This window comes from Ambystoma mexicanum, chromosome 8 (assembly GCF_040938575.1).
Source record: "Ambystoma mexicanum isolate Mex_15411 chromosome 8, UKY_AmexF1_1, whole genome shotgun sequence".
NCBI lineage: Eukaryota > Metazoa > Chordata > Amphibia > Caudata > Ambystomatidae > Ambystoma > Ambystoma mexicanum.
Window position 1 is genome coordinate 395,976,896 of NC_090929.1, and position 121,896 is coordinate 396,098,791.

The window sequence follows — 121,896 nt, forward strand, 5'->3', positions numbered from 1 at the left end:
TCTCTAGGGGCCTTCTGAGAAGGACCAGGGGGGCAGAACCACAATGCACCTAGTGCTGAAGAAATTCTTGGTGCTCGATAGCGTTGAGGCGGTTCCAGGGTGCTTTGCAGCCCTTGAGACAGAGTTAGTGGCAGGAGACAGCTGCGGGTACCAGGCAGCAGGCAGTTTGGCAAGCAAGGCTGGACGGACGTCTGCAGGCTGTCCGGCGCGGTTGCTCAGGGCCAAGAATTGTTGTCTCTGTACTGGTTGGCAGATCTGGAATGCTGGGTGAGGCAGCTTAGATGGCTCTTGTGACGGCAGCGTGACAACAGACTTCACAGACCTCGCCACCACATGAAGATGGCCACCGCATTGGCGTCCCATTTTGGTGTCCCATTTTGGGCTACCTGTGATGTCGGGAGAGGCACCTCGGAAGGCCCCTCACCCTGATTGGCTCTTCTTCCCGGCAAATACAGCCGAGCCTTGTATCAAAGGCAACTTGTCCTCTCCCTGTCACCTCATTGGCGCTACAGAAATCCACTTTCATTTCCCCCAGAACAGGACAGTCTGGACAGTGCTTATGATCTGAAGGTAAGAAACTTGTTTCTGCTCCACCGTGTATGCCTATATGTTTCATCTCAAAGTGGCATCTATACGTTCCACTATCCGGACTACATCTCAAATGCATATTTACTAGTCAATGCGTTCTCCCTATGCTCCTGTGTTTACCACGTGCATTGTCGCTGCACCTGTATATTGTTGCCGCCCTGCAACACGGGGATCGCATCTGTTACTATGCGTGCCCCCCACAACCCCCCTCTTGGTCGCCTGTGATTCTGTGTGCCCCCCACCTTTCCCCCTTTTTCATCTGTGATGCTGAGTGTCCCCCACGCCCCTTGTTTGTCTGTGATGTTGTGTGCCCCCCACCCACACCCCTTTGTCACCTGTGATGTTGTGTGCCCCCCATGCCCGCACCTTGGCCACCTCTGAGGCCATGTGCCCTCCACCTGTCCCCCTTTGTCACCTGTGATACTGTGTGACCCCCCATGCCCCCTTGTTCACATGTGATGTGTGCCCCCCACCCCCTCTTGGTCGCCTGTGATGCTATGTACCCCCACGTGCCCCCCTTTGTCACCTGTGATGTTGCGTGCCCCCACCCACCTTGATCGCCTATGATGTTGTGTGCCCCCCACTGCCCCTTGTTCACCTGTGATGTTGTGTGCCCCCCTTGTTCGCCTTTGATGCTGTGTGCCCCCACCCAACCTTGTTTGCCTGTGATGTTGTGTGCCCCCATCCCCCCTTGGTCACCTGTGATGCTGTGTGCCCCCACCCCCCTTGTTTACCTGTGATGTTGTGTGCCCCCCACCACCCCTTGTTCGCCTGTGATGTTTTGTGATCCCCCCCTTGGTCCCTTGTGATGGCTGTGCCCCTAACAACCCCCTTGGTCGCCTGTGATGCTGTGTGCCCCACCCCCCTTGGTCGCCTGTGATGTTGTGTGCCTCGCACGCACCCTTTGGTCACCTGTGATGCTGTATGCCCCCCACCCCCGCGTGGTTGCCTATGATGCTGTGTGCCCCCAATACCCCATCCCCTTTTTCCCTCTCCTCCAAACCACGCCCTCCTAAACTGACTTTCTGCACTTGTATGCTGATGCCGCCCTGCAACATGGGGTTGAGCAGCATGTTTGTGCCACCTAAATTGACCCCGCATTGTATGCTGCTGCCGCCCTACAACTTGGGGTTAGGCAGCATGTTTGTGCCACATAAATTGACTCTGCATTGTATGCTGCTGCCACCCTGCAACCTGGGGTTGGGCAGCATGTTTGTGCCACCTAAATTGGCTCTGTATTGTATGCTGCTGCCGCCCTGCAAAGTGGGGTTGGGCAGCATGTTTGTGCCACCTAAATTGTCCCTGCATTGTATGCTGCTGCCGCCCTGCAACATGGGGTTGGGCAGCATGCTTGTGCCACCTAAATCGACTCTGCATTGTATGCTGCTGCCGCCCTGCAACATGGGTCTGGGCAGCATGTTTGTGCCACCTAAACTGACTCTGCATTGTATGCTGCTGCCACCCTACAACATGGGGTAGGCAATCTATATGTCTTTTCAAGCAATTATGTAACTAAGTAAGAGACCCTGCAACATGGGGCTAGGCATCACATATGTTTGTATGTATGTTTCTATTAGCACTTATGTAACTAAGACTTCTGTAACAGTGCTGCGATGCCCGAGTGCTGTTGTGTGCTTTATAAATGCAAAATAAATAAAATAAATAACCAGTCAGCGGTGCAGCCAGATGTGGTTCGAGGACTCGTCTCTCTCAAAAATGTCCTTCAAAGATGGATGCTGCATGGTGCTTGTGTGGCACTCCTCCTAGCTTCTTCGCAGGGCTTGTGTCATTTCAAGGCGTGCAGCCCAAAGCTCAGGAGAATGCTTGCAGGTAATGTCCTTGTCCTTTGTCCAGAGGGTCTCCAGCACTTCCCAATTAGGAAGCTTGCTGGCAGAACCTAGCAGGGCACGAGGTGTACTGGCTGGGTATGATATGATATGATATGATATGATATGATATGGCATTTATAACGCGCCTATACACAAGTGTTTCAAGTGTACCAGTTCTGGAGCTGCTGGATGGGTCCTCTGAGTCAGGTATCTACCTCTGTTCCCTGGGAGATGTTTAGGGGAGTGATCTTGCTTCCCTCTTGGAAGTCCTGGCCTTCCTTCACTGGCAGAAGACGTAAGGTAGACTGTACCTTCAGCCCAGGTCCAAATGAGTCCTTCTTCTTACTCCTTTCAAAGTCGTCGGATGATGTGCTAAGTGAGTGTTTCAGCTCTCTTTTAAAGCCAAATGGGCCCCAGTGATTGGTGCAGGCTAAACCCACCTTAATGAACCAATCCTTGGTCCCCAACAACAATCTTCTGTTATGCATGAGGTCAAGACGAGAGTGCTCTGTAACAGGACAGACAACGGGTGACAACACATACCTAAGTCGCACCCATCTTCCTGTCTGTTGTAAATCAAAGTATATCTCTGGTTAATTGAGCCTTCTGTGACTCTTGAATAAAGCACAGGTCACCCTTGAAGTTTGTACTAGCAGCAGGCTTCCTGTCTCCCCTAAATCTCATCCTTCATCCCTCTGAAAGGGCTCTGCTCTGCAGGGACACCTGCGGTAGCTGCTGCACCCAGACAGGCCATACACTGCCTTTCATACAGAGAGGTGGGAACTAGCTTCAAGATGACACATTGCATACCAACGGGGCGTTAGTCCCGTCTTCCTGTTGTCTGTCCGGCAATCAAGTCTCTCTTCTAGGCTTGATTCAATTATCCCATTAGTATGCACTGCCACCAGCCAGAGTAGACAAAAGGAATGCAGATCCATGGAGCCTTTGATATTTAAATTAGGCTGCCCATGGCTAGAGGAAGCTGTGCCTTTCTCTCTTCTTGAGAAGCTTTGATGTACCCAGGGTTGTCACATTCCAGCTGAATATTACAGGGGGAGACGGTGCCTGTAGGCTGTGTCTTCCCGGAGTACCCGTGACTATGCGTTTTTTACGGGAATCAGATGAAATGTGCACAAAATGGCCTTGCACATTTCTCGGAGGCTGATCTCCCATCATTCATTTTTATTATTAAAAAATCAAAAAAGCCAAGCGAGGGCACCCTCCCCGTGCGGATGGTGGAATTCCTCAAAGATACACTCTACATCACAAAGCTGCTGGCTGACACCATTCTCGCTCTAATGTGTATCTTCAAAAACTCTGGCCGATGAAGCAGCTCTCTCCAGCCTAAATTAAAAGGGGCAAATACAGAGAGAGAGCAAAGTGGGTGTAAGTGGTTCTCTTTGCGCTCCGCCGCGCCCTGATGCCTGCGGGCTTTCGGTGCGTAACAAGCATAAAGTAAAGTAAAGTAAAGAGCGCCAGGAATTGGAAGCCAATTAAGACAGTTCATCCTATGAAGTGTGTTTCACATATATGTTAAAAGAGCATTGAGGAACCTGCATGCATATGGTCGTATTTTGACAGAGATCTTTCTGCCTTTCACACTTACCCAGTTGAGTACCTTTAAATTGGGCAATAGTACCATTTTTTATTTGCAATTCAATGGCAATAGCTTGCAAACGTTTGCATTTTGGCCTGGAAGTGCACATTATGAAATACTGAAAACAAATGGTGCTAGTGGGACTTTAAGGAAAGTAAGCCCAAGTACCTTTAAAAACCTCAGAAGAGCGCGGAGCGCGCGCGGAGTTCGGCAGAGTTCAGTCTGCAGTCTGCAGACGAAGACAGGAGAGGAGAGGTAAGTGTTATGCAAGATTCTGGCCCCCAGACCCGTTTAAAAGCAAAGATAAACCGGGGGAAAAATCCAGAGTCTCCTCTACCTGATATGACAATGGTGCCTTTAGCTTCACCGACCCCTCAAAGTAACAAAAATGTGTTTTCATCCCTGCAAATGCAATGCCAAACAACGAGTGCCTCCGGAACCACAAAAACAAATATAAACATAAACTGCTCACCTGCACATTGCTCGGACGATACTCCAAGTCAATCCAGCAAACACACACTTGCAGTCACATCGATAAGTAGTGAGGCTGCTCAGTTATCAACTGTTCAGCCAGTAGATGTACCAGGCGTGAGAACGCAAGCGGCGAGGGGCGTGCTAACTACCTCACACACCAACGACAAGATTCAACGCCTTTCGACACTAGTGATTGCCCGTATAAACAACTGGGCACTTGCAAAAATAGCAATTGATTCAAATGACCAGAATGGCCATAGGCTTGTCCCAGACAAACTGACAACATATGATGGAAAAAACACGCCCTCACAGCAGAGGCCACCAAAATAGATGCAAACAGCTTCAACATCAGCGCAAAACAAAAACATTTATTGCAGCGCTGCGTGTGTTGACATGTCAAGAAACCAAGACATGCCCGCCCTGCACCAAAGTGTACTTGTTGCGCGCCCCTCATTAGACGAATCTGATAGTGATCTGGTTGAAGTGTCAGCTGCCTTGTCTCCCACGAGACTTATAAATATGAACCTTCCGATGGTAGAGAAAACCGTTGAACTGGCGGCTGCAGAAAGTGAGGTTAAGCAAACACAATATGCTTCCGATTTTAATATAGCCTATATGAAGAAACTCGACTTCTCTAATTTAGAAAATGGCGAAATGATTGCTTCCTTGAACACAACAACAACAACGTCGAAATCGGCATCTAGCATAAGCACGACGGAGCGGCTTGCCAAGATGTCCCTAGCAAAATTGAAATGGAAAAAAGACTATGAAAGCAAGTTCGCCTCTCCAGCAAATATAACATACGATAATGTGGTTGACCTTACCGACAAAATAGATTCGGTGCAAACTGCGCTGCTCGTGAAAACTCCGAGCCCTTTACACGCAGTTGATTCTAGTCTTCACGTGTTAAAACCTGGACTTCCTCCCAGACAAGAATGCACGTATGATTTGTCTTACGCAGAAGCCGAACGAGAAACGCGTTTAATGAGCAAAATGAAAGAAGATTTCGAGTTAATGAAAGATAAACTATCGGAAGCATATCGGAAGCTAAATAAAAAGGAAAAACGCACCAGCCTAGGCGACTGGGCCTCAGACATTCCAGTAAGTCTAGAAAACAGTATTTCAACACTTTCTGATAGACGAAGTTCATCGTCCCTTTGCCAAAAAAGCAAGGGCTCGCCTCTGCACGCTACAAAGCCCACCACAAAAACAAAGCAAGGCACAAGTGCAATAGAGAGGTCCCTAAATGGTGACACACCTGTAAAAAAAATAGATCAATGTGTCACAGTCTCCCTTGATGGCAAACCAAAGGAATCCTCCAACCCAAACATATCGACAGCAGCAGCGATACAAATCCATAACAACGTCTTAGCTGCTACTTCCTTGGCTCTTATCCCATTTACAAAGCTATATGAAACATTGAGTGATGGTATAACGACACAGAGTTCCATTTTATCTAATCTAACTGAAAAAATAAACAAAATGGAAAGCGCTTATACTCAACTTGTAACACGCATGGAAAAGGAAGCAGAACACACAATTGCGTGGCAATCAAGGTTATGTGACCTTACAATGAGAGAGAACCACGAGAAAGTAGTATTGATGGAGGCAGTAATGGAATGTATGAAATGGTTGCGGCACAGGGAAAAGATTGAAATTTCAAGTCCTAAAGGAGCAAAACCACCCACTTCGCAATTCAATACTGTGCCGCTTTCACAAAATCGAGGCTCAAAAAAGGAAAAATTGGCAAATAAAACAACTGAAACACTGCCTAAAATTGACCTCCCAGCAGATTTGAACTGCGATGTGACAGGCAAAAGAGACAATGGTCCAAAGCAAGCAACAGAGGACCAAAACGAGCCCATTTTGCCGAGTATGTCCGAGATCAACGCTCCACCCTTATCATCTCATCACACAACGAGTCAAATTCAACAAAGGCCAGCATCGGCGGCCCTAGCGACTCCACCAACTGGCGATTCTGCTGTGGAGGGAAACAGCCAAAAACCCCTCTCAACATTTGACATATTCAAAGGCCCAGCAAAAACGATTCAATTTCTATCTAGTAATGAAACAAAAGCAAATAAGGCTAAAACTGGAAAGAAGAATTCAAACAACAAAAAGGCAGATGCTAAAAAGCAAACTACCAGCTCTAGAAAATTTATAAGAAACTTAACTACACCTACTAGACCTGGCTTATTTGATCGTGAGCCTCAAAAATTAACATCTAAGGCAAAGAAAAAGCAACAACCATCAAACGATACGAACGATCGGCCTGTGCCTGAAAAAGGCAATCCAAAAAAACGAGCCCGGAGAGAATCAGGATGCAGCTCAACTCATGCTGCAGAAGCATCAATTGATCTTGAAGATCTATCTACGTATTCAGTAAGTTCGGTTGACGATCTAAACCAAACGTTGTCATTCAATAACGACCCAAACAAGAGTGAAGATACAGCTGAATCGGTTGAGCGTGTTATCCAACCATCAAAAATAAATTGGAAAAGAAAACAAGACGAGTCCTCAAGCACGAATCAGGCTTCGAGATCACAAATAAAGGGCGATCAGAAGTATATCGAATTGGCAAAGCCTTTAAGATGTAAAAGTAATGATGGCATCGATCACCGAGCCAAGCAAAAACCATTGGCTAATATCGCCGTCATGTCAGTACATAATAGCGCGAATTTAAATCCAAAATATACAGCTGCGCAAAGAGCTAAAACTGACAAAATCAGGAGTACAGAAACAACAAAAGTGGAGCACGGTACCCTGGGCAAACTGCGAGTTGAAAATGTGCTTGCAGACAATGACTCAATAAATTTGAACCGGAAAAATATCTTGATGCTACTACAGAGTGTCCCAGCGCTGCGGACTATAACCACAGACGACATTAAAATAGTCGAATATGTCTCGGAGACTAGTACTGATATAGTACTATTACATGTTAAATCTCACGCAGTACGACAGGCTATACTTGCGGCTACTGAAGAACTGTTATTCTTCGGTTTTGAGGTAAAATCGGAAGAATTCGCATTAAAAAGTCCTACAAACGACATGTATAACTCGCATTCGAAGAAACGGGACAAAGACCTTGAAAGACAAAAACTCAGAGCAACAATGAAATCTTTCACAAATACCAGCGACCAAATAGGCAAAGATGTTTCCACAAGAAGAGTGGGTACTCCCGAACGTCGATCAAATAGAATGTCAGCCTAGCAATGAATTGATATCAAGAAGGATTTGACAACAGTAATATCTTGGAACACTAGGGGGTTCGTTCACCTTTTTAACGAGTTTTCCCTCGATTTGGATGCAAATTTGATCATATGTTTACAAGAAACGTGGCTGCGAGTGACACCTATGAGAGATGGCTATCTGATCCTAGTAAACAAGGCAGTAAAAAATAGCCTAGGGAGACCGTTCTCAGGGCTAATCACTATGATCAAACAAGGAAAGGGCTGGGAGTGGATCCAATCAACAAATCCAAACCCCTTTGTCCAAGGCACACTACTACTATTGAAGAACCACGCAGTAAGGAAACCAAAATACATGCTAATCATTAATGTATACTGGAATCCAGCTAAGATCTCCACAAAAAACTTTATTAAATCAGTAACGACCTTAATTGATCAAGGTCAGCTGGCATATACTGATTTTAAGTTTATAATCTGTGGTGACTTAAATCTCGCCGAATTAATTGAAACAACAACGCAATCAAACGAAAGCTGGAAAACAAAGCAAACTGTTTCGACGAGATGCAAAAGCTGGACTCAAGCAATGGAAGAGCGCAACTGTGTCTTGACAAATGGTAATGTTATTAGTGACCTTCCACCTCGTTCTACCTGGCACAATACAGGTCTCCACAAAACCCTGGACTACATTTGGGTTTCCTCGAATCTGTGGGACCAAGTCAAAGACTTAGTTATAACCCCCATGACTAGAAGCGACCACGACGCACTAGTGTTGCACTGTTTAATAGAACAAAACAACGCAAAAAAGATGTCGGGAGAGATTCTGGCAATAAACAAAGCTGGAAATCGTTTAAGAATAAATAAAAAACAGATTACAAGTATCACAAACTTAATACGAATTAATGATGTCGACTCAGACTCACAGGTCAATTACACTCCCTTGCTGATGCAATTTCATTCTCCTCAGGGTGGCTTAAAAAACAATAATGTAGAACATAGACATACGTGGAGTGCCACGATTTGTAACGAAAAAAAGTTACTACAGAAAGACCTGAGAAAGTTGAAGAAAAACCCTGATGCATCAACGACCTCAAAAATAAAAAAAAGGAAACAAAGATTTCGAAACTGGAAAAAAACCTTTGCATCAATGAGAGACCAAGAACGAGGTGCTCTGATGCTAAAATTAATCTTGACCCAAAACTCAAGAAGAACTTGGGAAATTTTAAATAACGAAATTCCATCACAGAAGGCAATGCTATCAAATGGGATAGCTGAGGCTACTTGGAAAAAACACTTTGCCAAGCTTTTCTTCGTTAAAGAAGAAAGCAACCAAATTGGCAATCTTATTTCACAAGCGAAATGGGATACAACCGAAGAATTTGACGACATAGCCACAAAAATCGGAAAGCTGAAAAATTCAAGAGCAGCAGGCCCGGATGGCATTAGTAATATAATGTTAAAAAAGAATAGGCTAGAATGGTCATCTTTCATCGAGATTCTATTCAAGCAAATTACTAAAAGAAGAATCTTGCCACAATCGTGGACCACGGCAATTATAGTGCCGATCTACAAAAAAGGCCTTCGTGAAGATCCAAATAACTATCGGCCAATCGCGTTGATGGACACGATTGGCAAAATAATGGCTTCCTTTTTACAACAGAAGCTAGCAAACTGGGCGGTACAATCAAACTGTCTAGACCACCGACAAACTGGATTTACTAAAGGAGTCGGGACAGAAGTAAATCTCGTGATCCTGAATATATTAAAGCTCGACGCTCTAAAACAAAAAAAGAATCTACATCTGGCATTTGTTGATATGCGTCAAGCATTTGATTCCATTAATCGAGACCTATTATGGAAGAAACTAAGAAGCTGGTCCTGTCCAGAAGAAATTCTACAACCCATAATTGCCCTTCATACAAATACCTCAATTAGAGTACGGTTGAATCAGCAAGGCGACTTAACAACTCCCATAGAGACAAATACAGGTGTGAAACAGGGTTGCCCACTTGCTGCGCTCTTATTCAAGTTGTTTATTGCTGATATCCCACTCACTCTAAATCAAGTAAACTGTTTTCCTCCGAAAATAAACGGCAATGAAATAAGAGGAGTCACCTATGCCGATGACATAGCCCTTGCCGACCAAACCCAGATCGGTCTTTTAAGGCTTCTAGCAGCGTTAAATAAGTACATGATCAAAAATAAATTGTGCATTAATGCTACAAAGACCAAAGTCATGTCTTTTGGCTCAATATCAGGACAAAGAAACAGAAACTTTACCTGGTCAATTGGAGCCGAAAAGCTGGAAATCACTAATGAAATACGATACCTGGGAATTCCATTTAACACTTCTATAAGAGAATGGGAGTGGTCTAAAGATTTAATTCATAGAACAATAACATTTGCTCATCAAGCAACAAAATTGCATAGACTATATGGCAAATTCACGATGCAACCAGTATGGGAATTTTACCAACTGAAAGTTATACCAGCATTAACTTACGGCGTTGAAGCAGCTTGGAATTTAAACCATAGAATATGGCCGTACGTGGAAGCCAAATTCTGGAGAAAGGTTTTAAGGCTACCCAAATATGTATCAATTATTAAGATCAGAAATGAACTTGCTCTAAATTCCCTGCAAGGAATTGTTATATGGAAATCTTTGTCTTTACTTAGGAAAATGAAGCTAAGTTCCCCGGAACCGGCGTACAACATCTTTCAAAATAATGACAAAAAATGTTCGAATTCCCTGATAAACGAATGGCAAGTAAAACTCGTTGAGATTATGTCTCACGCAAACATATCCTTGGAAATGCTAATACATCAGCCGCAAAATGCAAAAAAGAAGATAAAGCAATGGCAATGGATTTTAAACCTAGAACAATATAACAACTTGGACTCTGCACTATACTTGGGCCCAGTTGCAAATTGTCTTGATTTACTATCCAGGTACCTAAAACAATTTCCATCAAGATATCATCGAGACTCATTCATGAGATTGCGGCTAAACATTCTGAGGACAAAAGAACTGCTATTCAGGATACACGACAACGAAACGACCGACAATCTATGCAGATTTTGTAAGGGCGAAGTTGAGTCCATTAAACATCTTATAATTGAATGCGTGAACATAAATCGACAAAGATCCACTCACTTAGGAAATTATGCCCCAAGAAATCTAAACATGGAAGACTGGTGGTTTCGTATGCTTGGTGGAAAAAATGTGATGTTGACTTGTCGAGTCATTGACTTTCTAGATGAACTTTTAAAGAATTGTAATGAAATTGCTGTTTGAAAATACAAAAAAAAAAATAAGGAACTACAACGAGAAAGCTACTGTTTTAAAAAGTTTGTAAATCAAACTATAAAAAAATAAAAAAAAAAAAAATAAATAAATAAAAATTATGAAATACTCCAATTAAGGTAGTATATCCCTTATTTTTATAGGCTCTTTCCCCTGTCCCACGTGTGCACGATGCAGACCAACCTTGTAGTAAAATGTCACCTCCACCACTGATGTTGGGATGCTCTGCTGAGTTCGTCAAGGTATCCCATGTGTGCTGAACCCTGTGCTATTTTGCAGAGGGTGCTAACCTGCATCAACAGAGACACTCTTTTCAGCGCTATTATGGGTTGGAGTGTGGTCTGCCAGTGTAATGCACTTCCCAGTACAAGGTACTGGTGGCAATTCCTCAGAGGTATCCTTCCTTTCCTCTCCTTCCCCCAGAAGCTCAGTGTCTCTAGAGCCCTGGTTCTCTCGAAGCTGGACTACTGTAACAGCCTCTATCTAAATCTGCCTGCCTCTACTCTCTGCCCTTTGCAACTCATCCAGAACAGTCCTGCGAGACTTGTCCTTGGCCTCAAGCCCAGGGACCGCATCTCTCCAGGACTGAAATCACTACACTGGCTCCCAGTGGCTGCGAAGATTAAGTTCAAAACCCTCTGCATTGTCCACAAGGCCTTCTGGGGACTTAGGCCAAAATACCTTCAACTCTCTCGTCCTAAATATCTTCCTTCTCGAGCTCTTCGCTCATCCACCTCCAACTCCCTCAGGGTCAGCCGCTTCTCCCAGTGGCGCCCCCAGCCATTTTTCATAGGGGTGGCCTGATGAGGCCACATGAAATCTTGGGGTGGCACACCAAAACAAACACATAACTGAATTTCAGGAAATCTCTTATGGTGATGTAGTATATAGTCCAGTTGAAAACTATGTGTATATGAGAGAACGAATTGCACATTGATATAGTTCCATGTATTATTTAACAGTTAACTAATTAATGTATCTGATGAGCATAGACTAATACCAGTACCACATTCAAGCATGCGCACAATCCCAAAATACAGCCCACGAGACACCAAAATCTAAATATCCTTATGCTACAAGCAAAACACTCCACACACACACATAGACCAAAAAATAAACTAAATTATAACAACGCTTGCTACCACTAATAGGGAATCCACATAGTTTCTCCTCTTGTATTCATGCACAGCCCATCCAAAGTGCAAAGAAATATGATATGCCATATGTGCAACTAGTCAACGTGAATTCACTAAACATAACGCAAAAACATACAGATGTTACATGTTGCTACCACACCAGGAATAGACCAGCCAAATCTGAGTGGCTACTCAAATAGATGTACTTAGTCTACAAATTAAGTGTGGCGCCACTAAAGACCCAGCTAGCAGAGAATGTTCCACGTGGAGTAAAGATCGTGGAAGAGAACAGCTGAATTATCCTGTTTTGTGGAAAGGGACAGTTGTAGAAAAGGAACAAAGAATGGCGAATCTGGGAATAACACCTCCAGCCAAGTTGTTGGACAGACCGGGAGAACCCATTACAGAGTGGGAAGACTTGTTCAAGTTTTATTTACTAGCAATGGGTGGCAACACATTTTCGGATGGACCCAAACATACCACATTAATGAACTGTTCGGGCAAAGAGGCAGTAAGTAAGCCTTATTAAGAATACCTTGTATCCACTTCCAGCAGCGCAAGCTATAAAAGCAGTGGTGACCAAGAAGAACAAAGCTCCAAGTGCTCGAGGAAGTCCATTAGTGGGAACAAGCTTCAAATGTGCTTGTTTCCTGTATGAATTCATAGGTCACATGGTGTCGGACCCAGGTTGTTCAGCAATAAAAGGGGTGTGCTGGAAATATAGCAGGAGAGGACAGTTTGCTAAAGTGTCACAATCATATTATTCAGGGAGGAAGCAACCCGGACAGAAAGCTCGAATAAACATGGATGAGGCAAGAGAATATTCTATGGTGGTGGTCAGGGGAGTATCCAGCAATTGCAAGAGTGGTGGTGTGAGCCACTAAAAAAGTCCTGCTACTTTCCCCCCAAATGCAGTGCGCGCAATTCTGTACGGTCTCATTCGCACCCCCAATCCACCCACACCTGCCCCAATCTACTTTTTTGGTAACATTAGTGGCAGATGGCATTTTAACACAACAAAAACAAGAAAATTGCAGAATCATTACAGATGCAGGGAACTCATCTATTAGAGCTCTGTCCAGGCTCTCTGGGGCAAAATACATGCAAACCTCCAAATGTGCATAAGGATTGCACCAATGTAAATGACTTGACAGGATTGGAAATTTCAAGGAATATCATCAGTCTTTGATACTTGGAGGCACCATGGAAGTGCCTTTAGAATAAGGTGCCATAAGAAAGCACTTGCAACCACACCAACAGATATCCACATCATGACAGCTCTGCTGAAATGGAAAGAACTGTACTCATGTTTGTATTAAGTAAAATGCATATCGTTGTTACAGAAACACTATTTTCAATTCAACAACAAAATAAAACCTCTACCTTTGGCGATGGTGAACCGAAGACGTAAACCACTGGCCAGACCCTGCACAATTGTTCCTAAAAGCCTTTTGCGCACAACAACCTACATGCAGTCTAGTCGAGGATGGAAACTCGGAAATAAACACAGCCTGGCTGGAAGCATGAGCCAATGCAGAAATGCGCACATCCAGGCTCAGGATGTGTTTATTTCGGGTGCGCATTCTGCCATTTTACTAAGGCCTGCGGTCTGATTGTCTGCGTTTCTGCAAGATGAGTGCCCGTTCAAGTGTTCTCACCTTTCGGCTTTGTTTAGTGTCACAGTAGCCTCTCATGTTCTGAGGATCTAGGTATGCACAGTGTGCTTATTCAGATACTTATTGGGAAGCATTGCAGGATAGTGGCTGTCATGGGTAGGCATTGCATGCACAGCCATGTCTGCAGTGAAAGCAAGGCTTTTTTCCTGCAGCCATCTGTGGGTGGAAGGGCAAATTCCCAATTTTGAGATATACTGTACAGATGTTCCAATTTTTAAATGGAATTGAATTGAATTGCTTTATCCCTCTTATACATCTTAACCTGTGTTTGGGTCAGTTATTGCTTATAAATAAATCAACAAACATACATGCATTTTTCCTAGTACGTGCAGTGCAGACGCAGCGTGGTAATAAACATGTTCTTATAGTGCTCTCAGCATCACTCTTTGGTTCCAGCTCTGAACTGTTTTCACTTGGGTTCCCTACCCAAACCAGTTAAAGAATTAAATATCCATTATCCTTCATGATGGACAGGTACTGCATATCTATATTGTTTGGGGGATAGGAAAAACTCTATAGTAAAATGTACTTTTTAGTTTTCATGTAATGCTTGATACAGGGTTTAAGTTATTTTGAATGCTCCCAATTGTGCCAATTTAGGGGATGTAGGACAAGCGATATAAGGTGATTTGCCAAGAATCACACAAATTGCTTCAGTGGAGCTGGCATTAGAACTCTGGCCTCCCTGTTCATACATCAATTTAGCAGCCCTTTGTTGAGTAAAGGTACAAATAGGAGACATCAATGCTATCATTTACATAGGCCGGGTGGATAGCTCAGGGGCAACTTGACAACATACATAGCAACACAGGTTTGAATCCTGGTCTTGCACTTAGAATACCTCTCTGGTGTAAAGCGCGTTGTAAAAGAATAATTATAAAGATACCCTGGTAACACATGCTCCCCACAGTCACCCAGGGATCTTTTTATTTTCCCAAGGGTATCATGAATTCAGCTATGCTATACATTTTGTAGATAGGTAGGTGTACAGGGGCCTTCACTACATGTTGAGTTGTAGTATTCGTGCTGAAGAATCTTTATGGTCCCGTTTGGCAGGGTAGATTGCAGTTTTCAGTGCTTGTGACTAATGGTGCCTCCCTTGTTCAATGGGCTAAAGGTTTGCACAGCTGAAGCAATGACGACCTGCTCAATGCGTGTGCGTGAGTGTTTGGGGGCAGAGGTGCATGGGGGTCTTCACTTTTAATCTTTCCTGCTATAGTCATTTCATAATCTTTCCTGCTATGTTTTAAAAAGATAGTTTAAAACCTGAGAGGGAAATAGTCCACGTGGCCGTGGTGCTTGCGCCATGCAAGGGCCTGTGTCTGGATGGGATGACAAAATGGCCTTTCGCCCAGAGCAACAACAAAAACGTTCACTGCCACAGCTCCAGTGCTTATTCTCGTGTGAACTCAGTACTAACAATAATGTGTAGCGTGGAGTGAAGGGTTTCATGTTCATACATCTCTATGTAGTGGGCTGAGAGAAAGAGAGTGTTCTGGAAGGACATCATAAATTCAAATCTCAGCAAGTTTTTTGCTTGTTTGTTCAGAATATAGAGGGACCCAACTCGAAAGGAAAATGTAACTAATTTAAGCCGTTACTTGGATGGAGTGGGGACAGTCACTTTCCCTGCTCGTGCTTTCTCTCCCCCCCCCCGCCCTCTGTAGTCGCTGAATCCCCAGTCCACTTGCTCTTGCTTCCTCCCTCTCATCATCTTTTGTGTCCTCTCTCCCACATGATGCCTTTCTACTTCTCCACCTCAGGCCCTCACTCGGGGTTCACTGACTGAGCATGTGAGATCAGTCAGTAATGGGGGGGGCACCATCATACGTGCCACTCTAACCCTGTGGCAAAAAAGCAAAAAAAAAAGACATTTCTTTTCGCACCGAACTGAGCATGTTATTTGTCCATGCACAGTTCAGTGCGGAAAAAAAAGTATTATTTTGTTTGCTTTTTTGCAGGGTGGCCAATGGGGGGGCCAGCATTTTTATAAGGGTGGCCATGGCCCCCCTTGGCCACCCCCTGGGGGCCTTCTCCAAGCAACGAGTTGGGGGTAGATCTCTCTCCGCAGCAGGGGCCTCCCTCTGGAACAGCCTTCCTGCCTCCCTGAAACTTGAGGAGAACCATCTCCGGTTCCGGAAGCACCTCAAAACCTTCCTCTTTGCCTCCGCTTTCTCTCCCTCTCTCCCCTGCTAAAATCACTGAACCTGCACTGAATCTGCAACTGGGCCACTCACCGATCTCGGTCCTTGGCCCAGCCACTCTTCCCTGCACTGCCTCCCTGCACTACGGGACTGTCTCTGTATCCTACAGCCCCTCCTCCCGGCACTTACCTTGCACTTGCCACCAGCTGGCCCTATTATTTATCTTGTATTCTACTAACCCTGCACTGTACTTTCCCCTCTCCCTTTCCCCTTGCACTTTTCCCTTCCCCTCTACCCTTGCACTTGCGCGATCTGAATGACACCTGGCCTAGTAGAATCGTGTCTCTCTCCCCTTGTTCCCGCCCCTGCCTCGTCGCGCCTTGAAACACTTGTGTATAGGCGCGTTACAAATGCCATATCATATCATATATCATATCAATTCATGCCAACGCTCTCCATCCTTGCTTGTAGCCTGGTAGGGGTGGTGGAGATCAGAACAGTCCTGTCATTTGCACTAGCAATGTGCAGCTTTATTTCTCAGCTCCCCCCTCCACTTAATCCCACATGGTCATATTAACATGGTCATGTTGCAAGAAAGTGTATGAGTGGCAAACTTCCTGCAATCTTCAGTTGTCTATGATGATCATGAAAGAAAACGTTATGAAAAATGGTGGCCAGGAATGGTTGGTACGGTAGGCGGTGTGCAGGTGTAAGTGGAGTTTGTAACCCAGACTGCAGAACTGGCAAGCCAAGTTCACTCTTCCCAAAAACTAGAAAGAATAGCATTAAGACATTCTGCAAAGTTGCAGGGACTCAAAGCTAAGCGTGTCAACTCATTTGCAGCAAGATCCTTCAACATACGCACTGCTGCCCAGATCTCATGTACCGAACTGCAGGGCTGCTGCTATTGTTTTAGTGCCACGCACGCTCAGTTGATCCAGTATTCCCCAATCCTAATAGACAGAAATCCTTGGCTTTAGATTGTGCGGCTCTTCTTTATCCACCACAATAGGGATATCGGCACATGGTACAACATGAACAGCAAGATGTAACGTTGCAAGGTGAATTGGGGATACTATATAAACCCAGCAAGAACAAACATAAACATTGTGATCTGTGCTGGCCAGCAGTTTCCTGCCGAGACACTCACACATAGCCATCCAGTCTAATGCAGTTCAAAGCAAATAAATGAAATATTCAAGTTAGGCTAGCATTCCACTGTTACACAGTTGTCGATATATACTGTAAATATTAGAGAACAAATCAGTCAACCCCATCTCATTACAGAGAGCAGTCCCTCTCCATGTTCCAATCCCTTTTGTAATGAAATCATTGTCAATAGGTGAGGCTGTATCTTCCCGGATTCAGGTGTAAAGGAGGTCCCAGACATGACTTGCACCCCTGCCCCTCCTTTCGAGGTACCTGGAAGGTACTCGCCAAGGCACGTGACGTATGAGGAGCAAATGAACCAAAAGAGAGTTGCACTAGGACTCTGCCCAGTATACATTAGAAGATCCACACCTGTTGAAGCGCCCATAACCAGACAACCCTGGGCAGCACGGTACCCTATCAGACAGCCATACCTGCCGCCAATACGAAATGAGGAGTGCCTACATACAGTCCACCAAGAGACCCCAAGAGCCCTAATGGAACGTCAGTTGGAAATGACACAAGGGCCTGAACAGACCTGTGAATGAACAAAAAGTCACTATCGACTTGAACATGCCAACGTAAGTAAATACTAAATAAATATAATGGACACAGAGAAGAGACAATGTTTATATCGTGAGGAAACAGAGCTACGAGACAAGATGGAAGCAACCAACCTGATTAACCGTGTGTAAATAGGCTTGAAACGCAAGATGCTAAGAAATCGATACTGCTTGCAATGCTTAGTAGAATATTAGAAGCGGCATGTGCCAACTATATAGCTACCTCAAGAGGCACGTTATACAAGTGCGACTCCATTTTGTAAAGCAGAAATGGGCCCAGGCTGCCAGAGGCCTGGCAGGCCAAGTTTCACAACTCAGCCAGAACAGAGAGGAAGAGCAGAATCGAGCGGCTCATGCCTGGTAAATCGAGGTCACCCAGAGAAGGGAGAGTGTCAACTCGTAAGAACCAAACTTCAGAGCATACCAGCTCGCCCATGAAGGTCAAGATAAGAGAGGCCCAGGCAGGTGGTAGGGCCGAGGCAGAATTAAATACAATAAAAGCTGGAAACTGAAGCAGATCCATGGTGAACAGACACATGACCAGCCAGGCGCGAAGAGGTACCATCGCCTGATGTCATCCACAACCCAGGATGCCATAACTTTTTCCGATAAGAGACTACAGTCTCGAGGCCAAACCCAGCCAACTAATTGACACATAGCCCTAAAATACTGATTGATGGAAGGGAGAAAGGGTAAAACTTGGTACACCAGACCCTTAGGTGTCCATTCTGCATGCTGCTAATTAAAATGTGGATTTATGTCTAGGAGTGTAACTTGACCAATCACACTGGAACAAGTTATCTGGAGTCTTATAGATAGTAGAACCAATGAGACGTCGTACTTGTAGTGACGTCAATCACGTGTGATGTAGTGGGATGGGCATAGATGCCCACCCGATAAGAGTTATCTAATCTGCATGCCTTATTATCATATACAGATATAGTACCTATTTATAAGGTACCTTTCCTAACCAATTAGATTGCATGCCAGGTTTTTGTAGAGTTAGACGTCAATGATGACGAATTTTGTCTATAAGAAATGCTGTTCAACTGAAGTTCGAGGAGGTCGGAGCGAGACAGGTGATCGCACTACAGCTGATTCCTATTTGTTTCTCTGTTTGATGTGCTTGCCATTAAACGGACTTCCCTTTGCCAACTTACTGAGTCTTCCTTATTGAGTCGGGCTGGAGTATGTGAGTCCTGCACCTCCTGTCCTCACATGGTGCAGCTATCTTGTCTTACAAGTTCTAGAGGGTGAGTGCTGACCAATGGGCCTGTCAGCGAATTCCTCTCCTCTTGAACACTTGGTAGCATGAGGATGGTTACGGCCATCGATTATAGATTATCGATTGATATAGTTGTAAGACACCTTTAGACCGAAGGCACGAAGTAACTCTAGGCCTTTGGTAAGATCACGAGTCCTTTCGCGATTCCGGCTGAGTAGACTGAGAAGCTCCTCGTGGACAATGATAGAGTAAAAATTTCAAAAATCTGCAGTGGGTCTGAAGGAACCCGCCTTTCCAAGCATAACCCTTCTCATTCCCACGGGCAGCGGATCAGACGAAAACCTTAAAAGCAGGAAGAGGAAGGGGCGGTGATCCGGAAGTTCCAGAGAGGAAACGATGTGATCGGTGAGTGAAGCAATAAAACTCGTTACTTTGGCAGATGTTGTTTAGGCATTAGAGCCAGCAAGGGAAAGGTAACGGAGGGCGGCAGGAAAAAAAATAATAATAAAGTAGCTAGAAGTAGAAGAAGACTGTATATATATATAGGGGGTTAATGACTCGAGCGTAAGAGATACAACGTAAAGAATGCCGGGGGGCACCCGAGAGAAAACGTAAAGAATACCTGGGGGGCACCCGAGAGAAAACATAACGAATACCGGGGGGCACCCGAGAGAAAACATAAGGATTCGCCTTGTTCCTGTGCTTTAAAGAGTGGTTAGAAGGAACATGAACCCATAGCCCACAGTGGGGGGACAAATAGGCTACGATGACGTTTAAAGACATCATTGAGGGGGTTCGTTCCCATCCTATGACGGGGTATTAATTAGAAGGCAGGTATACGTATGACCAGCTGGTGTCTGTCTAGTCTGTCAAACGTCTGTCATATGTGTTCTGTTGTATGTCAAATATAAAATAATTGTATTGGTGATTGTTTAAAATGCATCTTGGCTTTACGCGATTCTGTAACTAAGAGGGAATCGCCACTGAATTGATGAGTTTTGAGTAAATTGTTGGTATAAAATTTGGCGGGAAAAGATTGGATTGGAGCTTGCGTACTTGGTGTTCACGCATACTATTGAGAGGTCATAGAATTGTATAATCACTGTGGTGACGAAATTAAGAATGGAGGAAGTTACCCCGCTTGCGCATCTACGCAAGCAACTGCCCAAGCATGCAATAAAGTTGAAGAAATATAGCCAGGAATGGGTTAAGGGAACCGCCAATAAGATGTTTATGCCTTGGCCACAGAACGGGTCACTCTCTAAGGCTATTTTACAACACATGACCACCTTCCTACATGCCACATATACTGGCAAGAAGCTAAAGAAACGTCTTGCTGTGCTGGAGCTGTGGAAAATGTTTGAAGAAACAAAGGTGGAAGAACCACCCGCAGACTGGATATTAAATGTATGTATGGAGGGGGGTGAGACGCCTACTGCGCCACCTGCCCCGCCTGAGCCAGTGATCGAAGGGAGTAAGTCAGAGGGTATTTACCCACTAAGAGAACTAAGAGAAGTTACGGGGTACAGCAACCTGGCATATGAATCTCCTACATACAGTAGTGACGACATCAAAGAAAAGGAGCAGGAAAGTAATAGTGCCTCCGTAGTCCCGAGGGACAAGGAGAGATGCAGTGATGAAGGAAAGGATCAGGCACAGATTAGTGCATCTCTCTCGAGAGAGAGAGAGAGAGAGAGAGAGAGAGAGAGAGAGAGAGAGAGAGAGAGAGAGAGAGAGAGAGAGAGAGAGAGAGAGAGAGAGAGAGAGAGAGAGAGAGAGAGAGAGAGAGAGAGAGAGAGAGAGAGAGAGAGGAAAAGAAGCAGAAAGGAAGTAGCGAGTTAGCATTCGCAAAGAACGAGTGGATGGGAGGTCAGAAATTGCTGAAACTTGATGGTAAAGGGAGTGATGACATAAGACCGAGGGAATGGTCTGATGAGGTGCAGAGAAAGGGAAAAGAGAAAGAAAAGGAAATAAGAGACAAGAGGGTAAGAAAGAAGGATAGGTTAAGGTGGGAACAACCATATCACGAAGAGCAAGGAATACCGCTCAGTCGCACACAATACGCAGCCTATGAGAAGTACAGGCAGAACATGCTAAAACTAGAGGAAGAAAGGAGAGTGCATGAAAGAAAGCTAAAGAAGCGAGAAGACGAGGAAAGTAGAAGGGCAAAAGAACGTAGAAATGAACGGATGAGGGAAGTAGATAAGGCTAGAGAAGAAACGAAGAAGCGAAAGGAAACAGATGAGGAAGCAGAACGCAAGTATAGACAGAGGGCACGTGATTTAGAATATTTCCAAAGGGAAGTTAAAAAACCCAATCCTGTTGTAGAATCGGAAGACATAGAAGAATTCTTACCTGCAAGCGATGCGGTACCAGGTACAAGCGGGACAAATATTGAAGATGACTTCGACACCAGAAGCATTGGGGAAACGATTGATAAAATCCATGACGAGATGGGGCTGGAACTAATTTCCCAAGGGGGAAGGGAGGATGAGCGCTTAGAGAGCACTGACAATGAGGATGTCACCCGAAGTAGTGGGATCAGGGAACTGTCCCTAGACAGGCTGGAGATTGGGCAGAACGAAGAAGATGCAAGAAGTTGTGTAAACTGGGAGTATTCAGGATCTGACTCCAGTGGGGAAACGGAGGATGGAGCACATGAAGATGGGAGACGGTGCGAAAAACGGCTCCCAAGGGACCGAGGGGTGCGATGGTCAGATGCTAGCGGGTCCACAAGTAGGGCACTGAATTCCGCTGGACAGTCCAGCCGACATGAAGAAACACCCCATGGTCAGAGGGGGGCATCTGCACCTGCCTATGCAGACAGATTAAAGGCATTGCCAGGTAGACGGCAAGGCGGGAATGCCACACCGGCGGTAGACCAGTGAGCTATGGGGAAAGAGAAGGAGGACTGTGCTTTCCAATTCCCGTTGCTGGAAAAGGGGGGAGCAAGACCACAATATATTCCATGGCCACACATGGACCGAGAGAACCTTAAAAATAGAGTTCCAATGTTGACATCGGGAGCCGGAAAGTGGATACATGAGTTAGAGAAAATGACGGGGGGTGTCACCTTAGATATAGGGGACATAAAGGGCCTCCTAATCGCCATACTTGTTGAAAGAGCCGATGATGTATGGAAACGGGCAGGCTACCCTAGGGTAACCCTAACTAACACCTCCCATGACGGAGCACCATTTAATAATTGTACAACAGCAGTGTGGAAGGCGCTGCGTACACTATATCCAGACACTTCTGATATGGGAGCTATAATGACACGAAAAATGAAAGAATCTGAGGATCCGTTGATTTATATCCAGAATTTTCAAGACGTTGGGGTACTCGAAACGCATGAGTCTTGGATGAAATCTATCCCTGTATTTTACCATGTACTGTGCCAAGGGTTACCAGAACTGGTGCAAAAACAGCTTAAGAAATTGGTAGGAATAGAAGCTAAACCATGGGCCGAAATACAATTAACAATCGCGCACTATTGTAGATTGCTGCAGGAAAAGAATCCGAAAAAGGAGGCAACTCGTAAGGGAGAGGAGGCAAAGCTGGTGCAAAAGAAGCTCTCGAAGTATGCTCTCGAGGCAGCCATGCTCACCAGCCCAGCCGAACCAAGCACACAGCAAGCGACTAACCCATCGCAGAATAATCAGGGTAACATGGGATTTTACCCGAGGGGAAGGGGTTTTGGAGGTAGAGGATGGCAGAGCAATCAAGGAGGGTTTCGAGGTAACCAAGGAGGTTTTCAGAATGTTCATAGTGGCTTTCAGAACACACGAATGGGCGGTACAGCTGTGCCGGATGGACAAATGGCCCGACCACTGCCAGTGTGTTGGCTGTGTGGAGTGACAGGACACGTGTCGCGCATGTGGCAAAACAGCCAAGGGATGGGGACAGGCATGGTGAATCAACCTGCCGCCCCGCAGCATGGGGTGTACAAAATTATGCAGTACAGCCGCAGGTGTCAGGCGCGCAGCAAGGTGCACAGCAAATGGTTCGACCACTGAACATGGGGAAAATGGGGAATTTGCAACAGGGACAACCCCAGCAGGCACCGCTGCAAATGGCTCAGGGCAATAATCCCAGAGGGGGAATTAATCCTGGAAATGGGGGAAACCCACAAGTGTACAGTGGACCAAACTTATACATAAAATAGGACAGCTCACGGGAGACTCTGATGTGTTCTATCCTATCAGTGACACCAGACCCTAACATGGAACCAAGGGTGAATGTCACCATAGGGGGTAAAGAATATTCCTTCTTAGTTGACACGGGAGCAATGCGCTTGTGCATACGTGAGGGAAACTTTTCCTTGTCCGGTGAGGCCATAGATACCCAGAGTTTCACTGGAGCTCATAGCAGAGTTCCCTTTACAGACGCACTCCCAGTCTCAGTTTACCGAGAATGGTATAGTGTGCTCCACCCCAGGAATGCATTATTCAAACGTGTGCGAAATGATCAGAGCATACTCAGGATGTGTAGCAATGAGGACTACACCCTTAGAACCGGAAGTTTTCGCATATGGCGTGCAGGTACTTATGGCGGGATTGCCAGGCCTCACAGACAAAAGTATTAGAACCCCTGATGAGTTTCTATTCAGACCAAGAATACCCAGGGAGGGACAGGTATTTTCCTTAATGATACAATCTGCCGCAGTACGAGAAAAAGTGGCATTGGTTGAAGGAAATGACGATGAAGGCAGACAATGGTGTGCGATTATTGCCATTGAAGAAGGGTATCGAGTGACTGACATCACCGATGACGATCTGTTCGAAGAACACCCTGACCTAGAAGAGACAAGGGTGGAAGTGAGTCTCATATTTTGGGTCAAAATGATCAAACGGGAGGTGCCACAGAGAATTATGTTGGCACTGATACGCACAGAGTACCTTGATGATGACATGGCCCAAGTGCGTGCCGCAGTATGGACTACAGGGCATTATGACGTAGGTCTCCTAAAGGGGGCAGGTGAAGTGAAGATTAAGCTGAAACCAGGAGCGATTTTGCCACAAGCACGACAATATCCCATGTGCAGAGAAGCGGATGAAGGGATCGCAAAGACAATTTCCGCCATGATGGAGCAGGGCATCTTAGTGACGTCAGAATCACCTTGTAACATAGTGATCTATCCTGTCAAGAAATCAAAAGGAGGGTCTTGGCATTTAATCCAAGATTTACGAGCATTAAATGACATAGTTGAAGCCGAGTTCCCTCTAGTCCCTAATCCATCCACAATTTTCTCGATTCCATTGCACCGTGACTCACAAGACCTGACGTCATTCACTTTCAGACAAATGCGTCTGAAAAGCACGAGGTTGCCACAGGAGTACTGGGAGTCCCCAACAATCTTTAACAGAGTCCTGCAAATGGACCTAAGCAACATTGCGCTGGACAGTGTTGTCTTGCAGTATGTAGATGACATTCTGATCTGCAGCACCACTGAAGAGCAATGCAGGCACGACTCTGTGCAGCTATTGACTATACTGGCTGAGAAGGGATACAAGGTTGATAAGAAGAAGTTGCAGTACTGTCAGCCAGAAGTGTTATACATAGGCCAACTGATCTCTCATGAAGGGAAAAAGGTAACCCCAGAAAGGGCTGAAGCCATCATGAACACGGCCAAGCCGCGCACAATAAAACAGATACAAAGCTTTTTAGGCCTGTGCAATTACGTCAGAGCATGGGTCTTTGACTACAGTTTATACACCAAGCCCTTGCTTCAGGCTCTAAAAAAGGCCCAGGCAACAAGGGAAGATATCGAATGGACTGAGGCAATGGAAAAGGGGTTTACAGAACTCAAGGGAGCAATTTGTAAGGCCCCAGTCCTTGGGATACCTAATTATGCAGAGGAGTTCTACCTGTTCTCACATTCCGATGGTAATTTTATGACGACAGTGCTTACGCAGCGAACCTCGCTGGGGTACAAGCCCCTAGCATATTACAGCGAGAATCTGGACCCAGTCATGAAGGGCCATTCCCATGCGAACAAAACCTAGCTGCTGTCGCATTCGCTATTGAAAAAGCATCATCCATTGTGATGGGGTGCTCCATGACGCTGTATGTTGAGCACTCACTGTTCGCCATACTAGAGAAGCCTAAGGGCACACTGACATCTCCGAGAGCATCCACCTACGAGGTGATTATCTCCAACCCATTGATCAAAATAGTGTGATGTAAAACTGTGAATCCAGCTAAGTTCATAGCAGAGCCAGTCACAGAGGGAGAACCTGTACACGACTGTGCAAATTATGAGGAATTCTATGATGAGATCCCCAGGGTAAAAGAAAATGCCCTGGCAGGTGGATAGACAGTCTTTATTGACGGGTCTTCAAGAATTGACCAAGAAGACGAACAAAGGTATACAGGCATTGCAGTGATAAAACACCTAGCGAATGGAGAGTTTCAAATACTCGTTAGTGCACGAATACCAGCTCATTATTCGGCACAGGCTGCAGAACTATTGGCACTGATACTCGCCATTGAGAATCATGCAGACCAGGAAGTAACGGTGTACAGTGACTCTGCCTATGTGACGTCCACAGTACATACAGGTCTAGCATGCTGAAAAAGGAGGGGCTACCTTTGAGCAGACGACACGCCAGTGCAACATGCAGCCTTATTGGACAGGCTGATAAAAGCACTACAGCTCCCAGTGGGCATAGCGGTCGTGAAATGCGCTGCTCATACCAAGGGGACGGATTTTGTGTCACGCGGAAATCATGAAGCGGACACCGAAGCCAAGCGCATAGCATCCAAGAATGAAACAATCATGGACGTGGAGGTGGCACGTACCCATGAGCGGATGAAGGTAGCGCGAGCCACACCAGAAGCCTATAGCAATATGGGGCAGACTCAGCTAATGGAGCTTCAGGGGGAGGCACCTCAGGAGGAGAAGAATTTATGGAAGCGTCGAGGGTGTTCTTTAAACCCCTCTGACGGACTGTGGAGGCAAGACAGCACTGGTAAACCAGTAATGCCTGTCACCCTCCTAAAGGTAGTGCTAGAACAACTTCACTACCCCATCCACATGTCAAAAGAAAACCTAGCTGCAACACTCGCGGAAGACTGGTTCATACCAAATTTAGCAGAGCAAGTAGCATTTTTTATGGTGAACTGCATTATCTGCCAGCAGTTCACCGATGGGCACACATTAAAAGTAGTGAGAGGGATCATTCATAGACCAAATGGACCGTTCCAGCACCTACATATCGATTATGTTGATATGATTCAAGTGTGCAATGGGTACAGGTACTTAATTGTGGTGGTGTGTCCATTCTCTAGATGGGTAGAAGCAGGTCCCTGCACACACCCTGACGCTACCTGTGCCGCCAAGTTCCTGGTAAGGTCAGTGTTCCCTAGATGGGGGTGTGCAAGGTAATAAGATCAGATAATGGGGCCCACTTTGTAAATTCAGTTTTCGAACAGATTAGTTCATTGCTTGGTATAAAGCACAAGTTCTCATTGGCGTATCATCCTGAGGGGAATGGGATATGTGAACGAATCAACGGCTTGCTTAACGAAAGGATAGCCAAGTTGAAGCTCACATTAAAGAAGGGATGGCTGCACTGCCTACCACTGGCATTGTATGCACTTCAGAACCAACCAGGCTCCGACCATCATCTCACGCTGCACGAGATAGTTACAGGCAGAAGGATGAGGACCCCTCTTACCCCCTGAGATAGAGCTAGTTGTGATGCCCAGCCGACTAGAGAGGTTCTGGGAACAGAGATGCAAAAGTACATTGACTGTATGACATCCAGTGCCTCTGTCATTACAGGCCAGTTGCAGCGACAGCGAAAGGGGGGCGGCGCAGCACGAAACATAACAGCAAGTGCAGAAGCAGACACTGAGCAAGGTGTACATGCGCTCCTCGTCTTCCCTGGTGACAGCGTGTTGGTGAGGAAGTTTACCAGGAAAAGGTGGGACGGGCCAAGATTTAATGGCCCGTTCATCATAGAAGACTGCACCCCATCCGCCGTCAAGCTCCAGGGCAGAAGAGCATGGATCTTCCTAAATGACATTAAACTCTACATAGGAGAGAGCCGTCCAGCTACATCTAACTGCGAAGAATCTACAGACAACAGGGAAGAACCTCAGCACGTGCAGACAAGATCCATGGTGAGGAAGAAGGATGCATGAGCAGCAACACAAATGGCAAGCGAATCCAGTAAAATTGTGGCTTTCAAAACAAAGACATTTCCTCAAACCAAGTGAAAAAAAAAATAATTATAAAGAGACAATAACATGGACATTCTATGCAGTCAAAGTCACAGAATGAAGGAAGAGAGTCGCACATCCAAAGCAGCAGTAACGCTACATATATGAATGTTCAAAACCACACAAAGGATTGAAAAAAAGCCCAAAGACTCTGATAAGCAGGAAATAAGACATTGCCTGAGAGTGTAACTCAGTATCCAGAAGCAATCAGTATTGAGACTTTGTTCACAGAACTTTTGATATCCCCCAGTAGAGATATTACAAAAGATGTGCTTTCCTGTTTTTCACTAGTATTAGAGACATATCCATCACGTGTAGGGAGAGAAACCAGCATCCCAGATATCATTCAAGGTCCAGCTAACAAGAAGATAATACGGCAGCTACTGACTGTCCTCGCGGATGCTTTTGCGAAGTGCCAGAATACTGGGAATAAGGACAAATGCTCCCACCTCAAGTGATCATCGATGAACTGACATACACCTTATTTTTCCGAATCATAGAGGAGTGCCCAGGAATCGCCGGGAGAACCACAGATACCCTAACCTTCATCAGAGATCCAAGAAACAATGAATTCCTAAACCAAGTGTGGTACAAACTAAACTACGTGGTTGCGATCCACGCAGCAGGAAAGTACAAAAACTGTTCACGTCACAAGAAAGGCCTGTGATCTAGAGACTAGAAAATCAGAGCGAATGTCGTTGTCATCAGAAGACAGCAGATACGCATATCAAGTCTTCTTCCACCTTATTGAGAACTTTCCAGAATTAGTGGGCAGACCAAACATTTTTGACGTACCCGCATTCCTCAGAGACGCAGCAAAGAATGCACAACTAAACAGGCTCCTGAGAGCCATCATAGCGCGATTGAGAAGTAATTATGGTTATCCACTGCTGAGGAGAGCCATGGAAGGAGAAGATCCACAATAGGACTGTCCGCCGAAGACAGAACGAGAAGAACAGAAAACGAGGATTACGACATCTTGTCCCTAGGTTATTTTTATTTTTTCTTCTATTTTTATTATCCTTTTTGTCTCTGTCCACCGTGGAGCAAATTAAGGAGAAAGACACTGTTCTTCAACTTGTCGCCGAGAGACCGAGCAAAAGGAGCGGACACAAGAACTTCACCGTCTTATTTTCTTTTTTCTTCATTTTTCTCATTTTTTCCTATTTTTTCATATGTTCACTTTTGTTTTTATTTTTATTTTTATTTTGCAACATTTTATTTTTGTGTGATTTTTTAGTACTTCCATCCTATTCATACTTTTGCATTGAGCAAGTTCCAGCATGTCCTCAGGGCGGAAGCAAATTCGAGGCGTGCATTGGGAGCTCACCTATTATCGATATGTTCAAATGAATGTGATGTATCAAAGTTTCTAGCCTAACCTTAGCCTAGCAAACAAAACCGTGCTGCATACCCAGAGACTATCGTCATCACCCACAAGAGGGGGGACACTTGAAAAGCACTCGACACTTTAGTAATAACAAACTTTTGAACTGTGAGATCGGAGCAAGAAAATAATAAATAATTTAATATGGACTCGATTGACATGGGGGCCCAGAGCAGTAACATAGTTTTACCCCCAGCAGGAGGGGGCCCCCGCTTTCCCGGGAGAAAATGCTGCCAGATGTCTTACAAATCTATCATGTGTATATGCTTGGTAATTATCATTGTCTTTCTGTCATTGACTATCAGAACTGCTCTCTCCATTGGTGCACGAGGCGCCCCAATTTCAGTGCACCCACCAGATAATGAACATACGAATCCCACGAAAGCACCCAGACCCTATATAGTGATTCCAGTTCCAAGAAAAACTAATGATGAAGCAAATGATTTGAAATTGAATGTAACTAGCAGTGATACGTATACACATGAGGTGATGAATGAGAGAAAAGGCTGGAGACAGGGTCAGCACGGAATGAATGATAATGTAGCATTGACCACGGCACGCACCCACACACAGAATGCACTCAAACAAGGGCAAGTGCCAATGGCTACAAGGCCTCCAACGAAGGCAGGAGAGAAGGAGAGACTGCCTGCCGAATATTCAATTCTAGAGAATAGTGGAAGTGACCAAGAAAAGCCGAGGGAAATACCAAAGAAGGAGGGAATTGCAAAATCCCTCGAAAGAACAGAAGTGGCCACAAGAGAATTCACAGAGAAGACACAAATGCTAATAGACTACTTGTTCCCATTTATATTCAGAGCAAAGAAACTGCACGAGGAGCTGAAAGGCAGGACTATAGAGACTATAACAGCAAGCACACCAGCTCAAAAGAAAGGAACAAGCACCAGACCCACGACGCAGCCACAAATTGAAGAACTGGGGAGCCAATGGCGGTTAGGGGAAGTCTATGACAACATACAAAGAGGAAGGAAAGAAAAAACAGACCCTTCTCCTACCACAGCGATGCTGTCGAGGCAGCCAGCTCCACCGAGATACCCAGAGAGGAAGAGTAGCACAGACGCATTTAGAGATATAGTCATAGCAAACTACAGAAGAACGCTAAGAATCAAGAGAAGCCCGCACGAAGATAACAATGAACTTAATGATTACCTGGACATCACAGCCCATCTCGGAAACAACATATGGTACCAGCACATGAAAGAAGTAGGGCGAAGACAGTCGGAAGGAGAATGCTTTGTCTGTGCTCTCCTACCATACAGCATGGGAAAATCCAAGATCTTCGTGGCTGTAGAAATTGATGTCCCTACAGCACACTGTATGTTACATGTAGCAATGTGCAACACCAGAGGACAATTTATGGGAAGAGACGCCTCGTTGATATGGGCCAACGAAAAGGATTACCCAGATGAAGATGGCTACGTCCAGGACATTAAAATAAGAAACCGAGCGCACACCAGATTATCATCTGATCAGGTACGAGAACCCTGGCACCAAAGGATCAGGATAAGATGGGAAGTTAACCTGAGATTGAACGTTCAAGGGAAGACTGCAGAAGAGGCTCAAATCTGGAAGGACAGAGGCCAAATGCAGATCTCGGGGTCAGTGGTCTCCCCCAGATGGATGGGAGGACAGTGTGCCGAGCATGGATGGTCCTTGGAGCCTGCAAGGAAGCAATAGAGAATTTGCAGAGGTTATGCAAACCTCTGTGGCCAAAGCTAGTAAAGTTACTGACATGGGTCGAAGATAGAAGGGGACCCCTGCAGATAGTGCCACTGGAAAGCCCGAAACTATGCTTCAGAAACAATGGCACAAGGAAGATGGGAGATAATAAAAACTTCGGAAGAATCTTTGAAGCCCCAGGAATGACACAAGGAACCGCAGTTATTATGGACCATTACTTGGCGTGTGGATTCAAGGCATACATAAGGTTGCCGAAGAACTGGGGAGGCATATGCACACTAGTGAACGTCCACGTTCCCACGCTAGTGATCCCTAAGAATGACCTGAAGTTGGACAGTTTCCCGAAAGCAGATGCTCATCTAAGAAGAAGGCGATCTGTAGAACTGGTATCCAGGATACAGAGGGAAAACTACTTTTCTCCCAAATCAGAAGAGGCATTTCATGCAATCCCGTATGAACACAGGCTGTTCAGCCTCACCTCAACAGTATTCACAACACTACCCCTGCCCCACATCCAAGTTGGAGTGAATGCTAAATGGTTGCAGATAACCAGATGGAAGTTATTACAGACCATCAATACCACTATAAAAGGATTCAACGCGATCAAAGAAGAGCTGAGAGCAATCAGACTGAGACCCTCCAAAACAGATATGTTCTTGACATGATCACAGCGATGGATGGAGGTGTTTGCGCAAAAATCAGAGAATCATGTTGCACATTTGTACCATCACATGATGAAGAAAATGGAACCCTAACAGAGGCCATAAGTATGTTGAAAAGCCTGAAAAACCAGATGATCGATGAAAGTGATGAAGTGGACGATGACAGCTGGTTTGGAGACCTATTCTTGTGGGTCCCACAATGGATGGCAGATATATTCAAGTTTCTGGGAGCTCTCCTAGCAATGGTATTGCTAGGAGTCTGTGTTATCAAGATAATCATTGCACAGTGCCAGAAAACTGCAGAGAAAGCCGTAGGGATGAAAATAATGGTCAATGTTGAACCAAGATGGAAGCCTAGAGACCTGACTGCTGAAGAAATAAGAGACTTCGTGAAGGCCAGAAAATTTGCGCCAGAAGGAACAAAATTCACATATCCTAAAAAAGCAAAGAAAGTATGAAGGAAAATGGATCTATTGCAGTCCAAACGGACAATGCCAGCTAATGACCTGGAACAAAGATGAACATGTCAAAACAGCAGGGAGTTTCAAAGGCGTGATAAAAATATGGACTCCAAAGGCACACATGTTCACGCCATCATGTGCCAACCCTGAAGACGATGAACAAAACACTGAAGAATCAAAAGAAATAGAGGTGGAGAATGAAGCAGAAATGGTCGATGAACCGACTAGAGGGGGGAGTGTAAAGGATGTCCCAGACATGACTTGCACCTCTGCCCCTCCTTTCGAGTTACCTGGAAGGTACTCGCCAAAGCACGTGACGTATGAGGAGCAAATGAACCAACAGAGAGTTGCACTAGGACTCTGCCCAGTATACATTAGAAGATCCGTACCTGTTGAAGCGCCCATAACCAGACAACCCTGTGCAGGACGGTACCCTATCAGACAGCCATACCTGCTGAGAATACGAAATGAGGAGTGCCTACATACGGTCCATGAAGAGACCCCAAGAGCCCTAATGGAAGGCCAGTGGAAATGACACAAGGGCCTGAACAGACTCGTGAATGAACAAAAAGTCACTATCGACTAGAACACGCCAACGTAAGTAAATACTAAATAAATATAATGGACACAGAGAAGAGACAATGTTAAAATGTCAGGAAACAGAGCTACGAGACAAGATGGAAGCAACCAACCTGATTAACCGTGTGTAAATAGGTTTGGAACACAAGATGCTAATAAATCGATACTGCTTGCAATGCTTAGTAGAATATTAGAAGCGGCATGCGCCAACTATATAGCTACCTCAAGAGGCACGTTATACGAGTGCGACTCCATTTTGTAAAGCAGAAATGGGCCCAGGCTGCCAGAGGCCTGGCAGGCCAAGTTTCACAACTCAACCAGAACAGAGAGGAAGAGCGGAATCGAAACTCAACAGAGAGCGGCTCATGCCTGGGAAATCGAGGTCACCCAGAGAAGGGAGTAGAGCGTCAACTCGCAAGAACCAAACTTCGGAGCATACCAGCTCACCCGTGTAGGTCAAGATAAGAGAGGCACAGGCAGGTGGTAGGGCCGAGGCAGAATTAAATACAATAAAAGCTGGAACCTGAAGCAGATCCATGGTGAACAGACACGTTACCAGCCAGGCGCGAAGAGGTACCATCGCCTGATGTCATCCAGAACCCAGGATGCCATAACTTTTCCCGATAAGAGACTACAGTCTTGAGGCCAAACCCAGCCAACTAATTGACACATAGCCCTAAGATACTGATTGATGGAAGGGAGGCAGGGTAAAACTTGGTACACCAGACCCTTAGGTGTCCATTCAGCATGCTGCCAATTAAAATGTGTATTTATGTCTAGGGGTGTAACCTGACCAATCACAATGGAACAAGTTATCTGGAGTCTTATAGATAGTAGAACCAATGAGACGTCATACTTGTAGTGACGTCAATCACGTGTGATGTAGTGGGATGGGTGTAGACGCCCACCCGATAAGAGTTATCCAATCCGCATGCCCTATTATCATATACAGATATAGTACCTATATATAAGTTACCTTTCCTAACCAATTAGATTGCATGCCGAGTTTTTGTAGAGTTAGACGTCAATGATGACGAATATTGTCTATAAGAAATGCTGTTCAACTGAAGTTCCAGGAAGTCAGAGCGAGACAGGTGATCGCACTACAGCTGATTCCTATTTGTTTCTCTGTTTGATGTGCTTGTCATTAAACAGACTTCCCTTTGCCAACTTATTGAGTCTTCCTTATTGAGTCGTGCTGGAGTATGTGAGTCCTGCACCCCATGTCCTCACATGGTGCAGCTATCTTGTCTTACAAGTTCTAGAGGGTGAGTGCTGACCAATGGGCCCGTCAGCGAATTCCTCTCCTCTTCAACACAGGAGACCCTCTTTGGGGACAGCTCATACCTTGTGCATATGAACATCCCAACACCCCCTTCCTTTCTCTGTAAGAGCAGTCCTTAAAATGAGATGAACACCACATACCTGCTTTGCCCTGTATCCAACATTTAGGTATTGCACAAAGTTTTCCAAGGAACAGTGTTGAGACCATTATCTTCAATGTGATGTGTGATACGATAGTTTATTCATATAGCGGCTATACACAATGTGTTTCAAAGCGCTTCAATGCAAGGGAGGAACAAGGGAAAATACAATGACATTCTTATAGGCCATGAACAGTAAGGATGTGAAATTAACTATTGTACTCGGCCTGATGACATTTCAGATAGAGCTAAGACATAGATAAGGAAGGGAGGGGGAGAGTGAGAAGGAAATGGAAACAGACAGGCGACTACCATACTAGGCCCGACGTCATTTCTGGTAGAGCCGGAGAAAAACAAAAGGTGAGGGAGAGGGGTGCAGAAAGGCAGGGAAGGAACAAAACAAGTGACTATCGTACTAGGCCTGATGACATTTCACATAGTGCTGGAGGGGGGGACAAATAAGGGGAGGTGGGAGAGGACAGACAAGGTTGCTATGATACTAGGTCTAGGGACAACTCTGATAGAGTAAGTGCATAGAAGAAAGTAAGGGGAGGAGGGGAGGAGATAGGAAAAGGAAGAAAGGGAGAGGAGGTGAGAACAGTGTGCAAGGAGCTTGAGGCATTTGGTAGACACTAGGTTAGATATTTGGTGGAAAGAATCAGAGATTCTTGCCCTATCCCAGGTAATCTTATGTACACCAGACAAACTGTCTATTTCTCTGATAGGCAAACGTTCCAGCTGGCCACTACACATAGCACACCTGAGCATGTCAGAGTAAGGATGGTGGCACTCCTCATCCTGGCACCCAACATAGTAGTGAAGGTGAAATGGGTGACTGCTGTCCTAATATTTTAAACAGGCCTTTTCAGGATCAAATGTTCTTGCCTACCCGTAACCCTTGTAAGGGTGCGGAAGTACGAGTCTGATACAGTGGTGGTATGCTTGTTGTCAAAGACCTTTATTTTATATAAAAGAAATGAAAAGGAAAACCCATCTTGCCCTATTTCTTTGAGGGGTTGCCCTAACTCAACAAAAACACTAAGCACTCTGTCAAGATGTCTTGAAAAGCAAAGTGTCCACTATCCTGTGTCCAAACCTATTTCCATCCCTTAGACTAAACTAACTAAGGAAAAACATGGTGTTTTCTTGATCCAGAGGGAGGCTTCCCTCGTTCTAGATACAGACATCTAATGTTTGCTTCTTGATGAGAAAACACGAGTAACTCCTTGAACACAGTTCCCGAGTACCAAGGGGGGGTAACGGAGGGGCTTTCCCCTTGTTCTTCTATTCAATTCACAAACGTATTATTAAGTCTTGTTCACTTTCCTGCTAGACTTAAATGTAGACCTTCTTATAGTGACTCTTTAAACACAGTTCCCAAGTGTCACAGGGGGAGTCTCTTCTCCTTGTTCTTCTCTTCAGTTCACAAACATATTATTAAGTGTGGTTCGCTATCCTGCCATACGTAACTGTAGACCTTCTTATCACAAGATATACTTCCCAAGTGTCAAGGGGTTGAATCCCTTGTTCTTGTTCTTTCTCTAGCTCAAAGATTGTAGCGTCAAGTCTAGTGCACTATTCTCCTAGACTTGACTATAAATCTTGGATTTCTAGAAAATGTCTCCTTTAGTAATGGGTCCTCAACCCCTGGTTTCAGCTTCTTAGACCTCTATTCCTTTCTTACATGTGTCCCAGGCCCTCCTGGGTTGTCTCTTTGTCTCTGTGACTTGTTCTGTTGTTTCTTTCCTTTTGTGTGGGTCCCTGGCCCATTTATCTTGTCTCTGGCTCTCCCCGACTTGCTCTGGACCCTAGCACCTTGAATATGTGTTTCTTTAATCTTGTATGGGTCCTTGACCCATGTGTTTTGCTTCTGTGGAGGTTGCTCGATCTTATATGGGTCTCAGACGCTGGTCTGCTGTTTTTGCGGGTTCTCTACCCCTGCGTCACTCAATGTTCAACTGGACAGACCTGGTGTACTCTCCTGCCACATAGGATATTTTGAAAAGTTTGTTCCAGCTTCTATAGTTTGTTCGTTATCCCTTTCTGTCTCTCAGGATCTGGGTATATGTCCTTTTATCTTATTTGGTGCCCTCTGCATCCCACCAGTCGGCCCAACCCTTTCCCTACCTTGGATAAATGTTGTCGTGGTCTCCGGTCGGTCCCGGGAGTGGAGCAGGGCTTCTGCCCTGCTTCCACATTTGGTGTCCTGCTCTCAGCAGCTCTGCATCAGTACACTCTGTCTCGTGTCTTTGGCTGTGCATCTTTCTCTTGCTTTGGTTTTGCTAGTCAGGTTTCCTCTCTCTCCATCCCCGGACATGATCCTGCTCCACTAAGCTGCTGGAGACATTCGTCCCTTCTCGGCAGAGTTTCATTCTCTTCTCCTCAGATCTCTTGCCACAGAACCAGTGCCTTGCTCCTCGCTCCTCCAGGGCTGGGTTGACAAGGTACATAGTCCTTCCTTGCTTTTATCATTGGGGCAGTCTTTAGAAAACTGTACCGTGTATGTTGGTTCCACTGTGAACCTTTGCCTCCTTGTCTGATCTTCTTTTTGTCAGTGATTTTTGGGACTCCAACTGGGTAAGCCTCCCTCGTCACAGTATGATCTTTATGCACAAAGTCCTTTACTCTACAGAGATGCATAGAAGTGTGGGGAACAACAGGGAATCGAGTGGGGTGAAAAGAAGAGGGTACAGAGATGAAGGTGGTGAATACCGCATTCTCCCAAGGCTATTGTCACTGGTCCCATGGAGGGCTTCCCCCCCATGAGATCCACCCGCTGAGCACCACCCACAATGTTGACTTGCAGGTAGTGGCCTCATCTCCCTGGCTTCATGGAAAGGGGCTTCCCCCATGGAAGCAGTGACAATACCCTGGGATTCTTCACACTCTCCAAATGTAAAGTATGATAATAAGTGAAGTCTCCAGAATGCTCCCTTTCCTCATTTGCCTACTACTAGAACCTTTTTTCAGATGTGGTACAATGCATCTATTTGAGAGAGAGAAAGAGAGACAGAGAAAGAATTTTGCAGATGGAGTACCATGTACCTCTTTCAAAGAGAGAGCGAGACACACACAGACAGAGGAAGAGAGCGAAAGGGAGAGAGATATGTGGTACAATGTGTTGTACTGTGAGCTTCTGCTCCAGAGCTCCATGCTCCATAGCTGTGGAATGTGATGGTGTCATCACTGGTGGAATGTGTAGGGCTTTGGGGTTCTGCAGGTGACCGCTGGGCTATAGAAGAAAGAGAGTGTCAGTGAGGTGTGGGGCCAGCCCAGTGTTCCTTCCTCCTATCTGTCTTTTGTGTCCCCCACAATCCTAATGTATGGTGAAGGTGCAGGATCTGGACATTAAAGATACAGTCAAACCTACCTTGAGTTCCTGGAGACCTTCATTTCTACACTGGCGACGAGGATGGGATTTGTGCGAGGACCGTAGGAGTGGTTTTACAGGCAATGCTGCTGGAGGGGGGTGCAGCAACGGAATACCAGAGGACACTGCCCCCGATGGTCCGCCCCACACCCCTGGCGGTTTGGAGCTCGGTGACCGCTTCAGCTGCCAGAGTTTGTCTGTGATCCCTAGAGTGTGAAGCCGCAAGGGAGTTGCGCCAGTGGCGGAGTGCAGATGGCAGCCTAGTGTGTGCAGTCCAGTTGTATCTGACAGATGAGTGGAGCCATTTTGGGGTCAAGTACACTGGCAAGCCCAACTGGTGCCCGCGTTTCCAGTGACAGGAGCGGAGTCTAGCGCGGTGCTGGCAACCGCGGCTCCTCAAGAGCCACGCGTGTAAGGGCTGAGCTGTCCTACTGCCTGCCGCGCTGCCAGAACTCCCCGGGTCTTTATGGGGTTGAGCGCGGCTCGGCACGGCACCGGTGGAGAAAGTTGTGTCGCTGCGGTGAGATCTTCTGGCTGGCCAACGTAAATTAAAAATAAAGGAGTCTGCGGAAATTGTTGCTGGTATCCCTCCGGCTGTTCAAAGCGGTGAGCAGTGTAGCTGCAGTCAAGTCCATACATGGAGCTGGGCACTCGGACATGTTAAATTCCAGAGGGTCATCGGCTGTGGCTGCCTAGCCCTTTCCCTGGATGCCGTTTGGTCCCTCTTGGTGAGAAGCGTGGGAGTCTCCGTTGTGAGAGCATTCAGCATGGCTCAGTTGAGGCCAGAGGAGTTGTCGGGTCGGAGCCTGTAGCAGGAATGATGACGTCCTCATAGGGGGTTTGGTACGCCAATCAGCTTTGCAGCCGTTGATGTCGGTGTGGGTCTTGCCCTGCCCATGTTGTCATCGATGTGAACAGGAGAATGCAGAGGCATGGAATGCCTCAAGTGATCAGCAACAACGGTCATGTGATGCGGGCATACTACGACGTGCGTAACGCTTTTGTGGTTCCTGAATCTGTAAGGGAGGAGTGCAGATTGGAGGTCGTGGGCGTCCTGGATCAAGTGTAAATTTCCAGCGGAGGACTGTGGGTCCCACGGTTGGCATTCCAGAGGCTGGTGCTGAAAGTCCGTTTCATTTCCTGGATGAGGCGCTGGGGTGTTTTGAGGAACCTGTTGGTCAGGAGTAGTTTGGATCAGCGTTTAGTTCAGGTTAGTGTCTTGGGCCAGTGTGATGTCGTTTACATGTAGTGGCTCATGTTTAAGGGTTTAGGGTGTAACTCCTGAGTAGTGTAAGGGGTTGATGTATTGTTGAGGCCGTCGTCTGTTCCCTGTGGAGTGTTTTGTTGTGGCCTTATAGTCCATGTCAGGTCCAATGTAAGAAGTTTTGTGGGTAATATCACTATCTAGGGTGGTGCTTCCATGGGACAATAGGGATGTTTCTTGGGTTTAGGAAGCAACATTGGACTTGTGGGTGGTGCCATTGTTCTGGGGGTGATGTTGGACATTGGACCTGTGGGTTGCTCTTCCAAGAGACTGGAAGATCTATTGGACTTGAGGGTGGTGATATACAGGACGACATTCATTGGCAACGGGGATGAAATATTTTTGTAATGCAAAATTGCTAAGAAACGTGATTATCATATGAAATGCATAATATTTCTTATGTTTTCATGTCATGTTGTATCTGTGTTATGAGTGAGTGTATGGGGTGCTAATGCTGGTGCCTAAGTTTTGGTTGCTATGTTAGAGTGTAAAGGGCAATTGATGGATTATGGTGTTTGGCGGTGTTACGGCGTAGATTCCGGGTGGGTCTACGTTACCCCACCATCTTTCATTGTATCTTTACTATTGGGAACTTGTGCATCGGTTAAAAGAGTTGTGGATGGCCGGGTGGGTCCACGCGATATGCCTTCCAGGCAGAGTGTGAGTCAGTGCTGGCTCCGGTTCTGATTGTGGTGTGCTGCAGGCGGAGTTTCGATTTCTATGTATCCTTGATAGAGGTCAACCTTGTGGACATCTGGTAAGGTCCACATTGTTGTGTTGTGGGATTGTTGATAACGTCATGGATTCCGGGCGGGTTCATGTTTTTGGTTATCAGAGTGATTTTATTGCAGCAGGTTTCTGGCTGTGTTGTGGTTAGTGAGGGTGACTAGGTGACGTCTCTGTTGTTGAACGTTGTGGATGGCCGGGAGGGTTCACTTATTATGATTACTGTGTTTGAAGGCAGTTTATCTATTTCACGTTTTGGTTCTGCTTATGGTGTATTAGCAGTGTTGTTGTTAGATAGTAGGTGAAATGGCGTTTGGCGTTTTTGTCAGTGTGGATGGCCGGGTGAGTTTGCATTTTGTTGAGTTTTAGGTGATTTGGCGTTTACATCATTTTGGATGGCCAGGTGGGTCCGCAACTTCGGGACTGTATTGGGGCAATGGTCTGTTTTGTGTTAGTGGGTGTGCATGTGCCATTTTATGCTGTTTTTCCCTAGGCCATTTTGTGTCTCGTTGTTTACGGGTGCCCCAATTAATTTACTTCTTGTTCTGTGTGGGAGTATGTTAGAGGTGTTAAAATGTCTGCGTGTCCGGTTCATGTTTCCAATTCTTACGGAGTTGTTGTGCTCGGTAGTGGCAGTTCCGAGACTCTGGGGGGCACCAGAGTGGAAGGATGTTTGTGCATTGGTGGTTTAAGGTTAGGTAGTATTGTTCCATAACAATAGAGTGGTCTAGGAGTGGCAGTCCTAGGTTCTGAGCGGCAGCTCGGGACGGTGGAGGTGCTTTCTTTGTTATTTTTGTCTGTCGTGGGTTCTATCGAGGGGGTGTGAGTGATTGTGTGGGAGTTATTGCATGGACATGGTGTTCAGGCGTTTTGAAATGGTCTAGTTAGGTCTGTGATGATTGTCATTGGGTTTGGGAGCTAAGTTGCAGATATGGACGGCGCCGTGTTCTGTAGTTTAGTGCCGGTTTTGCAGCGATTTGGGTGGTATGCTGGTCATATTGCTTCGATCATTTTATGGTGTTTTCCCCGAGGGAGGGGGAAGTGTTGTAATGTGAGCTTCTGCTCCAGAGCTCCATGCTTCATAGCTGTGGAATGTGATGGTGTCATCACTGGTGGAATGTGTATGGCTTTGGGGTTCTGCAGGGGACCGTTGGGTTATAGGAGAAAGAGAGTGTCAGTGGGGTGTGGGACAAGCCCAGTGTTCCTCCCTCCTATCTGTCTTTTGTGTCCCCCACAATCCTAATGTATGGTGAAGGTGCAGGAACTGGACATTAAAGATACAGTCAACCCTACCTTGAGTTCCTGGAGATCTTCATTTCTACACAATGCATCTATTTGAGCGAGAGAAAGAGATACGGAGAAAGAATTTTGCAGATGGAGTACCGTGTTCCTCTTTCAAAGAGAGAGAGACACACACAAAGATAGAGGGAGAGAGCGAAAGAGAGAGAGATATATGCCATATTAATATTACCAAGCTTCGCATATTCTTGTAAAGGCTGCGCCCTGATACTCTCGGGTACGCTCGCGCATTACAAATAATAAAACAAACAAACAAACAATATGATAGACTGAAATAGGACCTGTTGTTTTAAGGAGTTCAGTGGTTGGAGTGTAGTGATGTTTTTTGCCTCATAATGTGTACTTCCCTCTAAGATCTCCCATGACCTTGCAATACACACATAAGTCCTCCACAGACACCACAGGTATTGCCATTAGCAGATCAACACTAATCAAACTGTAACTAAGCTCTCCTTGTTAACCCTATAGCACTCCCTCACCTAAGCTGCTAAAGACATCCAAAGCACTCTAGTCCATCAAATCCTGGGCTCCCGCCTTCAGATAACACACTTCTGAGTGTCTTCGCCAAACCCATAGAAAGTAGATTTGCACTCATGGCCAGAGTACTTCTGACTTGCACCCATCAACGCCACAGGTTTCACACCTGCCTCTCTCACTATCCCACCAAAGACCTCCCCCTCTTTCTTACAAAGCCAACCAGAGCAACGCCAACACAAATGGCAGACGGGTGCTATTCAAATGGCAGCAGGTTGCTCTAAAAGACCACTTTACATTACATTACAATTTTGGCAGCAAGTTGCCAGCTATGTGATTCGGACGTACCATACAACGTCTCTCCCCGCCCCCACATAGCCCTTTCAGGAGAGGCTATAGTTAATAGCTTTTAATCTGTTTGCAATCCCTTAGTCACAGAGGAACACATTTAATGGATGGGGAGTATAAGAAAAAGGGCAAGGATGGATCTGCCTGTGTATGGTGTTTCCAGGGCTGCACAGATGTTCACTACCCTGAAACCCCAAGGCGCGCAGAGCCCAGGCAGCAGCTTTGTATGTAGAAGGAACAAGCCACTAAGTGCAGTGCCAGATTGTTATTCAGACTGGTCAACTGGAGAGCAGATACCTTCATCCCAATGTTATGTTATGTTATGTGCGTGCTTATTACGCGCCGGTAGCCCGCAGGCATCAGGGCGCTGGAAAGAAAAACGGGATTTTAGCAGTAGATACAGGGCGACTGGAAGAACACAGCAATTCAAAACCAAATGATGTGGCATGGCCAGCCTTACTGTGTGGCATGAGAATTATGACAATTTATGCTGGGCATTGCTTGATTATTATGTCATTTTAGCATGCCGAGATACTAATGCAAAATAGATCACTTTTTCAGAAAATACAGAGGTTTAATGTCAGACAGAAAACTATGTACACTCAGTAGTTACTATATTATACACAGTGTTATACACCAGCATCAGCAGGATTGGTCCGATTGTCATAGACAACTATAAGATTGTGACTCTTCTCTTAAGACATTAGCTTCCCCAGTGAAACATCTTTAAAGTAACAAGAAAAACATAATTTAAAAAAAAGATCCATGATAACAAATATGTTCTTTTAAAAAAAAAGAATTATGTGTTTGCAGGTCTGGAACACAAGTCTGCCAGTGGGGGCCACGGATCTCCCGGCAGGCATGACATGCCGGTAGATCAGGCCCCTACTGACTGATCAGTGCCTGAATCGGCAGCACCAGTTCTCCTGGTGCCGGTGATTCAGGTAATCCCATGCCATGGAGTCCTAACAGACTCCATGAGAATGGGAATTTACCGTCACTTCGCCGCCTGTAATATCCTGGTAATAACCGGATATCGGGTGGCAGAGACTGTGAGATAGGGTTGCCAGTATCCCACCAAAAATGTTTCTTCTGAACTATTAGTATATTATTTTTCTTCATGTTTTATTTGTTCATTTGTTACTGTTACGTCTTTGATTACACACCCTGCTGAATAACAGAGAACATATGAACCCCTGTGGAGGGTTTTGACCCATGTGGAATCATTAGACGGGGTAAATGTGGGGATTAAGCTGTCGCTGCCCATCATTTTACCCCAGAACAAAAATAAATCATTGGAGTGGGTAAAGATGGGGATGCGCTGTCGCCGCCCATCATTTCATCCCAGAATCCAGGAGAGCTGCGCAGTTGTGCGCACACCAAAATGGGTTGCCAAAGGAAAAACAGTAGCGCCGGTTAGCTCAAAACAGCGCTTCAAAAACCACCCTGGTTTCCCTGAATGCAAGCTTCAAATGCCCATTTTAAACCTTGCACATATGCAAAATGTTCACTGAACACCAGCAGACATTTGGCAGAAGGAAATTTTGTGTGCATACTAAATCTGGGAAGATGAAGAGCCCAAAACAATGTTTATAACAAGACTGGCTGAGCTGTGGATTTCAGCAGTTTAAGTAAATGTGGACTGAAAGACACTAAAAATCTAAATGTTTAAAAGAAATGAGTGACCTATTTCTGAGTGTCACATAGGTTGCAATTGTTTAAATGTCATAGTTTTAAACTTAGAATCAGCATTCTAGCTGCATATGTAAAATTGTTAGTTGTATTTGAATGCAGAAAACTGGGGAACAGAAATGACATGTAGCTAAAAACTGGCTTAAAGAGATTCCAATTTTGCCTGGCAACTACCCCCCATCAGGAGTGAAACTTGAGTCACAGCTGTATTCCCAGGCCTATCTGCCTTTTGCTGGCCACACTAAGGATATGCCATCTCTCTGATAATTGAATTAAGGGGAGCCCCCACAGAATACAGGAGCTCTGAACAAAGCCCTGTCCTGACTCAGGCAAATGTTTTATTGGCGGGAGTCGTAAATGGAGCTTCCTCCTGGAAGGAAAGGGGAGGGGCACTGCCTGTGAGAGCAAGCTGGCTTGGCAGAACTGGAAAAACCAGAAATTCCACCTTGTGCTGGGGGGAAACCACACCCCTTTGGGGCCAGAACATAACTCTAAAAAGATGAATAACTCATAGTACGGACATGTGAAAATTTTATAAATGATACCCTAATTCTTGTGATTTTTCTGCCCACATTTTAAGAGGTTTTTAGAACCGGTGGTATGTCCAGGAGGATTCCAAGAGAGGGGTGTTATATAGGGGTAGTCATCCAGAACGCATGAACTGGACATAAAGATATATCAATAAGGGTTTTCATTCAGTATTCTAGACTAGGCGTTGACTTGGCTGTAGTGCTGAATTGAATCCTCTTACAAATTGGGGGCTCGTGCCGGACGTTTGGGTTAGATCTACCATTTGTGCAGATTAATACAGCGTGCCAGCTGACCAGATACACATATCCGGTCGGATCACCACGCTGTGTTACGCTGTAAAGCACTCCTCAAAGGAACGCTCTTAGGAAAAGGTCTGTTTTGCAAAAGTAAAATACAAACTTCTGTAAGTCAGGACAGAGACCAATCTCTAGAATGACGACCTTAGTAGACATGAAAATAGCCAGAGAGCACTTCTTACATAAGTTATTTGTGAGAGGTGAGTGGACTCACCAGGACCAAACAGTCTGGTTGCAGGCCATCACGCAACAGGTCACGGAAACAGGGTCAGATATATGGAGAGATCAGGGTCCCTTACATGTGGCCCTGAGTGAACTATATATATCCTCTAAGGCCAAGGATGAGCACAACAAGATTGCCAGGGTAGCGGCATATTTATATTTACATATGGGAGCCATGCAGGACAAATGTGCTGAAGGCCAAGATTTGGCGAGTAGGCAACTGCTGGCATTACAGAAGGCCCAATCTGATCTGGACTCTTCTGAGCAGAGGCTGCAGAGGAGCCAGGAGTCAGAAAATGATAGTAGGCAGTATATCATTAAAATAAAAGAGGACATGGATATACTGCAACAGGAAAAGGCTGACCAGGATACCAGATTTCTGGCCTTGCAGAAGGAGTACCAAGAAGGTTTGGACTCCCTACTGCAGAGCCAGAAAAAGCTGGAGCAACAGTTAGATTTCAATAGGGTATGTGCTGAGCAGGTAGTCACCCTGCAAAGCCACCTAGATAGGGAGAAGGCAGAGAGCAATAAACTGATTCTGAAAGACCTGGATACCCAGGCAGAGTTTGATCAGGAGCGCCAGAAAGCTGGTGCCTTCCAACGGCAGAGGGACGACCTGGCAGCACAGATGCAGGCTCTCAGTCAGGAAAGAGACACTTTAGGCCAGGAAGTCTGCCACTTAAAAAAGGAAATTGAAGAAAATCACCTGGCCCTCCAGGGGCTTGGTGACCTCCAAAAAGAAAACCAGAACTTGGTAGAGCACACCAGAAGGGTGGAAGAGGCTCTGGCAAGAAAGGAGCAGGCCAGTAGGGATGGGACTCAGGAGGTAAACCTCCTGCAGCAAAGACTGGCCCAGTTCTCCAGGACCAACCAGGAAGCACAGAGGGAAAATGAGGCCCTCTGTCAACACAATGATAGGCTCCAACAACAGGTAGCGATGCAGGAGAGACTGATAGAGTCTAGTAAGGCCTTAACTGAGGAACTGAAGGCACAAATGCAGGCTCTTGCATTGCAACAGGGAGCAGGGGCGGATGGAGACCAGGTTCGCTGGGAAAGGGAAACTCCTGAGCATAACCTCAGGAGCCCTAGTACCAGAGGCCTTTATCTCTCTCAGTCCCTGGACTCTGCCACCCCCATGTCCCCTGGCGCACATGAGCACAGGGCCACAGGGATGGCAGATTACTATCCAGCCAGAAGCATGGAGCTCATAGGCCAGTACCACCCAGGAATGGAGGGGCGGGCATCCGGGTATGGGCACCCAAGCACAGTGCAATTTGATGGGGAACCCCAGGTGAGTAGGCCCATTAAGGGCATCCTGAAAACCTCTGCCCAGTTAGGTCAGTGGGGGGGGTACCCATCAAATCCTGGCAGCAAGGAGGGATCTGAAGACTCCTCTGAGCACCACAGGAAACAGGAGACCAGGTCCCCACATTCTGCCAGCCATTCCCAGGCTCGCAGAATCCGGGAAAACCTGGAAGATCTGACGGGAACCTCTGGGAGCAGTGCCTCTGAGTCAGAAGATGAATGGACCAGGGTTACCCGAACCAAAAGGGCCAGTAAGGCAAAAAGGGCCTTGCTTAAGGACCCCTTAAAGCAGATTAAGGCGATCAGGAGCGTCATCACGCCTTACCATAAGAACGCTAAGTATTCTGTTTGGGAGCACTTAGAGTTGTTTGAGCAAATGATGGAGACTTTCCATTTGAAGGACAGCCAAAGCTGTATTCAATATGTAAAGTGGACCTTCTCCCCGGAATACTCCAGTTTCTTTGCGGGGCTGGAGGACCAAAATCATTTAAGATGGTCCACCTATAAGGCGGCCATCTTGAAACATTTTTCTGTTCACAGAAATCCTCAAGAGGCTCGCAAGGCAGCCTACAATTTGCAATGTGGGGAGGATCAGGCCCCACAAGAATTTGTGCAAGAACTGAAACGTGCTTTTGCGCAGACCACCAGAAGGGTGCGCACAGACAGTAGAGAATTCATTAATACATTTTTTCATGCCTTGCCCAAATACATAATGACCCAGCTCGTGAGGGATTTTCACGAGAAAAGATCTTTAGACTGGGTCATTGAACAGGCTACCCGGATCTATGAGGTGCAGAAACCGGTAGATAGCAAAAGTAATGCCCAGAAAAACCCCAAAGTCAACAACACCCCTGCTGCTGTCAAGGTGGCAGAGGTAAAGGTCACCCCCGTTTTAGAGTTGGAGATGGGGGGGCCTAAAAACCTACCTGCACCTAATAATGCTAGGCCCAGAAGGTCCTCGGGCCAGGCACAGACAGGGAGCCAGGGAGGCAGCCCCACAAATGGGGTCCCTCGCTCTCCTGACTATGTAAGTCCCCGTTACAAGGGAAATCGACCCATCCTGGGTTATGTGTGGACTCCTCCAGCCCAAGGGGGGGGATCCAGCCAAGCACCTAGCCCAGGGAACTTCCCTCCTAACTTCCCACCGGAGGGCAGAAATTCTCCAAATCCTGGGCAGAACTTTTTCCCCAGGTATCCACCCAACTTCCAACCCCAAAATCATCCATCCTTCTTTCCCCAATTCCCTGAGCCCAGACAACCTAATCCGGGAGAGGGGAGGCCAAGGTTGGAGGGGTACCCAAATCTTCCCAACCCGGGGTATTACCAGAGGAGGGACAGCTACCCTTCCCGGGATCAGCCCAGGGGAGAAAACAGGGCCCCGTATCAGCCTGAGCGGGTTTCCCAGTTAGAGCGCCAGGTTCAAAACATGGCGCGGGATCTGGGTCACATACTGAGGGCTCAGCAGAACCCTCAGATCGGCATGCCAGCGCAGAATGCACCCAACTCTGGACCTGGTGCTCCAGAACAATGACGGGGGCAGCACCCCGATAACTCACCGGTTCCCCGGGAGGAGGCACAAGGGGAAGGGGGGTGTAAAGCCTTGGAGGAAGCTTCCTTCCTCACTTGTAAACAGCCCCTGGAAACCCAGGAACCGGAAACAAAATCTCTTGCCCCTGAAAGTCTGCCTCCTAAGGAGCAGAGGGGGGGTAGGAGAAACAAAAGACCCAAACAGACCCGTTTTGTGGAAGAAATACATATCTTCCAATTTGAAGGAGAGGGATCCCCAGAGGATCCTGGGAAAAGGATCTTCTCCTTCAGAGATGGGGGAACTCCTCCCAAAGAAAAATGGGTCCCAAGGGATGCAAATCCAGACTGGGGAGATGTGGAGACTGAGCTACCGCCGCCCACCATCTCATCCCAGAACCAACAGCAAGAAAATCCCCTGGTTCAAACCCATCCTGGTGACTGCCTCCAAAAAGGGGGGGGCGGCCCGGAACCGGAGCCAGGGGAACCCACAATGGCTCTGATCTCCAGTTGCCAAATTTTTCTTTCAGATTCCCAAGGCTCTCCACAGAATTCTTCCCAAATCTCTTCGCTAGCGATGTCCAAAACCAGAAAATTAGCCCACCAGTTGTCCAAAAATGTACATTATCTGTGCCCCCTTGAGGAGAAGGAGGGAAGATATTATGCCCCGGTACAAGTACAGGGGCAGGGTACAATCTCAGCGCTGGTGGACACTGGATCTCAAGCTACCCTTCTGTCCAGAAGGGCCTTTGATGAACTGAATGCAGGAAGGGGAGAGAATTACCAAATTCCTCTCACCTCTCTTCCTGGACAACTGCAGAACTTTGACGGGAAGGAAATTCCCGTCGAGGGGACGGCAGATTTGGACATTAAAATTGGGCGACACAAGTTGAAACACCCGGTCATAATAGTGACCCCAGAGGGCACCCCTTGTTTACTAGGGAATGACCTCCTGAGAAGGTTGTCACCCCTAATAGATTGTGTAAACAAGGTCCTCTGGACCCAGACTAGCCGACCCATAAAATTAAAACAGAGTGTCAACCATGTTAGTTTAAACGGCACCTGCCACATGGTTGAACAAAAATATGACCAAGTAGAATTTCACTTCCAGACTAGCCAAATTCCAGACGTGACAGTAATAGCAGTAGGACAACAGACTGGTGATGGGGGGTCCTCTCTATTTCTGAAAATCAACCTTCCTTCCAGTTCAAGGTGGTATTCCACACTGGAAGGAAACACCCTCAAATTCTTTACTAATCCACAATCAGAAATGCCCACTCCTATAGTCCAGAAAGATGTGAAATCAGCTCAGAACCTGCCTGATATTCAGCAAATTGGAGAGCAGTTGTTCATCCCTGTTCAAGTAAATGATGGGAAGGACTCTGTTCTCGCTCGAGTGTGTGTGAACAACGGTAAGAGCTTCATCAGCGAAGCCATGTTTCGCCAACTCCCAAAAGATCCAGCCATTCCCCCCTTCAAACTGATAGACAAATGGGAAATGGACCTGGAAGCACCTAATTCCAAACATCTCCTGCCAAGCAGGTGTATGCTCAAAATCTCCATTGGCAACAAGAGCATAGTCCACAATTGTTGGGTCGTGCGAGACGTCCCTGCCGCCTTTTACTTAGGCAGTGACATTCTCAATCGCTTTGCCATTAGTTTGGACCTAATAAACTTCAAAGCTTGGTCCCGATTAGCGGATAATCCCATGGGCTTTGATGATCCAGAAAAAGCATTTAGGTCAGCTCAATTGCTACCTTATGCAGTTGAAATTCAGGTTAAAGAGGAAGTCACCATCCCAGAAAGGACCCGACAATTCTCCCTGGAAGTGAAAGTTAAAAGGGGACAAGAGTTGAAAAACCCTGATGCTTACATACATCTAAATGCTTCTCTCCAACAGCAAGGGTTGGGGGTAAACCCAACACCATTAGTCAACATAGAACATGACACCATTCTAATAGAGGTGGATAACAGCGACTTAAAGAGTATTACTCTAGCCGCAGGCACCATTATTGGAATGGCGGTTGATGACCGACATTTCTCCATTGATCTTGGAAATGAACTGTTAGGACCAATCCCCAAGGACTGTTTTGACAGTGACAGTGATGACAATGCAACACCAGACAGGATCTTTACCCGGCATGGGGGGAACTTCCTGGTGTACACTTCCTGCCCTTATGGTAAGGAAGATGTGACATGTGACTTCAGGAGGGATGAGGTGATTTTCCAGGTTCATGAAGGCTGCCTTTCCCACCTGAAGCCTCCGGTCCAAATCAGCACTCTGACCAGGGACTTCTCCACCCAGCTGGAGGAGGCCGCGGAGATAGCCAAACCAGAAGTCTTTCCAGGCTTCAGGCAGATGGTGGAAGAGAGAGTCAACCTAGCTGATGCCTGTGTGACTCTGGAACAAAAGCAAAAGTTGAAACAAGTTTTCTTGGATTTCCAAGATCTCTTTGCGGTAGACTCATATGACTGTGGTCGCACTGACATCCACACAACAACAATCCCCACGGACCCTGGCATGACTCCTGTGTTTGTGAAGCAATATCGCTTGCCTCTCGCATCAATGGAGTCCCTTACTGAAATAATTAAGAACCTTGAGTCCCGGGGAATAATCCGTCCAGTCCACAGCACCTTCAATAATCCGGTGCTGGGAATATTGAAGCCAAACGGCCAGTGGAGACTCTGTGCCGACCTCAGGGAGCTCAACAAACGGGTCCATACTTCCCGATGGCCTCTTCCCTACATTGACCAAGGGCTGGCCCAGATTCAGGGGTCACAGGTATTCACTGCAATAGACCTGACCAATGGATACTGGACCGTGCCTGTCAGCAGGGAGGACCAATACAAACTGGCTTTTACCTTTGGGGGCCAGCAGTACACATGGACCTGGACTCCCTTCGGATACCTTAACTCCGGTAATGAATTCAACATTTTTCTACACAAGGCCATGCCCGACTTGGGTGCGAGAGGTAACCTGGCTTATGTAGATGATGTCCTCCTCAAAAGCTCAACTGTGGAGGAACACATAGCGGAGATCCGTTATGTTCTGACACAGTTGAGGGCCGCTGGAGCAAAACTTTCCTTTCAGAAAGCACAGTGGTGTAGAACCCGTGTTAATTTCTTGGGGTATGAGATTACTCCTCAGGGTCTCTGTCCCCAGGAAAAGAAAGTGGAAGCACTTCAGAAACTGAAAGACCCCACAACTCTGCGAGAACTAAGGAGCCTCCTTGGACTGACTAATTACAGCAGAAAGTTCATTGAGGGCTACGCAGAGATCACCAGACCCCTGATTCATCTCCTGAAGGGGGGGGTCAAGTGGGAATGGGGTCCAGAACAAGCCGAGGCAGTAAGACAACTCAAAAGAAGCCTCTCACAAGCGCCCTGCCTAGCTTACCCTGTCAGAAACAAGGAGTTCTTCCTGGAGACGGGGTTCTCTAATACGTGCTTGACGGCAGTATTATACCAAAAGCATGACAAGGTCAATAAAGTGATCTCCTATGCGAGCAAAACTTTATCCTCTGTGGAGGAAAAATTCAACGATTGTGAGAAGGCACTCCTGGCAACGGTGTGGGCATTGAAGAATTACCGCCCGTTTATCCAGGGGGAACACATCATAGTGGAGACTCCACACCAGCCTCTGCAATATCTCCAAAGTGATAGAATCCGGGCCGGAAATGTGAGTAATTCCCGAATTACTTCCTGGATTCTGTCAATGCAAGGCTTTCCTGTGGAGGTCAGATATGGCCAAAACAAGAAGAGTCCCCTCGCGCAAGGTCTGGCTGACTTGCATGATTGTGCCAGAGAAAACTGTCTCGAGGACGAAAGTCTAAAAATAAAGGACAACATGGAGGCATACCTTAATTCCCCCCACAAAGTCTTTGAAGAAGACAAGTGTGAGGGAATGCCCACTGTGTATGTGGATGGATGCTCTTACCATGTTGACAACAACGGGGAGAAAGAACTGGTGGCCGGCGTAGGGAATGCATGGGTGAATGAGTCCCCAGAACCCTCCGCTGGATACAAAATTGGTCCCCGAAGTAGTCAGGTGGCAGAATTGATGGCTGTGCATCAGGCCATCCTCACTGCTGTCCAGCATCAACTCCACGAACTGGTCATAATCACAGATTCGGATTATGTACGGAACGGGTTCGTGGAGCACCTGGTTAATTGGAAAACCAGAGGCATGTTATGTGCTAACAACAAACCCTTGAAACATGGGAAGTTGATCCAAAACATTGATGATCTGGTCACCTCGAATGAGATGACCATCTATTGGAAAAAGATCAAGGGTCATTCCAAAGTAGAGGGACCAGACAAAACTGGGAATGACTTAGCTGATCAGCTGGCCAAAACCGGGGCCATCCAAGGGGATCTAATTGAGATTGAGTCCCTGTTGGGGGAAATCCAGGTCACTGCTATCACTAGGTCCCAGACAAATGCTCACCATGATCTGTCAACTGCCCAATGGAGCAAGGAGACCCCTGATGCTGATTTAATTACAGCTCAGAAGGGGGATCCAATAATTGGTAAATTTTACCAGCACCTTGAGGACCCTGAGAACTTTCCCCTGACGGATACCGATTACATTGGGAAAGAGGACCTAAGAGTGTTGATGAAATGTCCAAAAATGTTCTGAATCCAAGACGGTTTGCTGGTAAGGAAATCCAAAGCTGGCCACGATCAGTGGGTGGTTCCTACCTCATTCCGAAGCCTGATGTTAAGTCACGCCCATGATGCGGCCACCGCCGGTCATAGGGGGTTTCATACAACATTGGAAATCTTAAGAGAGGTTGCCTACTGGCCACACATGGGGCAGGACCTCGACCAATACTTGAAGGGGTGTCTTGTGTGTGCACAATTTCAGCCATCATCCCTCACGCACCGTGCGCCTCTCCAAAAGAGGGGGATGACACTGCCATGGTCAGATTTACAAATCGACTTTGTAGGCCCTGTGATTCGCTCTGCTGGGGGAATAAGTACATGTTGACTGTGACATGCTTGTTTACCAAGTGGGTGGAATGTCTCCCAGCCCCAAACTGCAAGGCAGAAACGGCAGCTGCCTTGATGATTAACCACATCTTTTCCCGTTTTGGTCTACCTCAAAGGATTGAGTCAGACAGAGGTAGCCACTTCACCAGTGAAGTAATGACAAAGATGTGGGAGATACTGGGGGTCAAAAGGAAGTTGCATATTGCTTACCGGCCAGCTTCTTCTGGGGCAGTAGAGAGATATAACTGAACCATTGTGAGCATATTAAAAAAGTTTGTGGCAGATTCTGGGCCAAGTTGGGATATCCGATTACCTCTGGTCCTAATGGCCATCAGATCTACCCCTTCATCTGCAACCAAAATGTCACCATTTGAGTTGATGACTGGGCGCAAGATGGTGCTTCCTCAGCATTTGCTCTACAGGACCCAAGAGCAGACACTGATAAATGCCTCCACAACTCATGAGTATGTGGAGAATTTAAGGAAACACCTTCAACATGCTTTTGCTTATGCTCAGCGGAATCTAGAAAGATCAGCTGATAGCATGAAGACCCACTATGACCTGAAAACTTCCAGGAAGGAATATCAGGTGGGAGACCGGGTCTATCTATACAACTTCCAAAGGAACCAGGCCAAGCAGCGCAAATTTTTGCCTACATGGAAGGGACCCTTTGAGATCATCGACAAGATCTCCCCTGTGGCCTACAAAATCCACATCCCCAAAGGTCCTTGGGCAGAGGGGGAAGACAAGTGGGTCCACATAAACCAGTTGAAATGTTGCCATCCCAGGCACACTCTGCAACAACTGGAGGAATCCTCTGGAATCCTAGCGGGTACTGTCTCAGACTAATTCAGTTCCAACCATAAAACATACCACATCTAGTCTCTAAAATATTGTGATTTGCATGAAACTGTCTCTTAGTTATACTGTTTTTTTTTTTTCTCAAAATAAGAATGTAATGTTTCGTTATGATGAAATGCATATGCTGCCCCACTATCTCAACAGTGGTGGAAAAACGTCTATGAGTAGGTATTGCCGCTTTTGCTTTATCATCCTAGGAGAGATGAAACCATGGAGAATGACCAAGGAGGATGATCCGGAGACTTGGAGGATGACGCAAGGGGGCCCAGGGTACCGCCCAATATTCCCATCAGGACCGGCAAGGAGAACTGATCGATCCGACCGGATGGAGAGGAAGATGCTGAACTGTGCCATCTACAGAATTGGAAGAAGATAATGTGGACATACCAGCGCCAGGGTTCAAAACCTCCCTTGCAACCGACTCCCCCTCGACTCAAGTCAAAGCGCAGTCGGGCGAGGGGGTTTGTGGAGGGTTTTGACCCATGTGGAATCATTAGACGGGGTAAATGTGGGGAATAAGCTGTCGCTGCCCATCATTTTACCCCAGAACAAAAATAAATCATTGGAGTCGGTAAAGATGGGGATGCGCTGTCGCCGCCCATCATTTCATCCGAGAATCCAGGAGAGCTGCGCAGTTGTGCGCACACCAAAATGGGTTGCCAAAGGAAAAACAGTAGCGCCGGTTAGCTCAAAACAGCGCTTCAAAAACCACCCTGGTTTCCCTGAATGCAAGCTTCAAATGCCCATTTTAAACCTTGCACATATGCAAAATGTTCACTGAACACCAGCAGACATTTGGCAGAAGGAGATTTTGTGTGCATACTAAATCTGGGAAGATGAAGAGCCCAAAACAATGTTTATAACAAGACTGGCTGAGCTGTGGATTTCAGCAGTTTAAGTAAATGTGGACTGAAAGACACTAAAAATCTAAATGTTTAAAAGAAATGAGTGACCTATTTCTGAGTGTCACATAGGTTGCAATTGTTTAAATGTCATAGTTTTACACTTAGAATCAGCATTCTAGCTGCATATGTAAAATTGTTAGTTGTATTTGAATGCAGAAAACTGGGGAACAGAAATGACATGTAGCTAAAAACTGGCTTAAAGAGATTCCAATTTTGCCTGGCAACTACCCCCCATCAGGAGTGAAACTTGAGTCACAGCTGTATTCCCAGGCCTATCTGCCTTTTGCTGGCCACACTAAGGATATGCCATCTCTCTGATAATTGAATTAAGGGGAGCCCCCACAGAATACAGGAGCTCTGAACAAAGCCCTGTCCTGACTCAGGCAAATGTTTTATTGGCGGGAGTCGTAAATGGAGCTTCCTCCTGGAAGGAAAGGGGAGGGGCACTGCCTGTGAGAGCAAGCTGGCTTGGCAGAACTGGAAAAACCAGAAATTCAACCTTGTGCTGGGGGGAAACCACACCCCTTTGGGGCCAGAACATAACTCTAAAAAGATGAATAACTCATAGTACGGACATGTGAAAATTTTATAAATGATACCATAATTCTTGTGATTTTTCTGCCCACATTTTAAGAGGTTTTTAGAACCGGTGGTATGTTCAGGAGGATTCCAAGAGAGGGGTGTTATATAGGGGTAGTCATCCAGAACGCATGAACTGGACATAAAGATATATCAATAAGGGTTTTCATTCAGTATTCTAGACTAGGCGTTGACTTGGCTGTAGTGCTGAATTGAATCCTCTTACACCCCTCTTTCCTGAAGCAAATATATTTAAATGTGTGATGTTTTGTGCACTGATGGTGAGCACACTGACACTCCTAGGCATCTTAACTTCATGAGGTTCCACCTGGAGGAGCCACACATCACTGACGTGGCAGGGTGGGGGTAAGCGGCACCCCCCAAGGTTCTGATTGCATAAACAACTGCGCTGGTTACTTCTGGACTGCATCGATAGTCGTGTTGCTTTTCCCATGAGGCATGCTGTGCGACTTCAGTACATCTGCAAAAACAAACAACACCATTGTTTTAGATGTATGTGTCAAATTCAGGAGGAGACCAACTCGCATGGCTCAAATCGAGGGTACAGGCGGAGTCCCACCACTTTGTTCAGAGGGCACCGTTATATGCTATTTTCTGGTGGCGCCACATTCAATTGGTATGTTAATGAGTCCCCCCACTTTTATTTTTTTAGGACTTGACCCCTAGGCAAGTAGAAGATAGTAGAAGCTAGTTCCAGAGACCTTGCCATAAAAATTGCCTATCAGTCAAGCAGTTGTATGGCCACTCATTTTAAATAAAGTTGCTCTCACAGACAAAGTGTACTGCAATCACTTGCAAATCCAGGTGAAATGTATAATGAGCCTCGCCATTAGGAAAGTCACAGAAGTCAAGCATGCATCAAAATTCGATTTTTATTTAGTGGTGACATTAGAATGCTGCATATTGTTACATTTGAGTGGAGTGACAAAGGCAGTGTCACTGATTGAGCCTCTGCAGCCTCTGCCCCATTCATTCCAATGCTGACAATTGGTCAATATCGTTTTAACTCCCTCAGTTGGAGATATGTTGGGTGACACGACTGCAGTGGCAGGAATCGCATTGCCGATACTTGCAGGCGTGCCTTTGTCGAGTAAAGTGTGGTTTCACACATGTACGTAGCACTACAAAATTGATGAAGCTGTGCATTGGTTTAAAGGAGGTGTGTGCTTATCAATCAAATGTCGAGGACTGTACACACCAAGCTACTAAAAAGCCATTTTCCGTCTTCTAACTCACTGTGCTCATGTACATATTATATATTTGGTATGTTAATCATTAGTTATTAGATAGCAATGAGTACTAAGAAAATGTCCTCCAACGTGCAGGGGTCGGTTGGGAACCAAACGTGGGCTTGGGAATGTTTTTTTAAAGCTGCATCAGAGAGCATCATGTTAGAAAGCCCAACACCACTAAGCAGAGCTTGGGGGTTCCCTGCACAAGAATGTTTGAAATAATGGGTACGAATAGTGAATTATAAACCACTTTTGCCCCTATGTAGGCATTATAGAGTAGTTAAACATATCATAAAAAAGATATACGTTTGTGAATATCGAGCAAAGACATGCTGGAAGCTTTATCTTTCTATAAAAAGCGGAATGTATGTGTGTGTGTATGTTTGTTCGGCTATACAAATCCACACCGTTGAATCCACATCTATCAAATTTTGCATGGATTGCTCATTTGTCTGGGGCAAGATTGTAGTCTATATTTAGTTGCAAAAAATGCACTCTGTAGACACCCTCATTTACTGATATTCAGCCCGATTAACTAGAATATGTACTAGAAGGAGGCACACTGTTCCATGTGTTGGTTATTCCTCTGAAATGTATGACTACTGGATACAGTTCGAAAGTGTTTATTAAAGCATTTCTAAAGGGAATTTAAAAAAAAGTAATTTTCTTTTTATCACGCCACTCCAAATATGGGAAATGGCAAGGTTACAGTTTACTTAAGCTCATTCACAAGAAGAGAGCACAATCAATCAATCTTTCATGGACACTTTCACAAATGTGCTGAAGCCATTGAGTGATTGAAACATGCAGCACAAAAAACGAACATCACTTGGAAAAGCTCCATTTGATGCAAAGCGAAAATCAATATCAAGAGCTTCTGAAACACAACAACAAACAGCCGACCAGAGGACATGAGCAACCTCCTCCAGGGCAAACGAGATGCCAGAGCAAACTGAAGCAAGACTTGCCGTCAAGAGGACAAGAGCAACAGCCTATAGGGTACGTGAGACACCACTAAATCAGGACACAGGCAACACGGGCTACCCCAGCTAGTAACAAATGTTTTGCTTCAAAGGGAGGTGACAGATGAGGAGAAATGGAACCAAAGGGGTTTGATCACTTGGCGGAGGGTAAGAGGAGCAGAACACCAGGGCACCCACACAAAAGAGGCCAATTGGGTAGAGGCCCACTCAGAAATCATCAGTTTTCGCTGTGGTCCAGACCACCACTGCCAAAGAGTTGTATCAGAAATACCAACAACTCAAACAATATCCTTAGAGGTGGCAACAAACACAGTTAACTGCTGGCTTTAAGTCAATTCATCAGTGACTGCTTAATATTCGGGTTCCTCGCAACTCCCAGAGACTGATAAAGGCACCTCAGTAGCAGAAGTACCTGTTGTAAAGTGACCAAGCTGTGAGTCATCAGAGGCTGCGCCGGAATATGTATCTCCAGGTTGGAAGCGCTGTGTTCCAGGCCTGATGCCGACGAGCGGTCTCCTTTTCACACAAGGGAAAAAAATTATGGAATCTCTAAAAAGAGAATAAAACTTGTCTGAAGCAAAGCAGTACAAAATGGGATCAAGACAGCAATTTGTTCCCGATAACATCCACGTTATGTAATAGGCAACTTCAACCATCTCCAATAATCTGCAATATGAGGGAAAGAATAGTACTATTGTGACCCCGATCGTCCTCGTAATGTGCACCGGCACATAACAAATGATAAATATGACTAAAGACACACTTATAGTTTGGATTGATTTCGATTTCATGACTTTGCTGACTGTATTCATTGGGTTCATTTTTAAAACAAATCGGCCGAGTAAAGTGTAACAAGTCAAAGTGATGGCAAAAGGAATGAGAAGCCCAGAAAATACAAGCACCCAGTTCCACAAAAAGAAGGGGACCGCTAGCTCTCTTTGATGTATGCTCAAACATTTGGTAGTTCCATCTATCTCAGAGGTTTTCATTATGAAGAAAAATGGTAACCCTTGCACAACGAGGCACCCCCAGACCACCAGAGCAACCTTCTTAATGAATGAGTTCCTGGTAAGGACAGTCCTCTTCACATTGTGGACCACAGTGAAGTATCGATGCAAGCTGATGAGGGTCAGGAAATATATGCTTCCATACATGTGAGTGCTCAACAGGAAAACCTTCAACTGGCAGGCAAAGGTCCCAAATGTCCAATCATCAGTCAAAGAGTAGACAATGATGAGAGGTGCGGCTGGTGTTATGATGGCATCAGCGATGGCCAAGTTGAACTGTAGAATTATTGTTGAGTTCCATTGCTTGATGCGGAACCAAAAAATCCAAACACTGATGCAGTTCAGTATAAAACCAAGGAGAAAAGCCAAGCTCAGGAAGGTTGGGATGAAAACATGAATCTTCTGAGGATGGCAGAATGTGGCATTGTCAGAAGTGTTCCACAACATTGCGTAGGACAGATACTTTGGGGATGATATCCAGCTTCCAAAGACCAACCTATGAACAGAAAAAGAAGATTGTTTGAGAGAAATTGTTTTCTTATTAAATAATACATATCCTTATACAAAGTAAATTAGCATTTGTTTTCTTTTTATATCAGTATGACACATATATGTTTGTATAATAATTACATCCAAAGCTAATACTGACAAAATCTTTTACACAAAACTATGCACACACTGGTAGTTGCTATAATTGAAGTCTATATGATGAAATATGTTTTTTTTCTACATTTTGTCATAAGAAGATGAGCCTCACTTCTCACAGTGCACTGGTATCCTCAAGAGTTACAGGGTTCAATATTTACCAGCTCTGCATCATATCTGTCCCCTGTCGATCAATGAAAATGATGCCCATATCTTTTAAATGAATTTAAGTACATGAAGACGATGCAAAGGTAGCTGTCTAATACCTCATACGCATGCAGATATGGTATACCAATGGCAGACCAGACCAAAGGCCTCTGGATGAGGGCCAGTGGTTCAGTCCATACTAAGAAAAAGCTTTTCTTTTGGATTGGTCGGAAAAGGGCCCTCTAACCTAAACTTTAAAAAAAAAGAAAACACATTTTCCGCAATCTCTCAATCACGGTATCCAGTTAATATGTCGAAATTTTTTTTTCGACATACCAAAATGTCGAACCAGAAGTGCCGATTATTTTTCTTCTAATTTATTGTTTTTTATTTTATATGGTTTAGTTGTGTTCAGTTACAAAAAAAGATGTTTTTTAAAAAAAAAACGGTGGGTTGGGGGGATCCCCCAATAATTATTTTTTTTTATTTAAAAAAGGCATTAAAAAAAAATCAGCAATTTTGGTTCGACATATTGGTATGTCGAAATAGTGACTGTCGAAAAAGTCACTATAAACCCTCAATCACATATGATGAAACCTTTACCGTTTAAGAGTAATTCATTGATGGTCTCTTATTGAAAATGAATGAGGATATGAGAATGCTCAACGAGTACTTTCTCCAGATGCTAAACTTGTATTTGTGATGTGGTCAACATTGTATTTTTCACCAAGGCCCTCATTACAACCCAGGCATTAAGGGGTTAACGGCGCTGTAAAAGCTGGCGGCGCCGTTAAACCCCTAACACCTGATTACGAGGTCCCTTTGCGGGTGGCACTTTAACGCCTGCTTCTAGCAGGCGTTAAAAAACCAACCCGCAAAGGGACCTAGGAGCTAATTACGGCACCGTAATTTACGGTGCCATAATTAGCGCCTTCCCCAGTCCCATTGAGCCCTATGGGGCAAAAATGGGAATGGGGAAGGGCCATGGCGGCATGGGGAATTACCGCCCCGCCAACCTCGGAATGGGGTGGTAATTCCCCATTCCGCCATGGCGGAGTCGATAAGTTACCGGCATGGACCATGGTGCTATTAGCACCATGGTCCAACGCCTGGGTCGTAATGAGGGCCCAAGTCCTCAAACCCAGCTGCCAAGTGGTATCCTATTGACCAAGTGCTCTCTTAATAATCCTCCAGGTGAATTAATCACTTAAGCTCTTATTGTATTTCCATATAATATCAGCTCTATGGCATGTCTCCTTGTAAATGATATACCTCTAGTAGGTTTAAAACCTGTAGGGTAATCCATCAATCTGCTTACTCTGAGGGCCATGTGTACTTGGTTTAGAAAATCAGCAATTAAACTGCTCTTATTGACAGTGTACAGAAACCCATAAAAAAGAATACACCCATTGCCTCCATAATACAAATATAAATATTACACAGCCCCCATCACCCACATGGTGAACATAAATCATAATAAAGAACGGATTCAAGTTTATACAGCATTAAATAGAGGTCTGCAGCACGCCGGCGAAAGAAGATCAAAAAACTTCAGTAGATTCTATGGACAGTTGTCAGAATGGAATTTAATGTTATTGTCAGAATGGCATTTCTTGTTATTAAATGGCTCTTGGCAATTCTTTAGCAAATTCCCTTCATTTCCCAGAATGCAATGTTAGGTCTCTCTATCTATCCCAATGTCTTTTGGATATTTTGCTACAGCCACTAGCTCTCCCAGAATGCAGCGGGATGTCTCTTTCTATCTCACAGTGTGTTTTGGACACTTTCATACCTTCAGTTTGTTTTCCAGAAAACAGTGTCATGGCTCTCTCTTTCACAATATTTTTTAGCAGACTGGGCACTTTTACTATGATTCCCAGAACGCAGCATCAAGGTCCTCAATATCATACAATACCTTTTGGGCGCTTGGTACTTTTTTGGTTTTATTTCCCAGAATGCAAAGTCTGGGTTCTGTCTGTCACACAATATCCTTTGGACGTGTTTGCCTTCATTACATTTCTCAGAATGCAGCCCCAGAGGTCTCTCTAGATCACAGTGTCTTTTGGGTGCCTTAGTAGCTTCACTATGTTTCTCAAAATGCAATGGCCGGGCTGTCTCTATCTCACAAGGTCTTTTGGACACCTTGTTTTTTTTTCACTTTGTTTCCCAGAATGCAGTACGAAGGCTCATTGTAACCCACAATATTTTTTGGATGCTTAGGTACGTGATCTTCCTTTACCAATATGCAGTTTAAAGGTAAACACATGCACTTCGGCCATCAGCGTTTCTTTTCTACTTTTCCTTGCCTTGTACGCCTTCTTGTTCTGTCTCAGGTTTTCCTGCAGACCTCCAATGTCCGTGGCATTCTTCATTTCTCACTGCACACCGCTATGTTCGCAAGATGTCAGTCACATGTTTCCAGATGTTGCAGAAGATCTCATAGCTCATTGGAGGTGGTCTCCAGCATCTCTTACTCCTCATTTGACCCTCTCTCCCGTACTCTGTGAACTTCCCACCGCTGGCTCCCGGTTTTGGACCTCCTCCAACAACATACATGGGTCCTCGTGCAATTCTCCACCTGGATCTTTTCCCCACAAAGTCAGAGTACCACCTTCTCTCAGCACTCTCAGGATCAGTTGTCCTGCAGACTTCTGCAGCTACCGCCTCTGTCTTTTATCTCTATGTCTCTATATGATTTCCAACCTCTTCTTGTCTTCCCTCCAGGTTCTCGTTGGCCTACTAGATCCTGACCCTTACTCAATCCCCTAGTCATATGATCTAGTGAGGCAAACTAATAAAAGCCCAAGCCACTATCTTGAACTTTATTTCCATTTTTCCCTCTAGCTGTATGTACCAAGGTCAGTGTTCTTTCTTTTCTAGGGCTGTCTGGATGAGTTTCTGCTACCCCCAGGGTCTGCATACAAGGGATAAGTGCCCTTTCATGTGTGTTGATGTCATTAGAGGTTGGTACTTTGCCATAATGCATTTTTGGTGAGGGCGCTCACGACATCTGACCAGAATCCTTTGTGCAACTCATCAGACTGTTTGACTCCCACCGACTCCTACCTCTCCCTTGAGCACCTGCAGGCCGGCCTCAGCCTGACACTCTTGTGTACCTTCACTGAATCCACCCAATCCATCCAATATTTTTGAATATGCATCTAGAATCTCCCCCAGGTCCTTCTTACTTTAAATGTCCTCTAAAACCCTGCTCCACATACTGTGCATGTTGGCATGTCAAGGTTAGGACCACCTTTTATTCATATCCCACATAAAATAAAAATAATTCTAGATTACATGACAATAAAACAATCAAGAAAAGCTATGCAAATTGCCCAATCCTGTCCAATGCTTGCATCAAATTTGTGTCAGAAGTAAAAAAAAAAAAACTGCCCCAACCTTGCAAGGCCCAGTATCCAACCAACCGCTTAGAATGCATCTCTGGCTTGACAGGGGCCTTTGAGTTATCTGTTCACCCCTTGTTTTTCAAGATTGAGTTGCTGCACTCCTGAGAGGGGGAGGACAGGTTTGACTTCACTTGACTTTAGAATTCTGAAGCATTTTCTACTGTTGTTGTGGCCCAATCCTCTGTTCCTCATGTCAGAGAGTAAAAGACTCCAGGCTCCCATTGAGATGTGTAAGGGGTGGGTGGTGTTAGAGGCCAGGTCTGGCCCCAGAAGGAGGCCAGAGGGGCCAGGCGCCCCAAGACCATCCCTTCCCCCCCCCCCATTTAAAGGAGACATTGGTTGTGGGGCCCAGGGGAGTTGGGGACTGTGGAGTGGGAAGCATCTCGCACTAAATATGCAGCAGGAACCTCATAGAGATTAGAATTACGAGTGGCTGCACTGCAGTAGGCACAGACAGGATTTGTTTGCTTGCCCTGGACAATGGTCTATGCCCCACAGCCATGAAAGCACAAATGGCCAGGGAGATGGAGGGCCATTTACACCTCTAAGTGAGGTAGCACACTTAATCAAACACACTTACTTAAGCAGGCCTACAACTATTTTCTCAAACCTTAAATCACAAAGTTGTTTTCTGTAAGTTAAAGTATGTTCATTTTTTGTGAGCATATAGTGGTTTGTCACATCATGCTTATTAAAAGGCTTAACTATATCAAACAATAAATGGCACACGATGTTGCTTGCTCACGGATATCTGCAGAAGGTGCATCAATCGACTGGGGCCTGAAAGAGTGCTTAAAAAGGAAGCCGACACAAAGGTGGCATGGTGGTGGTTATAGACTTTTATTCTGTATACAAAGGCCCTCACTATCCCTATTGTCTAAGAGGGGGTTTCCCTGCATCAAAACTAATACTAAAGGGTCCATAAGAATGTCAATCAAATTAAACTCCACCATCCTGTGTCACAACCTACTTCTATCCCTCACACTAAAACTAAAGTATAATCTAAGAGAAAGTTCCTTCTCCAGGAAAATGTCTCGCTTCTCCTTATGCTCGGATAGCGTTTCAAAATAATGTTCTCTTGCAACAAGAATACCAGGGGGAATGACTCCCTTCCACTGGCTTGCGGGTTTCACAGAGCCTTGTATATAATTTACACATCCAAGAGAATGGCTCCCTTCTCCTGGTATAGGTCTATACAATTTCCAATAAAGCCAGGGAGAATGACTCCCTTCCCCTGGCATCTCTAGCACAACTCCCAGTTTGGAACTAGGAGAATGACTCCCTTTTCCTGTATTTCTTGGCACAGTTCAAAACAAGGTCAGGGAGAGTGTCTCCCTTCCCCTGGCATCTTTAGAGTTTGTCCCAAGAGCTTTAACCCCTTGCCCAGGAGAATGACTCCCTCTGACAATATTCAGCTTGATGTACACTTTTCCACTCTGTTTTGGAGTTGCCAAAGTCCCAAATCCTTCTTTGTTGATCACTGGGTTTAGTGTCACCACTGCGATGAGGAGGTTCTCCCTGCTTGCTCACTTCCCTTTTGTTAGGGTCCCAGACCCTTCTCTGAGGGTCAGTGGACTGATTACAAACTGCAACATGAAGCTATCCTCGGACGCTTACTTTACAATCTTTGGGGTCCCCGACCTGTCTCTGGTGGTCAGTGGGTTTGTTGTCACCACTTCGTTGAGGGAACTCTCCTTAGATACTTGGTTTGGTCAGTGGGCTGATTGTCGCCACTGCGAGGAGGAAACCTTTCTCGGATGCTCGGTATACAAGTGTTAGGGTCCCGACCCATCAATCTTCCACCTCTCTCGTATCTCCTGTTACCTTCGGAGGGATTTTGGTAAGCCACTGGGACTTCCTGCGACTGGGGTTCTTCTCTCCAATACACTCACTGGCGTAACGGGGGCCTCTGAACCGTCTGCAGTGTGGGGGGCCCTGCCATCACATGTCCTGGGAGGGGGACCCCTTGGACTAAAAAAATTCATTTTTTTTTGTCACTGTCCCTTCATAAAGAAAAGATTTCTATTACAGCGTAAAATAAATAATTTCTTTATGAAGGCAAAGTGACTAGAAAAAGAAACGATTTATTTTTGAAGTCTGAGGGCTCCTCCAACCCATGACATGGAAGCCTCTGAGCTGGAGGCCTCCATGTCATGGTGTGGGGGAACTCTATGGCTTCAAAAATAAATAGTTTCTTTTGGAAGTCACTCTGCCTTCATAAATACATTATTTCCATTATGGTTCAGTCCTCAACAGAAATAATTTATTTATGAGGTTGGAGTGACTTCAACAAGAAACCATTTCTTTGTGAAGTAATAAGGCTCCCCTCTACCCCTTGACGTGTGCTTGTGTGAGTGTATGGTGAAGGGGTGCACACTTAAATGTATAGGTGACTGCCTGTGTGAATTTATGGTGAAAGGGTGCACAATTAAATGCACGGCTGGCTGGGTGTGCGTGTGGAGTGTATGGTGAAAGGGTGCACAATTAAATGTATGGGTGGCTGCCTGGGTGTGCTGTATGGTGAAAGGGTACACTCTTAAATGTATAGGTGGCTGTCTGTGTGAATGTATTCTGAAAGCGTGCACACTTTAATGTATAGGTGGCCAGGTGTGCGTGTGTATGTTGAATGGTGTGGGGGTGCTAACCCTTAAAATGTAGCGAGAGGTGCTAACTTCACGGCCGGTGGGAAGGGGCAAACTTATTTATGTGGGGCATCTAACTTCTTTATGCATTCTAATGAAACTATTCTAGTGCAGATTCAATGTTACAAGCAGTTAACTCTCGCCTTTAAGTCTAAAAGCACCCACTTATGGACTGCTGTGAGAATAAGGGGTCTCCTGTCCCCTCTCTACCCTTCCAATCACTTCCCTGGCATGCAAGTACTAAACCCACATCAAGATGTCAATTGCCTAAAGAATTATGCATTTGTATGCAGGTACTAACACTGAAATGCTTTATGTTAGTAATTGCTGGGACTTTGTTAACAGCGAAACCCAGGTGCCGTTTAACATCTGTGTCCTGTTCTGTCGGGCAACGTCTCTGTAGGTCAGCCAGGTCGACTCAACATAGCCCAAAATGTCGAGTTGGGGTAGGGGCGAAGGGCTGAAGTCTACTTGAATTTATTCTCTTGGTTACTTATTGGTAATGTTCATTACTCATAGCCCTATTCTTTCTCGTCCCAGTACTTGTGTCTGAGGAACCTTTGTGGCGAGGGGTCGGGGGATGGGGATTGTGCGATAAATCGTAATGGTCATCAATGGTCCAGGCTAAGAAGGCTTGCCATGTGGTATTAGTGGCCAGAGAGGCATTTTGGTGCAGCCAGTCTAGTAATTTCTTAGTTTGGCTTGACTTTTGTTGAACTGGGCATCTCTGATAAAGCAGTTCTGCTAAGTGTAATTACCTGGCATCTTTGATATAATAGCCATGATAAGTGATATTGCTTTGACTGGCATACTTTCATGTAATACATTATTACGTGTCTAGACTGGTCTACATTGTGCAGCCAGTTGGACATGTTTTCATTGTGGCATGGCATTTTTAATAGCAAAGCATTATATTCATTAAAGCATTAATGTTCCTGTGCACTGTTGGTGACTTGCATGTATTGGATTTTTAGATTGGTGTTACTCTACAAAACAATTGCAAACGCTCTGGCCTTTTAGCCAATTTGTCTCAAAAAGTGTGCTGTGTAATGCATTACAACACATATTTATATCTTTCTCATAGTGCAGTGTGCGGTGTACCCCTGCAGCAGCACGTTCATGCGTATTGTGCAAGCGTGGTAATCAAGGCCCGCCCAGAGTGTGGCACGACCCGTGATTTGTTGCAGAGTTGGGGGACGGGCCCCTCAGCATGGCTCGCAGTGGGACCCCCAAATCGTGTGTTACGCCACTCAATGCACCGGGCTTCTCTCTCCGCTTTCCACAGCACTGTGGTAGCTCCACACTCTGGTATGCTGCTCAGCTCTTCTCTCCCGCTTTGCGTGGCATCCTCCGCTCTCCTCAGACTCTGGTCTTCCCACAGTGTTTGAAACTCCTGCTGGTGTCTGCACCTGTTGCCTCTCCCAGCTGGGTTTGACAACAAGATAAGTCCTTCTTCCATTTTTATAGGAGTTTTCATCTTTGGAGAATTACAAGGGTCTTTTGTCTGTTTTACTGAGGTGATCTCTATGCCTCCTCGGGGCTTCCTCATCCTAGTACTACTGGACCTTAACAAGTTACAATATAGCATCTGAGTACAGTAAGGCATATCTGGTGGTGTACTGGTATGCTGGATGATCGTGCTATTAAGGGAATAAGGTGGTTGTGGCCCAGAAAATACGTTCTCATCACCAAGAGGGGAGCCATCCCCTGGTAGATCCTCCCTCAGGTAACCACCCCTAGGGGGAATATTGGTTAGCGGCTGCACCACCCTAGCCTTACTGGCAAGGGCTCCCCCATGTGGAAAATTGACGCTACTCAAAGATTTGTGACAGGGCCCTTACAAATTACAAAGAAAATATATATTCTGCTGCATTAACAACTTAAGTATAAGTGAAAAAATAAGGTTGGTAGCAACAAAAATGTAAATCTGGAGGTGAGAGTAGTAAAATCAAAAAGTGATAGATGCATGGTTTTCAATTCAACATTACCACTATCATTCCTCTGAACAACATTCCATGCCATAATTCTTTAGTATGATGTTGCCATTACAGAAGGGGACAAGCCATTAGCAAATGACTCTTGGTTCTACCACCAAAAGGTGCAGTTCAGTCTCAATTGCTATGCCATGTACCCTCTGCACTGGAACACAAGCAACCACCGGCATTTGTAGGCCTGTACTGCTCACATTAGTGGCAGATCCAATGCTGATTTGCAGACAGTGGTATGGAAGGCTGACCAGAGCAATGCCTGTAGTTATGATTGATTCAAGACTTACATCCATCCTTTTTTAGTTTGGCCTACTAGGTGGAAGCAAGAACCTTTGCAGTTTAACATAGTTAAGATGGAGACAGGATGTGAGTAAAAACACACATCCTACGGGCATGTTTAGTCATTTACCCACCCAATTACTAGCCATGGCTAGATGAATGCCTGTTGCATTAGTACCAGCTACCTACCCCTCACCGCCAAAACGTACCCTTTGGGAACTCATTGAGAAAGCTCTATCACAAAGTAAAACCAATCTTTGCACTGTAAAGAACCTGGCAGTGTAATATATAAGCATTCTTTTGAGTATATAATTACTTAATTGCCTCTGTAAATGAGCTCCTGGTGTGTTACAAATCTCGAATTGTGTGTCTTAAACCAGTTGATTTTTATAAGCAGTATCTGTGTCAATGTCTCTGTCCCTTGCACGGGAGTCCTGTCTAAAACAAGCAATCGCAAAGTCATCAGATTTGGCTTGTGTATAGGTAGGTATTAGACAGACATTTGCCAGGCAATTACATCATATGCCCAGGTACTCACACAGTTCCCCTGCTGTTCCCATGTTATGCCTATCCACGCCTAATCAAAAGCCAAAGCTGTTGGCTTTGCCAATGCATGTTGGTTTCAGTTTGTCTCCCTAAGTGAAAGTGTATATGCCCACGTGTGGGTGCTTTGTTTGCTATGCCTAGGGATTTAAGCTGCACCTCACTGAGTTGGTCCAACAAGGCCCTATCGGAAAATGACAAGACTAGGATGGCAAGTATGGACCAGTTTCAGATCTTCTTCTCATGAGTACTTGCTAACGGGGTTCCCTACGAAATAGAATGTATCTTTGTCTGTGTGGATGCCTAGCCTGAACTGCCAGAACTTTTAATGATTCAAGCTGATAAGTACTAAATTGATAACCTCATAATGTTTGAGTAATTTAACAGAGTTTGTGGATGGGAGGATTGTTTCCGAACCCCATCCACCGCCCCATAAACATTTGTGTCTCTGAAAATTAAACATAAACACCTGGAAAATAACACAAGAGAAGAGCGTTTCTTTAATGTTGCGGGCACAGTATAAAAGATACATCTATTAAAACTAAACAACAGTAAATATTCCCTAAAGAATGCAATCAGAGGTGGATTTAACATTTGGACAAGGTGCAAATGCCCTTGGCCGCTCCCTCTGCTCTGCCTCTTTCCCCTCTAACACAAACGGCCAGGGCTACACAGGCGCTGCAGTAAGGTCTTAGCTTTTCAATGTGTCTCAGAGGCAGATTATTTACAAGAGGAAGTGATTAGAGATACGAAAAGGTAACTGCCAGTGACCATTTCTGGGACACTTTCTTCTTAAAATTATATAAGGTGTGATTGTTGGATGATTAGAAATTAAGGGGATGCAGAACAAGCTTTGTGAAACAATTGCCTTATCATGCAGTTCATGTCACCTTGTCCCATGAGATTTCGTATAAATTGCCATTATTTTCTATGCTAGAGTTTGTAGGCTTCATTCGGGATGAGAAAAATAAAGCTACAATCATAGGGGGTCATTTTCCAAGTCAAACGGAGTGGAAAAAGAGGCGCTAAAAGCATTAAATGCCACTTTTTATGCGCTGCAGGATTTTGCATGATTTGGCAGGTGAAGTTGGAGAGCAGATCGGACTTAACATGTTTATCTGTTCTTACATGTCCCCCTGCCGAATCTGATTGGTTTTCCACCACCATGTATTTTTTTGTTGGTAGAACATGAATGGATTCCTATGGAATCCGCCTGACTTTACACCCGGGTAAAAGTAGGCAGATTAAAAAAGAAACCATTATGGAGGGCACACACAATCGCTAATTGTGGGAGGGATATACACTTTTTCAGACATGTAGTGGAAAAGTGCAAATCAAAGGCGATATTTACAAGTGTTTTACGCTTTACTTTGCCAATACTTGGCAGAAACAATTCAAATTGCATGGAGGGGCCTTTTTGCAAAAAACAGCCAATAAGAATGGTCCCCTCTGTGCAATTTAGGATTCAAAACCTATTAACTCCTTTACTCTTTTTCATCAACACGTTTCTACAATGATGTATACATTGGCAGGTTCATTTATCATGTGACTTTTTAAATTGATTGTATACAAATGAGTATTATTTTTGGTATTCAAAACGAAACTTCTAAACATATTTGTACCAATTTGAGCTTGGTAGATGCATGGTCAAATATCTAAATTTAAAGCTAGCTTCAAATTCTGGCTTTACCAATTAACCAAAGTGTGTTATCGTGGGCAAATCATTTAATCCCACTATCCCTTACCTGCAAAAATCAGGTGCCTCTAGAATTGATTTAGTTCACAGTATAACTATCTTTCCTGCATACTAGCGCTCCCTTGGGCACTCAGCTCAATTAAAATGTTCAACAAAAATGCAACAAAAAATGTATTTTGTGCTTCAAATTGTCATTTTGTAAGAAACAAAATGTCCTATTCCTTGCTTCAGTATTCTGGAGGGGGGGCTGTCTTTTACATCATGGCTGGACCACAAGCACCTCCTCCGGGGCCTGCTGGGAGTAGCACATTATTGAAAGTGGCATTGAAAATTGCAGCGCATTGAAGCTGGAGAAATCCGGAATGAGGCCCTATGTAAATCACCAAATTATTATTATTATTATTATTATTATTATTATTATTAGTATTATTATTAGTATTATTATTTGTATTATTATTATTATTACAGGCACTAGTTCTCTAATTTTCTCTGAGATGTCTTGGCACGAAGAGACAAACAATGTGCATTAACAGAGAGCTGGGTTATCTGTGTGGATGCACCAGACAAACTTTGAGGTGCTGGGGTCAGTGCAAGGATTTACGCCTCAAAAGATGATGTGCCTTTTTGGCGCCCATTCAGATGTGTATATTTTATGCCCAAAATGGCTCCACTGCTACTCTTCTGGTGGCGGTGGCCAAAAAATATGTCTAGAATTGACGTTATGATGTGCTAGCCCTGATAATTGCACGCCGTCAGAAATCACACCTTCAAAGCGGTTTTAAGACACGATAAAGAAAAGGTTGCACCCTGTTGTAAGAGACACTGCATGATCTCCTCTACTTGGTTGCAGTATCTCCCAGAGTGTCCCCGCCATTTTGCCTTGAGCAGAATTGAAATGAAACTTGTTATAACATGAATTGGTCAAAGGCCATTGTAGAGTAGAGGGTTGGAGGAAAACAGCAATTGTATGACAACACAAACGATAAGTAAATAAAAGGTTGCATATCAGATATGTCAGGTTAAATCAAATTATGTCTTTCTATAAAGAATAGCTCTGTTGCAAAGTGGGGGCCAGTACAAAGAAGCATGCCAAATCTGAATAAATGAGGGAAAAACATAAAAAAGAATGTTCCAAAGGCGCTCTGCCATTTGATGAAGTAGTGTTCCGTGATGAAGTAGCGTGTAATGTGCCTGCACCTTTACAAAACCATTTGAATATTTACACTGGTGGTAAGTGGTGCCAGCGGTACAATAGTGCCTGTTACAGAAAAACAAAACCCATTACTGCCAGTGATAAAATGACCTCCAGTGGTAAAATGTTCACTAGTGGTAAATGCATTACCACTAGTAATATGGTAAAGCAGCAAAAAGTACCCATACTCTTCACTGTTTTCTGTAGACAGACATGATAACACTCTCAGCAATTGTTGAAAATCAATGATCCTCTAGGTCGCTGTTCCGAGTCGCTTATCGCTTGATGTGCTTTGCACTCTGAAGTAAACTGCACTGAGAAGGGCCGCGTGTGGCTGGCGGACATACCACGTAGCAGACATGGAGGGGAGGTGAGAGTTGACGTGCTGCAGCATACTGGGACCTTCTGTGCGCCCTCCCATCATGTCGTCTCACAGTGGCATGGTGCGTTGTGGTGCAAATATCTCATACAGTGCTTCCTAGGGCATTGAAATGTGGTTTTTGCCCTCTGAGATTTGTTCCTCACACCGCAACGGCTTAAAATAAGCTTTGTCCGGCTCCTTCTATGACTACATTGATGTTTTGCAGATTTCAGGCAACCATATCATGTGTGAAGGGGCTGAAATCCGGGGGAAAGGGAGGGGTGTCCAAATGTCATGTAGCCAGTAATGTCCAGAGGGTCCTAACAGGTAACTATGCACAATGCGGTGCAGATTGGTGGAATGGTGTGGAATTGTATTAGGAACAAACAGATATTCTGCTTTATATATAGGGAGAGAGATAGAACGAGAAATGAGATCAGGTTTAAGCTGATTTTAAATAAGGAAAAACAAAAGTAGCTCACAGTGTCTGCTGTACATGCCAGACGGGCTCCCTAAAATGTTGCAGGGGTGATCAGTACCTCAGAAGCAACCTCCAAGGCCCTATAATTCATGCTTAATATGGATGACAGTAAATGTATTGACAGTGTTCATTTTTAAACCTGGTGGTATTTGTTTAATTTGAAAAAAATAGATATGTCTTGCCACTGGTACAAATTATCACAAGTACCACTTGTGGTAATTCAATACTGCCACTTTAATATGTAATGGAAATACCACTGGTGCAATTGTAATAGGGCCCACTGTGTCTTAGCCAGTGAGTTGTAACATGTTTTAATTGGGATTAGCATATATATTTGGTTTCTACAAACCATGTAGGCCTCCAAATACTTATAGTCAATTAACAGGATCAATTATGATACAAATTTATGCAACTAAAATTCCACATGCAAAAATAATGCATATAAAAATGTTTAACTCATCAAGCTAACCCGCCCTCCCCTCTTTTGTGCCTTATCCTTTGGACACATTCCCACAGATGGTTAACAGGTGTAACTATTTCATTTTTAGGTGCGCTCAAAGACAAATCATTGCTTCCTACGTCTTAGAAATTTCATAATTCTCCCGATATACTGCCAGAAGAATCCTCAGCTCCTCACATTCCACCTCTTTATGCTCCATGGTTTCAACCCCCACTGGCCCTCCTTCCTTGGGATGTTCTCCTTGCTTCCACAAATGCTTGTGTACTCATTTAATTTAATTGCAATGGACGAACATTTCTACAAACCGCCTGATCCGTGAATTCCCTTGAGTATCGCTGGGTGATACTCCCTCGAGAAGAGGTTCTCACTCCTCCTCCAGCTGCAACCTTTCTTTTGAAAGATGTCCCAGCTGTGCCAGAACAGCCTCATGGGCCTTGATTGTAATATCCATATCCTCTATACCTTTCAAACCTTCCATTATTTGATGATCTGAAGACCCTGTCACCATTTCACTCTAATCCACCAAATACTCTAGCCACTTCCTATTATGAGCATTACGCCACTAGTGTTCAGTTGGCTGGTGAGCGAACAATGCTCCCTTGAGCACACCATTTACCATTTATCGTGGCAGAAGCATAAATATCTTTGCCATACCAGTGTCAACAACTAGATGATGTCTATTTCAAGTCTGATAAGTTGCCATGGTGTCCACTGCCTTAAGTTGCCATGGTGTCCACTGCCTCAGGGTTAAAACATGATTCCATAACTTTCCATCACTAATGCTTAGATCAATCTGTCTTGTAACCAACCATATTCCTGCCACAAACAGCCAGCAGAGCATCACTTTCTCCCAATAGGCTTTTACCAAGAGTCCTACTGACAACCGTCCAAACTTATAATTACATTTTGCAAATTGGACTGATCTGGATTTTTAATACCATTTTGCAGAGACCAATAATTTCTGGCACTTAATGTTGTACCCAAGTATAAATATTCAGTGAAGTGTGTTAACCCACTATTGCCATATACCGAATACATTTGTATAGGATTTACTCACACACATTACTTTTGCTCTTCTACAATTTCACGTTTTATTGTTAACTTAATTTAAAATGTAATTCTTTAGATGTGCATCCAATGAATGCAAAAGACTTCTAAGAGCACTCTATCATCTGCATATTAGTCACCATTGGCAATGGCCACGACACAGAGGGGAAATGTGCATTTCTCTAATGGCCTGTGGAGGCTGATTAAAAGCGAGGAAAGAACACATCCTTGTCTAATCACACCTGTGATCCTTGGGCTCTGCCACCGCCGAATCAGACCTAATCATAATTCATCAATCATTATTCTTCTGTCAAGTTCAGAAGAATTTCGGTCAATCACAGGTAGATTCTTGGGGGATAAAAGCATACATACAATCTATACAAATGCTGCAGGAAGAGAAAGCGAAAGGTTAGGGAAAAGCGAGGGTGGGGCGAGGCTGGATAGGGCATTGGAGGAAATGGACTCCTGTGCATCTATGAATGTTACCAAGATAGGAAAGCACATTCAACTCTGAAGTAAGATACCTCAGTAGGTTATGGCAAATGCTCCCATGATCTAAGAGTAATCTGCATGTTCCAGGATTGACTGTGGGTAAGAAATAATCAGCCTTTCATCCTTAGGAAGTAATTCAAATTAGTACAGTTGAATTAAGATTTCATGTCACACCAGCAAAGTGGGCCACATGTCAGGCATGCCTGGATCTGCTTTTTCATCACTCAGAGGTAATTGGCAGTGTGATAAATTGGTGGCCATTTTGTTAGCACCACATTACTGTTGCATTACTGTACTATGGATTTGGAGGCAAAGTGGAGGATGTAGCTCCAGTATTTTGCTGGTGGTAAATCCTCCAGATTATCCCCAGAGCTTGGTGAAATTACAACGCATAATTACTGCTGGTAGTAAACCCAATAAAATTCCCATGGAGTCCCCTGGACTCCAAAAATGGAGATTTACACCCCGATGCCACCACTCGTGGTGGTAACAGTAAACAAGTTTGGCAGTAATTCCACAGATTTACCTTGCGATTACTTCCAACCCCATAATGTGGCCCGTGTTATTTTATTGGGGTTTATAGTATTACACTATAGAACATTTATAACAGACATGAACCCCTGAAAAGCCGAAAGAGCTGTGAAGAGTCAGTCATGTAGTAGGTGTGCATGAGGTTTCAGCCTGCTGAGTTTGCTTCCTTGAGGGTCCCTCGTTATTCATTATTTTACAATGGGGAGAATTCATTGTTCCAAGTCAATAACCTCAGAAAGGCCAGTCGAGCTGAACGAGAGTTAGTCAAATGTCAAGCTTTGCGATACAGTCTTTCATCCCTCTGATGTTGTTTAAGTGAATACCTTTTATTAAATGTTATATGATCTGTGTCTGCCTGCGGAAAAACACATAATTTGTCTCTACAGCAAGCTTTTTTTTAAAAAGAAAATGTTTAGTCAGCTGTAAACAAAGAGTTCATTTTGGTTTCTATCTGGTTTGTGGGTTTGTGGCACGAATATGCACCAAATTTTGCATAGTTACCTGTTAGGACCTTCCGGACATTACTGGCTACGTGACACTCGGACAACCCACCCTTTTCCCTGGATTTCAGCAGAAGTCAAAATGTGTGGGCTTGTGGCTTAGCGAAGAATTGTCCTTATACAATTCCACACCGTTTCACCAGCCTGCACCAAATGTTGCATAGTTACCTGTTAGGACCCTCCGGACATTACTGGCTACATGACATTTGGACACCCCACTCCATTCTCCAGATTTCAGCAAAAGTCAAAACATTTTTGTGGGTTTGTGGCTTAGCGAAGCTTTGTTCCTTATAAAATTCCACACCGTTTCACCAATCTGCACCACATTTTCCATAGATACCTATTAGGACCCCGCAGACATTACTGGCCACATGACATTTGGACACCCTACCCCTTTCACTGGATTTCAGCAAAAGTTAAAATGTGTTTGTGGGCTTGTGGCCTTCAGACAAAGCCGTAAACCATGTTCAACGGGAAGGGAAACAAAAAATGTATGAGAGACGAATGTACTTGTGAAGCGAAGGTGAAGGCAGGTAGCATTCCAGAGGTTTCCAAATTGTTGCCGCATCGGGTGAAATTACTTTTCCAGAGGATTTTTGCAAGATGGTGCCTGCCGACTAAGCCATAAACCATGTTCACTGGGAAGTGAAACAAAAAATGTTGTTTCCAAACAAGCTTTACAATGCCATACACCATGTTCACCGGGAAAGGAAACAAAAATGCTTGCTGTGTCAGGTGAAAGTACTTTTTGAGAGGATTTTTGCGAGATGGTGCCTGCTGACAAAGACATAAACCATGTTAACGGAGAAGGGAAAGAAAAAATGTTGTTTTTTAACTGGTCCTGACACGAGGAACAAAACTTGAGGTCCCTTTGGGACCTCAAAATCCATGTTTCAAGGCCATAGGATGCACGATTGGCGAGATATTTGCACTGCAATTAAATGCACCACGCCATGGTAAGGCCAAACAGTGACCTACAGGATCATTCATTTCCAACAATTAATGAGAGTGGTATCATTTGTAGTTATCAGACCTATTTCTATGATTGAATTTACATTTCCTCTGTATTACGGAAACCTGGATTCCATCTTTTAACACTACTATTCCAGCTTCTCTTTCTACCTTCTCTCACCTCCTTTTGCCATACCCTGCACCTATCTGCTCATGGTAGCGGTATTGGCATCCTATATCGCTCTTCATTTGTACTTAGCCCTACTACTCTAACTGTTCCTGCCTTTTCCTCATTCAAATTTTCATTTACTGCATTCTCTAAGTTTTATCCTATTTCCTTTTTACTCATTTATCGCCTACCGGGGCCTGTTGGTTCATTTTATGAAGACATTGACACACTTCTTTCTTTAATTCTTCCTTCTGCTTCATCTCTCTTCTGTACACTCTACCCTTCCATTACTTCTAATCCTTGATTACTATTTTCTGTCTCCCCTCAATACTCCTCCCTCCTATATCCCTGGCTCTTGCTTAGACCTTATCTTTAGTTCATCCCTCTCCATATCTTCTGTGTTGTCACTTCCTGTCTATCTTTCTGATCATCATCTACCTTCTGTCTCCCAATTTTCCCAACATCTCCTGCTCCTTCTTTGCCATTCTCTCCATCATATTGCAGGCGTGAACTGCACAGTTTTAATACTCCACTTTTTGTTTCCTCATGCATTTCTGCTTTACCTTCCCACTCATCCTTTGCTACTTTGTCTGCTGATGAGGGTGCATCTATCCTCATTTCATCGCCTTCTTCTTCCTTAGATGCTCTCTATCCTGCCTCAGTCGCTTACCCTTCTCGTAAACCCTCACAACCTTGGCTTGCTTTTCATCTCTGTGCTATACCACATGCTCTTCGTTGCCTAGAAAGACGTTGGGTCAAGTCTAAGACTGTGGGAGACTACAGTTCTTATTCTTCTCACCACGCTCTCTATGACGACTGCCTTCCCTCAGCTAAATGTTCTTATTTCTCTGACCTTATACACACACAGTCTACTCATCCAAGATGTCTTTTTCAAATTCTTTCACATCTTCTCTCTCCTCCTACTCCCGTTCACTCTGCGAATTCTACTTTATCAGCATCTGATTTAGCTCTATTTTTCTCCTCAAAGGTGACTTCCCTTCGTTCCGCCATTGAGTCTTCTACTATGCAGTCTACTATTTTCCCTACTTTGCCTCCTAATGCAATGGTCTCTTGCTTTGCTCCAGTAACTAATGATGAGAACTCTCGCTTGTTGGGTCGGGCTCACCCCAGTGCCTCTCCGTCTGACCCTATTCCCTCTGTGCTTATTCTTAAATGATATCCTTCTCTTGTCTCTTATCTCACATCCTTTTGAAATATTTGTCTCTTGACTTCGGCTTTTCCCTCCTCGCTTTAATTTTATGTAAATTGTCCAAAAGGATTGTGTCAACCATGCATTTCCACAAGAAAATTAACTCTGGGCTTCACACACAACATGGGCGCCATGAGGAGACATTCATGTTCGCTTCCTAATTCGAGCACACATCGCCTGAAAAAATGTAAATAGGAGCGCTGCTAACACGCGCGAGTCTCCAGTGTTTCTCAGTATGGGTGGAAATGTCAGTAAGTTCAGGTCTTTCGCGTAGACCCCTACAGACTCACTGGGGGTAATTCATAGAATTCAGCGCACAAGTGGCGCACGCGGCTGGCGCACAGTGTGCGCGTGCGAATCCCTGCGCCAGCCGCGTGCTCTAAAATCCATTTCCGTGCACAGCGTATTCATGGATTCCAGCCACCAAAACCAGCCGTGGCGCACAGTGGCGCAGCGACCCTGCAGCAGCGCCAGTTACGCCCCCAAGAACGCCTCTTGCGCAGGGAAAAGCCATCAATATACCCAATCCAGCGCAAAGGGCTGCGCTAACCCTGTACCAGCACAGCAAGCGGGCTACGTGTATCACTGGGGTGCGCGGGAAGTACCTCACGTGATTGGCCCCGTGCGAGCAGGGTACGCGTATTTCAGGGGTGCGCGGGAAGTTCCACACGCGATTTCATCATGGTACGTGTATTTCAGGGGTGCGCAGGAATTTCCACACGCGATTGGGCCCGTGCAAGCAGGGTACGCGTATCTCAGGGGTGCGCGGGAAGTTCCACACGCGATTCCATCAGGGTATGTGTATTTCGGGGTGCGCGTGAAGTTCCACACGCGATATCAGCAGGGTACGTGTATTTCAGGGTGCAGGGGAAGTTACACACACGATTTCCGCAGGGTATGTGTATTTCAGGGGTGCGCGTGAAGTTCCACACGCGATATCAGCAGGGTACGTCTATTTCAGGGTGCAGGGGAAGTTACACACGCGATTCCAGCAGGGTACGTGTATTTCAGGGGTGCATGGGAATTTCCACACGCGATTGGGCCCGTGTGAGCAGGGTACGCGTATCTCAGGGGTGCGCGGGAAGTTCCACACGCGATTCCATCAGGGTACGTGTATTTCGGGGTGCGGGGGAAGTTTCACACGCGAAATCAGCAGGGTACGTGTATTCCAGGGGTGTGCGGGAAGTTCCACACGCGATTCCATCAGGGTACTTGTATTTCAGGGTGCAGGGGAAGTTACACACGCGATTTCAGCAGGGTACGTGTATTTCAGGGGTGCGCGGGAATTTCCACACGTGATTGGGCCCGTGCGAGCAGGGTACGCGTATCTCAGGGGTGCGCGGGAAGTTCCACACGCGATTTCATCATGGTACGTGTATTTCAGGGGTGCGCGGGAATTTCCACACGCGATTGGGCCCGTGCGAGCAGGGTACGCGTATCTCAGGGGTGCGCGGGAAGTTACACACGCGATTCCATCAGGGTACGTGTATTTCGGGGTGCGCGTGAAGTTCCACACGCGATATCAGCAGGGTACGTGTATTTCAGGGTGCAGGGGAAGTTACACACGCGATTTCCGCAGGGTACGTGTATTTCAGGGGTGCGCGGGAATTTCCACACGCGATATCAGCAGGGTACGTGTATTTCAGGGTGCAGGGGAAGTTACACACGCGATTTCCGCAGGGTACGTGTATTTCAGGGGTGCGCGGGAATTTCCACACGCGATTGGGCCCGTGCGAGCAGGGTACGCGTATCTCAGGGGTGCGTGGGAAGTTCCACACGCGATTCCATCAGGGTACGTGTATTTCAGGGTGCGGGGGAAGTTCCACACGCGATATCAGCAGGGTACGTGTATTTCAGGGTGCAGGGGAAGTTACACACGCGATTTCCGCAGGGTACGTGTATTTCAGGGGTGCGCGGGAATTTCCACACGCGATTGGGCCCGTGCGAGCAGGGTACGCGTATCTCAGGGGTGCGTGGGAAGTTCCACACGCGATTCCATCAGGGTACGTGTATTTCAGGGTGCGGGGGAAGTTTCACACGCGAAATCAGCAGGGTACGTGTATTCCAGGGGTGCGCGGGAAGTTCCACACGCGATTCCATCAGGGTACGTGTATTTCAGGGTGCAGGGGAAGTTACACACGCGATTTCAGCAGGGTACGTGTATTTCAGGGGTGCGCGGGAATTTCCACACGTGATTGGGCCCGTGCGAGCAGGGTACGCGTATCTCAGGGGTGCGCGGGAAGTTCCACACGCGATTTCATCATGGTACGTGTATTTCAGGGGTGCGCGGGAATTTCCACACGCGATTGGGCCCGTGCGAGCAGGGTACGCGTATCTCAGGGGTGCGCGGGAAGTTACACACGCGATTCCATCAGGGTACGTGTATTTCGGGGTGCGCGTGAAGTTCCACACGCGATATCAGCAGGGTACGTGTATTTCAGGGTGCAGGGGAAGTTACACACGCGATTTCCGCAGGGTACGTGTATTTCAGGGGTGCGCGGGAATTTCCACACGCGATTGGGCCCATGCGAGCAGGGTACGCATATCTCAGGGGTGCGCGGGAAGTTCCACACGCGATTCCATCAGGGTACGTGTATTTCGGGGTGCGCGTGAAGTTCCACACGCGATATCAGCAGGGTACGTGTATTTCAGGGTGCAGGGGAAGTTACACACGCGATTTCCGCAGGGTACGTGTATTTCAGGGGTGCGTGGGAATTTCCACACGCGAATGGGCCCGTGCGAGCAGGGTACGCGTATCTCAGGGGTGCGTGGGAAGTTCCACACGCGATTCCATCAGGGTACGTGTATTTCAGGGTGCGGGGGAAGTTTCACACGTGAAATCAGCAGGGTACGTGTATTCCAGGGGTGCGCGGGAAGTTCCACACGCGATTCCATCAGGGTACGTGTATTTCAGGGTGCAGGGGAAGTTACACACGTGACTTCCGCAGGGTACGTGTTTTTCAGGGGTGCGCGTGAAGTTCCACACGCGATATCAGCAGGGTACGTGTATTGCAGGGTGCAGGGGAAGTTACACACGCGAAATCAGCAGGGTACGTGTATTCCAGGGGTGCGCGGGAAGTTCCACACGCGATTAGCCTGGGTACGTGTGTTCCGGGGTGCCGGGAACATTCACACGTGATTGGTGGAAATCCACGTGTGTTCTGTCATCACGTGCAATGAGGGAAACACCTGCGCGCGTCACGTCACAGACGCGCTCACGCGCTAAGGGCCTTTGGTCCAATGAAATCGCATATGCGTGCTGCCGTGCATACGCGCTAAGGGCCTTTCCTCGTATTACACGCGGACGTGCAGTTTTCCACGCGCGCTTACGCGCATGGGCCCTTTCCTCGTATTACACGCGGACGTGCAGTTTTTCACGCACGCTGAAATGCCCATGCACGTCTGTACGCGTCACGTCACAGGGGCGCTTGCGCTTGAGGGGCCTTCTGTCCAATGAAAATGCGTATGCGTGCAGACGCGCTTACGCGCTAAGGGACTTTCCTCGAATTACACGCTGACGTGCAGATTTTTCACGTGCCAAATTACTCCGTATCAAGCTGGCCACGCGTAAGCACACGGAAGACCACGCTCCTGCCCAGAAGGCCGAACTACTGCCCCCCAGAGCACCGAGCACGCTCCCACCTGCCATCTGCTGCTGCCTGACTGCCTGCTGCCCACGTGCACTGCCATTTGCTGCCTGCACATCAGCCAGGGGTGCTGTTGCTGTGACCACCCCTGCTGGAACCGAAGACTCCTGACTGGGATTCCATCGCTCCACAGCCCAGCCCCAGGACCCAGTTGCCCACCCACTCCTGCCTCTGGGGTTGTCATGTCGGGGCAAACACCATCTGTGACCACTGACAACCCCCGGCCAGAGAGGCAGAGGGGCACCAGCTTCAGTGCCACCGAAGTTGGTGTCCTGGTGGAGCAAGTCCTGGGGCAGTATGATGCCCTCTTCGGGAGTTCCCGCGCCGACAAGGAAGGACGGACTCGGATCTGGACTGACATCGTGACTGCCATCAACGCGGAGGGGGTGGCAGTCCGCGACTTACAACATGTCAGGAAGCGCTGGGAGGACTTCAGGTCCAGGATCCTGAACAAGGCCCGGCGCCTCTTGAAGGCAGCGGATGCCAAGGGGAGCCGGGGCCACTTGTCGGAAGAACAGATGAGGGTCCTGGAACGCATATCCCCAGCGCTCCACGTCCAGGTCCTTGAGAAGCAGACCCGTCTGGAGTCGAGCGGTGAGTGTACATGCATCCTGATTGTGAGCAGTGCGTGTGGTGATTATTCAGTAGTGTGCAGGTTGCACATCTGTTTGTATGGGGTCGAGTATGGGTGGGGGTGTACAGGGCCGTGGGGCTGACACTTGCGAGGGCTGTAATGTGTGAGACATGGATGGTGCTTGTGTGTGTAGGCTTGCATGCCAAATGCAGTTGTGTGGGCACACATGTTTGGGTGAATGTGTATTTAAGTAGACATGTCCGTGATGTCACGCATGTATGTTGTTTTTGGCTGCATGTATCAGCACTGTGTACATGTGCATGTGTGTGTATTTGACAAGGGTGCAACAGTGATGCAACATGGATGCATGTGACAGCGGTATGTGGAAGCCTGATTGGCAGATGTGACATGGATGCCCGTCTGAACAGTGCGACACTTAGCAGGGGTGTACACATGCATACAAGTGTGGTGGTGTTTGTACATGTGTGGTGCACTTCCTGTGTTGCATGTGATGTCTGGCTCACCTTTGGCTGCTCATGCTGTTGTATGTGTATGGATGGTGGTGGCAGTTGCGATATGGCTGTGGTATGGCTAATGTGTGCGAGTTGTAATGACATGTGTGTTGGGGATTGTGATGACATGTCTGAGGTTTGCCAATGCCACTCATGTACAACTGTCATGTGTGTATGTGTCCATTGTACAGTGCCCTGATGCCTGTGTTTTGTTTCTCCCTGTCTGCAGCGTCAACTGATGAAGAGGGCGGAGAAGGTGCTGTGGAGCACAGCGGCGGGGATCCCACCGCCAGCCGGAGACGCAAGGCCTGGCTCCCCTCCCAGGTTGTCATCTCGTCGGGGAGTGAGGAGTCCGGTGCCGCGTCCCAGGCCGCAGCTGCCGGGGGGAGGTCCAAGAGGCAGAGGTTGGAGTTGGACTCCTCGGCAGCAGAAGGGGCAGCTGGGACCCCACAGGGCCCAACAGGGGAAGATGGCACGGAGTCATCCAGGTTGATGGGGGGTTTGGTGGAGGAGGAGGCCGTGCAAGCACCAGAGACGGGGTCTGGAGGTGGGGTTCCCACTGGTGCTAGTGGTGCAGTGCAGGACCAGGGACAGGAGGCAGCACAGGCCGCCGCGGAGGTGCCTGTGTGCAATCCTGTCCCCGATCCTGTCCCTGCATCATCTTGCACCAGCAGGGATGCCTACGTCCAGACCCGTTTTCAGGCAGGGGATGAGCTCACATCAACTGGCCTTCCTCTGCCTGCGTACGTGGCTATCCAGGTCCGGGTTGAGCCTGTCCTGGCTGGTGTGGCGTTGCGTCAACGGGCCATGCGAGGTGACCTGCAGTCTTTTCATGCAGATACTGCACGTCATCTCGAATGGCTCGTTGACCACGTCAGCCTGCTGGTACAGGTCACCCAGGCCGGATTCCACCGTCTGATGAGGCTTGCTCTGACCCCCTCCTCAACTGGACCCCCTACGTGCCAGTCGTCCTCTGTGCCATCTTCCCACCCATCAGTCACCTGGGTGCCCTGTGGAGCTGCCTCTGACGGTGCGGCCAGGCTGGTGGAGGAGGCATCCCTGCCACAGTCGGGAATCGGATGTCCAGCAGGGGTGGCCACATCAACAACTGCACCCCAGCTGGCGGAGGATGTGCAGGCAGCAGGAGGCAGTGCACGGGCAGAGGCACAGCAGCAGCAGCAACGTGGTGGGAGCCATGAAGGCTCGGGGCCTTCAACATCGGAGGGGCAGGCATCGGCCGGAGGGCAGGTGGACCCAGGACGGGGTGTGTCTTCTGTGTGGCAGCGGTTTGGCCAGCAGATAGGTGCGGAGCGGCGGCGGGCGGAAGAGGCGCGGCTCACAATGGTCAGGGCGGAGAACTCCATGCGGAGGGCCCTGAGGCGGGCCGAGTGCCTCGAGGCAATCCGCAGGGGGTTGGAGGAGGAGACGGCGTCGTCCCTGCGGACCCTCGGGGCCATGGAACAGGACCGCCTCCGGGACATCGAACAGGAGTTCGATGATGCCCTGGCCCAGAACACCACGGAGTGAGCCGCTGGACTTGCCCGCCGCCTTTGTATATAGTTATATAGTTAGTGTTAGGTTTCCTTTGTTTTTTTTTTTTATTTGGTTGCGATTGGACAATGCGCCACGTTTTTGTATATAGTTTATTTTATTAGTTATTGTAGTTAGATAGGTTTCCTTTATTTTGTTGGGATAATGGACCCTGGATTGTTCCCATGTACATAGTTGACAGTTGGATTGTATTTTTTTTTCTATTTTTAACCATGGAGCAATGGCTTTCTTTTTTATTTCCCATTGGATTTTGTTTTGTGGACATTGACTTTGGACATTACTTTGGATTTTTATTTTTGGTTTTGCTTTTTTTGGCGGACATGCTTCTTTTCATTTTTGTACATTCACGTTTCTGTTTCTTCATTTTTTATTCTAGTGATGTTTCCTTTAATACATATTATTTTTGGTGAACTTCAATGTGTGGTATCTCATTGGTTTCATGCATTTCATGATATGTCTTTTGAGATTCACTGACACCCATTGGGTGTATGTGAGGGAAATGTGTTTGTTTCGGAACTTGCAATTGGTGTTCTGTGATGTAATTGCAAATTATGAGTGGGTGGATGCAATACTCGGGTGGGTGTTTTGCATTTGGAGGCTGACCATAGGGACCAGGGATCTAGATTGTGATGACATGTTGGCTGGGGAACATGAGTTGCACATGGGTGGGGGCCTGCTGGGAGGTGCCCCACAGTGCTGGGGGGTGGGGGTGGTGGGAGACATGGGTGGGGGCCTGGTGGTGGCTGCCCCTGCACTGCTGCGGGGGTGGGGGTGGTGGGAGACATGGGTGGGGGCCTGGTGGTGGGTGCCCCTGCACTGCTGGGGGGTGGGAGTGGTGGGAGACATGGGTGGGGGCCTGGTGGAGGCTGCCCCTGCACTGCTGGGGGGTGGGGGTGGTGGGAGACATGGGTGGGGGCCTGGTGGAGGCTGCCCCTGCACTGCTGGGGGGTGGGGGTGGTGGGAGACATGGGTGGGGGCCTGGTGGTAGGTGCCCCTGCACTGCTGGGGGGTGGGGGTGGTGGGAGACATGGGTGGGGGCCTGGTGGAGGCTGCCCCTGGTGACTGGGGGGGTGGGGGTGGTGGGAGACATGGGTGGGGGCCTGGTGGAGGCTGCCCCTGGTGACTGGGGGGGTGGGGGTGGTGGGAGACATGGGTGGGGGCCTGGTGGAGGCTGCCCCTGCACTGCTGGGGGGTGGGGGTGGTGTGAGACATGGGTGGGGGCCTGGTGGAGGCTGCCCCTGCACTGCTGGGGGGTGGGGGTGGTGTGAGACATGGGTGGGGGCCTGGTGGTGGGTGCCCCTGCACTGCTGGGGGTGGGGGTGGTGGGAGACATGGGTGGGGGCCTGGTGGAGGCTGCCCCTGGTGACTGGGGAGGTGGGGGTGGTGGGAGACATGGGTGGGGGCCTGGTGGAGGCTGCCCCTGGTGACTGGGGGGGTGGGGGTGGTGGGAGACATGGGTGGGGGCCTGGTGGAGGCTGCCCCTGCACTGCTGGGGGGTGGGGGTGGTGTGAGACATGGGTGGGGGCCTGGTGGAGGCTGCCCCTGCACTGCTGGGGGGTGGGGGTGGTTGTCCGACATGGGTGGGGGCCTGGTGGAGGCTGCCCCTGCACTGCTGGGGGGTGGGGGTGGTGGGAGACATGGGTGGGGGCCTGGTGGAGGGTGCCCCTGGTGGCTGGGGGTGCAGAGGGACATGCTTTGGTGGGCAGTAGTGCAAGTTGACATGTGGGTTGGCTGGTGGGCATGGCCATGGTGGATGGGGTGCCTGCATGACATGTGCTGGGTAGGCCCCTGTGGTGTGAGCCACCTGCAGGGGCCGTGGAGGGTGTAGAAGGAACACCTGGGAGGACCCACACGTGCAATTCACCTGTGCTGCTCCCTGCGCACCCCTGTAATACACGTACCCTGATGATATCGGGTGTGGAACTTCCCGCGCACCCCTGTAATACACGTACCCTGATGGAATTGCGTGTGGAACTTCCTGCCGCACCCCTGGAATACACGTACCCTGCTGATGTTGCGTGGGATACTTCCCCCGCACCCTGAAATACACGTACCCTGATGAGATCGCGTGTGTAACTACCTGCGCACCCCCGAAATACACATACCCCGCTCAATCGCGTGTGTAACTTCCCGTGCACCTCCGAAATACACGTACCCCGCTCAATCGCGTGTGTAACTTCCTGCGCACCCCTGAAATACACGTACCTCGCTCAATCGCGTGTGTGACTTCCCGCGCACCTCCGAAATACACGTACCCCGCTCAATCGCGCATTTAACTTCCCGCGCACCCCCGATATACACGTACCCCGCTCAATCGCGTGTGTAACTTCCCGCGTGCCCCCGAAATACATATACCCCGCTCGATCGCGTGTGTTGCTTCCCACGCACCTCCGCAATACACGTAGCCCGCTCCCCCAGGCCCGATCGCGTGAAAAACTTCACGCGAACCCCTGAAATACACGTAGCCCGCTCCCCCAGGCCCGATCGCGTGAAAAAGTTCACACGAACCCCTGAAATACAAGTAGCCCGCTCCCCCAGGCCTGATCGCGTGAAAAAGTTCACGCGAACCCCTGAAATACACGTAGCCCGCTCGCACAGGCCCGATCGCGTGAAAAACTTCACGCGAACCCCTGGAATACACGTAGCCCGCTCCCCCAGGCCCGATCGCGTGAAAAACTTCACGCGAACCCCCGAAATACACGTACCCCGCTCAATCGCGTGTGTCACTTCCCGCGCGCCCCCGAAATACACGTACCCCGCTCGATCGCGTGTGTTGCTTCCCACGCACCCCCGCAATACACGTAGCCCGCTCCCCCAGGCCCGATCGCGTGAAAAACTTCACGCGAACCCCTGAAATACACGTAGCCCGCTCCCCCAGGCCCGATCGCATGAAAAAGTTCACGCGAACCCCTGAAATACAAGTAGCCCGCTCCCCCAGTCCCGATCGCGTGAAAAAGTTCACGCGAACCCCTGAAATACACATAGCCCGCTCGCACAGGCCCGATCGCGTGAAAAACTTCACGCGAACCCCTGGAATACACGTAGCCCGCTCCCCCAGGCCCGATCGCGTGAAAAAGTTCACGCGAACCCCTGAAATACACGTAGCCCGCTCCCCCAGGCCCGATCGCGTGAAAAAGTTCACGCGAACCCCTGAAATACACGTAGCCCGCTCGCACAGGCCCAATTGCTGTATGTTGCCACTTTTGTAATGCGCAGGGACGCTACCGCCTGCCTTCGTGTGGCGGACGTGTTTTGGCTTGTGCGTGTCTTTGGCTGTGCGTGGCTTTGCCCTATTCGATTCCATGAATACGTGTGGTTCGAGTGCGTGTGGGCGTTCCGTCTGCTTCCCTGCAGTACATCCCCAGTTACGCCCTTATTTTCCCGCGTTGTTTCCCATTCCGCGCGTTACGCCCCGTGTCCCGCCCACTTTCTGGTGTATGCGCCGAGGTTGTGCGCTTTCACTGTGCGCGTCGCGCACGCCTTTCGGGATGTTGCAGTGACTTGTGCGCCATGCACGGGTTTGGCGCACATGCCGGGGTGTACACGCGCAGGGACTTCCATGAATCGCACGCGTGCGCGTGCGCCTGTTTTTTTCCGCTTGCGCCTGCTTGCGCCTGCTTGCGCGAAGATTTTCGGCGCACGTTTGTTCCATGAATCGGCCCCACTGAGTCCTGGCGGCATGCGCACGTGACCGTCTCGCATTTGCGAGTGTTAATTATCTCACTAATTAGGCCTTTTCCATTCTTTCTCCCTGCAATCTGATGTCGTGTGTGATGCCGTTCACCATGGACATCTTCATCTTTCATGATTGAACTGACAACGGCCAGTTTCAATACGCACATGCGTTTATATAGGTATGTGAACCATATTGATTCTCTATTGCACAATACAACTTATTAAAATAAAATGTATTGCGGTTAACTTAGCACTTTTTCCGCTTACAGTGGTGCCTGAACTTGAAATCTATTCACCACTTAATTAACAACCATATAGGTAAGGAATTTTGGTATTCGCCATTACTCTTACGGGGTATACAATTAGGCATCAATCTTACAAGCCGCTAATGTGGGCTGTCTTAAAAATTAAAAAATTTCAAAATGTAATCTTTATATAAGCAACACAATGCATTTTTCTCTTTTGTAGTGCAAGAGCTATTCTCAAGCATCTCAAGGTAAACTTAGTTCTTTAACTAATTTTATTAGTACATGGACACAAGTGCGACCAGTTGTGTATTCACAGGACGGTTCTTATCACTGACTTTTGCATTTTCTCTCTTTTCTTTTCCATGCATGGCACTTGATTCTATTTTCTAATCAACTTCAATGAACATTCGGTTGAATATCCTTTTATGTTATTTACATTATTGCCATGACATGTTGTATATTCTTTTGTTTGCACTCACTTGTCAAACTGTCTATTTTTGTTGGGCTATTATGTGATTTCTATATAAAACACCACTCCTATGCTCGTTCTATGCTTTTGGTTTGGATAGTGTACTCATATTGGAACATCCAAATGTATGAATGTTAAATATGTACATAATATTCAAATAACTTTGCAGCCTTGGAAGAAGAGCATTGTTGCTCGAAACACGTGTCGGCTGTCTTTGATTTACGCTTAATTGAGCACTTTAACGTCTGATTGTGTGCGCAATTATTGGAAGCAAACCAACCTTCACCATATGTACTCTACGTGTACACTTTTGGCAGGGTGTCCACACATTGCTTCCACTTGCTGCCCTTCAACAATCTTAACTTCTTGTCAGTGTACCAAACCTCAATTGTCCTTATCTGCCAAACCCTCCTTTGCTTCATTAAAAGGCATTGATCAAAGGTGACCCTCAAGGTCTTTATTTCATCTTCCGTCTTAATTATGCAATTTCCTATTAAGAATTGTGAATAGTCCATGCTAAACTTTTTCAGCCTGAGGCTAGAACCTATAAAAAGTCTTTATAGTTGCTCCAAAGTCTTTGGAGGAACAACGGGTGGTCCACCAGATCAAACGCTGCAGAGAAATCTAGAGCCATTAGTACCGTGTTCTGTCCTTCGTTAATTCTTCTCAACATATTTGATTTAACATCTAAAGGACTGACTATAGGCCGAAAAACCAGATTGATGTTTGTTGAGGATGGGGTTGTTCTCTAAGTGGGCTAAAACTTGTTCATATGCGACTCTATAAAGGATTTTGAGCAGGAATGGAGAATTCCTAATGGGTCTATAATTAGGCGGATTCAAAGAGTTAAGGCCTTGTTTTTTTAAAAGTGAAGTAACCCATGCTTAGACTTATCTGTAGCTTTTGATACTGTCGATCACCCTCTTTTACTGCATTCTCTCTCTTCTTTTGGTTTCACTGGATCTGTTCTCTCTTGGTTCAGGTCAGACCTGTCCCAAAGGACATTTTCGGTTTCTTGGCCAAGGGCATCACCTGACACACTCCTGCTCATCTATGGTGTCCCACAAGTTTCGGTTCTTGGTCCTTTTCTTTTGTCTCTCTACACCTCTCCACTGGCTGAATTTATTTCCTCCTTTGGTCTCTCCCATCACTTTTACACTGACAATACTCAGCTTTTTCTGTCATTCGCATCCTTTGCTCCTGAAGTCCACAATAATCTCTATAGATGTCTATTGGCCATCAAATCTTGGATGTCAGCTCATTTTCTAGTACTCAATGCTGGTAAAACTGAGGTACTTGTCTCCTCTTCCTCCTTCTTTTGTTTTGTTTCCTCCTTCTCAGCTTCCTATTTCTTCCATAGCTCTCAATCTGGGACTCTATTTAGACAATGAACTATCTTTTAAGCACCACATCACTTTATCCTCCCGTTGCTGTCGCTATCATTTATATAACGTTCAGAAAGTTTGTTCTTTCTTGACTTTTGATGCAAACTAAACTCTTCCCTAATTTTCTCATAACTCTTCTACTGTTCTACCACTCTCGTTGGTCATCCTCTTACCCGTCTTGCCTCTCTGAAATCTGTTTTCAATGCTTCTACTAGTCTACTTTTTTATCTTGCACCTCGTGATTCTATTTCTTCTTCTCTCTCTAGTTTTGGCTGGCTCTCATTCCATTACCAATTTAAATTTAACTTTTTGTGTCTTGTTTTCAGTCCTTCACAAACTTGCACCTGATTATCTTTCTTCTTTGGTTTTATTCTATACCTCTTCTAGCTCTCTTCGCTCTTGTTCAGAATTTCTTCTTGTCTTCCCTTGTCCTCCATGTGCTCTGTCACGTCTTCACTCATTCTCATGACCTTATGTACAGCACTTTGGCTTAAGGCGCTATATACAATCCAAATAAAATACAAAATACAAATAAATCATGTCTGTCTACAGAACCCGTTGGGAGAACGGGAACCTTTGCTAGTTTTAAATAAATTGCCACGTCCAAGCCATTAGTCAATCATCGCTGGCAGCAACAGCAAAGGTACTGACATTTTCCGTACATTTTACACTTTTATTTAAACATGTATTGGCAGAATGGGGTCTAATCTCTTCAAACCACTAATCACGGCGATATGTCATCAGCATGAATTTGTGATGAGCTTAAACCAAATCTATCAGTTGAATCTCTTCAAATTTAGCGAATCCTGTAAACACTGAATATAATGAAAGCATTCTGATGATTCTGGGTTCAGCTGAAAATATTTACCTAGGCTTACCAGTAATATATAATTTGTGGCAACATATGAACCCTTACATAACCCCATTTGCGAGTCCAACGGTTGCAAGATATATTTTGCAAACAGTTTGCCTAAAGGCTCTAAAAAGGAACTAATTCTACAATTAACTGAGAGAGTCTGCAACCTTTTTTATGAATTGGAACTAAAAAGATAGATTCCCATCCTGGAGTCATAAATATTCCTCCCCCCCCACCTCATCCGCAAGGGTAATGCATGGTTGCAGAACTTTCTGGGAGAGTTTTAATAGAAATGCTGGACGCTGCATCCTGTTCTGTGGCAGAGGGCCCCTTTGGTAGTACTACAACATCCGCAAGGGAGACTGTATCCACAAAAGTAGTTCTCGCTTTGTTGCAACAGTCTCAGAACATCCCCTTGCTTCCCACTACAATGCAACTGCCTAATGCATTCAGCCCATCCCTCGCTCTTCTATGGCAAATACCACAACTGTAGTAAATGCATGACTTGTACACCTCGGGCATTTCTATTCAGTAGCATGCATAATGTGTTAGTTGTTTCATAGTTCTGTGTCATTTTCAAATCGTTTCTTCACTTTATTTTATTGCCTAGACTACATCTTGGGGCATCAATATATTATCCCTAATTAACGGTTTCCCCAATGGAATCCATGTTTTATGAATAAACAACTATTAGTTACAAAAATAACACCAATTTCCCAACAAAAACTCCCTTTTAAGGGAAGATCACTAGCCAACTGAGCTCGACTCTCTGATGATTTGATTGGACCTATCCAAAGACCAAGGACCCTCCAATAGGCCGATTTCAATTAAAGCCATGACTACCTTAGAGGCACTTCGGGGGCATCAATTACCAACTTTAAGGAACACATGAACAATCTGCTGATTGAAATAGGAGTCTCTCCATAGGAACTTGCCTTAAATCCATCTAAGGTAACAATTTGGGGGAAAACAGTAGATGAGCTGGGAAAATATTCCCTCTACAAGGAATACGCTAAGTTGGTCTATAAAAGGGAGCAGGTAGCTAAGTATATACTTACCTTCCCGTGCACAAGAAGACGAGCATTGTATCTTCGCTTCCGACTAAACCAACTACCTACACTTGAAAGAGTGACTAGGTGGAAGGGGGTGCAATGTAGTAAGAAGTGTAGATTGTGTGGTGTGGGGGGCTTGATAGAAACCTTAAAACATCTGGTGATGGGTTGTGAGGCCCTGAAGGAAGAAAGGGAGAGACATTTAGATATCAAAATAGGTAATGAAGCTTGGTGGTGTAGCCCGATGGGGGGGGGACAATCGCAAGGCTTGATTCTGATGCTTTGCAAATTTCTCTCGAAAGTGCTAAATAGCCTGAAAGAGGTTACTTTGGGAAAATAGGACCCATCTCGAACCTTGTGAGACTTCAAACGGCCTGTGCCTTTGCTCTGTGTATCTGGTTTTCCATCTGTTCACTTTACTGCTTCCTTCTATTTTCCCCTGGCATTATTTGTACTTTCATGAAACACCACAAAATTGAAATGATGTATTTGGGTTTCATTATGATTCTTCTTTTTTGGTGTGTGTGTTTTACATAATGAGTTATATGGAATATTTATCATTTGTATCTCTTTTTAACTGTATTGTGAAAGGTTCTCATTTTGTTTTTTTGTTCTTAACATGTGGGAAATAAAACATAATAATAAAAGATTTTTGAAAAATAAATAAACAAGGAACCCACAGGGAGAGATATTCGTGAGTTTTCTGCATTTCTTTTAAATTCTCAGATTCATGTCAAGTTTTTTGGGGCCTGACCATGGGCATGGTAATATATATTAAGTCTTGCATTCAAGTTGGTGTGTCAGTATCCAAAACAAGGTATGACCGCCTTGGTTTGTGGGATTATTGGGAGGGAATTCTCACCCATCACCTCCCCCCTCTCTCATGTCCCTCTCATATTGTGACCATTTTAAAAAGAGTAAACCATGTAGATTTGGGCCGAGATCGTCAGAAAATGGGGTACTAAAAAAAGAGCAGAGGATATGCTATTTTTAGATAACCCATTTTTTTTTAAATTAGCAGGTCACCTTATTCTCAAAGGTGACCTGCGCATTTTCAAAGGGCTGAGCTGTGGCACAAATGATATGTTGGCTGCTGGCCAGTCACCTTGAATACGTTTGTGTCGAAATCGCTCTCCACACAACGGGGGACAAAAAATGGGGGGAAAACATTTGTGCTCCTTTTTTGAGTGGTATAAATTCAAGCAGTACAGCAGCGATTCATGCTGTTACAGTTAAAAGGAAATGCTCAGAAATGACTCCTTTATTCATGTTGCACCTCTCCCGACGTGCACCTGCTCAAAACAGGATCATTTAAAAGTGCACCCCATTTGTGAATCATCACACACTTTAAAACTGTGTGAAAACACCCCCTTGACCTCATGGTTTGCACAATTCCACGCATGGGTGTGGGCAGGGCTTCTGAATGTGTGCATCTACGATGGGAACATTCTCATGCCCTTGGTGAATCGTAGCGCATACCCTCACTTGTAGCAACAATCAGGCCCGGGGTTTTAAACTTCTAGTAATTGACTCCAAGCATTGCTACAAGGTGATGATACTGACAGGAGCGAACCCCCACTTTGCCCATCTATCAGGCCCATTCCCTAACTGTCTTACTGCCGTCAACTCTTCTCATACTGTGAATTCTGCTGCATGCCAGTTTGACTCATTCTGTTGCAAGGCAGTTCGATACATTGGCCACCGTTTCTGAGAAAAGGAACTTTCTTCTGTAACATGGCTCGTGACCTCTCTTTCATTTTCTTTGAGGAAACACATAAGGGAACTCATCTATTGAGTTGCATGGGGACTATATTTAGGCAGACTGGACTGCTGAGTTTGCTTTACCGGCAGTCAACAACGATATTTCAAAATGGGACCAATTCACTAACAATTACACTTATGGAGCAATTTAATACGGGCAACTGGTTGTACAATGATTTGAAAACTGTATTTACAAATACATTGTGTATAATTTACTACCGTAAGAAAATCTGTAAAAATTATAACGTTTTTTGCAATTTTTTTTTTACTCCTGACTGACACCGACTAGATTACTCCAGAGCAAGGTACTCGTAGTCCCATGATATAGTCAGATGGGTATGGGGGTAGAGGAGACTAAAGCCCTCCCAAGCAGAGAGTGTTCAAACAATCATTAAGAGACAGTAGCAACTAATGTAGCAAATGACAGGTGCCTGTGATGCCCACATTAATATACTCCTCATAACGCAGCCAAACACTTAACCGCTCCCCTCAGCATAGTTAGATGGGTCAGCACATGGAGCTTGTAAGATAGCTCAGTGGATTAAGCACTCCGTGTTGATATCTTTGTGAGATCTACAGGTCCCAGTTCAAATGTCGGCTGTGCCAGTAGTATCAGGGGCCTCATTTAACATCAATGTTAAATTTGACAGGTGGCCACGCCGCTTTTGTGACCGTAGTCCCAACCCCTTTTGATGTCAAGTGGATTGCCCCCAAAATGTTTAATATCAATTAGATAACAACCCCAAAATATTTGATCTGTTTATATCAATTTGATAGTCCCCCAATATTTTTATTAGACCCCATAATTTTGATATAAATTCTATATATTTTTAATATGAATTGTACATACATTTTGATATTGATTTTAAATAAAATGATAAAAAGCCTGATAATTTAAATATTCATTTGAACACAATTGGATATACATTTGTGGAGCAGCTTCTGGTCGTGGTGCCTGGCTGAGCATCCTCGGCCGATGGCAGTGACTATGAATCTATTATTTTGGAGAGTGACGCAGCTATGATGACGGTGAGTGACCACGTCCAAATGGATCCGGGGGAAAACTGTCCAGAAGAGCTGGGACGTATCACAAAGAATCGTGTTTTGAAGAAGTTGAAAGCCTTGAAAGCTTGGGGAAGGGAACCCCTTTGCTAACCGAGAGCTGGAAGAAGCTCTGACCAGTTATTTGAACAGTTATCATTTTGACATTGGAATCCCTACATAATTTACACAAATATATGTGAGGGCAAGCATAGGTTTTTGGACCCAGACAGACATTTACTTTGGACTTCCTGGCGTAGACCATCCTTAGTTTTCATTTAGGCATGGAAATCCCACCTCAGCATAGGGTAAACTGGGCCTTTTTCCAAACTTTTTTTCTGTTAATAAAAGCGTGTAGCCCAAGCATCAGTTCAGTTGTCTGTGTCTAATTCATGATGGCTTCACAGAGCATATGTTCATGATACATTCACGTCTGTAATAGGGCTGCAAGACTTATCCTTGGCCTCAAGTCCAGTGACTGCATCTCTCCAGCCCTAAAATCTCTCCACTGGCTCCGGGTGGCAGCAAGGATCAAATTCAAGACCCTCTGCGTCCACAAGGCTTACTGGGGACTGGGACCCCCCCTACATCCAACTTTCTCTCCCTAAATACCTCCCTGCTAGAGTCTGACGATCCTCTAGCTCCAACTCTCTGTGGATCAAATGTTTCTCCAAGCAGAGTGTCGGGGATAGATCTGTTTCTTTGGCAGGGTCCTCCCTCTGGAACGGCCTCCTGCCTGCTTCAGACTTGAGCTGGATCTCCTTAAATTCTGGAAACTTCTCAAGACCTTCCTTTTCTCCTCCTCTTTCCCTTGCCCCCTTGCTTGCTCAAGTCCCCCTGCTGCTGTGACTGGCACCTGGTCCCGTATGTATATTACAGGGGCAAGGCCCTCCTGGTCCAGCCTTCCCCAGCACCCGTTAACCAGCACTTGCCCTTGGGCACCCTTCCCTGACTAGCCTAAATCAGGTCCCCTCTCCTCGCATAAGCTGACCCTTACCCCTTGTTCCCCTGGCACTTGCCATCCTGGGCACCCCTCAGCACTTGCCCTGCCCCTGGGGCTGGATCCCTCCTGCACTTCTCCCCCCCTTTCCCTTATGGCAGTCCTCCTGATGTGTCCTGCCCCCTGCCCCTGCACTTATCACCACTGCACATGCATGGTCCGAATGTCACAAGGCCTAGTAGGACCACTTGTTGTTTTCTCCCTTGTCCCCCCCTTTTTTTGTCTTGTGGTGCCTTGAAACACTTGTGTATAAGTACCATACAAATGTACAATAAATAAAATAAAGAAATATCTGTGCCCGTTTTTTCAGATAACACAACATCCTTGATGTCATAGTCCCTAGATCCTCTTTAAGTAAATCCAACAATAATTGTTGTACACAACCAATGGTGGGTTTCCCATTAAATTGTCTGCATTCCAACGGTGCTCATTTATTAGCTCCTGCAAGTAAGTGCAAATACATGTCAAATTTCTATATTCCAAACCTTGTAGGTCACTTTATGGTGCCCCATACACTTTGCTCTACCATACTGGCGGTCATTATGACCCGGGAGCAAAGGGATACCGGGCACCGGTAATGACACCGGTGCTGGTAATCCCCATCCGCCCTATTCCGAGGTCCCTTTGTGGGTCCTTCCTTAACGCCTGATTTTAGCAGGCGTTAAGGACGGGACCCGCAAAGGGATACCGGGGTCAATAACGGTAGCATAATTTACGGTACCGCTTTTTCCCGCCTTCCCCCTTCCCATTGAGCCCTATGGGGGCTCAAATGGGAATGGGGAACGGCATTTCAAATGGGGACTTACCGGTCCCGCAAAGGGCGGAATGGACTGGTAAGTCCCCATACCGCCACGTCGGTGGCGGTACCGGTATTGGTGCTCGTCATGGCGCTAATAGCGCCATGACTAGCACCAACCTCGGAATGAGGGCCACTGTCTTTGATATACTTTATCCCCCCACTTATGAACTGTTTTCTCAATGATGCTTCTAACACACATTGGACATCCCGTCTAAACGGCTTCATTTTCAAAAGAGGGCTATTCGCCGATTGTATAGCCCACAATGTTTTAGACACTCAGCATGCTGACCCATTCCCAACTCTTAACTGTGTTAAGGCCTCATTACATGGACGGCGGTAAGGGTTTACCGGTACCGGTAAGGGTACCGGTGCCGGTAAACCCTTACCGCCTTACTACGAGGTCCCTTTGTGGGATCCTACCCTAACGGCTGGTTTTACCAGCCATTAAGAACGGGACCCACAAAGGGACCTAGGAGGTAATTACAGTACCGCAATTTGCGGTACCGTAATTACCACCTTCCCCATTCCCATTGAGCCCTATGGGGGCAAAAATGGGAATGGGGAAGGGCCATGGTGAATGGGGAATTACCACCCCCACAAACCTTGGAATAGGGCGGTTATTCCTCCATTCACTATGGCGGACTCGGTAAAATACCGGCAGCAACCATGGCGCTAATAGTGCCATGGTTACCGCCGTCCGTGTAATGAGGCTCTTAGCATTTGTATTAGATGCATCATTTCTGCAAGGCATTTAGAGCTCAACATGTGACATATTTTACGTATTGCATTATCTGTAAGATTTTTCCAAACATTTGTGAGCATCCTGTCGGGGGTCGTCAACTTAATGTCCTTAGCACCATCTGTAAAAGTGTTGTTTTAAACATGTTTTCACCAATATGGCCGTAAAACCCTGAATAGCCAGGACATCTTGCCAGGCCGCAGCCAATGCGCTGTATCGTCTTTCACACTATCAGGCTCCATTAGCGAAACACATTCCTCACACAGGCTATTATCGCGATCACCTGGGTTTTCATGGGTTGAACAGCAAACGCAATACATATTGATATTCTCTGCTACATCTTGCCTCTCCTCACTGCAGTCCACTTTATCGGTTAGAGACTGTAAACAAAACAGACGCAAGGTTTTAACTATGGCTAGTTCTTACACCAAAAAAATATATAAACAATTGCTTTAAAATATACCCACCGGAAAACAGGACATACGATATCCTGGCCTTAGAGACCCCAATTTTTTCTGTTGAAAAAATGGGGCGGGCTAACACGCCATTATCATAGCTGCGTTACTCTGCAAAACCATAGATTCATATGGCCTCATTACGACTTTGGAGGTAGCCATGGCGCTATTAGCACCATGGCTGCCTTCAAAATCGTGTCCGTGACCGATCTAGTGGAGTGGGGACTTACCGGGACATTCCGCCCTTGGTGGACCTGGTAAGTCCCCATTCCAAAAGCCCATTCCCATTCCCATTTGAGCCCCTATAGGGCTCCGACCACACGTCCCTTGCGGTTCCCACTAAGGGACCTCGGAATTGGCCGGTAACTGATTACTGGCACCGGTCTCCTTACCGGTGCCCTGTATCCCTTACCGCCCACCTCGGAATGAGGCCCATAGTGCTTATCTTCAGAGTTCACTTCACCTTTGGATGGTCGTTTGGGCACCACAACCAGCGGCTTCTCCAAAACCACATTGTTCTCGCCCCAGGTACCCCTTTCCAGATTAGCAGTTGTTATGGGGACATGAAATCGCTGACAGATTTCCACATAATTGTGACAGTGAGCAGTGGTTCGCTGCTGACAGAGAGTGTCACCATGTTCTCGCAGAGAGCTCCCCGGCCTCATGATCCGCCATCAAATCCTGAGCGTGCTCCATCTTATCATTCCTTATAAGACAACACAGGGTATAACTATCGACAGAATCGCTGGAACTCCCGGGGGTTGTTTCCCCTCCTCATAACTGTAGCGGTTCATAATCGATGTTTCCTCCACGCCAAATACCACCATAAACGTCCAAAGCATTTATGTGTTTTCCAGGCCTTCCACAAAAGCTATCTGTCTGGGTTATAAGCCCCTCCCCTTGTGCTGTCACAGCCTTAGAACCATCCCAGACCTATTGTTGTAGCTCAATCAATTTATATAAAATTTATATTAAAATTATTGGGGTCATTATCAAAATTATATGAAATTGATATAAAAAATGAATATGATGTGTATATTAAAATTGTCAGTCTTCTTATCGTTTTATATAAAATCAATATCAAAATGTATATTAAATGTATATCAAAAATATATTAAATTATCAAAATGATCAGGGGTCTTATCAAATATATTGGGGGACTTATCAAATGGATATCAAAATGGATATCCAACATTCTATGGGCAATCCACTTGGCATCAAAAGGGGGTGGGACTAAGTTCACAAAAGGGGCATGGCCATCTGTCAAATTTAACAATGATGTGAATGGGGGCCCCTAACACTACTAAGGCCAACACAACCTTTCTTTCTTCTGAGATCGTTAAATAGTTGAGTAATAATAATTGTACATAAAAATGTAGTATGTACAGCATTTTGGCAAAAGCGCTGTATATAAAAAATTATTATTATTCAAACCTCCCAAAAATTAGCATCTCTATGTGAAGCTAAATATCCTCAGCATTTTGTATAAGGTGTAAGAATTGCCCCATAAAGACACTGGCCTGGCGGAATCTGGTGTTGGGGGCTCAGGGAGGGTTCAAAAGGAAAGGGGCGAGGGAGCATAAAGTGAATAATAATGAATGGCAACAAACGTGAATAAAAGAAACGGGCTGACAAAGCAGGAGGATATATATTATGGACATAAAAAACAAAGGTGTCGATTCATGGAATTAATGTGTGCCGAAAATTCCTGCGCAGAGGTGCCAAAACGTGCGATTCGCAGTAAAAGTGCGAAAATCGCAGTGCAAGTGCGAAAATCGCAGGGAAACCAGCGCACATCGATTCATGGAAGGCCGTGCGCGAGAAAAATATCGGATGTGCGCTGAAAAAGTGCGCGGCGCACGCCGGAGCACAGGATATCTAACGGTATGCGCCACGGCCACAGCGAAATCGCACATAGCGTGGCGCACACAACAAAAGTAGGCGGAACACGGGGCGTAACACTCGGAATGGGGAACAACTCGTCAAAATGTGGGCGTCACGGGGGAAGTACAGGAGACAAGTGCGCGGAACGCCCACACGCTTGCCTACAACACGTATTCATGGAATCCAATCGTGCAAACCAGCGCACGGTCAAACCAGCGCACAGGCCCAAACACGTCCACCACAAGAAAGCAGGCGGTAGTGTCCCTGCCCCTGAAATAAATGTGCGCCAAAATGTGTGCCAACAAAGAGCACCTATATACAGCTATATACATACTGTGGCCCTCTAAGACAAATGACATGCAAAGGGGTACGCGACAAACACGGACACCCGCTGTGTGAAAAATAGCGTGTGCGTGCATTCTGTGCTGCGCGGAAAGTCCCACATGCGAATAGCCTGGGTCCGTGTATTCCGTGATGCGCAGGAAGTCCCACACGCGATTGGCCTGGGTACGTGTAGTCCGGGGTGCGCGGGAAGTTCCACACGCTAATTCTGCAGGGTACGTGTATTCCGGGGTGCGTGTGAAGTTCCACACGCTAATTCTGCAGGGTACGTGGATTCCGGGGTGCGCAGGAAGTTCCACACGCTAATCCTGCAGGGTACGTGTATTCCGGGGTGCGCGTGAAGTTCCACACGCTAATCCTGCAGGGTACGTGTATTCCGGGGTGCGTGTGAAGTTCCACACGCTAATTCTGCAGGGTACATGGATTCCGGGGTGCGCGGGAAGTTCCACACGCTAATCCTGGAGGGTACGTGTATTCCGGGGTGCGCGTGAAGTTCCACACGCTAATTCTGCAGGGTACGTGGATTCCGGGGTGCGCGGGAAATTCCACACGCTAATCCTGCAGGGTACGTGTATTCTGGGGTGCGCGTGAAGTTCCACACGCTAATTCTGCAGGGTACGTGGATTCCTGGGTGCGCGGGAAGCCACACGCTAATCCTGCAGGGTACGTGTATTCCGGGTGCACGGGAAGTTCCACACGCGATTTCAGCAGAGTACGTGTATTCCGGGGTGCGCGGGAAGTTCCACACGCGATTTCAGCAGGGTACGTGTATTTCGGGCGTGCCGGGCAGTACTACACATGAATTGACCGTGTGGGTCCTCCCAGGTGTTCCCTCTACACACTCCACGGCCCCTGCAGGCAGCCCACACCACAGGGGACTACCCTGCAACCCTGCTCATGTCCCGCAGGCAGCCCATCCACCATGGCCATGCCCCCCAGCCAACCCACATGTCACCTTGCACTACTGATCACCAACGCATGTCCCCCTGCACCCCCACCCCCCAGCATCCAGGGGCACCCTCCACCAGGCCCCCACACATGTCTCCCATCACCCCCACCCCCCAGCAGTGCAGGGCACCCTCCACCAGGCCCCCACTCATGTCCCCCTGCACCCCCACCCCCCAGCAGTGAGGGGCACCCTCCACCAGGCCCCCACTCATGTCTCCCATCACCCCCACCCCCAGCAGTGCAGGGCACCCTCCACCAGGCCCCCACTCATGTCCCCCTGCACCCCCACCCCCCAGCAGTGCAGGGCACCCTCCACCAGGCCCCAACACATGTCTCCCAGCACCCCCACCCCCCAGCAGTGCAGGGCACCCTCCACCAGGCCCCCACTCATGTCCAACTCATGTCTCCCAGAACCCCCACCCCCAAGCATCCAGGGGCACCCTCCACCAGGCCCCCACTCATGTCCAACTCATGTCTCCCAGCACCCCCACCCCCACCCCCAGCAGTGCAGGGCACCCACCACCAGGCCCCCACTCATGTCCCCCTGCACCCCCACCCCCCAGCAGTCAGGGGCACCCTCCACCAGGCCCCCACTCATGTCCCCCTGCAACCCCACCCCCCAGCAGTGCAGGGCACCCTCCACCAGACCCCCACTCATGTCCCCCTGCACCCCCACCCACCAGCAGTCAGGGGCACCCTCCACCAGGCCCCCACTCATGTCCCCCTGCAACCCCACCCCCCAGCAGTGCAGGGCACCCTCCACCAGGCCCCCACTCATATCCAACTCATGTCTCCCAGCACCCCCACCCCCAGCAGTGCAGGGCACCCTCCACCAGGCCCCCACTCATGTCCCCCTGGACTCCCAGCAGTGCAGGGCACCCTCCACCAGGCCCCCACTCATGTCCCCCTGCACCCCCACCCACCAGCATCCAGGGGCACCCTCCACCAGGCCGCCACTCATGTCCAACTCATGTCCCCCTGCACCCCACCCCCCAGCAGTCAGGGGCACCCTCCACCAGGCCCCCACACATGTCTCCCATCACCCCCAGCCCCCAGCAGTCAGGGGCACCCTCCACCAGGCCCCCACACATGTCCAACTCATGTCTCCCATCACCCCCACCCCCCAGCAGTGCAGGGCACCCTCCACCAGGCCCTCACACATGTCTCCCACCACCCCCACCCCCCAGCAGTCAGGGGCACCCTCCACCTGGCCCCCACACATGTCCAACTCATGTCTCCCATCACCCCCACCCCCCAGCAGTGTAGGGCACCCTCCACCAGTCCCCCACACATGTCTCCCACCACCCCCACCCCCCAGCAGTCAGGGGCACCCTACACCAGGCCCCCACACATGTCTCCCTTCACCCCCACCCCCCAGCAGTGCAGGGCACCTCCACCAGGCCCCCCACTCATGTCCCCATGCACCCCCACCCACCAGCATCCGGGGGCACCCTCCACCGGGCCCCTTGCTCATATCCAACTCATGTCTCCCATCACCCCCACCCCCAGCAGTGCAGGGCACCCTCCACCAGGCCCCCACTCATGTCCCCCTGCACCCCCACCCCCCAGCATCCAGGGGCACCCTCCACCAGGCCCCCACTCATGTCTGCCATCACCCCCACCCCCCAGCAGTGCAGGGCACCCTCCACCAGGCCCCCACTCATGTCCCCCTGCACCCCCACCCACCAGCATCCAGGGGCACCCTCCACCAGGCCCCCACTCATGTCCAACTCATGTCCCCCTGCACCCCCACCCTCCAGCAGTCAGGGGCACCCTCCACCAGGCCCCCACACATGTCCAACTCATGTCTCCCATCACCCCCACCCCCCAGCAGTGCAGGGCACCCTCCACCAGGCCCCCACTCATGTCCCCCTGCACCCCCACCCACCAGCATCCAGGGGCACCCTCCAACAGGCCCCCACTCATGTCCAACTCATGTCTCCCAGCAACCCCACCCCCAGCAGTGCAGGGCACCCTCCACCAGGCCCCCACTCATGTCCCCCTGCACGCCCACCCCCAGCAGGGCAGGGCACCCTCCACCAGGCCCCCACTCATGTCCCCCTGCACCCCCACCAACCAGCATCCAGGGCCACCCTCCATCAGGCCCCCACTCATGTCCAGCTCATGTCCCCCTGCACCCCACCCCCCAGCAGTCAGGGGCACCCTCCACCAGGCCCCCACACATGTCTCCCATCACCCCCACCCCCCAGCAGTCAGGGAACCCTCCACCAGGCCCCCACACATGTCCAACTCATGTCTCCCATCACCCCCACCCCCCAGCAGTGCAGGGCACCCTCCACCAGGCCCCCAGACATGTCTCCCACCACCCCCACCCCCACCCCCCAGCAGTCAGGGGCACCCTCCACCAGGCCCCCACACATGTCTCCCACCACCCCCACCCCCCAGCAGTCAGGGGCACCCTCCACCAGGCCCCCACGCATGTCTCCCGTCACCCCCACCACCCAGCAGTGCAGGGCACCCTCCAGCAGGCCCCCACTCATGTCCCCCTGCACCCCCACCCACCAGCATCCAGGGGCACCCTCCACCAGGCCCCCACTCATGTCCAACTCATGTCTCCCATCTCCCCCACCCCCCAGCAGTGCAGGGCACCCTCCACCAGGCCCCCACTCATGTCCCCCTGCACCCCCACCCCCAGCATCCAGGGGCACCCTCCACCAGGCCCTCACTCATGTCCAACTAATGTCTCCCATCACCCCCACCCCCCAGCAGTGCAGGGCACCCTCCACCAGGCCCCCACTCATGTCCAACTCATGTCTCCCATCTCCCCCACCCCCCAGCAGTGCAGGGCACCCTCCACCAGGCCCCCACTCATGTCCCCCTGCACCCCCACCCCCAGCATCCAGGGGCACCCTCCACCAGGCCCCCACACATGTCCAACTCATGTCTCCCATCACCCCCACCCCCCAGCAGTGCAGGGCACCCTCCACCAGGCCCTCACACATGTCTCCCACCACCCCCACCCCCCAGCAGTCAGGGGCACCCTCCACCTGGCCCCCACACATGTCCAACTCATGTCTCCCATCACCCCCACCCCCCAGCAGTGTAGGGCACCCTCCACCAGTCCCCCACACATGTCTCCCACCACCCCCACCCCCCAGCAGTCAGGGGCACCCTACACCAGGCCCCCACACATGTCTCCCTTCACCCCCACCCCCCAGCAGTGCAGGGCACCTCCACCAGGCCCCCCACTCATGTCCCCATGCACCCCCACCCACCAGCATCCGGGGGCACCCTCCACCGGGCCCCTTGCTCATATCCAACTCATGTCTCCCATCACCCCCACCCCCAGCAGTGCAGGGCACCCTCCACCAGGCCCCCACTCATGTCCCCCTGCACCCCCACCCCCCAGCATCCAGGGGCACCCTCCACCAGGCCCCCACTCATGTCTGCCATCACCCCCACCCCCCAGCAGTGCAGGGCACCCTCCACCAGGCCCCCACTCATGTCCCCCTGCACCCCCACCCACCAGCATCCAGGGGCACCCTCCACCAGGCCCCCACTCATGTCCAACTCATGTCCCCCTGCACCCCCACCCTCCAGCAGTCAGGGGCACCCTCCACCAGGCCCCCACACATGTCCAACTCATGTCTCCCATCACCCCCACCCCCCAGCAGTGCAGGGCACCCTCCACCAGGCCCCCACTCATGTCCCCCTGCACCCCCACCCACCAGCATCCAGGGGCACCCTCCAACAGGCCCCCACTCATGTCCAACTCATGTCTCCCAGCAACCCCACCCCCAGCAGTGCAGGGCACCCTCCACCAGGCCCCCACTCATGTCCCCCTGCACGCCCACCCCCAGCAGGGCAGGGCACCCTCCACCAGGCCCCCACTCATGTCCCCCTGCACCCCCACCAACCAGCATCCAGGGCCACCCTCCATCAGGCCCCCACTCATGTCCAGCTCATGTCCCCCTGCACCCCACCCCCCAGCAGTCAGGGGCACCCTCCACCAGGCCCCCACACATGTCTCCCATCACCCCCACCCCCCAGCAGTCAGGGAACCCTCCACCAGGCCCCCACACATGTCCAACTCATGTCTCCCATCACCCCCACCCCCCAGCAGTGCAGGGCACCCTCCACCAGGCCCCCAGACATGTCTCCCACCACCCCCACCCCCACCCCCCAGCAGTCAGGGGCACCCTCCACCAGGCCCCCACACATGTCTCCCACCACCCCCACCCCCCAGCAGTCAGGGGCACCCTCCACCAGGCCCCCACGCATGTCTCCCGTCACCCCCACCACCCAGCAGTGCAGGGCACCCTCCAGCAGGCCCCCACTCATGTCCCCCTGCACCCCCACCCACCAGCATCCAGGGGCACCCTCCACCAGGCCCCCACTCATGTCCAACTCATGTCTCCCATCTCCCCCACCCCCCAGCAGTGCAGGGCACCCTCCACCAGGCCCCCACTCATGTCCCCCTGCACCCCCACCCCCAGCATCCAGGGGCACCCTCCACCAGGCCCTCACTCATGTCCAACTAATGTCTCCCATCACCCCCACCCCCCAGCAGTGCAGGGCACCATCCACCAGGCCCCCACTCATGTCCTACTCATGTCTCCCAGCACCCCCAGCCCCCAGCAGTCAGGGGCACCCTCCACCAGGCCTCCACACATGTCCCCTGCACCCCCACCCACCAGCATCCAGGGGCACCCTCCACCAGGCCCCCACACATGTCCAACTCATGTCCCCCTGCACCCCCACCCCCCAGCAGTCAGGGGCACCCTCAACCAGGCCCCCACACATGTCTCCCAACACCCCCACCCCCAGCAGTCAGGGGCACCCTCCACCAGGCCCCCACACATGTCCAACTCATGTCTCCCATCACCCCCACCCCCCAGCAGTGCAGGGCACACTCCACCAGGCCCCCAGACATGTCTCCCACCACCCCCACCCCCACCCCCCAGCAGTCAGGGGCACCCTCCACCAGGCCCCCACACATGTCTCCCACCACCCCCACCCCCCAGCAGTCAGGGGCACCCTCCACCAGGCCCCCACGCATGTCTCCCGTCACCCCCACCACCCAGCAGTGCAGGGCACCCTCCAGCAGGCCCCCACTCATGTCCCCCTGCACCCCCACCCACCAGCATCCAGGGGCACCCTCCACCAGGCCCCCACTCATGTCCAACTCATGTCTCCCATCTCCCCCACCCCCCAGCAGTGCAGGGCACCCTCCACCAGGCCCCCACTCATGTCCCCCTGCACCCCCACCCCCAGCATCCAGGGGCACCCTCCACCAGGCCCTCACTCATGTCCAACTAATGTCTCCCATCACCCCCACCCCCCAGCAGTGCAGGGCACCGTCCACCAGGCCCCCACTCATGTCCTACTCATGTCTCCCAGCACCCCCAGCCCCCAGCAGTCAGGGGCACCCTCCACCAGGCCTCCACACATGTCCCCTGCACCCCCACCCACCAGCATCCAGGGGCACCCTCCACCAGGCCCCCACACATGTCCAACTCATGTCCCCCTGGACCCCCACCCCCCAGCATCCAGGGGCACCCTCAACCAGGCCCCCACACATGTCTCCCAACACCCCCACCCCCAGCAGTCAGGGGCACCCTCCACCAGGCCCCCACACATGTCCAACTCATGTCTCCCATCACCCCCACCCCCCAGCAGTGCAGGGCACCCTCCACCAGGCCCCCACACATGTCTCCCACCACCCCCACCCCCCAGCAGTCAGGGGCACCCTCCACCAGGCCCCCACACATGTCCAACTCATGTCTCCCATCACCCCCACCCCCCAGCAGTGCAGGGCACCCTCCATCAGGCCCCCACACATGTCTCCCACCACCCCCACCCCCCAGCAGTCAGGGGCACCCTCCAGCAGGCCCCCACACATGTCTCCCATCACCCCCACCCCCCAGCAGTGCAAGGCACCCTCCACCAGGCCCCCACTCATGTCCCCTGCACCCCCACCCACCAGCATCCAGGGGCACCCTCCACCAGGCCCCCACTCATGTCCAACTCATGTCTCCCATCACCCCCACCCCCCAGAAGTGCAGGGCACCCTCCACCAGGCCCCCACTCATGTCCCCCTGCGCCCCCACCCCCCAGCATCCAGGGGCACCCTCCACCAGGCCCCCACTCACGTCTGCCATCACCCCCACCCCCCAGCAGTGCAGGGCACCCTCCACCAGGCCCCCACTCATGTCCCCCTGCACCCCCACCCACCAACATCCAGGGGCACCCTCCACCAGGCCCCCACTCATGTCCAACTCATGTCTCCCATCACCCCCACCCCCCAGCAGTCAGGGGCACCCTTCACCAGGCCCCCACTCAAAGCTGTCAGAGGTAACAGGGAGTACGAACTTGAAACACCCCCCAGCAGTGCAGGGCACCCTCCACGTCTGCCATCACCCCCACCCACCAACATCCAGGGGCACCCTCCACCAGGCCCCCACTCATGTCCAACTCATGTCTCCCATCACCCCCACCCCCCAGCAGTGCAGGGCACCCTCCACCAGGCCCCCACTCATGTCCCCCTACACCCCCACCCACCAGCATCCAGGGGCACACTCCACCAGGCCCCCACTCATGTCCAACTCATGTCTCCCAGCACCCCCCCAGCAGTGCAGGGCACCCTCCACCAGGCCCCCACTCAAAGCTGTCAGAGGTAACAGGGAGTACGAACTTGAAACGCCGTGAAGTAAATCGCGTGTGAACCAACAAGAAGTACAGATTTCACCCACTCGCTCTCCACGAAAAGCACGTACAAGGGAATGGCGTTCTACACGTACCTTTTATACACACGTCACAGACGCGCATATGCGATGAGGCCATTTCCACCAATTACACACTTTGACACTCGGACGTGTATCTTTTTTTTTACACGTGCCATTCTCTATGGCCATGCGCGTGATGTCATAGACGCGCATGGGGGCCTTTGGGCCAATGAATTAACGTACGTATGCTGATGCGCTTACGCACTAAGGGCCTTTGCTCGAATTACACGCAGACGTGCAGGATTTTCACGTGCTAAATCACTCCGTATCAAGCTGGCCACGCGTAAGCACACGGAAGACCACGCTCCTGCCCAGAAAGCTGAATTACTGCCCCCCAGAGCCCCGAGCACGCTCCCACCTGCCATCTGCTGCTGCCTGACTGCCTGTTGCCCACGTGCCCTGCCATTTGCTGCCTGCACATCAGCCAGGGGTGCTGTTGCTGTGACCACCCCTGCTGGAACCGAAGACTGCCGACTGGGATTCCATCGCTCCACAGCCCAGCCCCAGGACCCAGTTGCCCACCCACTCCTGCCTCTGGGGTTGTCATGTTGGGCACTGCAACATCTGGCACCACTGACAACCCCCGGCCAGAGAGGCAGAGGGGCACCAGCTTCACTGCCACCGAAGTTGGTGTCCTTGTGGAGCAAGTCCTGGGGCAGTATGATGCCCTCTTCGGAAGTTCCCGGACCAACAAGGAAGGATGGACTCGGATCTGGACGGACATCGTGACTGCCATCAACGCGGAGGGGGTGGCAGTCCGCGACTTCCAACATGTCAAGAAGTGCTGGGAGGACTTCAGGTCCAGGACCCTCAACAAGGCCCGGCGCCTCTTGAAGGCAGCGGATGCTAAGGGGCGCCGGGGCCACTTGTCGGAAGATCAGATGAGGGTCCTGGAACGCATATCCCCAGCGCTCCACGTCCAGGTCCTTGAGTGGCAGACTCGTCTGGAGTCGAGCGGTAAGTGTACATGCATCATGATTGTAAGCTGTGCGTGTGGTGATGTGCCAGTAGTGTGCAGGTTGCACATCTGTTTGTATGGGGCCGAGTATGGGTGGGGGTGTACAGGGCCGTGAGGCTAACACATACGAGGGCTGTCATGTGTGAGACATGGATGGTGCTTGTGTGTGTAGGCTGGCATGCCAAATGCAGTTGTGTGGGCACACATGTTTGGATGAATGTGTATGTAAGTAGGCATGTGTGTGATGTCACGCATGTATGTTGTTTTCAGCTGCATGTATCAGCACTGTGTACATGTGCATGTGTGTGTATTTGACAAGGGTGCAACAGTGATGCAACATGGATGCATGTGACAGCAGGATGTGGAAGCCTGATTGGCAGATGTGACATGGATGCCCATCTGAACACTGCGACAGTTGGCAGAGGTGTACCCATGCATGCAAGTGTGGTGGTGTGCGTACATGTGTAGTGCACTCCCTGTGTTGCATGTGATGTCTGGCTCACCTTTGCCTGCTCATGCTGTTGTATGTGTATGATTGGTGCTGGCAGTTGCGATATGGCTGTGGTATGGCTCATGTGTGCAAGTTGAAATGACATGTGTGTTGGCGATTGTGATGCCATGTCTGAGGTTTGCCAATGCCACTCATGTACAACTGTCATGTGTGTATGTGTCCATTGTACAGTGCCCTGATGCCTGTGTTTTATTTCTCCCTGTCTGCAGCGTCAACTGATGAAGAGGGCGGAGAAGGTGCTGTGGAGCACAGCGGCGGGGATCGCACCGCCAGCCAGAGACGCAAGGCCCGGCTCCCCTCCCAGGTTGTGATCTCATCGGGGAGTGAGGAGTCCGGTGCCGCGTCCCAGGCCGCAGCTGCCGGGGGGAGGTCCAAGAGGCGGAGGTTGGAGTTGGACTCCTCGGCAGCAGAAGGGGCAGCTGGGACCCCACAGGGCCCAACGGGGGAAGATGGCACAGAGTCATCCAGGTTGGTGGGGGGTTTGGTGGAGGAGGAGGCCGTGCAAGCAACAGAGATGGGGGCTGGAGGTGGGGATTCCACTGGTGCTAGTGGTGCAGTGCAGGACCAGGGACAGGAGGCAGCACAGGCCGCCGCGGAGGTGCCTGTGTGCAATCCTGTCCCTGATCCTGTCACTGCATCATCTTGCACCAGCAGGGATGCCTACGTCCAGACCCGTTTTCGGGCAGGGGATGAGCTCACAACAACTGGCCTTCCTCTGCCTGCGGACGTGGCTATCCGGGTCCGGGTTGAGCCTGTCCTGACTGGTGTGGCGTTGCGTCAACGGGCCATGCGAGGTGCCCTGCAGTCTTTTCATGAGGAGACTGCACGTCATCTCGAATGGCTCGTTGACCGCGTCGGCCTACTGGGACAGGTCACCCAGGCCGGATTCCTCCGTTTGATGGGGCTTGCTCAGACCCCCTCCTCAACTGAACCCCCTATGTGCCAGTCGTCCTCCGTGCCATCTTCCCACCCATTAGTCACCTCGGTACCCTGTGGAGCTGCTTCTGACAGTGCGGCCAGGCTGGTGGAGGAGGCATCCCTGCCACAGTCGGAGTCGGACGTCCAGCAGGAGTGGCCACATCAACGACTGCACCCCAGCCAGTGGAGGATGTGCAGGAGGCAGTGCACGGGCAGAGGCACAGCAGCAGCAGCAACGTGGTGGGAGCCATGATGGCTCGGGGCCTTCGACATCGGAGGGGCAGGCATCGGCCGGAGGGCAGGAGGACCCAGGATGGGAAGTGTCTTCCGTGTGGCAGCGGTTGGGCCACGCCATAGATGCGGAGCGCCAGCGGGCGGAAGAGGCACGGCTCACGATGGTCAGGGCGGAGAACTCCATGCGGAGGGCCCTGAGGCGGGCCGAGTGCCTCGAGGCAATCCGCAGGGAGTTGGAGGTGAACATGTCGACGGCCCTGCGGACCCTCAGGGCCATGGAGGAGGACCACCTCCGGGACATTGAGCAGGAGTTCGATGATGCCCTGGCCCGGAACATCCCGAAGTGAGCCGTCGGACTAGCCCGCTGCCCTTGTAAATAGTTCTGTAGTTAGTGTTAGGTTTCCTTTGGTTTTGCATTTTTTTTGGACCTTTTGGACAATGGGCCACATTTTTGTATATAGTTTTTTTTTATTAGGTAGTGTTATTAGATAGGTTTCATTTCTTCTGTTGGGATCATGGACCCTGGATTGTTTATCTGTATATAGTTGACTGTTGGATTTTCATTTTTTTTTATGATTTACCCATGGAGCAATGGTTTTCGATTTTAATTTTCCATTGGATTTACTTTTGTGGACTGTGACTTTGGACACCTTTCCTTTGGATTATGATTTGTGGTTTTGCATTATTTCACGGACATGCTGTTTTTTTTTTTTAAATTCCCATTTTTGTTTGTTTATTTTTGATTCAATTTATGTTGCTTTTAATACATATTTTTTCTTCAAACTTCAGTGTGTAGTATCATCTCATTGGTTTCATGCATATCATGATATGGGGTTTGACATTCACTGACACCCATTGGGTGTATGTGAGGGACATGTGTTCATTTACAAACTTGCAATTGGGGTTCTATCATGTTATTGCCATTTCTAAGTGGGTGGATGCAATACTCGGGTGGGTGTTTGGCATATGGAGGCTGACCACAAGGGCCAGGGATCTAGATTGTGATGACATGTTGGCTGGGGGACATGTGAGGGGGCCTGGTGGAGGGTGCCCTGCACTGCTGGGGGTGGGGGTGCAGGGAGACATGTGTGGGGGCCTGGTGGAGGGTGCCCCTGGATGCCGGGGGGTGGGGGTGCAGGGGGACATGAGTGGGGGCCTGGTGGAGGGTGCCCCTGACTGCTGGGGGTGGGGGTGCAGGGGGACATTAGTGGGGCCCTGGTGGAGGGTGCCCTGCACTGCTGGGGGGTGGGGATGCTGGGCGACATGTTTTGGGGCCTGGTGGAGGGTGCCCTGCACTGCTGGGGGGTGGGGGTGCAGGGAGATATGAGTGGGGGCCTGGTGGAGGGTGCCCCTGAATGCTGGGGGGTGGGGGTGATAGGAGACATGAGTGGGGGCCTGGTGGAGGGTGCCCCTGGATGCTGGGGGGTGGGGGTGATGGGAGACATGAGTGGGGGCCTGGTGGAGGGTGCCCCTGGATGCTGGGGGGTGGGAGTGCAGGGGGACATGAGTGGGGGCCTGGTGGAGGGTGCCCCTGGATGCTGGGGGTGGGGGTGATGGGAGACATGAGTGGGGGCCTTGTGGAGGGTGCCCCTGGATGCTGGGGGGTGGGGGTGATGGGAGACATGAGTGGGGGCCTGGTGAAGGGTGCCCCTGGATGCTGGGGGTGGGGGTGATGGGAGACATGAGTGGGGGCCTGGTGGAGGGTGCCCTGCACTGCTGGGGGTGGGGGTGCAGGGAGACATGTGTGGGGGCCTGGTGGAGGGTGCCCCTGCACTGCTGGGGGGTGGGGGTGCTGGGAGACATGAGTTGGACATTAGTGGGGGCCTGGTGGAGGGTGCCCTGCACTGCTGGGGGGTGGGGGTGGTGGGAGACATGAGTTGGACATGAGTGGGGGCCTGGTGGAGTGTGCCCCTGGATGCTGGGGGGTGAGGGTGCAGGGGGATATGAGTGGGGGCCTGGTGGAGGGTGCCCTGCACTGCTGGGGGTGGGGGTGCTGGGAGACATGAGTTGGGGCCTGGTGGAGGGTGCCCCTGGATGCTGGGGGGTGGGGGTGATGGGAGACATGAGTGGGGGCCTGGTGGAGGGTGCCTCTGGATGCTAGGGGTGGGGGTGCTGGGAGACATGTGTGGGGGCCTGGTGGAGGGTGCCCTGCACTGCTGGGGTGGGGGTGCTTGGAGACATGAGTTGGACATGAGTGGGGGCCTGGTGGAGGGTGCCCCTGGATGCTGGGGAGTGGGGGTGGTGGGAGACATGAGTTGGACATGAGTGGGGTCCTGGTGGAGGGTGCCCTGCACTGCTGGGGGGTGGGGGTGCTGGGAGACATGAGTATGGGCTTGGTGGAGGGTGCCCCTGCACTGCCGGGGGGTGGGGGTGATGGGAGACATGTGTGGGGGCCTGGTGGAGGGTGCCTCTGGATGTTGGTGGGTGGGGGTGCAGGGGGACATGAGTGGGGGCCTGATGGAGGGTGCCCTGCACTGCTGGGGGGTGGGGGTGCTGGGAGACATGAGTTGGACATGAGTGGGGGTGCAGGGGGACATGAGTGGGGGCCTGGTGGAGGGTGCCCTGCACTGCTGGGGGGTGGGGGTGCTGGGAGACATGAGTTGGACATGAGTGGGGGCCTGGTGGAGGGTGCCCTGCACTGCTGGGGGTGATGGGAGACATGAGTGGAAGCCTGGTGGAGGGTGCCCCTGGATGCTGGGAGGTGGTAGTGCAGGGGGACATGAGTGGGGGCCTGGTGGAGGGTGCCCTGCACTGCTGGGGAGTGGGGGTGCTGGGAGACATGTGTGGGGCCTGGTGGAGGGTGCCCTGCACTGCTGGGGGGTGGGGGTGCAGGCGGACAGGAGTGGGGGCCTGGTGGAGGGTGCCCCTGGATGCTGGGGGGTGGGGGTGATGGGAGACATGAGTGGGGGCCTGGTGGAGGGTGCCCCTGGATGCTGGGGGGTGGGGGTGATGGGAGACATGAGTGGGGGCCTGGTGGAGGGTGCCCCTGGATGCTGGGGGATGGGGGTGCAGGGGGACATGAGTGGGGGCCTGGTGGAGGGTGCCCTGCACTGCTGGGGGGTGGGGGTGGTGGGAGACATGTGTTGGACATGAGTGGGGGCCTGGTGGAGGGTGCCCTGCACTGCTGGGAGGTGGGGGTGCTGGGAGACATGTGTGGGGGCCTGGTGGAGGGTGCCCTGCACTGCTGGGGGGTGGGGGTGCAGGGAGACATGAGTGGGGGCCTGGTGGAGGGTGCCCCTGGATGCTGGGGGGTGGGGGTGATGGGAGACATGAGTTGGACATGAGTGGGGGCCTGGTGGAGGGTGCCCTGCACTGCTGGGGGGTGGGGGTGATGGGAGACATGAGTTGGACATGAGTGGGGGCCTGGTGGAGGGTGCCCCTGGATGCTGGGGGGAGGAGGTGCAGGGGGACATGACTGGGGGCCTGGTGGAGGGTGCCCCTGACTGCTGGGGGGTGGGGGTGATGGGAGACATGAGTGGGGGCCTGGTGGATGGTGCCCTGCACTGCTGGGGGGTGAGGGTGCTGGGAGACATGAGTTGGACATGAGTGGGGGCCTGGTGGAGGGTGCCCTGCACTGCTGGGGGGTGGGGGTGATGGGAGACATGAGTTGGACATGAATGGGGGCCTGGTGGAGGGTGCCCCTGGATGCTGGGGGGGGTGGGGGTGCAGGGGGACATGAGTGGGAGCCTGGTGGAGGGTGCCCTGCACTGCTTGAGGTGGGGGTGCTGGGAGACATGAGTGGGGGCCTGGTGGAGGGTGCCCTGCACTGCTGGGATGGGGGTGCTGGGAGACATGAGTTGGACATGAGTGGGGGCCTGGTGGAGGGTGCCCCTGGATGCTGGGGGGTGGGGGTGGTGGGAGACATGAGTTGGACATGAGTGGGGGCCTGGTGGAGGCTGCCCTGCACTGCTGGGGGGTGGGGGTGATGGGAGACATGTGTGGGGGCCTGGTGGAGGGTGCCCCTGGATGCTGGTGGGTGGGGGTGCAGGGGTACATGAGTGGGGGCCTGGTGGAGGTGCCCCTGCACTGCTGAGGGGTGGGGTGATGGGAGACATGTGTGGGGGCCTAGTGGAGGGTGCCCCTGGATGCTGGTGGGTGGGGGTGCAGGGGGACATGAATGGGGCCTGGTGGAGGGTGCCCCTGACTGCTGGGGGGTGGGGATGATGGGAGACATGAGTGGGGGCCTGGTGGAGGGTGCCCTGCACTGCTGGGGGGTGGAGGTGATCAGAGACTTGAGTTGGACATGAGTGGGGGCCTGGTGGAGGGTGCCCCTGGATGCTGGGGGTGCAGGGGTGCAGGGGGACATGCGTTGGTGGGCAGTAGTGCAAGGTGACATGTGGGTTGGCTGGGGGGCATGGGCATGGTGGATGGGCTGCCTGCGGGACATGGAGGGTGTAGAGGGTACACCTGGGAGGACCCACACGTGCAATTCACGTGTGGTGCTCCCCGCGCACCCCTGGAATACACGTACCCTGATGGAATCGCGTGTGATACTTCCTGCGCACCCCTGAAATACACGTACCCTGCTGCTTTTGCATGTGATACTTCCCGCGCACCCTTGGAATACACGTACCCTGCTGCTTTTGCATGTGATACTTCTCGCGCACCCCTAGAATACACGTACCCTATTGGAATCGCGTGTGATACTTCCCGCGCACCCCTGATATGCACGTACCCTGCTGTTTTTGCGTGTGATACTTCCCACGCACCCCTGGAATACACGTGCCCTGATGGAATCGCGTGTGTTACTTCCCACGCACCCCTGATGTACACGTACCCAGGACAATCGCGTGTGAAACTTCCCGAGAACCACTGAAATACACGTTCCCCGCTTGCCGTTTGCTGTTTGGCAGCCCTGTGAACTGGTCCAGGGTTAGCGCAGCCCTTTGCGATGATTTGGGAATTTTGAAGGCTTTTCCTTGCGCGAGGGCGTTCTTGGGGCGTAACTGGCGCTGCTGCAGGGTCGCTGCGCCACTCTGCGCCACGGCTGGTTTCGGAGGCTAAAATCCATGAATTCGCTGTGCGATGAAAGTGTTTTGCCTAATGGCTTAAACAGAGGGGCCATTGACTGCATGGAGGAGAAGGGGAATAGGGAACAAAGGTGTAAGGCATATTGGCGAAAGAAGACATACTATGAGGAAGGGGAAAGTACATGAATACAATAGAAACAAACAAACACTACAATTCCCAGAATGCATTGGGCCTCATTACGAGGTTGGAGATAAGGGGTTACCGGCACCGGTAAGGGTGCCGATGCCGGTAACCCCTTACCTCCGTATTCTGAGGTCCCTTAGCGTCTCCTGCTGGTTTTACCAGGCGCCCTTAGCAGGAGCCGCTAAGGGACCAGGGAGCTAATAACGGGCCCGCTATTAGCTCCATCCCCATTCCCATTGAGCCCTATGGGGGCTCGAATGGGAATTGGGAATGGTTCTCGGAATAGGGACTTACCGGGTCCTCCAAGGTTGGAATGACCCGGTAAGTCCCTATTTCGAGACCCCGGACCCGGAATGCGGTAAGGGGGTATCCATGGTGCTAATAGCACCATGGCTACCTCTAACCTCGTAATGAGGCCCATTGATTTGTTAAATGAAAGACCATGGGCCTCATTACGAGGATGTTGGTGGTCATAGCGCTATTAGCACCATGGCTACCCCCTTACCGCATTCCGGGTCCGGGTTCTCGAAATAGGGACTTACCGTGTCCTTCCAACCTTGGAGGACCCGGTAAGTCCCCATTCCGAGAGCCATTCCCCATTCCCATTCGAGCCCCCATAGGGCTCAATGGGAATGGGGATGGAGCTAATAACGGGCCTGCTAATAGCGGGGGACCTAAGGGACCTCGGAATAGGGCGCAAAGGGATTACCGGCACCAGTGTCCTTACCAGTGCCGGTAATCCCTTTGTGCCTACCTCGTAATGAGACCCCATGACTGGAAAACATGTAGTCACCTTGCCACCCTTTGATGTTAACTGGGAGCCGAAAGAAAACACAATTGTTCGTGAAAGTAGGGAAAATTGTAATATTTGTACCCAGTATATGTGTTGCTTCTCTTCAAGTTTTAGGCAAAGGGGGCCGAGGAGTTGGAAAATGGGTTAGTGCAAATTAAGGTTGGAAGACTGAGCAGCTTGCACTTATGGAAGAGAGAGAGAGAGAGAAAAAGAGAGAGAGAGAGAGAGAGAGAGAGAGAACTAGTCTGAGAAAGGCCAACAGTTTTGCTTTGTACATAGTGAACATTATTTCTTTCTTGCTAGTTATTAATACCACATAGCCAGCTACACACATGATTAGCCCAGTGTTGTGATTGGTTTTGTCATTATATATTCACATCATATGACAGGAATTACCATCATAGTGTAATTACCACAAATTGCCAGCTTTGCCATCAAACATCCAACAATTTTAGAGGTATTTTGATGATTCACCAAAATACATATATTATATGGCAGGTATAGCCACCATTTGCGAGATGCTTGCAATCTATGCCCAGGTACTCACATCACTAGACAGCTATTGCCACCACATACCTTAGTACTCATGCCCTTTTCCATATATTGCCATCATATGCCAGCTTTTGTAATGATATGCCCATTTACTCACACCATTTGGAATATGTTGTTCCTATTTGTTAAAGTACTTGCTTGAATCTTTGTTTGGAATTTATGAAGTGTGAATCCTTGCTGGGTAGATGCAGAGTGCTATACATAGTTGACACAACCAGGGGGTTATAGGATGCACCTGTAATAATTGCACTGCACAGTTAAACATTGTACAGTACAGGTTATACGTTGTCAGGGCTGGGGGTCAGAGTTGCAGTCCAGCACAACACAAATGTGGGGGCCAGGTACAAACAATACATAGCATTAGCTATGCTAGAGACATGGCCAAAAGACAGCAAGAACCAAAGTGTACTTTAAAATCGACAATCAAGCCATATAAAAGGCTTCTTTAACCCTTACTGCAGGGCAATCCCCTATCAAACTACGTTTCCCAGCAATCCCTGGGCCCAGCACTACAGTACTATCATGTTGGGAGTGGCACATCAGCATGCATGCGCATAGCAGAATGCACAAGGCGTGTGCTTGAATACTCTTGCTAAGAAGATATGCCTCTGAGCAGCTCCAGCGTGATGCAAATGTGAAGGTCCACGCCCCACCAGATTGACATCCCGGCGCCCCGCAAGACACCGAGAAGTGGTGCAGTGCTCAGACTAACCACAGGGAGCAGGGGAGTCTTGCAGGGGGCCCAGCCCCATAGACAACTGGTCCCTGCTTCCCACAAAGCTAAGTGCCGGCTATACGCTGCATGTCGCGTAACAGAGTGCAACACTAACCAGTGCTTCCCACCACGCGCAGCAACCTTGCTCATTGAAAAAACATCTTGTTAGCAGCAGCGCATTTCGGAGCGCCTCTGAACTTACTGCTCACCTTGCATGCCTGATACTTACCGAAGTCTTATGCAGCCCCTCATGATGCATGCTAATTAGCCACGTGCGGCCCCCACATAATTGCTGCATGTGATCAGCACATCAATAGCCACGTGCGGCTACTAACATTGTAGAAACCCACAAACAAAGAACGCATGTGTTCATGCAGGTGAACAGCCACGTGCAGCAGTGTTTAATGTGTGCACTAATTGTAGTACTTCCTTGCAGAATTTGAACTACTACTGCAATGCAGCCTGATTCTGTGAGTTCGCAGGAGACAACAAGGGACACTCTGGGTGACAGCTAACCTAAGCTAAGTGTTGCACTAATCATGTGTGTTTTATCCTTACTATGTCTATTGATTGCTACAGTCATTGCTATTGTGTCCTTGATATTGTGTGCATTATTGCTCAGCGGCATTGTATGTGTGTATAGTGCCGGACAGGGTCAAGTGCTTGTATGAGTGCAGTATTGGCACATTGGAAGCGAGCACAATGGTAAACCTTACCCTAACTCCCCCTACCTATCAATAGCCACTCCCTAACCCTAATTCCAGCTTTCTTACTACCCCTCCCTGTCCAGCCATTGTTACCCGAGCCCTCCTTCCCTGCTGGGGTTGCGGAGCCCTGTGTAAGCACTGTCTTGCAGGTCCCAAAACAACAATTGGGAATGGTTGGTTTGTGCCACTCCTGCACCTCAGAGCTGTGGATTCTGTCATATGTTGTATAGTTAACTGCCAATGAAACCAATTACTTTTTAGACAACTTCTTTACAAATTCTGCAGTAAAATACAATGTCTTGCACCTATTTTTCTATAAATGTTTTCAGGAAAGGGATTGGTTAAGTTGTAGAATGGATGCTTGCTTATTATAAGAAAGGACCTGTGGTATGTCTCACCTACCTTAAAATTCACCAGTTGTCATTGTACTAGCAACATTTCTACCACACCATGGTGGTCAGTGATTAACCCCTCCAACTGTTCCCACCAATCTCTTTGAATCTAGCAAGACATTCCCATGCGTTAATGCACCTACTGAAGCGATGCATCTGTAACCTACAGGCCACACAAAGTTCCTGATAAGATACCCACAGATGTTTGGTTGCTATGCTGGGCCAGTAGTAATCTCACATCGCATCCATGAAAAATGCCTTTTTTGATTCCCAACACAATAGACTTATCAGCACTGACCCCTTTGCTTCACCTTTGTCCTCAATTATTCTCAGAGAACCTGGGGTGTAGGGAGACATCACATGTATACCAAGGCTTACTGAGGCCAGAGTACACACACCGTAAACTTGCACATTTTTAAGCAAAGGCATAATAGGTAGTGGACATGAGTGCACTATAAGGGGCATTGGGTACTGATTAACATCTAGAGGCCACACTCCCCTTTTTAAAACTGTCGTTCAGCCTCCCCAAAATGTTAAGGCTGGCTCTACCATGGTCTGTGTGAGACCATCTATTTCAGTTTCAGATGGTGTGCCTTTTTTGTAAATCAGGTGCCTCAAGCACAGATTTAGTGACAGTAGTAAGTTACACCTGATTTCTTTGGAAATACTCTTTTAAGGGCTAATCTACGACCAGAAATATGAGTGACCAATTACTGGTGTAACTGGAAGGTTTCTTTGTGAATTGACCCGTATTGAACATTTCAATGCGTGAAGTCCCATAATTTGCCTCGGATTTTAAAATTCAACAAACTACAAAAACATAATTTTACAAAAAATGCTCTAATTAGAAATGTCAATTATAACAAAAAATATGATGAGAGGGAGGTTATGAATTAACTTTAACCACAGGTCTCAACAACAGGCATTGCTTTGGGCAACCTTCCACACCATCATTTCTTAGCCTTCCCGCGCACTGCAGAAGGGGACCAGCCATATGCAAATCAGTCTTGGTCCTACCACCAATGGGAACAGACCATCCCAAACAGCTTTGCATTTCCCCTCTGCACAGAAACAAAGGCAGCCCCAGGCATTGGTTCCTTATGGTGCAATGAGCAAGGGACCCACATCTGGGCATACCATCTCTCAATTAGAGAGACCAATTCTAACAAAATCAGATGATGGTTGGAACGGTATGAATAATTCTTAATGACATTGCTCAAGGAAACCTTGAGCATTTTCTAGCCCATCTATTCCACTGTAAAAGGGGACCAGCCATATGCAAATTAGTCTTGGTCCTGTCACCAAAGGCAGCAGTCCAGCCAAATCTTACAGGAAGAGACATAGTCAGGGTAGGGCCATCTGTAACTGCCCCCTCAGCAGTGCTGTGTGGGCATTTACAGATGTGTGTCACTGCGGTGAGCCCAACATTAGATTCAGGCCCCACTTGTTACACAATCATGGCTACATCCCTGCTTATAGGCAACGTCCTCAATGCACATTAAAACAAGCAACCCAGACATGCTTTGACCTCGTTGGCCCTCATCAGCGAGGTGCAGCTTTGGTTCCCTATGCGGCAGTCCCAGTACTGATTTGCTTAAGGTTGGTTCCCTTCTACAATGGCACAGACAGGATAAGGTTGCCCAGAACGATGCCATTGGTTAAGGTTAATTCAAAACCATACCGATCGTATTTTTGATTCTAATTAGAAAGGCATACAAGGCAAGGATGTTAATCAACCAATTAGCACTGTCTTATATGGTAAAGATAATTTACAACCATCAAAGGTTACTTATTTGTTTGTCTTTTCATGTTTATTAACGTCAAAGTTAAAATCAAAATATAAATAATACTTTTGTTAGACACAGGTGAATTCACACCAGCTATACATTATTAGGATCTTATAGTCACTGAGGAGTTTTCTGACATGCTTTGTGAACTGAGCAGAACGCCAATGTAGCTTAAAAAACCCTTAAACTGCCCTTGAAGATTTGTCATTCTGTACATTGCCAAAAATAAATGAGTGTTCCCCAATAGGTTCATTGAAGTTGAGGAAGTGTTACAGTGTTTAAAAAGACCTTCATTCAATCGTCGCGAGAGGAAGAGAGGACACCAAGGGCTACAGACGTCTTATCTTATATGAGCTTTGCCTCTTGCCAATGGGTACTTACTGTCTTCCCATATAGTGGAATATAAATAATGCACATAACGACAGTTGCTATGTCACAACTAGAAGCTTATAAGAAGTTATATGGTATGGTATTGTTTAGTTATATAGCGCCTATACCCAGGCAAGTGTTTCAAAGCGCTCTCAAGGAGGGTGGGAACATGGGCAAAAAGCAGTCGCTCAGAGCCCTTGAAATTCTGAGGCGATAATAGTCTGCACAGGCAGAGTAAGCGAGTAAAAAATACATTTAACAGTTTGGGAGACAGCAAATAGGCCTGGAGGCGATTCTGCAGTTTTAACAGTGCAATTAAGGGGTGAAGACAAGGGAGAACAGACATACGATCTTCAGGCGCGGTGCGTACCGATCGCGCAAGTGCTGATTGTATGTAAAGGATGTTACACTTGGTAGTCTAATATGTGTAGCTGCATAACCAGTTCAGTAACTATGCAAGCATTGTAATTAATCAATAACACAACCTTTAAATCAAAAACGAAAAATACCTGGAAAATGTCTGATGCAGGAAGAATACAACGTTCAAGGGCAGGCATCTGTTCTGAGCAACAAAGAACACTTGCTAAGGGTTTATATTGGAAATTGAGACAGTCACAAATATCCTCGCGAGTTCCTCTTCCGGCCTCACATTATCTACTTGAGACCTTTGCCGATGCCTATCTGTGAACTGCCCTTTACAAGATGTGAACGCAAACAGTTTTACCACACTTCCTTGCATGGAGTAACACTGCAAAGCGAGTCAGTCCCCGCCTTCTTGATAAGGACACTGCTGAGTTCTAAGGCTTCGGATCAGCCTGAACATATAGCCAATAAGCTTTTCCCTTTCATTAAATGAAAATGCGATCCTATGTGTTAGCAGTCATTGCTGAGCAGCGTATTATTGGGCCACACTGATTCGAAGGCAGTGCCTCTGTTCAGGGAACCCGTCTTGTGCTCGTTTATTGTGACGCAGAGCAACACTGATGCATCTGTGGGTGTGCAGCACTTCTGCTGCGAGTACGGAACACCCGAAACCATCAGAGCAACGTGCTGCGGCCTTCCTTGTAGCATCCGTAAGTATTGTCTGGGTCCAGCACTGCATACAATCTAAAGCTGTGCTGTATTTTGAGGCCACGCTTTATTACGAAGAGAATTGCATCACTAATGTACAAGTGTGGTACTACCTTAGGTTCAGTACATGCATCTGAAGCATTGATGCAACTCTTTACAATAGCATCCTGGTCCAGAACCTGCATAGGACTAATTCATGCAACTCTTTACCCTAGCATACTTTGCCAGTGCATAAAGGGTACCCTGAACATTATATATATATATATCATATATGCAGTGAACATGTTATTTTATGTGGTATGTGTAAAGCACTCAAATGCCATGTGTAACGCTCTGTAAATGCAGGGATAACTACATTATAAAAAGCAGTGCGCTAAATATGTATCATATGTGAGCATTCATTTTATGACTTAATTTGCCATGAGGAAAGAATAACACAGACCCCTGTTCAACTACAACAACTGCAATTGACATACATTTATATACATATGAGGCTGCAGTTGAATTTATTTTTCCTAAATGCAGTGATTCTAACTGGAATACATTACCTGATTCCTCTGTTAATTGCATTACTTACCTGGATGTATAAAGCATTGCTGTTCTCAGAAAACTACACATGTAAACAAACACTATTTCAGAGAGGACACAAAACTTCACTGAATGGCCTTCCACCTAATGGCTGAAGTTGATATGTTCCAGCCGGGGATCATCTTGCACTTCTGAAGCAAAATTGTAACCTTAAGCTGTCACTCTTCTGGGGCCAGAGCTAGATGGTGAAGCCCACTGGGATAAATTGCAGGCATTTGTCCCTTCTCCCAAAAAGGGTCGAGACAAGTGGGACCTCACCGGGCGGGACGCCCCCTTTGGGACAAGAACTCCCGTTCCTGTGAGGAACTCCCTAAGTCAAATATCATAGCCGCATATATGGGACTGTCTTTCATCAAGAATGGTGTGGCAACTTTATGTTTGGCTGAAGGCAATGTAAAAAGAAACACATGTGGAGAAAGAAAAGAAAATGTCTCTTTAACCACAGACCTGCATTTAAATGTGACGAGTTACAGCAGAAGGAGGGAAGGAGAGTCATAAGCACAGGGGAAGCTCCCTGACCTCATCACACATTGTGGCGGTAGAGTCTAGGCTGATAGTGGAGCCCGTGACTTTCAAATAGACAGAGAAACCGAGTGTGAGACGCCAGAGGCCCGGCATGTACAACCATAATGAAAGCGGTACAAGCAGGATGTAAAGGCAGATGAACCTGGTAGTGGGGGGCCACGTGTGCAGAGTGGTGAGCAGGATGGCCGAAGAATGGTGCCAAGACTACCCCGATGGGAAACCAGAACAACTCCTGATTGCAAGCATCTGCGGACAACAGACACCCGACGAAGGACCGAGAACAGAGATCCAAGCAGCCAGAGGAGCGTAGAGCACTACCCGAGCAAGAGGCGAGCCCTGCAACCTTCCCCTGTACAATGAGAGGTACCACAGGAATTGGGAATAACGGGAGACCACTGGGAAATCATTATATGCAGGGGGAAACTCATCCCAGTAGTAGGAACGAAAGAGCAAATATAAATCTGAATGATTGGAACTGTAAAAAGCTGAGAAAGCAAATAATGAAAAAAAAACAGGAGGGGAAGACCTGTGTCACTTGAAGAGAGAATCTTGTCCCAGTCTGGAGGATGAAAAACCATTGACTTAACCAGCTAACAAGGGATATGTTATGTTATGTTATGTTATTTTGCACTTATATAGAGCCTTATATACCATTGGTATGGTCTGAAGGCGCTGGTAGGTTGAACGCCCTTGGGAACCGAAGTCCTGGTCAGTAGAGGGAGTAGAGAGAGTCCAAAGGTGCGTGTGCGCACCAGGTATGTGTGCAGCTGGTGCGGAATTCCTGTGGTAGCTGCTTCCTAGCGGTAGGTGTGGTGGCTGATAGATCAGGAGTATGTGTTCGATCTGGCTGGAATTATCCAGACCGAGAGTGGCAGCATTAGGCCTGAGGAGAACGCTTGGCTGGAGGTGTGAGACCAGCAATGTTTACTTAGAGTGATGGGGAGGGAGCGGCAGATGTTGATATGAGAACAGTTATACCGAATGGTGTCATAGTATCTCTGTGTTCTAGTTGAATGGTGGTGTAAGGAGAGAGTAAGCGTGGGGTGTGATAAGAGGTATGCATCCACACTCAGCCTCTTTCCACACTCAGCGCCTCTCCACACTCAGCGCCTCTCCACACTCAGCGATATGAGAAATGTATAAAAGAGACTTGTGAACAGCCCAGATGGGGCCCAACAGAGATTGGAAACTAAAATACTGGGAGGAAGGACAATCACACTATATCTTCAAATTTGAAGCCTAGAGAAAATGCAATCCTG

General features: G+C 48.3%; 1 protein-coding gene across 1 annotated transcript; it reads right to left on the reverse strand.

The window, feature by feature from the left end:
- Positions 1 to 54,591: 54,591 nt before the first annotated feature.
- LOC138471979 (lysophosphatidic acid receptor 6-like) lies at positions 54,592 to 119,095 on the reverse strand. Its single transcript, XM_069609883.1, has 2 exons — positions 118,963 to 119,095; positions 54,592 to 57,434 (listed from the first exon to the last, which is right to left on the reverse strand). The coding sequence occupies exon 2, from the start codon at positions 57,383 to 57,385 to the stop codon at positions 56,282 to 56,284; it is 1,104 nt and encodes a 367-aa protein (XP_069465984.1). The 5' UTR covers positions 57,386 to 57,434; positions 118,963 to 119,095; the 3' UTR covers positions 54,592 to 56,281.
- Positions 119,096 to 121,896: the final 2,801 nt, after the last annotated feature.

Bases quoted from the DNA above. Each gene is read 5' to 3' on its own strand.
- LOC138471979 (XM_069609883.1), bottom strand. From the start codon at position 57,385: ATGTTGTGGAACACTTCTGACAATGCCACATTCTGCCATCCTCAGAAG.